The sequence below is a fragment of the Adiantum capillus-veneris genome, chromosome 19, assembly GCF_014529385.1.
Source record: "Adiantum capillus-veneris isolate H3 chromosome 19, ASM1452938v2, whole genome shotgun sequence".
Taxonomy (NCBI): domain Eukaryota; kingdom Viridiplantae; phylum Streptophyta; class Polypodiopsida; order Polypodiales; family Pteridaceae; genus Adiantum; species Adiantum capillus-veneris.
Window position 1 is genome coordinate 120,355,676 of NC_140949.1, and position 144,179 is coordinate 120,499,854.

At 42.2% G+C, this 144,179-nt stretch overlaps 1 protein-coding gene across 4 annotated transcripts; it reads left to right on the top strand.

Annotated features, from left to right (window-relative positions):
• The first annotated feature begins 7,891 nt into the window (after positions 1-7,891).
• On the top strand, positions 7,892-71,506 carry LOC147434751 (uncharacterized). 4 transcript variants are annotated; one of them, XR_015185380.1, is made up of 21 exons: positions 7,893-9,354; positions 9,667-9,921; positions 32,571-32,695; positions 32,771-32,815; positions 32,954-33,035; positions 33,126-33,194; positions 33,264-33,434; positions 68,065-68,130; positions 68,223-68,291; positions 68,385-68,552; positions 68,615-68,691; positions 68,779-69,057; positions 69,127-69,275; positions 69,356-69,441; positions 69,513-69,557; positions 69,630-69,731; positions 69,811-69,862; positions 70,067-70,120; positions 70,214-70,278; positions 70,381-70,432; positions 70,965-70,987. XR_015185380.1 is itself a non-coding variant. In XM_086491181.1 (21 exons), the coding sequence occupies exons 1-21, from the start codon at positions 9,184-9,186 to the stop codon at positions 71,046-71,048; spliced, it is 2,271 nt and encodes a 756-aa protein (XP_086347307.1). In that variant the 5' UTR covers positions 7,894-9,183; the 3' UTR covers positions 71,049-71,506. The 4 variants fall into 4 exon arrangements, 3 of the variants coding, with proteins under 3 accessions (XP_086347309.1, XP_086347307.1, XP_086347308.1); XM_086491181.1 differs by having other exon boundaries at positions 7,894-9,354; positions 70,062-70,120; positions 70,965-71,506; XM_086491182.1 differs by having other exon boundaries at positions 7,897-9,354; positions 69,130-69,275; positions 70,062-70,120; positions 70,965-71,506.
• Positions 71,507-144,179: the final 72,673 nt, after the last annotated feature.

Sequence of the window (144,179 nt, forward strand, 5' to 3'; positions counted from 1 at the left end):
TAGGGAGAATTTTTTTTTTTGCTGTCGACTGCAAGGTGGCGATGTTGCGGCCCATGGATTGTATAAGAGGCGACGCTCTGTCTCTCCGTCTCTCTCTGTTATCCATTTGCAGGTGGGGCGTGCTCCAGGAGATGGTGGGTAGGCACATGGGAAAGTGAGGCGGTCGGTGCCAGAGCAGGGAGGTGGTGGTGACGCGTGGGGAGGGAGATATGATGGGAGAGAGAGAGAGAGAGAGAGAGAGAGAGGGAGGGAGATGGAGAGAGAGAACCGCATTGCTCACTACCGAAGGCGGTTTGTCTGTCACACCATTGCAGTTGATCCGCAGCATTGCAGTCAAGTGCTGGACGATTTCCCTCGGCTGGGCAGCGAGACGGGCTTGCACAGACCCAGTGCCGCACGTGGGAAGCCCAGCAACGTGCAATTTTGCTAGAGTTTTCCTTCACACCAAAATATCGGGAGCAGATCCGTGAGACTAATAAATTAATTCGCGTATCCCAGACCCAGTATGATAAAGATCTTCATTTTTGTACTCCTTTATGGTTCTTGTAATGGTTAAAAGTTTAGTAAGAGAGGACCAACCAATCGCCACAAAAAGGAGGGTTGAGTGAGTCCAATAAAGTGAGCCTTGATTGCACAACAAGTAAGGAGAGTATTTGACGATTAGACTATCATCATTGGGGGGGGGGCGGGGGATTGACAAGGTTTTGTTGCTATATGCTCTGCTAGGCAAAAAATGTGATCGTGCTTACTTTCATGGCTCTCATCAATTGTGGCTTAGGAAAGCACAATGGAGCACTTCATTAGTTTTTTTCTTTTTTTGGCCGAACTCACAATTGTGAGTGGATGCATTGAATTCTTTCAAAAAAAATTACAAAAAAACCTCAAGCTTGTGTCGAGCCTTGAGAGGTCTCGTAATACATTGATAAGCTACCTAGCCCCATCAAAAGGCGAACCGTTACCCATGTTTTGGTTAGCCCATGTCGATCAGCACAACGCAGATGGCCCTATTCCACTCATTTGAGCCCTTCCTTTTCAAGATAGTTTTAACTTTTTCTAACGCGGAGTTGCACATGCTTTTGGCCTAATGAAAGTGAGGCCAAGGAATTGTCCTTTACACTCTAAAAGGAATTGTTACAGAATTTGGTCTAATGCCTTGATATGTTTATGGTAGTGAGTGGGCGAAATCCTGTAAAACTAGTTGAAGTGAAGCTTCGAATGGCTTAAGGAAAAGAATATCTAAGACATATTGACAAGCATGCTCCTGGAATTTTGTAGAGCCCACCCATCATTTTTTGCAAAAGTAGAGAGTCATTGAGTCATTCATCTTTTTAGACCACGGCCAAAGCATGAGACCACGCTTGATTCAATTATATGAGGAAATATTGTAAAGAAACATGTATCTTGGTGCACATATCATGATCATTATGAGGGTTTAGATGTGATGCTTTTACAGAAGCCGTGAAAAAATAGGTTGAGTATGGAAGGAGTGCACACATGTGCGTGAGTAAGCAATAGCTACAGTTCGACGACATTAATAAGACAAGACTAGTGATGCAGGAAATAACAATATCCAATTTGATAACAAGGCTTATAATGAAATAACATGTGATTCCAGCCATTCTACGCAAGCATTAGCCTTGTTACCTGATTAGCCATATCTTGAAAGCTATTGTTGGGGGGAGAGAGAGAGAGAGAGGGGGGCGGGGGCCGGGGTTGTTTAATATTAAGCATAGATTATTTAACAAAAAAGATCAATTTATATTATTCAAACAAAGATCAACAAAATGATGTTCACATTTTAGCTACAATTTATAAGCACAAATGTTGTGCATACCAATGTAAGAGATGCATTTTGGAGAATGACACAAAGTTTTTTGAGGAAGGAGTTTCATCGCTTCCACAAATTTATGTCATGGCATTTGACAGATTGGTGAAGAACTTTTTAAACATTCACGTTCTCGATTGTCTTATTGCATTTTAATATTAGGTCTCTCCAATCTTGGAAAATCTAAAATCCTTTCAAAACATCTGGAGGTGCATAAGTGAGTTTAAGAAATGGAAAGACCGTGGAGGTGGAAAGTCAAAAGCTTTTCTGGGTGCATATAAATAGAGATGGTTGAATGCACCTTACACAATTGTGTTTTTCTTCTTTATGTTTTTTTAGCGTTTTCAAGCCATTAGAGCCATTACAAAAGCTCTTTTTTTTTTTGTTTGAGCCATTAGAAAAGCTTTTTATTTTTACTTTTATACATTCTAAATGGTATGTCGGTTCAATTCTGGTTCAATTTTGGACTCAGTAGTTTAACGAGAATCTAGTAACATGTTGAAGGTAAAGGAAATGGAAAGTTAAGAGTGAAGCAAATGAAGAGGGAGGGGATTGAAGGTGACAAAATGATGTGTCAATGGAGGAGGCAAAATAAGGTGTCAATGGAGGAGAAATGCTTGTGGGTATAGGGTGCTGAGTGTTTGTAAGTGTGCTTGGTCCATAGCGCAAGTCCAAAAGTATATTTCCTCCACATACGACTTGGAAAATCAATGCCTCAATTTTTATTTTTTATCTTTTTTGCAAAAATCACAATAGTGAGTGAGAGATGTATTACCAAAAAAATTACACTACAGAGCATGCTCACAACAAGCCATGGCACCAAAGCCCACCACGACAGTCCTAAACAAAATTAAAAATTCCACAACAATCAGCTAACAGGCTTTTACATGGAGCTCAACCATACAAAACACATCATATGAGGTACAACATGAAGGTGCCACAGACATTGACAAGACTGCCACTCCCAATAGATATCTCCCTCAAGCTGTATCATATCAAGACATACCTAATAGACCAAAGTAGAACACTTGCCGCAATGGGGGGGTCATTAACCACCATCACCTCGCAAGAGACGGCCAACTTTAGAGCACTCCTGCATCAGAAGGAGTCCACCACCGAACACCTGAGCACGTCTAGGCTTTTGCAGTGGAGCCAAGCCCCATTGAGTGTCTGACTGACGCCAGGATCTCTAGGTTTGCCAATCAATGCCTCAATTTTTTATTTATTTTTTATGTTTTTGCAAAACTCACAATTGTGAGTGAATTATATTAAGCAACCGATAGAATTACAATGTCTTGGCATGCTCGTGTTGAGCCATGACAGCATCCAGGGACCATAATTACAACCATCCCAACTCGCCCCCTTATCCTTGATTCATAGGGTCCATTATCATGTTCTTGAACTTTTAATTACCGATAGCCAAGATTTTCCCCCATCCTAGGCATACCCTCTGCTGGCAACAAGGCACAAGTAGTCCTAGACCAATCCTCCGAGTGTTGCTTGCGTCCGAGCGTCCAAATTAGCACTTTGCTTTTTTGTATAATTTCTGCGAAGCTTGCCACCTCAAGACCTTCCTCAAACACACGGTGGTTCCTTGTCTGCCATACATTATGCAAGAAGAAGTACCTGATGATTTGAGTGCTGATGAGGATGGCAGGAGCCCCTGCCTTCTTCCCTCCAAGGAATAGATCAATCTTATAAAAACCAATTCTCCATGTTCTTTTTCCCGGCGAGGCCTTTGATAGTTGGGCAATCCATGCCTCAATTTTAAGATAGTCCCACACGTCCAATGGAGTCAAGGCTCTATTATTTTGAAAAGGATTCCAATCATTCATATGAAGGTTCGAACCTAACCTTCCTTTCATAAAAAAGGGTTGTTGAGCTCAAATCAAATCAAGAGGGGTATTTAAATATCGGAGAAATTTTAGTTTGTAAATGGTCCCTTCATTTTGCGTTTTTTAATGCCAACGTGAGTTAGATTTGACTCTTCACGTTGTTGTTTTTTTTCATGGAAAAAAAGTAAAAAAGCGACTTTTGAATTTTAGCTAGCCCAATGCAATGCTGTGACGTATTTCTTTGATGCTCTAACAAGAGCAAACTCACCTAGAGGCTCTTTGACCATGCTAGTTTAGGGTGGGTTAAGACTAAGCGGCAGAAAAAAAGTGCAAAGGGGTGTCGATCCTCCATGGCAAAATTTGATTGGCTTGAGTTGAGGCACTCTTCCACTGGGCCCTCCATTTTTCTTTCGACCCCCCCCCCCCCCCCCCCCCCCCCTCGGAAGAGTTGATGGCCTCTCTCAACCTTTTTCACTTTTCCTCCTCCACACTGTTCACACTAGGGGGCATCACATTTAGGAAGGCTTGTTTCTTCTTCCGGTTCAGTCTAAACCCAGCCTTAGTCTCCATGTCCATGTTGTCACCTTTTTTGTGCAATGCTAATTATACAATAACATAAACCATTACAATTTTTGCCTCATGAAAAGCATGCAAAAAGCAGTCCTAAAAAAAAACCTAGGTTTTGTGTAATCCCACCTACAAATTTTGAAATTTACCTCTAAATTTTCTTTTTAAAGGTGAGAAAACCTACAAATTTTTGAAAAAATTAGTGTAATTTGGTGTAATAGCCTTCAAATTTTGTCAATCTACCTCTGTTGTTTCACATATGTAGGTTTGCCAAGTTTTCGGAAAAAGTTTTTTCGAGCACTGGCCAAAAGCCATCTCTAGGTCTTTTTCTTATGTATTTGCGATCATTTGTGATCGAGTATTTTTTTCGACAAATACCATGTCTATGTTTCTGTATTTATTGTTTGATGCTGCCTTGGCACGAACACAATCTCCTTTATCTTGTGTGAGCATGTACTCCGAAGGCATGTGGCTCTATAAACTTTTATGTGATGTGCCCACAAAGTAGATTTCTTAGAAAAGCACGGAATCATGGAGAGACAAGGGTAGGTGATGATAGCCTTGTAAAAAAAGAGAACGGCACTGAGTGTTAAAACAAAAGAGAAAAAGGGCCTTCAAGGTGTCTTCATAAGGGGAGGTACCTTAGAGCTACTAGTGTGGCCTGCGTGCTTCGCCCACCTCTCTCTCTCTCTCTCTCTCTCTCTCTCTCTCTCTCTCTCTCTCTCCTCGCGGACTCAACCCTATCTAGCCGGATTTGCAAGGCACACATGTCAGATCATTGTGTTGTTGCCACGTGTCCCGCGCGGGGGGGGGGGGGGGGGGGGGTCCCTTTCCCTTTTATAATAGTATAGATCACGTGTTTCTTTCTTCAAAGCGTTTTATTGCTAGAATCATCAGAGAAAATATGAAAGAAGGTTTACTGTCTTTACTTACAACAATGATAATCGTATGATAAGGATTTGTTTAGATAAGGTTTGGTAAGAAGTATTGTTTGTCCCTAATTTCTCATCCTTTAGGAGCCTAGCATACATGAGCCCCTATCAGTGTTCCGGAAAAATCAATGTCACAGACATACGTAATTCCCTTTAGACTAGATTCAAAGAGGAAATTTTCCATAATGGCCAACACTTTTTACAATTTAATTCTATTTTCTTGAATATTCCAAGTCGATTTTCTTCTTCTCCCCCTCCCTTCAATCGGCTGTTTTGATTTTTCAACCGGCTCAAGGTTAAGCTATGGCACACTTTTCCTTAACATTGGGCCCCCTATAAGCACATAATTAGACAAAGCCGAAGAACTTAGCTTACACCAACCCTTATTTGTGAGTTATCATTTGCTTGCATGTTTCACTTTATCATTTGATTGCATGTTTCACTTATTTCCTCATGATTAGCTTTTAGCTTTGACTTTGTTGCCCTCCTATCCTTTGACTCTCTCTCTCTCTCTCTCTCTCATGCACGCTTATTTTGTTATCCTTTTTGAACAATCAAACAATTACAAGACTGACTCTGCTCACAATCCGAGCCAGGGCATCCACAAGACCGGGTAAATATAAGAAGGGGTTCAAAATGCACACAAATGACCCAGACTATCCTTAACTTACCGACATCACGTTGATGATCCAATACCATTCATCGGGGTCCTTGAGCTTACTAATTTCTTAATTCCAAGTTACAATTGCGCATATTCTCTTTGCTTGGACATCTTCTATACATTTTTTTCTTTCTCTCTCTCTCTCTCTCTCTCTCTCTCTCTTTGCTATGTAAGTCTAATTGTTATAGTCACTCACAGTAGACATTCCTACAATGGTGACATAGAACATCACTTATACTAAGTGTATTATATTTTTAGTGGAAGCTACATGTAAAATAATCATAAGAATCCAAGATAGGAGAGCATATTCTACCAAAAAGGAATTTGAACATTGGAGCATTGAAAAGTATTCATATCCACATGTAAGCATGGCATCCTCTTGTTGTTTGAAACGACCCCATGGAACTAGCTTTTGCCCATTTGACAAAAGAAAACCCTTAACAAATCAAATCAACTAATTTAAACTGGCATGTTGCTCCATCACTTTCCTAAATAAAGATGATTTTCTAGACAAATCAAATGTATCTTTTCTAGAACACTATATACATAGCAATATCTACATGTACACTCAACACACTGCTAGCATTTGCTGTCTATGAGTGTATGCCCATGATTGTAACAACATGCTTGGATATATACTAAAACAAGGATATTCCTAATCCAAGTAAACAAAACTCTATTAACCAAATCAAAGTCGCACATTTGTCCACGTCATCCTGATTTTTCTACAAATGAATAAAAAAAAACTTAGCTTTCCCCACAGACCATACCCCCAAGGACACACTCAACATGTGCTTTTTGGAGGCCCCATTAATGACAAGAACTAGAGCAAAGCACACACTCAACACACATGTTTTACGTGTGTGTGTATATTCAAATGCATGTGCATGATGGGTAGCATCCAAGAACAATTAAACATGCATGCGTGTGAGTGCACGCTTGCACAAAAACAACACTCTCTCTATCACCCAAGTGTGGTAGATTGGTTATGCCAATAACAGGCCTCGAGTTCAACTCTCCTCGTCGGATAGATCTTTAAGGTCTCTTGGGATACTTTCCTACGACGTTAAAATATTCTTCTTCTTCTTCTTCTTCTCCTCAGTCGTGAAGGTTGTTTTTCATATTAAGCACACATTATGGTCTCTAAATGCAAATAAGAGAGAGTAAGAGAGAGAGAGAGAGAGAGAGAGAGAGAGAGCTAAGGCAATTCATATACCCAAAAAGTTGACCATTGGAAATGCAATGTGATACATGCCCATGCAATAAAAAAAAAAAGAAAATTTGGAGACTCATGATAGCGTTGGTTAATGATTGGCTAGGATACAATAGGATACATCACAAGAAGGCGTGACAGTTTCGGGGATCCGTAAGAAGTAGGGAAATTGTGGCCAAGTGGTTACTGGTATCGATTTTGGTGGTAGATCATTGTGACATTGTGAATAAGCAAAGCACCCAAATTGAATGTAGTGCATGTGGTTCAAAGGCTAGCTTGGCAAGCATTGTGAGGGAGTGCATGTAAAGATGGTGAACCACACATACATGCAACAATGCATGTGTATATCATCCGAATATGTATGTGCGAATGGAGATACAAATTCTTATTTGATATGCATGACACAGGCATATAAAAATACGTGGGCAAGTATGTATATTCGTTGCAAGTATGTACATATGCATGCAAGTGTGTCACATTAGATGCATATGGGGTGAACCTCTTGATAGTGTATAGAGAATACAATGAGCAATTCGTGAACATGAAGTGCACATGGCGAGGTGACACACATGCAAATACAAATAAAGAACGAGTGATATTTATAAATGGATTGTTTCTTAAATTGAACGGCTATCTTGTTTTGTCTAAAATTTATTTTACACACCGCGGGCACTGAGGCGGGAATTGAACGCAGCACCTAGCGGGGGTGGTACTCTAGGAGACCACGTTTCCCATTGGGGTTAACTTGTTTGAAAGCGAGTCTCTTTCTTTCTACATTTACATGGTGAAGTTGTGTGAAGGACTAGAGTTACCCACGTTTCACGATTTCTTCTTTCTATCATTTACAAGGTGAAGGAAGGCGTCGTCATTCATTTTACACCGAGTCTTCCAAAGCTGGAGGCCCCAAGCATTGCTGCTGTTCAAAGAGCCGGGAGCTCAGCGCGTGCGATGGCGCAGTATGCATAATTGGGTTGAGCGGCAGGAAGTCGATCTGTCTAATAAAAGCAGATGATCCCCACAAGGAAAATTTGTGCCCTCTTTACTACGAGGTCCATCGCAAGCAGAGTTATTGGTCCCCTTCTCTGCTGCCTTCCGTGGGTCCTCAGCGAGCGCAGGACCTTGCTCTACAGTGATCAACCTGTGTATAACTTGAATACTCAGCACTCGTTTTTGCGAATCAATGCCTCCATTTGTACAGCAAGCAATTCCGCTCTCTTGATGGTATTAGAGCATTGAAAGTCAATCAGAAAGGAACGTGAAACAAGTATCTGCTACTTCAGCCGATGTTGGGTGTTGTTATACAGTTTGACAGATTTTAGGCCAGGTCTATGCCTGCATTGCATACACAGCAGGCTCACAGGTGTCTAGCTTATACGTGCCTATCATTCATCTAGCCTTTTAGACAGAAGTATAATTATTTGTAGGTAACCAATTGAAGCAGTGGTACCATCTTTATCTACTCCGCCTTGCTTGGATTTGTCAGAGAGAGTTCAACTTATCTGGCAGCTCTAAGTTTTCAGAACTTTTGCGCACTAGGGCCTAATGCAATGATAGGCCTTTCATGTATGTAAGATGGGGAATCCCATACTCAAGCTTCCATTTCAAGTGTTGATACTGTTTCAGTTAGGTGGAAAAATGACATGAAGAGTACGCTTTTCACGACTTCTTATGCTCCAAATATCAGGACGACCCTTTCATGGGGCCATCATTCAATCACCACAAATGGTTTCTTTGTTTAGTGAACATGTTGGTAACTGTGGCCCTAATGTGATAGCTAGAACTAGGACGATGGAGATTGATGTGCACATGCTAGGCAGCATTTGAGAGTTTTTATCCATTTGATCAAGAGAACATTACTCAACTTTCTTTCGCAGGCAGCCTTTGGATTGCTCTAGATCGATTCCATTTACCCACACCTTTGTGAATACGCCAGATTTTACGTGTTGCCTGGCAATAGCAGGCTATTTACACCTTTTGTCTCTTTGGTAAACAAGTCCATAGCCACACAGTGGTGCTCTTTAGCACATCCTTTGTAGCAATAAATTTGGTACTCCCAGAAGCGTACTTATCCTAATCATTGCGTGTCAGTAAGCACAAAGGCAGTTTACCTACCGAGGGTGAAAAGCTTGCGAGGATTCGAGTCTGACGAGATGGAACAAAAGGCTGAAAAGAGGAAGTATCCCCTTATTTCATCAATGTATACATTGATGGAAGAGGTTGGCCAGGGTGCGAGTGCCGTTGTTTACAAGGCCAAATGCATTCCATTCAACGAGATAGTGGCAATCAAAGTTCTTGATATGGATAGATGCAATAACAGCTTGGTTCGTAATCATACCTATCTGTCGTTTGGAGTTTTGCTTTTTTCTGCACAGTTTTTTTGGTGCTTTGCAGTCAGGTAGAGCATTCATGTGCATTTGATAGATTTTTACTGATCTGGGACCTTGCTTAAGTAGGTTACTAAAAGTTATAGTAGCAGCTTGTATGCTCAAGCAGCATACAAGATATCCTTTGTTTAGTGGCTTATGATAAGTTTTTTGTGGGGATGGACATTTTACGTGGTCTAAGGTGGCTGAGTGGTTTAAGTTGATTACATGATAGATATTTGGTATAAAAACATTTTGTTTTTGTTGCAGGATGATATACGGCGAGAAGCACAAACAATGAGCTTGATTAATCATCCGAATGTGCTAAGTGCTTACTGCTCTTTTGTGGTGGATCACAGCTTGTGGGTTGTCATGCCCTACATGTCTGGCGGCTCGTGCTTGCACATAATGAAATCAGCTTATTCTGATGGGTTTGAAGAACCCGTTATTGCTACTGTCTTGAAGGAGAGTCTAAAAGCACTTGAGTATCTTCATCATCACGGCCATATCCACCGTGACGTTAAGGTGCGCCAACAAGCCTTCATATTTTTGTTCCATCTTAACCAAGGGATGTGGAAAGTTTGTTGGCTAGAATTCTTTGTGGTGGTTATGCTTGTGCTTTCCATTAGAATTGTTGAGGTTAGTGTGATAAAATTCAACTATACAGCCTTAATTTAGTTTATATAGTGTCTAAAGTTTGGCCACCCGAAGTTGATATAGGTTTTTGCTCTGGTTCTTGTATCTCTTGGAATACTATGCATGATATTTAAGCATGCTTGTAGAAGATCTCTCCTCAAGGTTTTATCTCATCTCATACTAAGGGCCGAAAACACACTCCCTAGGCTGTGTCTAGATTGAAATTGCTTGGTTTTTTTTTTTTTGGGGGGGGGGGGTTGGGTTGTTTGTGGAGTTTAGAGGAGTTTCTATATTTCAAGACTTTACTAATCATCTATCAATAACCCTATGATAGTTTAAAAGATGTGTGTATGGCTTTGAGCTTGTAATAGATAATCTAGTCGTAATGCATCTGTTATATGTTGTGACATGTAAAGCGTGTATAAATTATTGGATATAGGTGATTACAAACCAACAAGTATTATTGAACTTTTTGTGTAGTTGTAAGTTGGCTTCCCAAACTTGATGAATTTGGATCGTGTATGTTGATCATCCAAAATTAATGCCTCGACACTACCTGTGATAAGTAAAATACAGGATAGAAACAAGTAAAATGCTGTAGTCAATTCTTCTTTTTGACGTGTACTCAGACTACACAAATGAGAGAGCACCATAAAGTCATTCAACAGAATACCATCAGCCTGTCATTTTTCCTAAATCTCATGGAGAAATTAGTGGTTTTATTCCATTCTAGGCAATTTGTGACAAAGGAGCGGAGTGGTTCCGTGGTATAGATGCGACAGTGAAAGTGGTCGAGACATTCTTTTATTGGCCTACTTTGAGGAGAGATGTGGATGCCTTTGTGCGAACATGCGTGATTTGCCAAAAGGTCAAATTTGACAGGCAAAAGGCACCAAGGTTGTTACAGCCACTGCCTATTCTAGATAAGTCATGGGAAAGCATTTCTATGAATTTTATCTTTGATCTTCCAATAACGCCGACAGGGAATGATGGTATATGGACCATTATTTGCAGGTTCAACAAGCAGGCCCATTTTATTCTTGTCAAGAAGAAGATCAACTTGACAAGATTGCACGGTTGTTTATGTACAATGTGCTCAAGTACCTTGGTATGCCACAGTCTATTGTCAGTGATTGTGATTCTCGTATGACGAGCCTGTTTTGGAGAGGCTTGTTTGAAAATATGGGCACCACGCTCAAGTTTTCATCCTCATTTCATCCACAAACCGATGGGCAGTCAGAAGAGGCTAATTCTATCGTCTTAAATCTGCTAAAATGTTATGCGTTAGATAATACGGGCAAGTGGGAACAACATCTACCCCTGCTTGAGTATGCGTACAACAATACGGTGCATTCGTCACAGACAAGGCACCTTTTGAGAATGTTGAGGGTGGCAAAAAGGTTCCTCCCATTTTGCACACAAAGGACAAATTTTTGAAGCAAATCATTATGTCGAGAATATGGAGAAGACTCAGGCAAAGCAAAAAAGGGTTGCTGATCATCACTGAAGTGAATGGTTGTTTTCACCTGGTGATTGGCTACTCTTGCGGTTTGAAAAGGCAAGGTTAAAGAAAATGAAGGGCAAGGAAAGGTTGTTTCCGAAGCTCAGTATGCGTTATTATGGGCCTTTTCAAGTACTTGATAAGATTGGCGATGTTGCGTATAGGCTGAAATTGCCCGACACTTCGAATATTCATAATGCGTTTCATGTGACTCTTCTAAGATCCTTTGTGGGTGATGTGCCAAAAGATATGCCAGATGAAGATCAGCCAGAAGTTGAGGAACTTGATGAGATCTTGGTACCTGAGCAGATTTTGGCACATAAGGAAAGAAAAAGTTGCAAGAGGTTATTTGGTGAAGTTCAAGAACTATCCACCTATGGATGTGAAGTGGATGGAAGAGTGTGAACTCCTTGAGTCACCGAATGTATTACAGCTTTACCTTGAGGCCTTCGGGTTACAACCTACATATGCCCCAACCCAACGTGTTCGAAACAGGAGTAATGATGGAGTTAGCACATCAAATGTACATACGAATTCAATGCAATTGAAGTGGACACTGCTCTATAAATGCTAAAGGTATTATGCTCACTTCTATCGTAGATGAAATGACAAAAATATAAAGGTCTCATTAATTCATTTGTAGCTATGTTTCGTGACCTTCCTATGGATACATGTGATGATAAAAGGGTGCTAATCACACTAAATCATATATGGCATGTATATTTGGCATGCAATCGAGGACCTTTGCGATTTCAAGAGGGGGGTATGTCACGAGGCTGTGGCAACCACTAACCTTGATTGTTGGTTTCTTTCCCTTGATTTTTCTTTAATTTTTGGGACCCTATTCTTGAAGTCACAAATGGTCGGACATTGTGTGGCTAGTGTGAAATGGCCAACGGCCGAGAGTTTCACCCGTAGTTGGGAAGGGCATTAGTGCATCAAGAGTTCTGGACGGAATGAGATGGACAGATTGGATGATTAATACACGGCGTTTAATGTGAACTAAGTGTGTAATTTTGTGAATTGTATGCTATATGGATGTATTGTCGTGTGAAGATAGTCATGGGCATCGACTGTATGCTATATGCATGCATTGTCTTGTGGGGATAGTCATGGGCATGGTTTGCTTGAAATAAGAGGATATGAATTTTATAGTTGCAAGATTTAGTAGATCAAGGCATCTGTGAAAATATCAACACGGTCTGGATGTGATTGCTAAATGGTTACAATGATCATGATTTGTATCCGAGACCCTCAGCAGAAATGTGATTGCTTAGTGATTGTTGTCTTTGTAGAACTACCGGATTGGTGGAGTCTGGTGGATGACCCGCAACAGAATTGTGATTGCTTAGTGATTGTTGTCTTTGTAGAACTACCAGTTTGCTGGAGTCTGGTGGATGAGTACATAGAGTCGGTGTCTACTAAAGAAAGTTTCTGTTCTTTGGTTGTTTTTGCAGGTGTAATCAAGGGCGGTTACAATCCTTTCAAGAGTGGGGATTGTCACAAAGCGATGATGTGGCATGAGAAAATGGTCGAGTGGACAAGAGAAAGTGAACCGACCAACTTAAAGAACTTTTGAGCATTGGCCAAGGGGCCTAACCCTAAAAATCCCAGAGCTTGAAGTCTGAGGCTGATTTTCGTAAAACGTCCTAACATGCTGATGTGGCAGTCCATACGGATGATGATGTGGTTGGGCTGTACGGATTTTTTGTGGATTGCGTTGAGGCTGCCACGTGGCAGGTTGTACGGATTTTTGCAAATTACATTGGCTGTTCTTGGCAATTTCCACGCTAGCTTTTGGTGATTAGATGCTTTTGGGGTTTAATGCTTTTGAGAGAAGTGCTTTTGAGCATCCCTTGTAAGTTAAAAAGGACCCCAAGGCCTCACTCTGCAGGGCATCTGGATGTAGAGTCTGAGAGCAGAGGACCCTTGAGAGGTGTACTTTGCAGCGAGTAATAATAAAGAAATACCGGAAGGGGCGCCAATGCATTTGGGGGCGGAACTCTTCCGTGTTGTGTCGACTCTCTCTGTTACTTGCGCACTTCACTTACGCTACGTGGACATGCTTCTGCCACAGTCTAGCGTTAGTCTTAGTTTAGCTTAGGACCTAGCCTGGCTCTTTGTGAGCCTCTAGTAGGACGTGCATGCCCAGGCTGGTTATAGTTGCATACCCTCTCTTTCACAGTACGGTCAGTTAGCATATATGCACCTTGCTACGTGTGAACCACCTCTAGCATGGCATTATTAATAAGTGACTTTACAGTCCTCCTAATCTTGGAGTGCTCTGAGTAGTGCCCTCGAGAGAAGGCTATGTCAACTGCTGGATGAAGGCCAAACCTTCGGAGCATCTCAAAATCCAGAAAAGGATTCAAATTTTATCGACTGTCTACCTTTAAATTCTTTTGTATTCTTGCTCGTCTTCAAGGAAGTCATATTGGTTGGCTCTGTAGAAGTGCTTCTTCTTTGCATAAAACATGTGGTCATCCGCGTCCAAACTGTCAGAGGATGACTCCTCCGTAGAGCTATCAGATGTTTACATCGCAACAATACCTACATCCGCAGTATCCAGAAGTTTGGAGAAGTTTTCATTGGTTCACGCATCCACAAGCGTCAGAAGCATTCAACATAAGAAGTACAGAAAGTATCCAAAGGTGAAGTTCAGCAGTTGTGCCTCACCTTTAACAGGGGGGGGGGGGGGGGGGGGGGGGGATGTCAGGTGCGCACTTCATTGGACATGCTTCTACTACAGTCTAGCGTCAGTCTTAGTTTAGCTTAGGACCTAGCCTGGCACTTTGTGAGCCTCTAGCAGGATGTGCATGGCCAGGCTGGTCATAGTTGCATACCCTTTCTTGCACAGTGCAGCCCAGTTAGCATATATGCACTTTGCCATTTGTGAACCACCTCTAGCCTGGCATTATTAATAAGTGACTTTTAGCATTTTCATGAGATCGTGGGGTCTTTTTTCAGCCTGCTCGACCCAGATTTTAATACCTTTGTAAGCAACATGACCAGTGTGAATAGAAGCAGAAGAGGCAGCAGAAGAAGAAGGGAGTGCATCCTCAGTGCTCGTAGGGCTAGTACCTCAGCATTTTCAGCCTCCTCTCCTCAGCGTTTTCAGCCTATAATTGTCATCATCATTCAACCCTGGCCTCGTCATGGTTGCAGATCCTAGCCATCGACATCGCTAGCATTTCAGCATTCAGCCATAGCCTCCTCATCATCGTCGTCATCGTCATCGTCGTCGACATAGTACCCCAACACCTAGCACCCCTTGTGTTGTGGCTTGGCTCCTGCCTAGACCAGCATAGGGATCCCCAGTACCCGCAATACCCCTCAGTACAAGCAGTAACCCAGTATCTCAGTACCCGCAATACCCAGCAGTACCCCTCAACATCTAGAGCAGTACCCATTAGCATCTCAACATCATCAACATTTAGCATCATTGTATCAGCATTTGTGCAAGAAATAAAGAAAGTACTTGCTCTGGCAACAGAGCAAGGGGGCCTTTCGGTTTGGGACCGACATGCCATGTTGTCTCTTTCTCTCTCTCTCTCTTTGCGTCTCTCTTTCTTTCAGTTCAGCTCAGTTCTTTGAAGTGAAGTGTAGTGTCCCTTTTGTTTGTGCGGAGTAGTAGATCCGAGCTAAATCCTTACACTTCCCCTGCACCTGACACTTTCTCTCCAATCAAAGCTCAATGATTTTGCAGTTTCTATTCTTGTGTTGCTATTGATTTCTTGCTTGGAGTGTCCAAACCTGAGAGCAGAGGACCCTCGGGAGCTATACTTTGCAGCGAGCAATAATAAAGAAATATCGGAAGAGGCGCCAGTCTATGGAGCCAGTGCATTTGGGGGCAGAACTATGCCGTGCCGTGTCTACTCTCTCTCTCTCTCTTTCTCTCCACTCAAAGCTCAATGATTTTGCAGTTTCTATTCTTGTGTTGCTATTGATTTCTCGCTTGGAGTGTCCAGCTTGCAAGAGTGGCTCTCAAGGCAAACCCTCAGAGCAACAATCGGCTTGAGCTTGCAAAATTCTTGGTGTTCTTTTTCTAATTCTGACAAGTTTAAATCTCTCAAGAAGAACGAATAAACAAAAAGATTGGATTTCATTATTTTAGAAATGGCGGAAGCCAATACAAGTGGGACAGACTTGCCCTTTAATTTTACATCTAGGATGATTTCTTTGCGCTTCTCATTTGTCAATGTTGCTTTTCTTGTAACAGACTTGGACACTCCAAGTCAAGAATCGACTGCGACAGCACCAAATAACCACTCCAAAACAGTTCACAGTTCACAATAGATTTACACTGGCCCGACGGAGTTCCGTGCCTAGAGATATTGGCCCCAAAGATTGGCGCCCCTTTCGGTATTTCTTTTTGTATTAATCTGAGTTTAAAGTACAAGAGTGGTTGGGTCTCACTCTCAGACTCTGCGTCCAGATGCTGTGCAGAGTGGGAGCCCAAACCACTTATTTATTTGTTTACAAGGGATGCCAAAAAGAGAGCCCCAAAAGCTTAAAATCCAAAAGCCTAAAAATAAAGCCAAGGCTCTTTCTCTCACAAGCTCTCTTGAGCCCATCAAAATAAAGCAAAAATAGGCCTTTTTCAATTGCGTAGAATAAAAAGCTGCCCAAAAATTTGCGTAGCTTTTTCCCAGCGCAAAAGTTGCCGTACAGTCCAGCGTGAAACGCGCCGCGTTTTTCGGAATTTGCTGTACGGTGCCACGTCAGCATCCGACTGTTTTCCTTGTTGCCTTTTAGGGTTAGGGTTAGGGTTTTCAGCAGGTTAGGGTTAGCCACGTCATCACTTTGTGACATACCCCCTCTTGAAAGCATTGTAATCGCCCTCGATTACGCCTGCAAAACAGACAGAGGCCATAAACCGTCTTAGCAGACACTGACTGTTAGTACCTACGCATTCGGAACACACATGTAGCACATGTACCAATCGACAGTCACGTCACACGACATCAGAGGACATCACTAGACATCACAGGACATCACATGACATTCAACATTCATTCGGATCTTAGACCATGATTTATCGGCAACTTAGCTAGCAATCGCATCTAGATCCAGTCGGGATGTCACAAAGTGATGACGTGGCAGACAGCAGAAACCCTAATTTCTGCCAGAAACCCTAAAATTCCTGCAAACCCTAATTTTTGCCAGAAACCCTAAATTCCGGAAATCGCGGAGGCGAATTATTAAATTTTTTTTTTTGGAAAATGATGAGCGACGCGAATTTTGCTTTTGCTTTTTTTTTTAATAAAAAAAAGAGAAAAGACTCTCTAAGAGAGAGAGAGAACTGATGCTTTTGATTTTAAAAGCTTTTGGGGCTCTGCTTTTGGGCATCCCTTGTAACCTTTAAATTAGTGGTGAGGGCCTCACTTCTCAGGGCATCTGGACGCAGAGTCTGAGAGTGAAACCCTAACCGCTCTCTTGTACTTTGATGATTGATTAATACAAAAAGAAATACCCAAAGGGGCGCCAGTCTTTGGGGCCAATATCTCTAGGCACGGAACTCCGCCGGGCCAGTGCAAATCTATTGTGATCTGTGAATTGTTTTGAAGTGGTTATTTGGTGCTGTCGCGGTTGATTCTTGACTTGTAGTGTCCAAGTCTGTTACAGTGGTATCAGAGCACGGTCGATTTCTCTTCTACGGGAAATCCGATCCCCGAATTTTTTTTTCCGCGGCACCTATGGCTTCAGGCAATGATCAGTAGACTCCCTCTGCATTTGGAGATGTGGGCAGGGATCACAAGGAAGATTCCGGCAGAGAGTACGGCCCGGGCCGCCTTGGCCTACTTAGGCGGAGCGGCGAGAGATGGAGTGTCGCCAATTGATCGGCGATGCAACAAAGATGATGCTCAATTTTGCCAAGGATCCGAAGATGGCAAAATATATGAACCAGACCTCTTTGGAAGAGGTACAGATGGAGTGGCAGAGAACCACAACACCACTCCCGAAACCCGCTCTCAAGAAACCTTTTGCCTCCAAGAAAATATACGGAGAAGGAACTGGAGAATGTGGTTGATGCACGGATTGCTCAGCTTTTCGACGTGCAAAAGAAAGACAAAAAGCACAGCAAAAGCCAGAAGAAAGGCACTGACTTCCCGGGATATTTGGGTCGTCGGTTGACATTTGACAAGGCAAAGAAACGGAAGAAACGTGTTCGATTTGAAGGAGTACCGAGTTCTTCTTCTTCTTCTTCTGATAGTTCTTCTAGCTCTTCAGATTCGAGCGAAGAAGACAGAAAAGGTAAAAAGCGAAGCAAGAAACAAAGCTTCGGAAAGGTCAAGAAGAAGGCTACATCTCGCCGAGAGACTCACAGTTCTTCTGAGGACTCGTATACAGATAGCTCAGATTCCGATGACGGAAAGTTTTATGCGAACAAGAAGAATTTTTACAAAGCCAACCAGTATGACTTTCTCGAAGAAAAAAGCAAGAAAGTCCGAGAGTTTAAGGAAGGTGGCCACTCGATCAAGTTTGATACTTTTCAGGATACTCAGATGCTTCGAAGGCTTTGTCTTTTATTCAGCAGTTTGACATCGCTTTCGCTGAAGGACGCTATTCAGAGCACTCCAAGATTCAGAGAGCTACCTATTACCTTAAGGGGAATGCTCGTACTTGGTGGTCCACGCTTTTTTTAACAAGAGTGCGCCAGTTAAATGACTGAAATTTAAGAAGCTTTTTATTTCTTCTTGGTTGACGAAAGAATATGAACGAGATGTACGAGCTGCTTGGAACCATCTTCGGATGACCAAGAAAGATACAATCAATGCTTATTGTGAAAGATTCTGGAACTCTTTTCTACCCGCCTCTTCATTCAAGAAGATCTCGTTCAGAGAACAGATTGACGGTTTACCTGGGGTCTACCTACAGAGATCCGAGATCACTGCTTGGAACAAAAGTCAGCTTCTATTCAGGAGTTGATGAGTCATGCGAAGCGGGGCTTTGCCATTCACTCTGGCAGTCCGACCTACCTCACAGATGAGGCCATGACACAACGAGCCGAACAGACTTCTGGGAATGAAAGAAGAATGAAAATGAGCAACCCAGAGAAAAAAAAGGATGCACGACCCAAGCTTACTCCTGAGGAGAGAGCTCGCTTCATCAGAGAGGGGAAGTGCTTTGGATGCGGGGAACATGGACATATCTCCGCGAAGTGCCCTGATAAGGCACAGAAAGAACAGAGTGATAAAGACGACGACAGGTCTGAGAGTTCGAGAGCAGCTGAGGAATGTGGCAAAAAAGGCAGATAGAAAAGCAGAACTGGTACCACATGGCGTGGGACCTGCACCGAGTCTAATGAATGAAAGTATAAACTTTGCCGCTTTTGGGGCAAAGTGAAGGATCAGGAAGCTCTTTTGAAGGAGCCAAGGCAAACTTCTTTTCACTTGGAATTGGCGGCTCGATTTGGAACTACGCCCGACAGACTGACGCCACAGGCGGAGGTAGTTCAACTGGCACGCGGATGGGATGTTGCCATTACACCGAGCATTGGCAAACTTCGTTTTCAATGACAGGGGTGTTCAAGGCACGCGAGTGACGTTCTACTCGCGATCCCTTGGTACCACAAGAACTACGCCGTGGTTGACTACCGGGCCGAGAAAGCGACTTTGATAAAGGAAGGGCTTAGAGATTGTACTTGATGAACTTCAGTTTTCTTACTCATTCTTTTGGGAGAACTGAACGATGGATAAAGGTTGAATATGTTTTGACCTGAAGAAAAGAACGCCAAGATTTTTTTTCTCCACGCTCATGCCGATTGCTTTTGAGAGGGCCTGAAGATCATACCATTGATCTGATATCTGGAAGCACGCCACCGAATCGGCCACCTTATCGTGTGAGCCGAGTACAGAATGAAAAGATTATGAACCCAGTGAAAGACCTCTTGGAAAAGGGTCTTGTCCAGCCTAGTACTTCACCGTATTGCTATCCAGTGTTGTTGGTTTTGAAGAAAGACAGATCTTGGAGAATGTGCATCGATTATAGCACTCTCAACGAAATCACCATCAAGAACAGATTTCCGATTCCTAGGATCGAGGATATACTCGACAAGTTACAGGGATCCTCGTGCTTTAGCAGGATTGACTTGAAGAGTGGATATCATCAGATCAGGATAGCGCCAGGAGATGTCTACAAGACAGCTCTTCGGACGACTTTTGGGTTATTTGAGTTTTTGGTGATGCCTTTTGGCTTAACCAATGCTCCTGCAACATTTAACCGGATGATGGATAGGATTTTTCGAGAGTATAGGCTATTTGTTGGCACTTTCTTTGACGACATCATTGTTTTCTCAAAGAATGAGGCAAAACACAGAGATCATCTGCTTCAAGTCTTTCATGCATTACGAGATCACACATTAGTGATTAATGCTACGAAAAGTGAATTTTTCCTACCAGAGATACATTTTTTGGGACACATTGTGTCAACAGCAGGAGTGCAAATGAACCCGGCCAAGATAGAGACTATCCGTGATTGGCCCGATTTGAGGAATGTCCATGAAGTTAGAAGCTTCTTGGGACTGTGTTCGTACTACAGGCGGTTCATACGAAAGTTTGCAGAGGTTGCTTCCCCTTTGCCTACCTTGACACAGAAAGGAGTACCTTTTTCGTGGGGACCCACAGAGGTGACTGCCTTTCGGATATTGAAAGAGAAATTGACTACGGGACCTATTTTGACTTTGCCGGACTTGCAGAAGTCATTTGAAGTATATTGGATGCTTGTGGTCGTAGTCTGGGTGCGGTCTTGATGCAAGAACGCCATGTCATAGCTTACGAGAGCCGTTTGTTCTCTAGGCCGGAGATGACAACACAGATCTATGAGAGCTTTTGGCGGTTATCCATGCTCTTACTCAGTGGCGGCATTACCTACTCGGAGCGGATTTTACTGTCTTTACAGACCATCAGAGTTTGCGCTACTTCTTGTCATAGAAGCAGCTTTTGGAAAAGCAGATGCGGTGGGTGAACATCTTGTCACAGTTCCACTTCGAGATTGTCCATGTGCAGGGACAGAAGAATGTGGTGGCAGATGCTTTGTCTCGAAAACCGTTGGTTCTGGCTATTTCCGCGATACATCATAGGAGCTTCGAGGATATGGTCGATCAGTGTGCCACAGATACAGATTTTGCAGATATTTTCACACGGATACGGGATGGGGAGACAGTAGGTGGATACTCCCTTCGGGAAGGCTACTTGATGAAAAAGACTATGTTGTGCGTTACACAGCCGTTGAGGGAAAAGGTTATGACTGATTGCCACTGTCCACCTTTTATGGGTCACCGCGGCATTGCTACCACCATGAAAGGGGTAGAGAGAGATTTCTTTTGGCGGAGACTGAAGAAGGATGTGGAAGAGTTTGTGCGCAGTTGCTTGGTATGCCAGAAGGTCAAGTTTGACAGGCATAAGGCACAGGGATTGTTACAGCCTTTACCCATACCTACCCGCCCCTGGGAAAATATTGAAATGGATTTCATTTTTTTTGATCTCCCGAGAATACAGAATGATCACGATGATTTTCCGATTACATGGCACGCCTGAGACGATTGTCTCCGACAGAGACCCCAGATTTATGAGTTTGTTTTGGAAGGCAATTTGGGAGAACATTGGCACGCGGTTGCAGTTCTCGTCATCGTTCCACTTGCAGACTGATGGGTAATCTGAGATTGCCAATTCAGTGATTTTAGATTTATTGAAGTCTTGTATCTCGCATCAGAAGACTCAATGGGAACTTACCTTTGGTGGAATTTGCCTACAATAACACGATACACTCTTCGACAGGGAAGACGCCATGTGAGATTGTTGAAACTGCTGCGAAGGTTCCATCCTTTCTGAGCACGAAAGATTAGAAATTTGAAGCGGATGAATATTCGCGAGACTTGGATATGGCTTTTGCCAAGGTTCGCGAGACTTTGCAGAAGTCTCAAGAACGACAGAAAAAGGCAGCGGATCGCCATCGTCGCGACTGGAAACTGAAGGAGGATGATTGGGTGCTCTTACTTTTGAGAAGGCACGCCTAAGAAAGAAAAAAGGAAAGGAGAGGCTTTTTCCAAAGCTTAGTATGTGATACTACGGACCTTTCGAGATTACTGACAAGATAAATGATGTCTCCTTCCGATTGAAACTGCCAGATACTTGGAGGATTCACAATGCATTGCATGTGAGTCTCTTGAAACCTGTTAAGGGTGATGTGCCTGATGGTGGGGAGCCTGATGAGCAACCCAAAGTGGAAGAAAACGAGGAGATCCTTGTTCCTGAACAGATTTTGGCACATAATGATACGAAGAAAGGTAAAGTCCGAAGGCGGGTTCTTGGTTAAGTTCAAGAACTTTCCTGCATTTGATGCGAAGTGGATGGAGGAGGAGGACCTAGCAGATACTCCTCGGATTGTGAAACTTTACCTCGATGTTTTGGTTTAGCATAGTCTACTCCAAACGGAACCCAGAATTCAGCTTGGCCGGAGATCTGGTGCAGTGGGATGCACAAGAGGGGAGTCACTCCACTCCTTTGTCAACAGATGCCTCGATTTTGATACTAAAGTCACTGATGTCTCTTTGAGCTTCAGGGATACTGAGAGCTGACAGTATTCTGCTGGATGACTTTATGAAATGGAATTCCTGATTATGATACTGATTTGTTCTTGACTTCTTGTGAGTGCAGGAACTGATAGCCGAAATGACTGCAGCATTTTGGTCTGATTGATCTCGAATAGACATGGTTGCAATAGGGGTTAGTCAATCGGACATCGATGAGGTCCCGATTGGACCTAGATGTGATTGCTAGCTACATTGCCGATAAATCATGGTCTAAGATCCGAATGAATGTTGAATGTCATGTGATGTCGTGTGATGTCTGGTGATGTCCTGTGATGTCGTGTGATGTGACTGTCGATTTTGTACATGTGCTAGATGTGTGTTCCTAGTACGTAGGTACTAACAGTCAGTGTTTGCTAAGACGGTTTATGGCTTTTGTCGGTTTTGCAGGCGTAATCGCGGTCGATTACAATGCTTTCAAGAGGGGGGTATGTCACAAAGTGATGACGTGGCGGACAACAAAAACCCTAATTTCTGCCAGAAACCCTAAAATTCTTGCAAACCCTAATTTTTGCCAAAAACCCTAAATTCCGGAAATCGCGGAGGCGGATTATTATTTTAAATTTTTTTTTTGGGAAAATGATGAGCGACGCGAATTTTGCTTTTGCTTTTTTTTTATAAAAAAAAGAGAAAAGACTCTCTAAGAGAGAGAGAGAACTGATGCTTTTGATTTTAAAAGCTTTTGGGGCTCTGCTTTTGGGCATCCCTTGTAACCTTTAAATTAGTGGTGAGGGCCTCACTTCTCAGGGCATCTGGACGCAGAGTCTGAGAGTGAAACCCTAACCGCTCTCTTGTACTTTGATGATTGATTAATACAAAAAGAAATACCCAAAGGGGCGCCAGTCTTTGGGGCCAATATCTCTAGGCACGGAACTCCGCCGGGCCAGTGCAAATCTATTGTGATCTGTGAATTGTTTTGAAGTGGTTATTTGGTGCTGTCGCGGTTGATTCTTGACTTGTAGTGTCCAAGTCTGTTACACGTGACCTCATCGATGTCCGATTGACTAACCCCTATTGCAACCATGTCTGTTCGAGATCAAGTAGACCAAAATGCTGCAGTCATTTAAGCTATCAGTTCCTGCACTTAAAAACAAGTCAAGAACAAATCAGTTTTATATTCAGGAATTCCATTTCATAAAGTCATACAACAGAATACTGTCAGCTCTCAGTATCCCTGAAGCTCAAAGAGACATCAATGACTCTAGTATCAAAATCGAGGCATCTGTTGACAAAGGAGCGGAGTAACTCCCCTCTTGTGCATCCCACTGTATAAAATATCTGGCCAAGCGGAATTTTGGGTTCCATTTGGAGTCGACTATGCTAAACCAAAAGCCTTGAGGTAAAGTTTCACAATCTGAGGAGTATCTGCTAGGTCCTCCTCCTCCATCCACTTCGCATCCAATGCAAGATAGTTCTTGAACTTAACCAAGAACCGCCTTCGGACTTTACCTTTATTCTTCGTATCCTTATGTGCCAAAATCTGTTTAGGAACAAGGATCTCCTCGTTTTCTTCCACTTCGGGTTGCTCATCAGGCTCCCCATCATCAGGCACATCACCTTTGAAAGGTTTCAAGAGACTCACATGAAATGCATTGTGAATCCTCCAAGTGTCAGGCAGTTTCAGTCGGAAGGAGACATCATTTATCTTTTCAAGAGATCTGGAAAGGTTCGTAGTATCGCATACTAAGCTTTGGAAAAAGCCTCTCCTTTGCCTTTTTCTTTCTCAGGCGTGCCTTCTCAAAACGTAAGAGCACGCAGTCATCCTCCTTCAATTTCAAATGGGGACGATGGCGATCCGCTTCCTTTTTCTGTCGTTCTTGAGATTTCTGCAAAGCCTCGCGGACCTTGGCAAAAGCCGTGTCTAAGTCACGCGTATACTCATCCGCTTCAAAAATCTTATCTTTCGTGCTTAGGAAGGGTGGAACCTTCGCAACACCTTCAACAATCTCAAATGGCGCCTTCTCCGTCAAAGAGTGTATCGTGTTATTGTAGGTAAATTCCACCAAAGGTAAGTACTTTTTCCATTGAGTCTTTTAATCCGAGATATAAGACTTAAATAAATCTAAAACCACTGAATTGGCAATCTCAGATTGCTCGTCAGTCTGCGGATGGAACGATGACGAGAACTGCAACCGCGTGCCAATGTTCTCCCAAATTGCCTTGCAAAACAAACTCGTAAATCTGGGGTCCCTGTCAAAGACAATCGTCTCAGGCATGCCATATAATTTGAAGATCTGGGCCACAAATAGTCTCGCTAAGTGATCCGGCTTGACTGTTTTCTTCACTGGAATGAAATGAGTCTGTTTGCTAAATCTGTCAATAATAGTCCAAATACCATCGTGACCACTCTGTGTTCTCAGAAGATCAAAAATGAAATCCATTGCAATACTTTCCCAGGGGCGGGTGGGTATGGGTAAAGGCTGTAACAATCCCTATGCTTTATGCCTGTCAAACTTGACCTTCTGACATACCAAGCAACTGCGCACAAACTCTTCCACATCCTTCTTGAGTCTCGGCCAAAAGAAGTTCTCTCTACCCCTTTCATGGTGGTAGCAATGCCGCAGTGACCCGTAAAAGGTGGACAGTGGCATTCAGTCATAACCTTTTTCCTCAACGGCTGTGTAACGCACAACATGGTTTTTCTCATCAAGTAGCCATCCCGAATGGAATATCCCGCTACTATCTCCCCATCCCATATCCGTGTGAAAACGTCTGCAAAATCTGTATCTGTGGCATACTGGTCGACCATATCCTCGAAGCTCCTGTGATGTATCGCGGAAATAGCCAGAACTAACAGCTTTTGAGACAAAGCATCTGCCACCACATTCTTCTGTCCCTGAACATGGACAATCTGGAAGTGAAACTGTGACAAGATGTTCGCCCACCGCATTTGCTTTTCCGATAGCTGCTTCTGTGACAAGAAGTAGCGCAAACTCTGATGGTTTGTAAAGACAGTAAAATCCGCTCCGAGTAGGTAATATCGCCATTGAGTAAGAGCATGGATAACCGCCAAAAGCTCCTTCTCATAAATCTGTGCTGTCATCTTCAGCCTTGAGAACAGTCGGCTCTCGTAAGCAATGACATGGCCTTCTTGCATTAAGATCGCACCCAGACTACGACCACAAGCATCACAATATACTTCAAATGACTTCTGCAAGTCCAGCAAAGTCAAAACTGGTCCCGTAGTCAATTTCTCTTTCAATGTCTGAAAGGCAGTCACCTTTGTGGGTCCCCACGAGAAAGGGACTCCTTTCTGTGTCAAGATATGCAAAGGGGAAGCAACCTCTGCAAACTTTCGAATGAACCGCCTGTAGTACGAACACAGTCCCAAGAAGCTTCTAACTTCATGGACATTCTTCAAATCGGGCCAATCACGGATAGTCTCTATCTTGGCCGGATCCATTTGCACTCCCGCTGTTGATCACGAACAAAGTGAGTGGACACTGTGCGGCAAGTGTATGAGACTGAGAGATAGAGAGAGAAGAGAATACGACACCAGAGACTGTTGTAAAACCCTCCTCCGAAGGCCCCACTCTCGTTGGCGAGAGTGGTCTACGATTGATTGCACAAAGTGGTGGTACAATGATGATGCATGAAATTGATGCAAGTCTAGACTATGTCGACGATGATGACGGGGATGGGGAGGCCGACCATAGGGCTGAAAACTGAATGTCTTTACCTGCTGTCTAAAAACGCTAAGGCTGAAATCTGCTGCAAATGAAACGCTGAATTTCGGGCTGATCTTATGCTGTGTGAAAAACGCTGATTTGCCTACTAAAAACTCTGATGTCACTGCTGCGTTTTGGTGCTGAAAACGCTGCCCTTCTGCTGCGGGTTGGTGCTGAAAACGCCAAGAGGAAAGGCCTATTGGCGATGATGAAAAACGCTAGGTGCAAGGGGGCAAGGCGATCTGGTGTTTGCTGAAAAACGCCAAGGGGAAAAGGGGCTGGCGATGAGGAAAAACGCTAGGGCTTGTGTGAGGGAAAATCGCCAAGGGGTGCTTGGGGAGTCTTGCTGAGAGAGAGGGAACCTGTCGCCAATGGCTTGCTGTTCTCCTTGCTCATCTGCTCTTTAGTGCTAGCCATGGTTTGCTTATATATTTTCTTACCCAATTTGCCCTACCTACTTTCCAACAAAAGTCACTTAAATTAATAAGTGAAAAATGTCAAAAATAGATAAAATAGGCTAAATGCACTGGAAAATTCCCTTGAAGGATTCTGATGGGAATGCTTATGATCATGTTGTGTGCAACCAGAGGATATGCATCTACACTAAGTGACTGGGCATGCACGGTCTACGAATATACTCATAAAAGTGCCAGATCACTTCTAATCTAGACTGACTGGACTGACAAAACCCTTGTTATGCTGTAGCTTGTCCACGGACACATAGGGTTGGATGTGTCACGTGACATTCTGCTTCTGCTAGGGTTTAGGCCCCTCGGCCGGGATTTGTAGGTTGGCTAAGGTCTTCGGTGACTTGACACGTCAGTAGTTTGTGACTCTCTCTCTCTCTCTCTCTCTCTCTCTCTCTCTCTCTCTCTCTCTCTGAGTACATATTGTACATAGAGACCCTGAGGCACGCTATATGTGGATTCGAGTACGCAGGAGATGCAATAGGGACTTGTACATTGCAGCATGCTATTTTCCACCGGCTCATTCGCGTTATGCTTCTCATAGGGAATCACCGTTTTTGCCGTTACATGAGGATATTGTGAGATTTGCCAGCATGGGGGACATACTTCTGGTAGGGGATTTCAATGCACGCACTCGCACGGAGCAAGCGGCAATGTATGATACTCAGGACGAGATGCTTCGCGAGTTGAACCCATGTGACTTGGATATGCATAGGATGGCACAGGATGCTGGGAATGTGACAGAATACGGCATGCATTTTCTAGCTTTAGGCAGTGCCCATGGGTTGCTTATCTATAATGGCCTTCCACGATGGCCCGGATCGGATGCTCTTACATGTTGGAACCCCAAAGGGGGTTCGAGTACGGTAGACTACTTGATGGGATCACATGCACTGATTCTGGACATCAGAGATTTTACTATTTCAGGGCGTCCCCTGGCTTTGGCAGCAGATCGTGCATATTTGAGCTTCACATTGATGGGTGGTGGAGATGCAGAGCTGCAGGGAGACCCATCCCCTAGACATCCACATTATCAGTTTACTACGACGACTACTGACATCTATGGGGCCATAGTGTCGGATTGGCCTTCCCATGTACAGTGGCATCAACAGCCCCTCCGCGTTGCACTGCTCCGTGCAACAGTTGGTATGATGATGAGTGCCGGGAGACCCGGAAGAGGCTTGAGAGGGAGGAGGCTTGTGGGGCATGTAGCCATAAGCATGCACAGACGATCTTCCACCGTCTTATTCGGCGGAAGAAGAGGGGGCCTACCTGATACGCCTGGAGGACGAGATATACCAGTTGTTCTTGAGTCAGGACAGCAAGAGAGCATGGAGGATGTTTCAGGAGAGACAGCTGGGTACCCCCATTACAACCCCAGAGGCATGGAGAGCGTATGCAGAGGCACTATATGATATCCCAGGACAGCCCCCCATTCCACAGCCAGGGGACATTAGACCGCACATGAGCGAATTCTTTACTGTACATATGGTAGCAGAGGCCATCAACAGATTACAGCATGGGAGAGCCCAAGATCAGGATGGGCTAGTGGGTGAGCACTTCATCTATGCATGTAGGGAACTGGCTCCCCTTTTGGCACACATGTTTAACAGGGCGGTTTGTGAGGGCTTTCCAGCCAGTTGGACGGCCAATACCATAGTCCCACTTTTCAAAAGTGGGGATCCGATGGTACAGGGCAACTATAGGACCATTATGATTGGGCATTATCTGGCCAAGATTTATGGGTCTATCGTAGAGAGAGAGCTTAGTGTCTGGGCAGAGAGACATGGCCACAGAGCTAGAGGACAGGCTGGTTTTTGGCGAGGGTTCTCCACTATGGATCACATACTGACTCTTCGGGCATTGATAGAGGAGCGGTGGGCAGAGGGAGACAAGAGGAGACTATATTGTTGCTTTGTGGACTTCCGCAAGGCATTTGATTTTGTCCCGAGATTTCGTTTGATGTAGAGGCTACAGGATATAGGAATTCCAGAGGCTATCCGATGGGGGATTTATGCATTGTATGAGTCGGTGACTGGGAGGGTGAGGGCCCCAGGTGGACTTTCAGATGCTATTGAAAGTACCATTGGGGTGAAACAGGGATGCCCACTGTCTCCCACTCTCTTTGGGATTTACATCGATGAGCTCTCAGAGTAAGTGGATACATATGGTGATGCAGGATCCAGCCTGGCAGGGGTGATGATACCACTTCTTTTGTATGCAGACGATGTGGTATTGATTTCGGACTCTCCAGAGGGGCTACAGAGACAGTTGGATGCTCTCCAGAGATTTTGTGCAGATAGGGACTTGACAGTGAACCTTGGGAAAACCAATTTTATGGTGTTCAACACCACACAGGCATGGGTCACTCGAGCAGAGCATGAGTTCACATTTAGAGGGGAGATGGTGGAGCAGGTACAGTCTTATGTATACTTAGGAGTGACTTTTACAGGCCCGCGCTTCTCATTGAAGCAAGCAGCAGATGCTAGGTTGGACAGGGGCTTCGCAGCTTTGGGGAGGCTTGAGAGGCAGTGTGCTCATGTACAGTTTCAGGAGCCGCGAACGAAGCTTTGGTTGTTCGATTCGTTGGTCACCCCGGCATTGTTGTATGGATCCATGGTGTAGGGGCCTAGCCTCAGTACAGAGGAGTGGAGGCGTATGGAGAGACCACTAGTTACGATGATTGCACAGATGATCCGGTGCAAGGCATCAATACCACATGCTATTGTCAGAGCTGAGATGGCAGCATCCTCCATAGTGACAGAGGCCATATTTCAGAGTGTGACATGCCTACATCGCATATGGGAGCTCCCCCCAGAGAGAGATTCGAGATTGGCACTAGATTCCTCCAGACAGCTAGCAGAAAATGGGGTTCATGATTGTTGGTATGCACAGATGCAGACATGGTTTGGGAGACATGAACTACAGATGGATGCACTTCCACCCTTCCAGTATAGCTTGGACTGCCCGCACCTCCAGCTTACGCGCACTGAGCGGAACCGGGTGATTAGATCAAATATTGTGCAGCTGGAGACAGAAAGGACCTGGCAACGACCTCCAGAGCCATTAGGCACGAAGATGGCCCATTACAGGGACCACTTCTTGCATGTTTTATTGGAGGGTTTTGTGATTCGGCCAGCATACATGGATGTACATCTCTCACATGGGTTGCGCAGTGCCATTGGACAGATTCGTACCTCCTCCCATCAACTACGCATCGAGACAGGCAGATACATGCAGATGGCCCGGACAGATAGGACATGTCAGCTATGCCACCAAGAGGTGGAATCCGAGGAGCATTACATTTGCCGCTGCACAGTATATTACGAGACCAGGGGGAGATACCATTGCCTTTTCAGAGAGGGCTTTGGACCATTACGTCGGGTGATGGATTATGAGGACCAGAGATGCCTCGGACTCTTTTTACTAGAGTTGAGGAGGCACAGGGACAAACTATTACAAGACAGTTCTCCACCAACAGATCGACAGCGCACTATGCGTGACTTCTTCAGTAGAGAGGGAGAGGACCTTGGGACACAGACTCCGTCTATGGATACAACCACACCCCCAGGACCACGTCCATCGAGGCCTAGAGGAGTTTGTCTTGATCAGGCCACTGCACAGGGTCGTACTCGCCGTCCTCGACCACCCAGGCCTCGACCCACCCCGCCATTTGCACCAAATCAGAGGCATCATCGCTCGACATCGGAGACGAGTGCCACCTTTCAACGGCCTCTCTATACTGGATCTACCCATCTGGGATATCCTGGGATAGAGGACAGGGAGATAGAAGTTGATGGTCAGATTTGGATGGGATCAGTCATGTATTTGTACATATTCTCAGTTTTAGCTTAGTTTTAGCTTTGTAGACTCAAACATCACTATGATGTTGAGTAGATCTTTTTTCCGTTTCAGTAGACGAGAGATGTATTACCAGATGTATAGTTTCTTGTCTCATGGGCCATTTTGGCTCTTTCGAGACGTTAATATATCTTTCTTTCTTTCTCTCTCTCTCTCTCTCTCTCTCTCTCTCTCTCTCTCTCTCTCTCTCTCTCTCCAATCCAAAGTGCAGTTGAGGATGGATTCTAGTAGTAGTAGTAGTATTTTTGTTCTAGTCTTTTTGTACCCAGGCATGGTATCAGATTCACTATTTTGTAACAGATTGTCAGATTGGTCTCGTAGGCCATTTTGGCCTTTTGAAGACGTTAATATAACATTTCATTTCATTTCATCTCTCTCTCCCTCTCTCTCTCTCTCTCTCTCTCTCTCTCTCTCTCACACACACACACACACACACACACACACACACACACACACACACACACACGCATAGGCACACATCACACGCACATGCGCGCGCACGCGCACGCGCACGCGCGCACACACACAGAGGGGGGATAATTGCAGCTGGTAAGTCTAGCAGAAACTTTGATGGATTCCATCTTAGCTCCTCCAATATATTCCATCCTACATCCCTACATTTTTCTAATGTGGGCATAGGCAACTGTATCGCATGCTTGTACACCAGCATTCATCGTATATAGTGACAGGTTGCATTGGACGTGTACTTGGTACCTACCCTTACATAGGTTTTATTGTAGTTGTTTTCTATTCCTAACATTGTGTAATTGGGTTCTTTTACATAAGCCATTACCCTATTGTAGATGACATTGACATCATATCTTGGTTAGATTTTCTTTTGGACAATTTATATATAACCATCGGCGACTCTCTTTTCAAGCAAACAATTGGTATCCCTATGGGCACCAATTGTGCTGTTTTTCTTGCTAATTTCTATCTTTTTACTTATGAGTTTGATTTTATGGAGCGTCTTGTCCTCGCTAACACTTGCCCAATATTTTTGCACAAGTTATGCAATGTAAGACGCTTTGTAGATGATCTTTTTGTCCCTGACGTTCCTTCTTTTCAAGATTTTATGTACTTTAATTCGAGTTCTGTAGGCGGAGGAATTTATCCCAAGGAGTTTTGTAAACTTAACTGTACCACAAATAGTGATTGTTGTGCCTTTTTAGACCTTAAAATTTTTCAGACTTCCTTGGGATTAGAAATAGATATCTATGATAAGCGCCTTGAACCAGAATATGCAAACCTAAAAATCATCCGTATGCCTCACATTTCTTCGAACATTTCTCTTTTAGCTAAGTACGGTGTCATTTGCTCTCAACTATTTAGATTTTCTCGTCTTTGTTCTAGTAAATCTGCTTTTGTTGTTCAATCTTGCCATCTTATTTCTTTACTAGTTGAAAAAGGATACTCATTCAAAAGAATCATGAAAAACGTTCGTTCATTTTTGCATCGTAGTAAGTTTATTTTTAATGTTTCTTCCTTTGGAATGTTCAAGATAATTAGTAGTAAATTCAATAGAAGTGGGGAGCTAAAAAGCCCACTTATTGTTTGACTTAATAACACCTTATGTTGTTGTTTTGATCTTTAGCGCTTCTAGTATTTTTACTATAGCTTGACAAATTGCTAGCCTTTATCATGGCTGAGTATGCCCATCACCTCCGGAGGGTGATAGAAACTCAGCTCGTTGGTTTTGTAGAGTACGTTCAAAGCATGAATGACCTCTATATAAACCTGCACCTACTCTTGGGCACTGACGACGTGAGTAGGGATGTCATAGCTGTTGTCCAGGCTATGCATGATAAAGGTGATAATCTTATTCTTCCTGTTTGGACAAGGAGCGAAGTTGAGATCACATATTGTCAAGTTTGGTTCTTTGCTCTTCGTAGGTTTGTAGTAGTATTCATTTTTCGATTTTGTATTTAGCTTACCTGAGGACTTAAGAATGTGTTCCGTTAGAAGTTGTTGTGTGAATGATGATTTAGGATTAAGTTTTTAAGATGTCTCATCCTTTTTTGCTTAAAGTTGAGTACTTGTTTTAAGCCAAGTAAGTTGCGTCAACTTATTTTACACATACCTTTTCTAAAAACATTTTTAAGTTAATAATGTTTTGTTTTATCTTGTTTTGTTTCGTAGCAAACAAAGTGATTTAGTTTGTTCTGTTTGTTTGTTTTTGTTTTTCTTTTCTTTTCTTGGTTCCTTGCTTTTATAGTTTTATGAGTGCTTTATTCCCTCTTATAATTCGTGAGTTCAGACTATTTTGAACTTATGAAGGTATATCTTTCTGTCTCTCTCTCTTCTTAGTGTACATTGAAGTGTCTCATAGGCCATTAGCCTTCTGCAGATAATATAATCATTCTTTCTTTCTCTCTCTTATCTTTTACTCTATTGCATGGAAGTGCGCTCTAAGCATTTTAATGGACTTACCAAATTTTTTTGTAGTGCAGGCTGGAAACATTTTAATTGGTGAATATGGGGCTATTAAGCTGGGTGATTTTGGTGTGTCAGCATGTATGTTTGATACAGGTGATAGACAGCGCTCAAGGAATACTTTTGTTGGAACCCCTTGCTGGTACTTAAGTATTATTGCACAGTTTACCGTTTGTTTTTGAAACTCCATGCCATGACCACACGTTCTTTATTGTAGGATGGCGCCAGAAGTCTTGGAGCAGGTCAATGGCTATGACTTCAAGTAAGAGCTCAGGGAGAGTTTTTCATATTCTAATTTTACACAAAGTTACAAGAGGAATTTGATTCCTAAAAGAGAAAATGCTGGATCACTGTTCGTCTCTTAAATCTTAATCCTTACAATGCAATTTGTATTTGACAGGGCTGATATTTGGTCGTTTGGAATAACTGCGCTTGAACTTGCACATGGTCATGCACCCTTTTCGAAATATCCACCCATGAAGGTAAATTAAGACATGCTTCAGAAAGAGAGGCAGATTAAGTGGCATGTATGGATGATGAGTTCTGACATTTAGCCCACCACTTGTGAACAGGTGCTTTTGATGACTCTGCAGAATGCGCCTCCTGGTCTTGATTATGAAAGAGATAAACGGTTTTCAAAGGTATGTCTGTACTTGGACAAACATTTGTCAATGAGGATTTAATCATTTTGATGACCTTAATGTATGCAGTCATTTAAAGAAATGATTGCGATGTGTCTCGTCAAGAACCCTTCTAAGCGGCCAACTGCAGAAAAGCTCATGAGACATTCTTTCTTCAAGCATGCGAAGTCTTGTGAATACATCGTTCGTACTGTGCTCGATGGCTTGGCTCCACTTGGACAAAGATTCAGGGATTTGAAGGTACTTTGGTGTGATAGGTCATCAATGGGGCTACCTGCGATATTTCTGTTAAGTTTACGTGCCTTCTCATCAGAAAGATGATGTTCAATGTTAAATGCCAATTTTGTGGAGCTAGGTCATGAAGATTAGAAGCAACACTCAATGGGGTGGAATTTAGGAAGTACACTCTAGAGAAATCATGGAGGGTTGTGATGTTCGTGTTTTTTCTTGAGGAGGTGCTATGGGTTTGGAGTACATTTAATTTCTCTTTTCTTTTGTTTTGTGAGATGGTAGAGGCCATGTAAATTGGAAACAAGACAAAGCATATTGAATGTAAACATGGAAGTGGTAATGGTAGCTATTTCAAAAGTTGAACAGCTCAAACATATGGAATTCAACCATACCAGAAAAGCGTTTGAAAAAGGAAGAAAGAAAGGAAGTTCTACTATATGTTCCAAAATTTTCAATAAACCATACCTCTCACAACATCACTGGCCATTATAGTGAATGTTGATGAAAAATGAAATATTCGGTGAAGGTCACCGTTTCTGCGCTGGGGTTTAGGGTTAGGGTTTGCCAAATAGGTCAAAGAAGCATTCATCTTATCCGCTTTACCTAATCCTATAGCCTTCCCCCTAAGTGGTAGTTTTAATATAACTTTGAGACGAGTCCTCCCTGTCTGCACCTTAGTTCTCTCTAGCACTCTTTCTCTATACTGTTTTTATTGTTGTTGGAAAAAGAGTCTTCCATTTGTTAAAAACCACTAACCTGCCCAGTGGGCTATATCAAACCCGCCTATGAGGGAATAGGAGACTCTCCCAAGATAAGGAAACCAAATATACGATGGCTACACCATAGCGATGGCTCCTAAATCCTTCATAGAAAACTATGTGCTAAGTGACTTCTTATTATTACTTAATATGGCAATCTCATCTTTACACTTCTTGAAAATGAGCATATCATCAAAGTAACAGCTCGTACGTGGTGCCCTCCCGTAAAATGCTACGTGGGTGCTGGGATGTGTATCACAAGGAGATTGGTGACAAACTGGTGAAGATACCTAGCCTTCCGACTTTCTGGCTGATCGTTCCATCTGCACATACACTAAGATTTAGGAAATCACCGTCTGCCATCAAATAAGAGGGATTGTGCATCTATTGCCACTATTTTCAGTCATATTCATCCATCTTCCATTGCCACTTCTCACAATTGTGTGGCATATGTGTAGTCCTTATGGTTGAAGGCTTTGTGCAACAATGGTTATGCAATCAAAACATGTACACGTATAATTGAATTTTGAAAATTTTTAGGTGCATGCGTCTTTCTTCTTATTTGGAGACCACATTATGTACATGTAGCAGATCCTCTTTATTGGTTGTTTAGAAAGAATCAAAAGTTTTGATTGGAAAAGAGCACACAAAAGCCATGCGAAAGCTAAAGAAGGTACTTCTTTCATCACCAACCTTTTTTTTTCTCGAGAAAAAGATTCTTCTATTAGTTAATGAAACTGCCCATAGGGCTACAACCACCTCTACAAGAGAGGGCTACAACAATCCTAAGGGGGAGACTCTCTCAATGAAAAAACAGCATATGTACAATGAGGCTAAATCAAGAGATGGGAGGAGGGAAAAGCCACACAGGTGGACGGTAGTGCCATTTGAGCACACCCTGGACCATGGTGAAGAAAGGCCCAGGGCGCGAGAGTCGAAGGAAAGCCTCTCTACGCTCCCGCATGCGGTCGGAGCTGCCCTCGAGTCTCTCAAATTGTCCTCTGAGAGTATGGATCAGCTCTAGCCAAAGATCCCAAACTCTCTCTGCGGGGGGTACAGGGCGAGCCTCAAAGATGCGGAAGCAGCGGGCCCGCTAGATGAACCAAAGTGTCAGGCCGCAGATGAGCTTCTAACACTCGTCTCTCTCACTGCACCACTCCCGTGGAGTAAGCTCTATAGCAGGCTGGAGTGTAGGTCGACCCCCGTGCATCACTATCATCCCGCTGGTGAAGGATAGCTCAAACTGAATTGCCGGGCCCGTGAGAGTGGACCAAGCAGCTGTCCCCCAAGTGTACTGCCGTGTTGTGGAAAGAGCTGGCATCAACCAAAGAACACGAAGCCAAATCTCGTGTGCCAAAGGACAATCCCAAAGACAGTGGTGCTGACTCCACAAGATTGTCACAAGCTGCGCATGTTGCCGAGAGACCACTATGTACTAGCCAGCTCCCAACTGCTGTACCTCGATGTGCAACCAGCTACTGGAACAAAGTGACTCGTCTCGGTTGTCTGGAGTCCCACAACCTCTCCCAAAAAACTGACAAGAACTCAGCTGTGAGACCCTCCTCCTGCCAATGAAGTGCTACAGCAGAACGAGCCTCTCTCCGTGCTGCCAGTATGTGACGTCCCAATCAAATAGTGTACTGAAAGAAAGGGACACCTGGATGGTCTGATGGGGAGAAAGGACCCCTCCAAAACCACTCTCCAGGATCCCACTGCACTCGTGGCAATGTACAGCTCTCCCAAGCCCACCGCCTCCAGTGGCTAGTCTCAAGAGCTGTTGGGTGAGGATCTATGACACAAGTCCTCTGGCAGATTCCCACAACTTGGATCCTTTGAAAACAACACTCTTGCCACTTGTGGGGCCTCTACTGAAACTCGGTGTAAGCGTCCTTTACCTTGTAGCTCGAAAAACAGGGAGGGTACAGTCTCTGAGCAAGCCCGAACTGCGATGAGAATGTCGAGTCGAGTGAAGGTCCCCATCCATCTGGGTGCTGCTGACTCGGGAGGTGTGAGCCACTCAGCTGGTACTGCCTCTGTGATATCCTGAGGCGCTCCTCCGTGCAAGTAGGTTGACGCTGCTCGAGGCCTCTCCGCAGCTGCTCCGAGGAGCGGAGCAGACTCACAGCGAAGTGGTTCTCCAGTCTACTGCTCAAGCCAACTCTGCCATCTCTGTGAAAATCCATATGGTCGAAGGTCGCCAAGGGCCTCCTGCCTGAGGCACTCTAGCACTAAGCTGTTGAAGCAAAAACTCCTTCCAGGGCTCCTCCCTTGGAAGAAGTCCTCTGACGACAAACTTCCTCAGAAGGGCTCTGCTCTGCTATGCTGGGTCTATATCCCCAACCCTCCCTGAGAACAAGGAAGAATGATGACCTGCCATGCCACTTTGGCCCGGGCTGTCTGAGTGTCACGCCCTGACCAAAGGATCCAACAAGAAGTGATGTACCACATAGTAGCCAACAACATCTGGTTGGCCACTACAACTCTGCCTGCCAGAGAAAGTCGTGCAGAGCTCCAATGTAACAACTTCCTCTTGATGGACGGGAGGAGGGGAGCAATCTGCTGCTCAGGAGACAAGTCCAAGCCAACCTGACAACCCAAGTATCGAACTGCAGTCTTTGGGGGAATCCATCTGAAACCCTCACTTGGAAGCCAATCAGGTGTAGGAGCACTACCAATCGAGAAAGCCACTGTCTTTCTCCAGTGATCAGTGCGCCTGATGCACAACTCAAGAGCCTGCTCACACCTGTGAAGGTTGGCCTCCTGGCCATCCAAGTACAAGGCTGAGTCGTCTACAAACTCAACATTGAGTAGCTCATCTCCCCGAATAGGGAGCGCTAAGCCACTTAGACAAACCTGCTGTGGAACCAAAAACCTGCTCATCACCTCAGCATAGAACAGAAAGAGGAAGGGGGCAGCCCTGTCTGACCGAACGTGTGAGCATGAAACGATCACCTGACAAAAGTATCTAACTGTGTGCCCGTTTGTAAAGAGCTGACACACCTCTCCAAGCATCTGAGAAGCCCATCTTGCGAAGAGTGCCCTCCAAAAAGTCCCAGTCAACTCTATCGTAGGCCTTCTCAAAATCGAGAAGAAGTATCACCAAATCCTCCCCACGGAGACGCGCGAGGACACAAGCCTCCCAAAAAGTGAAGATGTTGTCAAGGATACTACGCTCCTTGACAAAACGTGTTTGTGTCTCATGTATAATGCTCTCCAGAAGTGGCTGCATCCTCAAACTCAGAGCCTTGGCAATAATTTTGTAGGATGAGTTGAGGATGGTGATGGACCGCCACTGTCGAATCTCATCCAAGGAGCCACCCTCCTTGGGAATGAGGTAAATCAGGCCTCACTCATGCTGTTAGGCATCTCTCCTGTGTGCAGGATGTACTGAAAAGCGCTTCAGAGATCTGAGCCAAGCAAGTCCCAGTACTCCAAGAAAAAGCTAGGATTCACACCATCGTCACCTCGACAGCTACCACGGGAAGTGCTCTATTGGCTGCGTGTAGATCCTCTAGCTGAAGAGGCAACTCAAGTCTCTGGCGCATCTCCTAAGGCACAAGACAAGGTATCTGTGCCCACACCTGCTCTGTGCATGCATCCTGTTGCTTTGACTGAGGCTCTGCAGACAGTAGGTCACAGTAAAAGTCAATAGCAATTGCACGCATGTCCTCTGGCTCTGAAGCAACAGACCCGTCAGGCCTCCCCAACTGGCTGACCGTGGCATGCGCATGTCGGGGCCCCGATGTCTCAAAGAAAGCCCCTGTCACTCTGTCACCCACCTGGGTCCACTACGATGCCTGTCGATGAAAAGAAAACTCATGGCGTCTCTCCTGGCAAGCTCCTGGCGAGCCTGCTGCAGTTGCTCCTCCAACCAGGGACTGTCTACATGCTGCTCCTGCATCCTCTGCAAGGAAGCAATGCCTCGTCGGAGACGCTGCTACTCCTCTCTCGTTGCAGCCAGGGGGGCCGTAGACTTCTGGAGAAAGAGCGGGCTAAGCTGAGCAAGTCCAAAGGCCACTCTGTCAGCAGGAGAGTCCTGCATGTCTGAACCCTCTGTCCAAAGAGCCTCCACTCGCTCTTTGAGCGCAGAGTCCAGCAAGACACTCTCTGGGATGCATAGCATCGTGCTCCCCCTCCTCTGTCTATCTGTCAGTGTGAGAATCATTTGTGTATGGTCCGAAAAAGAAGTTTCGGCTAGAATGCAAACTGTCCTACCCAAATCACAAAAATGGCCGCTAGTGTAGAAGTGGTCTATCCGAGATAGATTCACTCCTCCCACGGTCCGAGCTAGAGAAGGCAGGCTGTCTTGGGGCCTCACGAAGCTAGAATGCTGCCACACATCTGAAACCCACAGAGTCATACATAACCTCTCCCAAGCTGCCAACTCAACTCCATGCACTGTAGTGTGGCTACCTCCAATTCTACCAGAGGGGTCCTCCAACATGTTGAAGTCACCCCCAATGCACCATTGCTCTCCCTGCGGCAGAGACTCTACAATGTGAGACCAAAACTCTGCACTTGCACTCGCCACGTTGGGAGCATAGATGTTGAGGAAACCCAAGAGGTGTTGGGTTAAAGGCCTAAATAACCCCTTTTTGTACATTTTTATACTTTGTCCAGGTTCATATTGAACCCTAAACACATTTTTTAAAGGTCACTTATAATAAAAGTGGGAAAACCCAAAACTCACTTATTGAGTTTTCTCGAAAAACGTGAGCCCTCTCTCTTCTGCTAGCGCTTTCTCTCCTGTTGGCCTTCGCCTCCCCTCTCTGCACACACACTGCACTTCCTCGCGTGCTCTTTCACTTGCACACACCGCCGCGCGCTCATCAATTGGCATCAGAGCCTCGATTAGGGTTTGCCCCAAACCTGCAAACGCTGAATTTCAGCCAAGAAGGTCAACTTTCACGCGAGATTTTGCAATTTCGTCGCCAAAGGACTTGTCCCGGACACTAGAGAGCTCCCGGCAACCCAAATTGACCCAAAACAGGCTGAAATTAGGTCAAAAACAGGAAATTACAGGTTATGACAACAAAATACAGGTTTTGCAAATGATGTATTAAGGTGTGGGAATACTTTTGTTAAGTCCCCGCTACCCGAAAACCCTGAAATTGCCGAAAAACAAGCCCTAAAACAGGTGTTTTAAGCAAATTTCAGATTTATGCAGGTTTTTGCAAGTGTTTTTATGGTGCGATTACATTGGGGAAAGTGCAAATTGATGCAATCTACGCACATTTGACAAATTTTGTCGATATATGACCATTTGTGGCTCAATTTCATGCAATTTTGATGCTACAAAGTGGGGCTTTTGCGTTTACATGCTAAAAACAACTAAATTTGTTGTTTTCGAGCACAAATTCTCTCGCTGAAATTTCCTGCGCATAAATTTCAGAAATTGAATTTTGTGTCCAAATCGACCTATTTTGCCCCAAATTGCTCTTGTGACCATTTGGAGCTGTATTGCACATCTCTGTGAGGCTATACTCCGATTTTTGCACATTTTGTCCAAAAATTCAACGTATTATCCCTTTTATTTCGTGCAACTACGGCCTCATCTTCTTTGGATGTGAAGAACCTCTTCGAGATTAGGAGGTTCGATGGTACAAGTTTTGATCTTTGGAAAGACAGGATTCAAGGAATCCTATTTCTTAAGGATTGCGAAGGGGCACTTGAACTGGTGAAGCCACAGAATATGACGGACGAAACATGGGTTAGCATGAACAGGAAGGCCATTACATACATTAAAATGGCCATGACCGATGAGACCGTCATTGATGTGAAAGGTCTCACGACTGCTTTTGATGTGTGGGAGAAGTTGAAGGGAATGTATGAAAATACAGCGCCAAGAGCGCGGCAGAGCACTTGTCATTATTCGCAGGTACTTTGTCGTAGTTACAGGATTCTGGCTTGCCTCCTTTTGATGATAAGCTGAAAGCTATCTTCTTGCTTATGACCTTACCTGAGTCATGGGAAACTTTGGTGGTTTCGTTGTCTAATAACCCCAATTTGACCTTTGATGGTGTTAGGGGCTCTATTTTAAATGAAGAAATCAGGAGGAAAGCAAGTGGAGAGGGAGGCAGCTCTGCCAACATGGTTAGAGGCAGGACAGAAAAGAAGAATGCTTATGCACAAAGGAGTAAGAGTAAGAGTAAAGAAAGGGGAAATGCAAGCAAAGGCAAGGATGATGTGACATGCTATCAATGTGGCAGGAAAGGTCACAAGAAACCCGATTGCAGGTACTATAAAGTTGAGTCAGAAAGAAAAAAGAATGGCGGAGACTAAAAGAAAGAGAAGAAGGAAGTCAAGGCAGATGCACAGGATAGCTCAAAGGACAAAGAGAAGGCCAATGTGGCTTCTAGTGTCGTGATTGAGGAGCTGTCAGATGTAGAGGACATCTTGTGTGCCACTTTGTCAGATGATGATGCTTATGACTATGATGCCTCTCTCAATGTTCATTCACAGGACATGCAGATCACCAAGAGTGATCTTATTGATGCTTTGTTGATTGTCATTGATGCATTGTTCCAGACTTGGATTGTTGATTCTGGTGCTTCATTTCATGTGACTCCCATCAAGGAGTGTTTCTCTACTTTTGATGCAGGCTGGCGTGGCTATGTATACCTTGGAAACAATCATGCATGTTCCATTGAGGGTATTGGCACTGTGTATCTCTCCATAGATGGCACAAATGAGCTTGTCTTGCATGATGTTAGATATGTGCCGGGAATCAAGAAGAGTCTGCTTTTCTGTTGGTCAGATGGATATGCATGGTTACAGCATCTTGTTTGAGAGAGGGTCATGGAAAATGACTAAAGGCTCAAGGCTGATTGTAAAGGGCACAAATAAAGGGACACTTTACTGCATGCATGGAAAGGCCGTGCTCGGCAAGTTTATTGCATTGGCTGAAATTAACTCTCACATGGAGTTGTGGCACAAGAGGCTTGGCCATATGAGCCAAAAGGGCCTTTCTAAGCTTTGTACTTTGAACAAGCTTGATGCTAAAGGCACAAAGCTTGACTTTTGTAATGAATGTCAATATGGCAAGCAAGTAAAGCGTTCTTATTACTCTGGTGTCTCTCGTAAATCTTGTTTGCTTGATCTTCTACATTCTGATGTATGTAGCATGCCTACTAGGTCTATGGGTGGTGCATGTTATTTTGTCTCCTTTGTTGATGATCATTCTAGAAAAATTTGGGTTTATTTGCTTAAATCTAAGGATGAAGCCTTCGCTGCGTTTAAGAGATTTCATGCATTTGTGACCACCCAAACAGGTAGAAAGCTAAAATGCTTGCGTACAGACAATGGGGGGGAGTACACAAGTGCTGAATTTAACAAGTTTTGTGAAAATTTGGGCATTAAGAGGGAGCTTACTGTGCCATACAGCCCCTCTTCTAATGGTGTGGAGAGGGTGAGATGCATGCTGTCCACAGCTAATCTCTCTCATGGATTTTGGGGAGAAGCTTTGAAAACTGCAGTGCATATATGCAATCGATCCCCTCACATATCTTTGAAAGGTGACATCCCTGAAGAGGTTTGGTCTGGCAAGCCTGCTTCATATGATCACTTACGCATTTTTGGTTGCGAAGCTTTTGTGCATGTAAGACCGGAGTTGAGGAGTAAACTAGATGCGAAGTCCATTAAAGGCCTCTTCATGGGATATGGTGCAGAAGGCGAAATGGGTTACAGGATTTGGTTACCTCAGCTCAAAAGGGTTGTACGTAGCCGGGATGTTGTTTTTAATGAGGCAAGGCTGCTTCAAAACAATTGTGCCTCAAAGCATGACCATAAAAGGGTGAAATTTCAGCATGACCAGCCACCTGTTAGGCCTATTTTTGACCCTCAGGATGCACCACAAATGGCTGAAAATGTAGATGATCCAGTGGTGTTGAGCCAGATGATGTTGGACAACAAATTGAGGCTCGTGAAGGGCATTTGCAGCCAAGAAACAATGCTGAAAATGATGTACAACAGCCCATTGTTGATGATTTTGTAGTGCCACCTGATGTAAACCCATTGCCGGATAATGTGGATCATTGGGTGAGGCGGTCTAGTCGTCAAAGACGGCCTGTGAGTCGATATGACCCCTCTTTGCATTACATTATGTTGACAGATGAGGGAGAGCCTCTTACGTATAAAGAGGCAAAGACATGTGAGCACAGCGACAAGTGGGAGCTTGGCAAAGACATGTGAGCACAGCGACAAGTGGGAGCTTGCTATGCAGGAAGAGATTAAAGCTTTGCATGCTAATCATACTTGGGATTTCAACTATAGTGACATAGGACGTAATCTTAAAAAGCAAGAGAGGCTTGTAATCTCAAGTATTGATTGCCCTTGTAGTAAAACTGCCTTTTCTTCTTACGTAAATGGAGCTTTGGGTCATGTAGTTACTGCCAATTGTTCTATCCTTCCGTCGGATTCCTTGAAAGACCTTTTCTCAAGAGGTACTAAATATAGGCTCCCTTCCTCAAACGACTCTTGCCTTCTCAAAGCCATAGAAAAAGGAATTTCTAGTTTCGTAGTAAAGTTTGAGGAGTCTTTAGGAGTTCAAGGTATTTTTACCCATTGGAAGTCTGTAATCCTCAAGAAAGCTTCTTTGAAATTAGCATCTTGCTCTCGAAACGTTTCTTCAGGAAGGAACAACTTATCTTCTTCTGATCGTGATGCTCTTAGGAAATTTCATCGTGATTTTGTAATCTCTTATGTAGATAAGTGCTCTAATAACTTTGTTGTTACGTGCAAAAAGTTCTATTTAGAATGCTTGTTAGGTGAAGTAAATTCTCAGACTTACAGTGATTGTGATCTTTCAATGCAAGAGGTTATCTTGAAACATCAAGACTTTTGTAAGTCTTTTGGTTTCAAGTGCCAGCCTAAATTACCTTTTTTATATACCGTTTGGAAGTTCCACAAGAACCCTATAAAGCCTAGATTTATAGGTGCTTCTTGTAACACCTCTTTGACCGAGGTTTCCAAATGGCTTAGTTATTGTTTCAAAGCCATTTTACCTAGCGTAAATGAATTGTGGAATAATATGCTAAAGGAAGCAGACGTACCTACCGATTCAAGTTGGATTTTAAATGATTCAGTAGGTGTGATTCTTGTTTTAAGTTTTTGAACTCTTCAAGAAGCCTTAAGGAGAAATCTTCTCTTTTATGTCTCCAAACTTTTGACTTTACAACGCTATACACGAAGCTAAATTTGGAGGACCTTAAATTTAGAGTCAAGTCTCTTATTTCAAAAGTTTTTGCGTACAAGCTTGAGAAGGATAGGTACAAGGCATTGCTAGTAGAAAAGTCAGCCTTGAACTTAGCCTTGAACTTTGACTTCTTATGGCTGAAAAATAAGAATGTAGATGTAGACAAAGGAAGAAAGAGATTCACTAGGATTGTAGATGACATTGACATCATATCTTGGTTAGATTTTGGACAATTTGTATATAATCATCGACGACTCTCTTTTCAAGCAAACAATTGGTATCCCTATGGGTACCAATTGTGCTGTTTTTCTTGCTAATTTCTATCTTTTTACTTATGAGTTTGATTTTATGGAGCGTTTTGTCCTTGCTAACACTTGCCCAATATTTTTGCACAAGTTATGCAATGTAAGACGCTTTGTAGATGATCTTTTTGTCCCTGACGTTCCTTCTTTTCAAGATTTTATTCCTTCTTTTCAAGATTTTATGTACTTGAATTCGAGTTCTGTAGGCGGAGGGATTTATCCCAAGGAGTTTTGTGAACTTAACTGTACCACAAATAGTTATTGTTGTGCATTTTTAAACCTTAAGATTTTTCAGACTCCCTTGGGATTAGAAGTAGATATCTATGATAAGCGCCTTGAACCAGAATATGCTAATCTAAAAATCATCCTCATGCCTCACATTTCTTCCAACATTTCTCTTTTAGCTAAGTACGGTGTCATTTGCTCTCAACTATTTAGATTTTCTCGTCTTTGTTCTAGTAAATCTACTTTTGTTGTTCAATCTTGTCATCTTATTTCTTTACTAGTTGAAAAAGGATACTCATTCAAAAGAATCATGAAAAAAGTTCGTTCATTTTTGCATCGTAGTAAGTTTATTTTTAGTGTTTCTTCCTTTGGAATGTTCAAGATAATCAATAGTAAATTCAATAGAAGTGGGGAGCTAAAAAGCCCACTTATTGTTTGACTTAATAACACCTTATGTTGTTGTTTTGATCTTTAGTGCTTCTAGTATTTTTACTATAGCTTGACAAATTGCTAGCCTTTATCATGGCTGAGTATGCCCATCACCTCCGGAGGGTGATAGAAACTCAGCTCGTTGGTTTTGTAGAGTACGTTCAAAGCATGAAGGACCTCTATATAAACCTGCACCTACTCTTGGGTACTGACGACGTGAGTAGGGATGTCATAGCTATTGTCCAAGCTATGTATGATAAAGGTGATAATCTTATTCTTCCTGTTTGGACAAGCAGTGAAGTTGAGATCACATATTGTCAAGTTTGGTTCTTTGCTCTTCGTAGGTTTGTAGTAGTATTCATTTTTCGATTTCATATTTAGCTTACCTGAGGACTTAAGAGTGTGTTCCGTTATAGGTTGTTGTGTGAAGTTTGATTTCTAGGATTAAGTTTTTAAGATGTCTTATCCTTTTTTTGCTTAAAGTTGAGTACTTGTTTTAAGCCAAGTAAGTTGTGTCAACTTATTTTACGCATGCCTTTTCTGAAAACATTTTTAAGTTAATAATTTATCTAGTTTTGTTTCGAAGCAATCAAAGTGATTTAGTTAGTTAGTTTGTTTGTTATTGTTTTTCTTTTCTTTTCGTGTGTCCTTGCTTTTATAGTTTTATGAGTGTTTTATTCCCTCTTATAATTCGTGAGTTCAGACTATTCTGAACTTATGAAGGTATATATACTTGGGATTTGGTTGAATTGCTCAAAGGAAGGAAGGCTATTCCTAACAAATGGGTGTATAAAATCAAAACTGATGATGCAAAACCCAAGTATAAGGCAAGGTTTGTTGCAAAGGGATATGTTCAAACCAAGGGCATAGACTTTTAGGAAGTGTTCTCTCCTGTTGTGAAGATGACCACTTTGCGTGCATTGTTTGCCATTGTGGCTGCTCTTGATTTGGAAATGGACCAAATGGATGTACATACCGCTTTCTTGCATGGTGATGTGGAAGAAGAGCTTTACATGAAGCAACCCGAGGGTTTTGTCATCCCTGGCAAGGAACATTTGGTATGTATGCTCAATAGAAGCTTGTATGGGCTGAAACAATCATGTAGACAGTGGTACAAGAAGTTTGATCGCTTCATGCTTAAACATGGTTACAAAAGAAGCCATGGAGACCATTGTTTGTATACCAAACGTGCTGAGGATGGCAGCCCGATCATTCTTGTGCTCTATGTAGACGATATGTTGATAGCTGCAAAGAAAAGAAGCTCTGTAGATGCTCTTAAAGGGCAGCTGAAATCTGCGTTTTCAATGAAAGACCTTGGGACAGCTGAACATATACTAGGAGTGTGTGTTACACGGCAAAGAGACAAGCGCCTATTGTATTTGTTGCAAGAAAAGTACATTGAAAAGGTGCTGGACAGATTTAACATGGCTGAAGTAAAGCCTCTTGGTGTGCCATTACAACCACATGTTAAAATTTCCAAGGATCATTGTCCCAAGTCAAAGGAAGAAGCAAATGACATGCAAAGTGTGTCTTATGCTTCAGCTTGTGGTTCACTTATGTATGCTATGGTTGCTACTAGGCATGACATAGCCCATGCAGTGGGAGTTGTGAGCCGGTTTATGGCTAATCCAGGCAGGTTGCATTGGGATGCAGTGAAGTCCATTATGAGGTACTTGAAAGGGACTAAAAACAAATGCCTCTGCTATGGTGAAGGACCAATGGAGTTGAAGGGATTTTGTGACTCTGACATGGCTGGTGATGTGGATACACGGAAATCCACAAGTGGCTATGTATTTACTCTTGTGGGAGGTGCCGTTTCATGGTGTTCTAGATTGCAAAAGATTGTTGCATTGTCTACTACAGAGGCTGAATCAATTTCAGCCACTGAGGCTTCCAAAGAAGCTATTTGGTTAGCACGCCGATGCGGTGAGTTTGGCTTGCCTGCCAAGGCACCTATGGTTGGTTGTGATAGCCAGAGTGCTATATGTCTGACAAAGAACGCCATGTTTCATGCACGCACAAAGCATATTGATGTGCGGTATCACTTCATACGAGAAGTGCTTGATGATGGCCTTATTACATTGGTTAAGGTCCATACATCACAAAATCCAGCCGATGCTCTCATTAAGTGCTTACCCAAGGCACAACATCATCTATGCATAGAGATGGTGGGAGTCACGTAGCTTAAAGACGCCGTTTATGCCTTTAAGTGGGAGGTTGTTGGGTTAAAGGCCTAAATAACCCCTTTTTGTACATTTTTATACTTTGTCCAGGTTCATATTGAACCTGGACACATTTTTTAAAGGCCGCTTATAATAAAAGTGGGAAAACCCAAAACTCACTTATTGAGTTTTCCCCAAAAACTTGAGCCCTCTCTCTTCTGCTAGTGCTTCCTCTCCTGCTGGCCTTCGCCTCCCCTCTCTGCACACACACTGCACTTCCTCGCGTGCTCTTTCACTTGCACACACCGCCGCGCGCTCATCAAGAGGCACCCCTGAAACTGCATAGTAATCCACTGAGCCCTGCCAGGCACAATAATACCTCTGTCCACAATGGCTTGCTGCCAAGAGTCCACAATAGTCATATATACCCCTCCCTGGATGCCACCAGGTCCAAATGCAGCTGACTAAAAAGTGTCATATTGTCCACACAAAAGTGGCTCTCACACAGATGATGCTCCTGTAGCATAAGAAGGTCAATCTCTCCTCCTACAAGGCATCGCTTAAGCTCCTGACGTAGTTGGCCCCTCTGACGTTGAAACTGGGGCCCACCTAATCTCTGCACGTTCCATGAGACGATCCTCATAGGAGCGAGAGAGAACTGATGCTGCAGCAGTAGCTAACCGTGCTATCTTCGAGGCAGGCTTGGATGGGGAGTAATCCGCATCCGAGCGTCCCCGAGATAGGCGTGACTGCAAAGAGTTTCTAGCCCAAGCCCAAGTAGAATGGGCCGTGCGCAAAGAAACTCCTCTGTCTAGGAGTCCTCCTGTATATGTACATAATATGACGGGCTCTGCGTGTCAGCAAAGAAGTGAACCACAATGTGTGTACATTCTGCCGAGTCTGGAGGTGTCACAGAAAACTTGGCCAAAGGCCACAGAGTTTGAACCAAGTTTGTAACCCCTAGGTCTCCCATGTGATGAGAGAACTCTAGGGCGCATAGGGGAAAAGAGAAGCCAACCGCTAAGTCCAAGGCCATTATCCCCCTAGCTGCAAGGAACAATACATGAACTCTGAAGCAAGCTGCCTCAAGGTCTGGTGAGGGGTCGCCAAGAAACCGTGTAAAGTTGTAGGCAAAGAAATCCCAACGATGTCGAATATTGAAGCTCGTCAGACCACGAGAACTGCTGCAAAGGGGAAGTCTGTGTTGGGTTAAAGGCCTAAATAACCCCTTTTTGTACATTATTATACTTTATATGAACCTGGACACATTTTTTAAAGGTCACTTATAATAAAAGTGGGAAAACCCAAAACTCACTTATTGAGTTTTCCTAAAAAACGTGAGCCCTCTCTCTCTCCCTCTTCGTTCTGCTAGCGCTTTCTCTCTTGCTGGCTTTCACCACCTCTCTCTGCACACACATTGCACTTCCTCGCGTGCTCTTTCACTTGCACACACCGCAGCGCGCTCAACAATTGGTATCAGAGGCAGATTAGGGTTTCAGAAGCTTTGTGCAGGTGGCTGGACAGCAGGCAAAAGGCTTCTCTCGCGTCAAATTTTCGCTTTCATCGCGAAGCCCCTTGCTTTCAGTGTCACCTAGGGTGATTCGGGTTCCCAAAACAGCCTAAAACAGGCTGAAATTAGGTCAAAACAGGTAAAAACTAGAAAATTTCAGGTCAAAACAGCAAAACGCAGGTGTTCTAAATCGATTCCCGTGAATGCCCCTTGCTTTTCCCACTCAAAACAGGTCCATTTGATGCAAATTGATGCGCCAAAACAGTAAATTTGCAGAAAATTCAGAATTGGATTGTTTTTATGTAAACAAATTGAGGTTTATGTACGCCTTTTGTGGGTTTATGCAAGTACGCATTGGGGATACTTGTTAATTGCTGAAATTTTCAGCACATTGTATGCAACGTGCGGTACATCGTGATCACTGAAAATTTTTAGATTTTGTGTAGACACTTTCTGCTGCATTTTTATCCGTGCAAATGGCCTCTACTTCCTCGTCGTCTGATGCCAAGAGCTTGATGGAAATCAAGCGATTTGACGGTACAGGTTTCGACCTATGGCAGGACAGGATGCTGGGGATTTTGTTCCTCAAGGATTGTGAGGATGCCCTTTTGGCTGTAAAGCCCGAGGATATGTCGGATGAGGATTGGGCCAAGCTCAACAAGAGGGCAAAGGCCTATATCAAAATGGCTGTGACCGATGACATTCTGGTGGACATAAAGGGCTTGGACACTGCACATGCAATTTGGCATAAGTTGAAGGCCACTTATGAGAATGCCACCCCTGTGAATCAGGTGCATTTGATGCGCAAACTGGTGAACATGATGCTTGACGAAGCCAAGTCGGCTTCTGAGCACTTAAGTGCTTTCACAAGTGTTATGAGTCAGCTACAGGATACTGGGCTTCAATCTTTTGATGACAAGTTGAAAGCCATATTTTTGTTGATGACTTTGCCAGACTCTTGGGAAACGCTTGTGGTTTCTTTGAGTAATAGCCCCAACCTCACATATGATGGAGTGCGAGGCTCCATCTTAAATGAGGAAATTAGACGCAAGTCTAGTGGTGGGGAAGGTGGCAGTTCTGCTTACAATGCGAGAGGCAGAAGTCAGAAGCAAAATACAGGTACCAAGACTCAAAACAGGAGCAAAAGCAAGTCTAGGAATAAGGATGTGACTTGTTACCAGTGTGGCAGAAAAGGCCATAAGAAGCCAGATTGTAGGTATTTCAAGAAAGAGCAAGAAAGAAAGAAGGAATCACAGGAGAAGAAGAAGACAGAGGATAAGAAAGGGGAAAAATCAGCAGGCACCTCCTCCAAGGATTCGGAGACTGTCAATGTATCCTCTAGTGTGGTTATCACAGAGTTATCCGACAGTGAAGAGATCTTGGTTGCAGCTTCATGCCCCTCAGATTTTGTTGTAGCAAATGCAGAAGACATGCTTATCTCACGTAGAGATGTCATTGATGCATTGCTAAGTGCAAATGATGGCCTTACACAGTCTTGGATAGTAGACTCGGGTGCCTCATTTCATGTAACTCCATCTGTGGAGTGTTTTGCTTCTTATCATGCAGGCAAGTATGGCAAGGTTTACCTTGGGGATAACCATGCTTGTGACATTGAAGGAATGGGCATTGTGCGCTTGGCATTAAACAATGGCCAAGAGTTTATGCTTAAAGACGTAAGGTATGTACCAGGCATCAAGAAGAGTCTATTGTCTGTTGGCCAGATGGATGCACAGGGTTATACAACCATTTTTGCTGGGGGTTCATGGAAGTTGCTTAAGGGATCAATGCTCATTGTCAAGGGATGCAAGAGTGGTACATTGTACTATTTACATGGCAAAGCTTTGCCTGGCAAGTTTCTTGCAGTGGCCGAAGTTGCTTCTCATTTGGAGTTGTGGCACAAAAGACTTGGCTATATGAGCCAGAAGGGACTTGATGTGCTCTCCTCTTTGAAGAGGGTTGATGTAAAGGGCACGAAGTTAGATTTTTGTAACGACTGTTTGTATGGTAAACAAAAGAAGTCTTCTTATTATTCTGGTGTCTCGCGCAAAGCTAATGCTCTTGATTTAATTCACTCCGATGTATGTTCAATGCCTGTTAAGTCTTTTGGTGGTGCATCATACTTTGTTACATTCATTGATGATTGGACTAGGAAAGGCTGGGCATATTTGTTAAAGAATAAGAGTGAGACATTTAATGCATTTAAGAGGTTTCATGCTTTTGTGACCACGCAAAAGGGTAGTAAGCTTAAATGTCTGAGATCTGACAATGGGGGGGAGTACACATCTGCTGAATTTTAGCGTTATTGCGAAGAATATGGGATTAAAAGGGAGTTGACAGCCCCTTATAATCCATCTTCTAATGGTGTGGCTGAGAGGTATAACCATACTTTATGTGAGAGAGTGCGTTGCATGTTGTCCATGGCTAATCTCCCTCATGGGTTTTGGGGAGAGGCTTCGAAAACTGCAGTTCATGTATGCAATCGCTCTCCTAACAGTACGCTGAAAAATGACATTTTAGAGGAGGTTTGGTCTGGCAAACCTGCCTCTTATGATCATTTGAGAGTGTTTGGCTGCGAGGCTTTTGCCCATGTTCGTAATGACTCGAGGACAAAGCTAGATGCCAAGTCCATCCAAGGACTCTTCCTAGGTTATAAGGAAGAGGGTGAAATGGGCTACAGGATATGGTTGCTTCAGTTTAAGAGGGTCGTACGCAGCCGAGATGTAGTGTTCAATGAGGCTAAATTGCTGAAAAATGCTACATCTTCTGAAATTGACAAGAAATCGGTCAAATTTCAGCCTCTCTTGCCACCTATTGATGTTGAAAAAGAGCCTCAGGATGCATTACTGCAAGCTGAAATTGATAATTAGCCGGTTAACCTTGAGCCAGAAGAGGTAGGACATGATTTAGATGCTCCAAATGAGGATGGACAGCCACCTGTCATGGCTGAAAATGATTTTCAGCAGCATGAGCATGCTAAAAATGAGTTGCCTCCTGATGTAGAACCTGTGCCTGAGAATGTAGATCATTGGGTACGCAGGTCTACTCGTGTCAGAAGGTTGATACAACGCTTTGACCCCTCTTTGCATCATGTTGTGTTGACAGATGAGGGAGAGCCTCTTACATATAAAGAGGCAAAATCATGTGAGTTAAGCAGTAAGTGGGAGCTTGCGATGCAAGAGGAAATCAAATCTTTGCATGCAAACAATACTTGGGATCTTGTGCCATTGCCTAAAGGAAGAAAGGCTCTTCCTAACAAATGGGTTTACAAGGTCAAATGTGTTGATGGAAAGCCCAAGTATAAAGCAAAGTTAGTTGCCAAAGGGTATGCACAGAAAGAGGGGATTGACTTTCAGGAGATCTTTTCTCGTGTTGTAAAGCTTACAACATTGCGTGTCCTTTTTGCTCTCGCCGTAGTGCTTGACTTAGAATTGAATCAAATGGATGTAAAAACAGTTTTTCTTCATGGTGACATTGATGAAGATATCTACACGAAGCAACCTGAGGGTTTTGTAGTTCCTGATAGAAAGGAACTTGTATGCAAACTAAGAAGGGCACTGTATGGTTTGAGGCAGTCATCACGTCAGTGGTACAAAAAGTTTGATACTTTTATGCTGTCTCAAGGCTTTAAACGCAGCCATTCAGACCATTGTTTGTATACAAAGCAAGATAATGATGGAAGTCCTATAATCCTTGTGCTATATGTAGATGATAGCTGGGAAGCATAAGTCTACCATTGATGCTCTTAAACGTCAGTTGAATTCAGCTTTTGCAATGAAGGATTTAGGTGATGCTGAGCACATCTTGGACATGAGAATCAGAGAGATAGAAAACTGAATTGCTCTTCTTATCTCAAGAAAAGTACATTGCTAAAGTACTTGACAGGTTTAACATGGCTGAAGCTAAGTCACTTGGAGTACCTTTACCTCCACACACAAAACTTAGCAAAGCCGATTGCCCAAAGGATGACGTGGCAGTGAATGCTATGAAGGGAATCCCTTATGCATCAGCTTGTGGTTCTCTTATGTATGCTATGGTTGCCACTCGTCCTGACATTGCCCATGTGGTGGGAGTTGTTAGTAGATACATGTCCAATCCCGGCAAAGCACATTGGGAAGCTGTGAAATGCATTCTGAGATACTTGTCAGGTACACAATCTAGGTGTATATGCTATGGCAAAAGTGACCTGAAGTTGCAGGGCTATTGTGATGCAGATATGGCAGGTGACTTGGATATCAGGAAGTCCACTAGTGGCTATGTGTTTGCTATTGCTGGTGGTGCTGTCTCTTGGTGTTCACGATTGCAGAAAATTGTGGCATTGAGTACTACTGAGGCTGAATATATTTCAGCCACAGAGGCTTCTAAAGAGGCCATATGGTTGGGCAGACTTGTCAAAGAGCTTGGTATGTCTGCTAGTACTCCTGTCTTGGGAAGTGATAGCCAAAGTGCTGTCTATTTGGCCAAGAATGCCATGTTTCATGCACGGACAAAGCACATTGATGTGCGATACCACTTCATACGACAGATATTGGAGGATGGTCTAGTCACCTTGACTAAGATTCACACAGAGGATAACCCTGCAGATGTTCTCACCAAGAGTCTTGCTAAGGCTCAACATGAGCATTGCATACAGCTGGTGGGAGTTGGTTAACTTAAAGGCGTCATTTATGCCTTTAAGTGAGAGGTTGTTGGGTTAAAGGCCTAAATAACCCCTTTTTGTACATTTTTATACTTTGTCCTGGACACATTTTAATATGAACCTGGACACATTTTTTAAAGGTCACTTATAATAAAAGTGGGAAAACCCAAAACTCACTTATTGAGTTTTCCCCAAAAACGTGAGCCCTCTCTCTCTCCCTCTTCGTTCTGCTAGCGCTTCCTCTCCTGCTGGCTTTCGCCACCCCTCTCTGCACACACACTGCACTTCCTCGCGTGCTCTTTCACTTACACACACCGCCGCGCGCTCAACAGTTTGCACTAGAAGAGGGGGTCGCAAGAAAGGCTGTCCCTCTCTCGCCATGTAACTCGTGGCAAAAGCGCTGCCAAGAGATTTCCTAGTAGCCGAGGAAGGTCTTGCCCCCTGGGATGGCTGCGGGGATTGAGAGGGAGGAGATGTAAGAGCAGGGGGCTTCTAGGGGGGAGCGTTGGGGAGCGGCAGAGGGAGGAGGGCGAGATGGAGAGGCAGAGGGAGGAGGTGGAGGGGGAGGGGCGGAAGAGGGGAACTCGGGGAGAGGAGGGGCTGTCGAGGGTGAGATTGGAGCAGGGACCTCGTCCTGCTGAAAAGGGTCGAATCGGTTCCCTGTGAGAACCCATTGTTGCTGGGCAGGAGCCTGGGGACTACTCTGAGTCCCAGGCTGGCGCGGTGGTCCCTGTCGACGTTGACCACGAACCTACTGCCAACCCCCAGGCTCGGAGGGTGGCTCTGCCTGCGTACTCTGTGACTCTGTCAACTGCTGTTTGTTGGGGGTAAAGGCCCCCTGTGGCCTCCTTTCTTGTATAGTGTACACATACTTATACTAAAACTCACTTATAAGTGAGTACACACATTTTTTATTAAGTGGCCGGACAACTTATAAGTGTACTTAAATAAAACAAAGAACCCTCAAAATGAAGAATTGTGGGTTTCTTACGCTGGAGCTCTCTCTCTCTCTCTCTCTCTCTCTCTCTCTCTCTCTCTCTCTCTCTCGATCTGCTGCACACCCTACTTCCTGCAGTGTGTGCCCATCTCCTCTTGCTCTCACACACTCCCTACGCTCAACAAACTGGTATCAGAGCAAGGCTACGCGCCTTGGGCGTATCTCTCGCGCATAGGAAGGAGTTTCTCTCTCCTGCGCAAATTTTCTCTCTCTAGAAACAGCAGCGCAGCAGCTTTCTCTCTCTTCTCCAAGTACGGTACGTCGACTACCGTTGCTTACACGCTGAAAACAGGGAATTACAGGTCCAAAACAGGTGTTTTTGGGCTGTTTTTGGCTAGAAACAGGCCATTTTCTGCATATTCAGGTGTAAAAACAACAAAAACAGGTTTATAGGTTGTCACAGGGCACTTTGGGAACCCAATTTCACGTTTGGAATTGGGGTTTTCTACCACTTTGCTGAAATTTGTCAAATTTCAGCAATTATTTGCGACAAAACTTGGGGCTTTTGCTAATTTTAGCAAAAACTATCAAGTTTACTCCTTACAGGTGCAGGTGGCAAAGCTACTGTGGAGAATTGAGCAGTGAGAATTTGGGGTTTTTGCTGAATTTTGAAAAATTCGGCAAAATTTCACTTATGTACTTACATTTGTGGTCAATTTGAGCAGAGAGATTGAGGCTTGTGGAGCCTACAGGTGTTTATTCAATTATTTGAGCAACTTTCACCTCTTATGTGTATTGCCAAATATACTTAATGCAGTGAAACTGTGGCATGTACATTATTGGGGTCATTGCAAATGCATTTGGTGATGTATACTTGATGTGAGGTCGTTCTATGCGTTGAGTTTGACATGCTCAATATGTCATCTTGCTGAAAATTTTACTTTTGAAGTAAATTACAGCATTATATTTGCTCTTGCAGACACTTTTATAGTGTATATTTGCATTTGCTTTTGCGGTACAGTGATTGTACTTCTTGGCTGAAAATTATCAGTTTTTGTTTTGCCTCATTATGGCTGACACTTCGTCATCCTCGGACTCTAAGAGCCTCTTTGAGATCCGTAGGTTTGATGGTACAGGTTTTGATTTGTGGAAGGATCGCATACAAGGCATTCTTTTCTTGAAAGAGTGCGATGATGCATTGTTTGCAAATAAGCCAGAGTGTATGTCAGATGCAAATTGGACTAAGCTTAACAGGAAAGCCATTACTTACATCAAGATGGCTGTGACTGATGATATCCTTGTTGACATCAAGGGACTTGACACAGCTATGGCTGAGTGGGATAAGCTTAAAGCTACTTATGAGAATACGACTCTTGTAAATCAGGTCCATCTCATGAGGAAGCTTGTAAGCTTAGAGCTTGATGAGTCCAAATCTGTCTCTGATCACTTGAATGCCTTTGGTGGGATTTTGAGTTAGTTGAGTGATTTAGGTTCGCAGGCTTTTGAGGATGATAAGCTCAAGGCTATCTTTCTACTTATGACACTGCCAGAGTCTTGGGAAGCATTGGTTGTTTCTTTGAGTAATAACTCCAACTTGACCTATGATGGTGTGCGTGGTTCTATCCTCAATGAGGAGATTAGACGCAAGTCAAGTGGGAGTGGCAGTGGATCAACCCATAATGTGCGTGGACGCAATGAAAAAAGGAAAAATGTTGCAAATAAGCAAAGAAATCGCAGCAAAAGCAAAGAAAAACAGCAAGACATCACTTGCTATCAATGCGGAAGAAAGGGGCATAAAAAGCCCGATTGCAAGTATTTTAAGAAAGAGTAGGTGCGCAAGAAGCAAATGAATGCAAAAGGCAAGAAAAATGACAAAGAGGGCAGCTCTACCCCTTAGGAAAGTGAGCCTGAAAAGGCAAATGTGATCTCTAGTGTTGTCATTAAAGAGATTGATGAAAATGAAGACACTAGTGATCTTCATGTTGCATCTTTAGATCCACATGTCATGACTGTTGAGGATATGCATATCACTAAGCATGATGTGATAGATGCTTTGCATTCTACTCATGATGGCCTGTCACAATCTTGGATTGTTGACAGTGGTGCCTCTTTTCATGTAACTCCCTCTTTGGAGTGTTTTGCCTCATACACTGCAGGAAACCTTGGAAAAGTGTATTTGGGCAATAACTATGCTTGTGACATTGAGGGAGTTGGCACCATACACCTGGCACTTGATAATGGCCAGGAACTCACTCTTCATGATGTTAGATATGTGCCTGGTATCAAGAAGAGTTTGCTTTCAGTTGGGCAGTTGGATAGCAGAGGCTTCTTCACTACATTTGGTGGTGGCATGTGGAAGATCCAAAAGGGATCTATGTTTGTGACTAGAGGTAGTAAGAAGGGTACTTTATACTATCTGCATTGCAAGGCATTACCTGGTCGTTTTGTTGCAATTGCAGAAGTGCAATCACACATGGAACTTTGGCATAAGCGTCTTGGACATTTGAGTCATAAGGGACTGCAGACTCTTTCCTCCCTTGGTAGGATTGATGTAAAAAGCTCTAAACTTGATTTTTGTGATGATTGTGTACTTGGGAAGCATGTAAAAGCTTCTTACTCTCATGGAGCCTCTAAAAAGGTTAGTATTTTGGATCTTGTACATTCTGATGTATGCACAATGCCAATAAAAACTCATGGTGGTTCTCGTTACTTTGTGTCTTTCATTGATGATTGTTCACGTAAGCTATGGGTTTATTTGCTCAAGGACAAGAGTGAGGTTTTAAATGCTTTTAAAAATTTTTATGCCTTTGTTTGTACTCAAAAGGGTTTGAAACTTAAATGCATACGTACAGATAATGGGGGGGAGTATGTTTCTAAAGATTTTAATGTTTTTTGTGATGAGAATGGGATTAAAAGGGAGCTCACTGTCCCTTATAATCCATCTTCAAATGGTGTGGCTGAGCGTATGAATCGCACGTTATGTGAGAAGATTCGGTGCATGTTGTCTACAGCTAATCTCTCGCAATTGTTTTGGGGAGAGGCACTTAAACCGCGGTGCATATATGCAACCGATCTCCACATCATGCACTTGATGGTGGCATCCCTGAAGAGGTTTGGTCTGGCAAACCGGCTTCATATGACCACTTGAAAGTCTTTGGTTGTGAATCCTATGTACATGTGCCTGTTGACTTGAGGACCAAACTCGATATTAAATCCTTGAAAGGCATCTTCTTGGGCTATGGAGATGAAGGTGAAATGGGATATAGAGTTTAGATTCCGGGGTCACATAAGGTAATTCGCAGCCGGGATGTGGTATTTAATGAACCTAAGCTGCTGAAAAATGCCACATCCAGTGACTTTGATAAGAAAAAGGTGAAATTTCAGCATGATCAGTCACTTTCACAGCCATTTTCTACTGAAAATTCAGCTCCTTTTGATGCTGGTCATGAGGGTCAGCGTGTTATCATTGAGCCAGATGATAATGGACAGCAAGGGGATGCTGAAATTCAGCCTGAGGGTCAAAATCAGCATGCTGAAAATCAATTACAGCAGCCTGAAAATCAATTACAACAGGGTATAAATGCTGAAAATCAGCCTCTATTTGATGGGGTTAATGTTCCGCATGATGTAGAACCCTTACCGGTTAATGTAGATCATTGGGTGAGGCTGTCTACACGTGTAAGAAGACAACCAGAGAGGTTTCAGCCCTCTTTGGATTGTGTCTTGTTGACGGATGAGGGAGAGCCTCTTACATACAAAGAGGCCCAGTCATGTGAAGATAAGAGTAAGTGGGAGCTTGCTATGAAATTTGAGATGCAATCATTGTATGCAAATAATACATGGGAGCTTGTGCCTTTGCCCAAAGGAAGGAAAGCTATTCCTAACAAGTGGGTTTATAAGGTCAAATGTGTTGATGACAAACCCAAGTACAAAGCATGTCTAGTTGCTAAGGGTTATGCACAGAAGGAAGGCATTGATTTCCAAGAGATTTTTTCACCTGTGGTGAAGATGTCCACTCTCCATGTGCTGTTTGCTTTATGTGCTATCTTGGATTTGGAGCTGGATCAAATGGATGTGATCACTGCTTTCTTACATGGTGACTTGGATGAGGAGCTGTATATGCAGCAGCCTGAGGATTTTGTCATTCCAGGGAAAGAGCATTTGGTATGCAAATTGAAACGTAGCTTGTATGGGTTGAAACAATCCCCTAGACAGTGGTACAAGAAGTTTGATACTTTTATGCTCAACCATGGGTTCAAACGCAGTCATGCAGATCACTGTCTTTACACTAAAAAGGCTGAGGATGGAAGCCTTATTGTGTTGGTCCTTTATGTGGATGATATGCTACTTGCAGGAAAGCATAGAGCGACATTAGATGCATTGAAGAAAGAGCTGAATTCAGCCTTTTCTATGAAGGATTTGGGTGCAGCTGAAAATATTTTGGGCATGTGCATTAAGCGAGATAGAAAGAAACGATTGTTGTTTCTCTCACAGGACAAGTACATCAAGAAGGTACTTGAACGTTTTCATATGGCTGGTGCTAAGCCTCTTGGTGTGCCTTTACCGCCACACACAAAGCTTAGCAAGCTTGATTGCCCAAAAGATGATGCTGCCAAACAAGTCATGAAAGGGATTCCTTATGCATCCGCCTGTGGTTCTTTGATGTATGCCATGGTTGCTACACGTCCAAACATTGCTCATGCAGTGGGAGTTGTTAGCCGGTTTATGTCCAACCTTGGCAAACCACATTGGGAGGCAGTGAAATGCATCTTTAGATATTTGAAAGGTACACAAGACATATGTATATGCTATGGTGGGAGTACACTTGCGCTGCGGGGTTATTGTGATTCGGACATGGCAGGTGATCTTGACACTAGGAAATCTACCAGTGGGTATGTCTTCACACTTGCTGGAGGTGCTATTTCTTGGTGTTCAAGGTTGCAAAAGATTGTCGCACTGAGCACTACAGAGGCTGAATATATTTCAGCCACAAAGGCTTGTAAGGAAGCCATATGGCTTGGCAGGTTGGTCAAGGATTTTGGTCTTCCTGCACATGCTCCAGTGCTTGGTTGTGATAGTCAAAGTGCTGTATGCCTGGCTAAGAATGCCATGTTTCATGCTCGTACCAAACACATAAGTGTGCGGTACTACTTTATACGACAAGTCTTGGATGATGGTCTTGTCTCATTCACAAAGATCAAAACACAAGACAACCCTGTAGATGTCCTCACTAAAAGTCTTGCAAAGTCTCAACATGAGCATTGCATACGCTTAGTGGGAGTTGCTTAAAGGTACCACATTGGGCCTTTAAGTGGGAGGTTGTTGGGGGTAAAGGCCCCCTGTGGCCCCCTTTCTTGTATAGTGTACACATACTTATACTAAAACTCACTTATAAGTGAGTACACACATTTTTTATTAAGTGTCCGGCCAAAGTGGCCGGACAACTTATAAGTGTACTTAAATAAAACAAAGAACCCTCAAAATGAAGAATTGTGGGTTTCTTACGCTGGAGCTCTCTCTCTCTCTCTCTCTCTCTCTCTCTCTCTCTCTCTCTCTCTCTCTCTCTCTCTCTAATACGGCTGCTTCTTCGACACGATACAAGCAAAGAGCATTTGGCTTCCCGCGTCGAGAACGCCCGCCGTTGTAGCTGGGAGAAGCAGAAGCAGAAGCAGCAGAACGTCGCTGCAGAAGCAAAGTCGAAGGAGAACATGGATACCAAAAAGTACCATCGCAGAGCAGCTCCTACTCACAGATTGTGGAGCATCCTCCAGCACTGCTTGACCCAACTTTCTGAACTTGTATAAGGAGGCAGGGGGCGCCTAGTAGAAGCGGAAGAGGTAGAAGGCATAAGGAGGCTCAGCACCCAGCAGTACCTCATGTTCTTCATTGTTTTCTCAAAAGCAAGCCTAGCGTTTTTGCATCAGCAAGATCAGCATTTTCAGCCTGCAAGATCAATGGTTCAGGTCAGCCCTCAGCCTCGACGTACCGCACCCTTTCGGTAGCAGATCCTCGCCGTATTCTTCCTATCACAACAGATCAGCCAACGCTCAGTCTTCAGCCTTAAGGACAGCCAGCGTTTTCTGTTTTCAGCCCTAAGCAGTCAGCATTTTGCAGTTTCTTACTGCACTTGACACCCTCTGTGACAGATCAGCATTAGTCTCGCTGCACGATTGAGATCCATAGGAGTAGACCTAGCGTTTTCAGATTTCAGCCCATTGACAACGTCGTCGTCAAGTACCACAGCATGTAGAAGCATTGTACTAGACTTTGTGCAATCTAAAGCAAATACCTCTCCAGCAATAAAGAGGGGGCCCTTGGAGGGGGGTTTGGGACCCCATTTGATGTCGTCTCTCTCTCTCTCTCTCTCTCTCTCTCTCTCTCCCCATCCGTGGCTCTGATTGGAAGTGCTGCTATTCTTAGAGTTCCAAATTGTTTCTGTGTCAGCGTAACTCTGCTCATAGAAGATGTTAGTAAAATCTCTCTCTCTCTCTCTCTCTCTCTCTCTCTCTCTCTCTCTCTCTCCAACTCCAAAACTTCTCTCTCTCTCTCTCTCTCTCATCATACCATCTCTCTCTCTCTTTACCATGCTTTCGTTTAGGGTTTGCTGCTGTATTTTAGGGTTCGCAACCTGTTTTTAGGGCTCGCGACCTGTATTTTAGGGTTCGCGACTGGTTTTTTTTTTTTTTTTTGGGTTGTTGGACAGATCTGCGTTTTAGGGTTTGCTGCATTTTTTGCACTTTAGAAACATCAATCCTCTCTTCTCTCTCTCTCTCTCTCTCTCTCTCTCTCATGTCATCCCCAACCTCACCTATGGCAACAAGCAAACTCAAATATATGCTTCACTCCAAACGAATTTCCATCATTGAATTGGAAATGAAAGCATGGAGAAAAGAGATGGAAGATTGGAGGAACGCGAAGACCGTTTTCCTCCGAGAAAATGAAGAAAAGGAGAAGAGGTGGAAGGACGAGAAGGATCATCTTCTCAACAAGATCGCCACGTTGGAGAATAGCATTTTGGACCTCCACAAAGAAGTGTTGGAAACACGGTCAAAAAATGGGCTTGAAGAGGGGGAATTTCAGCCCTCTTTGAGGGAAGAAATTGACAACATCAATGAGGAGAAGAAGTCATGGGCCGCGGTCATATCCGAAACGCAAAAGAAAGTAGAGGAGGCCGAAAAATGGATTGAGGTTGCCAAGAAAGGGAAAGGTAAGGAAGCTCCTTGTACACCCACTCTTATCAACATGACCCTCGAAGAGGAACAAAGAAGGAGGGTGCGGGCTCTACATGTGAGGGTAACCGGCCTCAAGGACATAAACAATGTGGAAAAAGAGGTCACAAGCCTCACATCAATGATGGGGGTGGAGAAGCCTTCACACACAAAGGCATGGAGAGTGGGCAAGAAGAGTGAGGGCCCCGGAGAATCTTCAAAGGAAAGAGCTCTCATACTACGCTTCCCTTCATTGGAAGAGAAGAAGGAATTCTTGAGGAAGAGACCTACTCTCAAGAAGACAGGTATTTTCTTAGGCGATGACCTCACTCTCTCACAACTTGCGCATATGAGAGAAGTAATGCCCGAGATTCAAGCGGCAAGGGAGAAGGGGAAGATGGCCTTTTACAGAGATGGTCGGGTGGTGATTGTAGAGCGGCGCTCTACATGACGGTGCGAGACCTATGGGACCACATTGAGGATGGCGACTTGGAATTGTAATGGGTCTATGAGGTTGGATGTTGGTGCCTTTGAGGACAGTTTCAGAGACAAGGACATTGTTTTCTTTTCAGAGACTCACCAGGCCCCTGGCCAACTGATGCCACATGTGGTGGGATACAAATGGGAGACAGCCCACAGAACAGTCACGAGATCTGAGCATGGGAGTAGAGGTTCAGGAGGAGTAGCGGTGTTGTTTAGGGAGGAGCTACAGCCACTACTACATATTGTACGGAGAGATGATCAGGCTAGATACATGTGGGTGAGGCTGAGAGCTGACACAGGTCGATTTCTATATATTGCTATATGTTACTTCCCCCCCAGTACGTCAGTATATGCTGTATCCAGAGGGCAGTCGCCTTTCTCAATTCTAGATGATGATATATGGGAGTTTTCTAGGGATGGTGATATCATCCTCCTAGGAGACTTCAATGCTCGAACGGGCAACTGTCAGACAGTCTTCTACGACACCTCAGATGAGATGCTTAGAGAGTTGGATGTGGGTGAGCTGGGGTTTGACAGATGCTCACATGACAGAGAGCAGACTGAGTATGGGAGATACCTCACGGAGATGACGACTACACATGGGCTAGCCATACTTAATGGCTTACAGCGGTTTCCTGGAGCAGCAGGCTTCACATGCTTTCCACACAGACATGGGGCCAGTACAGTGGACTATGTTATGACACAGCCGAGCTTTATTCCTTGTATTCAGGATTTCATGGTGGGAGCCAGACCAGTGGGCGTAGCAGTGGATCATGCTCTCTTGACACTGTCCGTATCTTTTCAGTTTAGTACAGCCCAGAAATCAGGAGGCAGGTCACACACCCGTTATACATTTACACCAGAGACTGACTCGGTTTATACAGAGGCGATCTGGGATCGTCTATGCACAGTTGCTCCAGGCCTCTCAGTAGAGGAGTGCACTACTTTATTGACTGAGACACTACATGATGCAGCATCAGAGGCATACCCACACACTCAACCGGATCGGAGGCGACATTCTGGGAGCATGCCCCAGAATAGTTGGTATGATGAGGAGTGCAGAGAGATGAGAGCCCAGCTTCAGAGGGATCTTCATTTAGGAGTCATCACCTACAGACAGTCGCGGATTGCTTTCCGGCGCCTTGTGCGAAAGAAGAAACGAGCTTACCTGGCCCAAATGGAGCGAGACTTGTATCAGTTGTTCTTGAGTAGAGACTCAGGCGAGGCATGGCGACTCTTCCATGAGCACTCCCCTCCCCCAGTGATTACTTCTCCTGATGTGTGGGGCCAGTATGCGGCATCGTTATATACGGTTCCTGGGCAGGATCCCCTTCCAGATCCTACAGAGCCATGTCCACCTACGAGCACCTTCTTTACCACTGAGATGGTAAAGAGAGCCATTGACAGGATGAGGACCCGGAGGGCTTACGATCATGACGGTCTAGTAGCGGAGCACTTTATACATGCTAGGGATATGCTGATGGAGGTTCTTGCAGTGTTGTTCAATCGTGCCATGTGTGAGGGATTACCTGAGACTTGGAGGTTGTCTACTATTGTGCCTATATTCAAGGCAGGTGATCCTACAGAGCCTGGAAATTACCGCACTATTATGGTTGGACACACACTGGCACGATTGTATGCATCCATTATTGAGCAGCAGTTGAGTAACTGGGCAGAGGGTGAGGGTGTACGGGCAAAGGGACAGGCAGGTTTCAGGAGGGGTTTCTCCACTCTTGACCATATTCTGACACTCAGAGCTATCATTGAGGAGGGCAGGTCACATGGGAGACGGATTTATTGTAGCTTTGTGGATTTCCGCAAAGCATTTGACATGGTACCGAGAGCTCGACTGATGCGCAGACTGCAGGAGATGGGGGTGCCCACAGTGTTGATTTGGGGGATTATGGCTTTATACAGATCAGTGATGGGACATGTACGCACCCCAGAGGGGATATCTGACTTAGTTCACTCCACTATCGGGGTGAAACAGGGTTGCCCATTGTCTCCTACTCTATTTGGTATGTATGTTGATGAGGTGTCTGATTACATTGACAGAGAGGGTGATAGAGGTGCCCAGCTGGCAGGGACGTGGATCCCATTGTTGTTATATGCTGATGATATTGTCTTGATCTCTGACTCACCAGAGGGTATGCAGCGACAGTTGGATGCATTACACAGTTTTGCAGAGGATAGTGGATTGTCTGTAAACCTTGGTAAAACCAAGGTCATGGTGTTTAACACCACACCGCAGTGGATCAGGAGATCGGCACCGACCTTCACGTATGGTCAAGAGATTGTGGAGTATACAGATGCATACACTTACCTTGGGATAGTCTTCACTGGGCCGAGGTTTTCTTTGGGGAGAGCAGCAAAGACTAGACTGACCAGAGCTTATGCGGCCTTGGGAGGCTTGGAGAGGATGTGTTCGCAGGTTCAGTTCCAGGAACCTCGGACAAAGTTATGGCTCTTTGATACTTTAGTAGCCTCAGCTATGATGTATGGGGTACAGGTATGGGGACCTTCTGTAGGCCAGGATGGTTGGAGACGTATGGAGAGGCCCTTGGTATCTATGATCTCCCGATTGATTAGAGCCAAGGCCTCCGTACCTCACGCGATCATTCGAGCAGAGCTAGCTGCCCCCCCCATGGAGATTGAGGCGCTTACCAGATCAGTGTCCTTTGTGCACAGCCTATGGGATACTACTAGAGACAGATATGCTAGATTGGCCCTTGAGTCTTCCAGACAGTTAGCTCTACAGGGGGACACTTCATGCTGGTATGCACAGATGACTTCATGGTTTCAGACGCATGGCTTCACCATGGACAGGTTGCCCCCTTTCCAGTATTCTCTTCAGGCACCCTCGCTGTCTCTTACACGGGTGGAGATCACTAGACTCATTCGTCAGGACCTGATCCAGCTCGACACCAGGAGGACATGGATAGAGCCGCCTCAGGAGTTGAGCACGAAGATGGCTTTCTATAGAGAGCATCTTCTCCACCTCACAGGAGATGGGTTTGTGATTCGACCCAGCTACATGGACACACATATGTCTCATGGTTTGCGTTGTGCCATTGGTCAGATACGCACATCCTCACATCAGCTCGAGATTGAGACCGGTAGATTCAGAGGGATACCAGCAGACAGCAGGATATGCCGATTATGCCAGAGAGAGCCAGAGACAGAGTTGCACTACATATGTCATTGCACAGTGTTCTATGAGATACGGGGGCGTTTCCACTGCTTATTCAGAGAGGGTTTTGGTCCTCTATCTAGGGTCATGAGTTATGAGGATCAGAGATGTCTTGGACTATATCTACTTGAGTAACACAGGTATAGAGACACTTTACTGGGGAGAGCTAGAGAGAGGCAGTCCCAGAGACACATTACAGATTTCTTTTCACTAGATATGGGACAGCCAGAGGAGTAGCCACCACTGCAGAGCTCGTCCCACACTCATTCGACCACTACTGGCACTCTCATCGACCGAGCATTGGAGCTACAGAGATACAGACGACCGCGACTGAGGAGAGGAGCTACACAGCATCGACGGAGACTACAACAGAAGATTCGAGCCATACTCTCTCGACATCCAGAGTGCAGATGAGGATGGATCCTCACCATTTCTTCCATCTTTGTTTCACACACTGTTACATCCAGTTTACCGGGTACCTATTGTATCAGCTGCTACACCCACGTAGTTTTAGATTGTAGTAGTAGTAGTAGTATTTTGTTCCACTTCTAGTTCTTTTGTACCCAGACATGGTATTAGATTCACTATTTTGTAACTGATTGGTCTCATAGGTCATTTTGGCCTTTTGAAGACGTTAATATAACATTTCATTTCATTTCATTTCTCTCTCTCTCTCTCTCGATCTGCCGCACCCTACTTCTTGCAGTGTGTGCCCATCTCCTCCTGCTCTCACACACTCCCTGCGCTCAACACTGTTGGCCAGCCCTTGAAGGCTGGGGCTGGGCCTGTGGTGTAGATCGGGGTCTCCTCTGTGGACAGGCCTTCGCAAGATGGCCCATCTGTCGACTAACGAAACACTGATTCGAGGTCTCCATTGTGGACAGGCCTTCGCAAGATGGCCCATCTGTCGACTAACGAAACACTGATTCGGGATCTCCAGGACAGTCCCAATCACTGAGCCTATCCTTGAAAGGAGCGGAAGGTATTCCCTTCTCAGGCCGGGGAAGCAGACTGAGATGGGCAGGTCTGCCTCCTCGACAAGAACGTCGGTAGCTGGGTCGAAACCGTGGCGCCACTGTCGAAAGTGTGCTCAAACTGCACGGATGGCCAGGGGGCTCATCACAATGACCTTGGACGCCATCTCGGGAGTCTCGAACTCTGTCTGGTAGTAGCCACATCCAAGAAGCTGAACATCGAGAATCTTGCCCACCTCTGTGAGAAGGCGGGCCTGAAGGAGATCGTGCACTTCCCCTCTACTGGGTTTGGTGCCGAGAATCTTGCAAATAATAGAGGTGGCCTGAAGGCACACCACCTCTGCCTCTAAGCTCGCTTGTTCTATCGGCGAGAGAGCAAGTCGGATGGTGGGTTCTGCGGGGTCGGGCGAGGGGGCTGCAGTGGAGTCCCTCTGTGGCAGAGCAGAATCCTCCATCTGTGTCTGCTGCGACAAGGGAGAACGGAGGGGAGTCGAAGGCGACGGGAGTCGAGGCCGCTGTTAAAACTGTTCTGTCAGTGACAGAGACTCGACGTGGAGGGGATGACACAGGCAGGAGGAGCGGGGGGAGGGGGCGAAATGACGGGCAGGGGCAGTGGGAAAGGAAGGGAAGGGGGCAGCGCGAAAAGGGCGGGAGGGGGCAGCGAGGGACAGCGTGGAGGGTGGGAGAGGGCAGCGTGGCGTGCAGGGGCAGCGGGACAGTGGGGGAGGAGGCAGCGCGGTGGGGCGAAAGAGGAGGGCAGGGAGGGGCAGCAAGGCGGGGGGGGGGGGGGGGGGGCTGTGAGGGAAGGGGGAAGGGTTGGGTTGGGCTGGCAATGGCAAGCAAAGCAGGTGAGGCGCGTGAGCAGCAACAGCAGCAACGAGCCTCTTTGACATTTAAGTTTCATCACCAACCTTGAGGAAGGTAGACTATGCGTGTTGTGATTGTGACAGCGGATACGAGTCCTTCAGGGATTGGATGGGCAATAGGGCAAGATGATTAAGAACAAAACATGTAGTGGTGAGACTTGGGACTAAGGTTTTGAGTTCTCGCCAGCGAGATTATGTGTAGGTGAAGAGGAAATTATGAGGAGCGGTTACAACATTGAAGTGTGATAAGTGAGTACTTTATAGGGTATTAGGGGTTGTGGAAATTGATTGTTTATCTCTTCTTGGAATGATCACAAATTGGTCATTTTTTGACATTGCTATTCTGTGATGGATTGCCTACATTAAGTCCTGGAATCCCGAGTTTAAGCATATTGCAAGAAAGGATAATCCAATGGTAGATATGCTATCTAGGGCAAGGTCTGAAAATCAAGAGGACATGGTTGTTGAGGGAGATAATGTAGGCACGAAGGTTTACACTATTGCCCATGCAAAGGTTGGTCATGTGTGTTTTGTTACTTGTAGCTTCGCTTGAGTCCTTCTTAGAGGAGTTGTATGAGGGTGAATGGCTGCTCATAGGTCGCTTCTTAAGTACCTTGCTAAAGGAAGACGATTGGTCTGATGAAGAATTTAAGAGGATAAGAAGGAAAGCATATGGATACTTCTTGAGGGATGGCTACTTATGGAAGCATCCTAAAAGAAAATACGATTGCGGGTAGTGTGTGATAAGGCTACTCAACACGAGATTATGGAGGACTCTTTGAAAGTTGATGGGTAGGACATCAAGGTGTATGGGCAACATTGCCATAGTGAAAGAAAGTATTGTTAGAAAGGCATGTATAAGGATGCAGCTGAGTCTGTGGAGTCTTGTGTGACATGCCAAATGTAGTCAAATGTTCGGCTTCGAGATCGGTTGCATCCCACTTATCCATCAGCTGTATTAAAATGTTGAAGTTGGTATTTTTTTGTGAGCATGTGGTGCCCCACAGGTACAACAATAATGATCCAACTTGACTTTTCAGGATGCAACCTGCAATGCTCTGTTGTTTTGGGGGTAGAAAAGAAACCCCCTCTTGGGGCCATTTCATCAACACATTATATTACGCCCATTTTTTGCAGTGGTGCTGTTACATCCCTTGATCTCAGGATAGGTGCCTGTAGCTTTGGGCAGCCAGTGTGAAAGCCACTTCCTAAAGCGAGTCCTATGCATGAGTCAATTTAATTGTGTAATCCTTTCCATACACCCAGGTCAGGGTGTAGTATGAGATGATAGCTCTTGTGCAAGAGACTAGGCCAGTGTATCGCAGGCTCTCTGGCTAGGGAACGAGGTGGGTAGGTGAGTGTGATTTGCACCTTGGAAAGTCATGTTCCTCTTAATCGGGATATACAGAGTCGTTCTTATCCTCCAGCCGTAGCTTTTGTGCAATAGTCTACTTTTGAGCTTTTTCTCTTTGTCATCTAGCAACAGTTATGTAGCTACACCAGTCAGTTATCATTTATTTTCTAACCTTCTGCTCTTGGTAACAATGATATACACCTTTGCAATCATTATATGGCCATTCTGACTTGCTCAGATTTTACTTCGATTGTTGCTGCTATGGTTTTGTAAAACAGGCTTAGGTGCTTTGAACAACACATGTGAATTGTATGTTGTTGCATGTAGATGCCAGATAGGTTATGAATGATTTGAAAGAACTGTTAGTGCTGAAGACATTTTGGCTGGTAATTTTTCCTGGTCTGATCACTAGGTAAAGGATGCTGAGAGGCTTGCTCAAAAGAAGATGCCATTTGATCTAAAAGAAGAGAGATCTCAGGTAATGTTTAGAGTTAACGAATGGTGCCTAGTAAGTATTGTCAATAACAAAATTATGTCGCTTCATTCTTCATATTTTGTCGTCTGCGCCAGAATGAATATAAGCGAGGTGTAAGCAGCTGGAACTTTGATATAGAAGATCTAAAAGCACAAGCTGCATCTGTGAGCTTGTTTTCTGTCCTTTGTTGTCTACTGTAAAGTTTTTTTCTTTCACCATCGTGGCTGCTCACTTTTAATTAGGTCTTTGATGAACAGATGCAGGATGATGATGGTTGCTTCGGAGGAAAAGAAGAGCCCGATCTTACAGATGCACACAGCAAAGGCTTGCCAGGAATACAGTCAAGCTTCTCTCAGGATAGCTTAGAAGAAGCTAATCCATCTGGTCCTCCAATACACCCTATTAGTATAGAACCTACCGCTGATGTAAGTCCACATTTATATGAGCAGGACCAAAAGTGCATGTAATTTATTCGCTCTCATTTCAGGTGGGAGGGCGTGTCTCAATACGGCAATCTGGTAGGCTGCCAAGCTCTCTTGAGTTTAAATCAGAAGAACTAGTGAAGTAAGACCTATAGACCTTATAATTCATTGGAAATGTCCTGTATTCATGGTTTTATTAATTTTTGCTGCACGCTTGTATACCTGACAGAGCATTGGAAGTACCTGAGGATGAGTTGGTTCAGCAAGAGCTTAAAGCGATGGATCTTATCGGTCGAGATCATGGGGCTTCTGAAGTGCCAGAACCACATGGGAGGGATGATAGAGGGGAGTCTAAACAATCTGTTAAAGTACCTCAAAAGCTGGAGGGTCGAGACTTGAGATTAGAAAAGACCCAGCAAGAGGGCCGCCGAGCTTCAAGTGGGCCCTTGGTGTCTGAATACGTTCTTGCTGGTTACCGCAACAGGGACGATGATAGAGATTATGAGAGGTAGCTACTTTCTAAACCTAGTGGTTCAAAAAGGATTGTGAAGATGTATTTTGAAAAATATATTTGCAGCAGGTTACCAAGCAGAGCCATTGATGATTCTTTCCGGACAAGATCCAATCATCGAGATAGAGCTTTTAGTGGACCTTTAAGCTCTTGTGGGGCTCCACTTGACCATCGATTTTTGAATGGTCTGCCTGGTGTTTCACGGCCACTGACAGGCATGACTTTAAATAACAGCTAGAATTTTGTGGTTGCTGTTATTATGTGAAGTGTTTTGATGTCTTTGTACTATAGACAGGCTTAAAGGATTCCTCAGAGAAAGGACTCTATGTACAGAAAAAGGGGCGTTTCTCTGTTACTTCTGCAGATGTTGAATTGACGGAGGTACTGTTTTTGAGTTCTGCAACCAACAAAGCTCTGACAAGAGCTCACAGCATAATGATGTTGTGCTGCAGGATCAGGCGCCGTCTGCAGTAACACGACGTAGTGCAAGCACTCAGGTAGGAAATGCATTTGCATTTCATAGCCTGCTAAAGAAGGATTTAGTTAAGCTTGGTTTATTCTTCTAGCAGGCACTAGCGCAACTGTCTCATTCCTTTTCGGGCAGCACAATTCCAACTACAGCAGTACTCCCATGTTTGCAAAATCTATTAAACCATACCGTATCGCAACAAGTACGACATGTTTACCTCTGACATAGCCAGGTTATGATTGTGGCTTAAGAGGTGAATGAAATCTCTACTCTTTCTGCAGGACTTGCTATCAAGCCTAATTAGTAGTATCAGCAGAGGTGAACCATTTCAAGGTAAGTCTGCTGAGCATCCGCTTCTTTACTCATGTCTTAGCCATGTTGCATTCCATTTTGGTGTAATAGTGTAGTGACCTGCGGTGGTGCAAAAAATATATGGTATTATCTGGCTACTGGCGCAGGTGCATGCATGTTGGGAGATGTATTGCTAGGCAAGCCCTCATATGTGTTCGTGATACGTATGCATGTATGACAGCTCAGCGTGCCAGCGATTTTTCCTCGCAGCGTCCAGGAGCTTGCAGTTCTGATTCTTTGGTGAGTAATCCTTGAACCTGGATCGATGGTTCTGTTGTCAACCTCGCTAAATGTTTTGATATTTTGCTTTGCAACCTATCTGTGTGTACAAAGGAAGTGGAGATATCCTCAGACAGGGAGCATGAGCTTTTGCAACAGGTGGCAGAATTGCAGAGCAGGTGCCGCATCCACAATAATTCAAAGGGTTTTTTTTTTTATAATAAAAAAATTGTCCAGCAGTTCAATTTTTCATCTTGGTATTTGGAACATGACACTTGCAGGTTGACAGGTTTGGTAGAGGAGTTGCAAACTCTCAAGCTTCGAAACATTTCTGTGAGTCAGCAAGCTTTAGCACGCTTAAAATAATTTTGTTTTGGGAAAATCACCAAAATAGGAGTAAATTCATCAAAAATTAGTACAAGGGCAATATGGGAATTTCAGGAGTTGTTTTTAACAAATTAATGTCTTAGTTTTGGCCACCGAGCTCACAAATAGAGGTATTTGTATCTATAAATATGACCGATTTCATCTCGAGCGTCCACAATACCATCTAAGATCCTAGTTCTACCATCTTCTATCGAGAGAAAACCAATCTTCCGATAAGAATTTGCGAAAAAATTGCCTTCAGAAATGGTTGCAAGACTAATGAGGGTGTTGTGAAAAAAATCATAGGGCGTTTTGGAATTTTTTGAAATTTGCCGGGTATTTTGCCTATTGTTCTTGAGTGCATGGCAACGTAATCAGTCGATCGTCTTTTTCAAGTGATCACCTGCAAAAAGTTTTTGTTCAACATATAAGAAGCCAAATTTGTGCTTTGAGCGTGCTGCCTTTGTGACCTATTCTCTTTTCTGTTCTTGGTATGAAGCTTGAGCGGCAACTGAATGCTATATATAACAAAGAAGAAGAGGAAAGGATACGCAGGGAAGATGAAGCCAAGGAAGACAGGTGACAGTTGTGTATAGTATTGTCGCCTTTTATTCCTAGCCACATGTATATTTGCTGCAATGAAATTTCACACATAGTTTATGGCCATATTAAAATTATTATTCAGTGATTCCGTGTCGACTATCAAGGGCCTTACATGCACAAGGCAAGAGAAAGGCCTTACATGTGAGGCTAGAGCTTTCTCAGAGCTATTTCATGGTGTTGGGCAATGTAGGGACTACTTTGTATGAGGTATTATCGACTGTAGATTCTAGAAGAAGCTGTTGATGTCAACCAAGTAGAAGGGTTCAATTTATTTTGCAACTTAAATATATTTTGAGAATTTTTGTGGAGTTAATGAGTGAGACGGTGAGAGCCATGCTGACGATGATGACCCTCGTATCTAGGTCAGAAGGCAGAGATCAACATATGCCAAATGTTATATCACATTTTTGAGTAGAAATGTATACATGTGTTCCTTTCTTTATGTTGCATCTTATTAAAGAAAACTGCAACATGACTGTTTGTTTCGAGTATTTCAACATCTAATCTGTTGCTCGAATTGGCCTTGTTACTTGAGTTGTATATATTTCTGTGTTTGTCCAGCTGGCTCTTGTATCTACTTCCAGTCGTTGAAAAAAGACTTACAAAGTGTGTGTTTTTTTTAAAGGTGCTCAGTAACTGGTTCTTACTGTACTTGTTACTTTTTATTTTTTTGGGCTAGAACAGCCAAGCCAGCTCATTAACTGGTGGGTCTTACTCTAGATGGCCTTAGCCTACAAGGTATTTGAGAAGTGCAACGATGAGGGATTAGGAGTATTGGGCCCACATGAGCTTAACAGTCCTGTTTGGAGGACTGGTTTCTTTTAGTTTGAAGGAAAAATTATGTAAATGATACTCACACATCTTATGAGAAGCATGGGTCTGGTCTGGCTGATGGCTAGTACCCAAGACAGCAAAAGTGCCAGACCTTACTGAGCAAACTTAGTTGTGTATCGACTTGGATCGGTATCTAGGGGAGCGAAAAGGCCCTCGCAGGCCATTATTGGTTATTGACTAATCAAACTAGTCCAGTACATGTCATAATTGCCTACATAAGATGGTTCCTAGTTAATGCCCCTCTCACAAAGTGGCATTAATGGCCAATCTTTATCCCATGAATCACAATTTCTCCCAAGAGTGCAATGCCATGCCAAGGCCAAAAAGGTTTTTATATTAGACCAATATTTTGTGTAGACCCTCTGCTCAAGGGAAGGCAATGGATTTGAGGGCTTCTCAAAATATTGTCAGAGGAGGATTTTTTGTGCTTTCACTGAATGCGTGATTATGCTCAGCAGCCCTTTCATTTTACTACAATCTGTTGGGCCTTTCTCAATTTGGATGAAGAGTTAAGTAGTAACTAGCCAATCATCTGCATCTTTGCAAAGAGACACTGCCAGTTCATATGCTGATTTGGCCTGGTGCTTTCAAAGCCTTCAGGCTTTTATGTGACACTGTTATTGCTTTCCATGTGCACCACGCTGATTTCCATACCGTCATCACAATGGTATAACCAATAACCATACATGTACTTGACAAGGGAATTATAAAATCTTCAGTCTTTGGGGGGGGGGGGGGGGGGGGGGGCTCTTCCTAATGGTGCGCATTAACAGGAAACACAAGAGTATATTGTGTAAGACCTATTATTTTGAGGAATTATAGATGTTATACCCCTTGAATGACAGAAGAGTAGAGAGGGCATCTCATGGCATAGTGACCCACATAGATGTCAGAGTGTGCAACCGAAGGGGAGAAGAGAAAATGCACGAGAGAGAAGAGAAACGAACAAAGGTTCGCGAGACTAATAAATCAATCTTTGAATGATAGAAGACAAAGGATAGAGAGCTACATATGCCACATATATATTGAGCGCAAAACATTGCAAAGAGAAAAAAATTTACTCATTGTCGTTCAATAGGCAAAGAGTCTCTTCTCCTCCTTATCTCCCAAGCTATCATTTCGTAGCAAGGTATGGTCTCATCACCACACAGAACATTGGCAACATCGCTTAGGCAAGGAGCTCATCCATGTCACTGTAGATGACCCTCTCATGCCAGCTAGAGTCCCTCCTTAAGCGTGGACACTGCTCCAAAAAATGGAGGAATTTCATTATTTTGGTACTTTGCAGAACTTGGAAGAACAATGCTTGGGCATGGGGGTCATTTGCGTTAATACAGATAACCCTCTCATGCCAGCTAAGGACCTTAATGCATATAGACCATTGCAAAAAATGGGGGGAATTTCACTACTCAGTTCACACTACTTGGAGGAGCAATGTTTGGGCAAGGAGGTCATTTGCATTAATGCAGATGACCCTCTCATGTCAGCTAAAGGCCTTAGTGCGTGCAAACTGCTACAAAAATTGGCCAATTTTCCATATGCCACATATATATTGAGCGCAAAACATTGCAAAGAGTACTGAAGTTCCACGCGTGATTCACCAGTCAACCAGAACATTTGGACACCCGGGCTCGTATCAAAGCAGTGACTATCAAAGCTGATTTTTCTATCATGGAGAGTGTACATTGTTATTTGAAAGTAGAGACTGCCATACCCAAGAGACTTGTGGTTGTAGGCTTTACTTTGGGTTTTTTGTGTGATATTTTTCCCCATAGAGTGGCATCAGGTCTCAATTTATGTAACCATGTCTCATCCCTCTAATCTCTTGAATTATAACTGATTCTTAGATTTAATTCGTGTAATTACTTAACTGCTATTCTCTCTCACGTCTCCTACACTATCCCCAGGTACTAACATTTCCAATGTGGCTAATTACTCGATGCTAAACCTTATAAATTCAACTAAGCTCAGCACTCTTGACGTTTATATGCAGAACTTATAGTACTGTCTCTTCAGCCAATGGTTTTTGAAGGATAGCTTTATTGGGAGGATTGTGTGCTATATAAAGCTAGCATCAATGATTGAACAAATGCACGCTTGAGACCACGTGTAGTTTGTAGTAGGCTATTCTTGTTCTATTACAAAGATACTAATCAGTTGTATACTATTCTCAACCAATTAGGCCTTTTATTGGCAATATGTCTTCACCCATAGACAGAGAGCACTTAGGCATGTAAGAAGAGCAATGGAAGTTGCGTATGAATAGAAGTTGCAAGGGAGGGTGCATATCATATCCTAGATCCCTGAGGCCCAATTCTTATGGATGAGGCTATAACTACATGGGGAGTGCCTCATGTATGTTATCTTATGCTTTTTTCCTCATTATGGTAGAAGTATGTGACTCTAGGAAGAGGCCTAAAGGAGGAGGCCATAGAGAGGTAGAGGGAGAGGAGGAGGGACATACACAATAACCATACATGTACTTGACAAGGGAATTATAAAATCTTCAGTCTTTGGGGGGGGGGGGGGGGGCTCTTCCTAATGGTGCGCATTAACAGGAAACACAAGAGTATATTGTGTAAGACCTATTATTTTGAGGAATTATAGATGTTATACCCCTTGAATGACAGAAGAGTAGAGAGGGCATCTCATGGCATAGTGACCCACATAGATGTCAGAGTGTGCAACCGAAGGGGAGAAGAGAAAATGCACGAGAGAGAAGAGAAACGAACAAAGGTTCGCGAGACTAATAAATCAATCTTTGAATGATAGAAGACAAAGGATAGAGAGCTACATATGCCACATATATATTGAGCGCAAAACATTGCAAAGAGAAAAAAATTTACTCATTGTCGTTCAATAGGCAAAGAGTCTCTTCTCCTCCTTATCTCCCAAGCTATCATTTCGTAGCAAGGTATGGTCTCATCACCACACAGAACATTGGCAACATCGCTTAGGCAAGGAGCTCATCCGTGTCACTGTAGATGACCCTCTCATGCCAGCTAGAGTCCCTCCTTAAGCGTGGACACTGCTCCAAAAAATGGAGGAATTTCATTATTTTGGTACTTTGCAGAACTTGGAAGAACAATGCTTGGGCATGGGGGTCATTTGCGTTAATACAGATAACCCTCTCATGCCAGCTAAGGACCTTAATGCATATAGACCATTGCAAAAAATGGGGGGAATTTCACTACTCAGTTCACACTACTTGGAGGAGCAATGTTTGGGCAAGGAGGTCATTTGCATTAATGCAGATGACCCTCTCATGTCAGCTAAAGGCCTTAGTGCGTGCAAACTGCTACAAAAATTGGCCAATTTTCACAATTTTTGCGACTTTGCAGAGCTTGTAGAAACATTACTTGGGAAAGGAGGTCATCTGCATTAATACGGATGACCCCTCATGCTACGTGAGTATTGAGATCATTTGTTCATGTAGACTATTGCAATAGCGGTCCAAACTTCACTTCCTTTTGGAAATAGTGATTGTAGGCTTTATGAACAAGATACGGCTTCCAAAAAACAAGTGCAAAAGCTAGTAAATTTAGATAAAAGTTGGTTTTAAGCTTGTTTTTTATTTTATATCTTGAATTTCAACTCATACAGTGACCAAAACATTTGATTTGGATGTTGCTTGTAGCAAAAAAAGGTTTTCATCACTCAGATCTGGACATGTGTATCAAACTTTGAGTGAGGAATCGCAGTCTAGGACGCATGTACGCTCACATTTATCTATAGTTCAAGGGAAAGGAGGTGTGGATATATCTTCATATGATGTGGGCAATGATCAAGATGGTGAAAGAGTGCATGTGTCCAGTGCTGTGTGATACCAGTTAAAAGAGTGCATGTGCACGATGTGGTGCAGGAGAGGGAAGAGGAGAAGGTGCAGTGTGAGTGGAGCAACCCTCCAAGAACTGGGGAGCTCCTTATTCATGTTTATATAAAAGAATTGAGGATGTGAATGGGTAGTGGTTGGCAGACATATGCCAATCATCCGGCCCCAGGCAAAGGCACAACGCCTTTACCCCAACAACCTCCCACTTAATTTAAAGGCTTAAAGGTGAATGTGTCAATAAGTGGGTGCTACAAGCTAAACTACTACTATGTACAATAAAATAGGTGAGAGACTCTCTCAACCTATGTTTAATGACTCGCTCTATCGATCTACATGCAGCTATATTGGCTTTAGGGATAGACAAGTGTTCGTATCCATGCTAGATCTTGCATGCAAATCCCGTAGACAACTCTGTATGGTATGCGTAGCTCCACGATGCATCATGCTAGTGTCAATCATCGTACGGCTGACAATTCCTACTGCAAATGCTTCCACTATAGCTGCTAGGTTGGGGCCCGATACTAGTAGGTCATACACGAGATGCACGAACACTGATGATGTCTGCGCAAACCTAGCCTCCCTTCGATTATATGCATGCATTGCATTATCAAGACTACTCAACACATGGATGTGTCATCATAAAAAGTGGGATGGCTACATCTCTCTCTCCCATATCCTCATCTAGCACTCAAGGGGGAAAAGACATGTAAGCGGGAGGAACGCTAAAAGCAAACGTGTTAATACAAATGACCCTCTCAGTCTAGCTAAGGACGTTAATTCATGTAGACCATTGCAAAAAATGGGGGAAATTTCACTACTTTCGCAGTTCACACGGCTTGGAGGAGCAATGTTTGGGCAAGGAGATCATTTGCATTAATCTAGATGAGCCTCTCATGCCAGCTAAAGGCCTTAGTGCATGAAAATCGCTACAAAAAGTCACCAATTTTCACAATTTTTACGACTTGGTTCTAACTACCAAGTTAGGTAGTTAGTTTGATGCCCCAATACCTCGCCTATGTTTACTTCGTGATTTTCGAGTTCCTACTTATGATGAAATTAGGCCGCGGGTCGGTGACGTCAAAAGCTACAGTTTATCATGATGTGTTTACGTCAATGCATAGAGCTCTTATCTACGGTTGCAATGTAACAGATGTCACTGCAATGTGACAACCGAGAAGCGAGTAGGAGCGCGAGAAGGAGAGAAGTGAGCGTCGTTAGCTCACGTTGTGTTTCTATTATCCACAACTTTAATAAAATCTTTACAAAGTTGGCTTTTATACCTTAGCCAAGGTCTAAAATATGCAATGTCTGGGTGCCCAAGGCCTTCAGGGCATCAACACTTACTGAATTTGCAACCTAGGTACACTAACTAACCTGTTCTTTATAGCTTGGAACTCCCATTGAGCCCGTAACACGTTAAAACTATTACAATGGCTTGAAATAAATCGAGAATTTACAATACATGACCATTTTGGAAAAATGTGAAAAATGTGTAACTCCAATTTTTACTGCTTCTTCATGTTGATCTTCAATGTGCATTCATAAGGCTCGGGCCTTTAGCAGCTTCTATTAACTGACGACACCACATTTGCTATAGACACCACCACATTTGCCCTTGATCATTGTGATAGTGCATCAGCCACTTGATTGTGCTTGTGAGCAATATGAAAGTTAAATTGTGAAAGAAATTTTTCCACATCATTTGTTTGTCAGAGAGCTTGGTTTGTGTCATGAAGTACTTAAGACTTTGGTGATCCGTTCGTAGGATGAATGGAGTCCCTAAAAGATAATGCTTCCATGTGTCAAGGGCATGTAGAACGACTAGTAGCTCCTTTCTGTATATGCCCAATACTTGCTCATCGGAATTGAATCTTTGACTCTCATATGCTATGGCATGCCCTTCTTGAAGCAAGAAGCCAATCTCCACAAGCATCACATTGGACCTCAAATGGTTTTGAGAGATCCGGTAGTGTAAGCACAGGTTGAGAGGTAAGATTTTCTTTGAGCTTTTCAAAAGAATTTTACTCTTTTGCAGTCCATGTATACTTAACATTCTTTTTTGTTAAGTCATGTAATGTTCTTGCTATTTGCGAGAATTTTTCTATGAAGCATCTATAGTATGTACACATACCAATAAAGCTACGTTGCTCATGTAGATTCCTTGGATTAGGCCATCCTTTTATTACCTCTAGCTTGGTTGGATCCATACAGATGCCATTTTGAGAGATAATATGGCCTTGATATTGAATCTCTTGCAAGAAAAATTCACTCTTCTTTTGATTAATGAAATGCTTATTCTCTCTCAAAACTTGAAAGATTATTTGGAGGTGTTGCTTATGCTCCTCAAAAGAATTGGAGTAGAAGATGATATCATCAAAGAATACTCCAGTAAACTTGTGGTAGGGTCTAAAAATATTCCTTATTAAACGGTTAAATGTGGCTGGAGCATTTTTCAAGCCAAAAGGCATGACAAGATATTCATAAAGAACAAACATTGTGCGAAAAGCGATCTTTACAATATCTTCATTGACTATCATTATTTGATGATAGCCACTTTTAAGGTCAATCCTACTAAAGTAGGTAGAGCCTTGTAGCTTATCAAATAGATCTTCTACCCATGGTACGAAAAATCTATTTTTGATAGTGATCCTATTAGTGACCTATAGTCAACACACATGCAGTATGTGCCATGATTATTTCTTTTGTACTAGAAGAACTCGTGAACAGAAAGGAGACGAGCTAGGCCTCACAATCCCTTTTTCAACCAGTTCATGTACTTGCCTCATGATCTCGTCTTGTTGAGCTTGTGAAACTCAATAGGGAGGCTTATTGGGCGGTGAGCTCCAAGGTAGAAGCTCTATTGTATGTATGGTCATCATCCCCTTGTTTTTCAGGTAACTCTCCAGGGATGTCATCAATAAAAATATCTTGGAATCTATTTAGGAAAATAGACAAATGTAATTCCTCTTGATTCCTACTACTTTGATTTGATAAAACATTAGGATCATTTATGGACTCTTTAACAAAAATCATGTATGCAAAAACTGAGCTTTTCATTGACTTATCAAAAGCAAGCATATTTACAAGGGGTATAGTACGACTCGACTCATTAGCATCTATGAATATGTTCTTTTTCCTATAATTGAAAATAATTTCTCATTTTAGGGAACTTTATATTGACAGCCATTCGGTTGAACCATGGTGCCCCTAAGATAACATCTTCATGTTGGAGAGAAGAGATGAAAAAGTCCTCTTTGTCGACGTAGCTTTGTACATGAAGCCTCCATTTCCCGTTTAAGGGAGTAACGGAGGCGTGTTGTCTCTTGAAAGCCCCATCGACAATCACATCGTCTCCCATCTCAAAAGCTTGTATGCCTAACTTAGTGGCCAACTCCATTGATATGAAGTTTTTGAATAGAGCCAGGGTAAAAAAGAATAAAGGCATCATGTTCCCTTACATTCCCCCAAGCATAGGCAAGGGATGATCCTTTGCAGTGAGTATCCTCTTTTGGAGCTTCAACCGTAGAAGCCCTAGGTGGCTCATTGTGCACATTTCTTTTGGGGTAGGTGGTATAGCCAGGTCCTTGCTCCCCGCACTTGAACATTTGTCATCTTTGCAAAAATCCTCTTACTCTTCAGGAGAGACTTTATTCTTACCTTTGTAGACTCCTTTCTCCTTGGTTTTGTTGTTGTTGGTGCTAGAGTTGCCTTGGGAAGAGTTTTGAGCATTGTTCTTCCCTCTAGGCTCATTTCGATTTCTAGTTTGCTAGGGCTTAGAATTCCTCCTAGCCCCTCGTTGGAAATTAATTCATGAAACAACCATAGTATGGTGGATGACTTCAATGATGGTCTTTGGCCTTTGAGAGTTGACATACTCAGACATGTTTTCAGGTAGTCCATGACAAAGTTTTTTTCTTTCTCCAAAGTCTATTTTTTTGGTAGACCGTAGCTTTGAGATGTAAATCCCAAAACTTTTCCACATACTTGTGAATAGAATCGTTGGGAGATAGCTTCAAGCTGCTCTATTCGATAAGAACTTTGTCTTTGGAATCGCTTGCAAGAAACTGCTTCATTATGGAATCTCTGAGAGTTTTCCATGTCTTTGGAGCTCTGAAATTACCTCATAGACTAGCCCACCATTCTTGGGTATAATTTTGGAAATGCATAGCTACATGGCGTAGCTTAGAGGACTCCATGAAGCCCTCCTCTCCAAAGGCGGGATCAAAATGTTGGATAGAGGCCAAGACTATGTTTGTAGCGCCAAAAGTACCATCATAGGTGAGAAAAGAGATACTCTTTCATCCCTCTTTGAACTTCTTGAGCTTGTAGGACTTTTTCCAAGTAGCATAGAACTTTTGATGTCCCCTCCTCTTGGACTCATTAGGAGATAAGCCACTGCTTTCATCAAAAGAAGAGGAAGACGATGAAGATGGAGAAGAGGGTGACCTCTTTCTCTCCCTTTTCTTCATTTGATTCCTCTCTTCCTTCTCAAAACTACAAGGGGAAGGACTATATGACGACCTTTTCCTCTTGGGAGGAATTGGAGATCTTTGGGATCTTCGTCTTCGCGGAGCCACATCTTTCGAAGGGTTTGGATATTCACTTCTTTCTCGTTCGTATGATTTCTCCTCTTCTCTAACCAAAGAGAGCCTTCTTTTGGGAGTCTCAATAAGAGGCCTCCCAAGATCTCTCTCTTCTTGGGGAGTTTGAAGAATCCCATGGATGCGAAGTTGTTGGGCAACTTCAGCTTGTAAATCGGGGTTGCTTGTGTCTTGTTGCAACCTAGTGACAAGATAGTTCACAAACATGGGGGCATCATTGGTAGAATCTTCATGTGAAAAATCAAAGTTGTCAATATTAATTCTACTCTCTTTTTTATTTTCAGCAATGCTAACTAAATTTATATATGTGCTACTTTGTTCTTTGGCAACCTCATAGCTTTAGTTTCTTCCCTTCTTAACTTTTGAAAATTAGCACTCAAGCAGCCACACCCATGGTTTAGAGATTGTTAATTACAAAGAGTAGTGGAGAGGGTCTAATAGTGCTCGGTTGACTATGGTTCCTATTGAGCTTGCTAGTAGCTCAATAATGGTTAAGCCAAAGGCAAGCCCCGAAAGACTCCATTATTAAGTCTATAGTTCTCGACGGTGTACCTTGAACTTTGTTCATTCCAACCGGGATAATAAATCCCTGTCTCACTTACCCTCTTGCAATAAACAACTCCAACCTTTTATGGACAAATTAAGGACCTCTCTTCTTAAGCAAGGAAAGAGAAACATAGCTATGATACCAATGTAATGGAATATGATACCAATGTAATGGAATAAAGTCTATAGTTCTCGACTGTGTACCTTGAACTTTGTTCCTTCCAACCGGGATAATAAATCCCTGTCCCACTTACCCTCTTGCAATAAACAACTACAAACTTTTATGGACAAATTAAGGACCTCTCTTCTTAAGCAAGGAAAGAGAAACATAGCTATGATACCAATGTAATGGAATATGGCTAATAACATTGATTGTAGCGGAATTAGAGTGACAATAGTGAGCATTTCCTTAAGAGAATCTTAATGAATATAGGGAGAGTACTTGATTGAAAGTAGCAAAATAAACATTATACCTAGTTAGCTTGGCATGAACAATACTTGCAAAAGAGAGAGAGTTAGAGAAATTGACAACAGTTGAGGACCGGATTTACTTGGAGCTGGCACCCCCTCCAAAAGGCTTTAGTATTATAGATCCTCCCATAAACAGAGACTTGGTACAATACATTCTTTGTGTTCCTTGACACCTTGTTGATGCTATGAAGATGGTAAGCTTCATGCACCAATATTATGCACGTAGTGAACTTTCAATAAAAACATGAACTTGTCCCTAGCCTCAATCCCAAGACCACAAACACCTTCAAAGGTGGAAAGAGCTAGCATGGAGTGAGAGAAGGAAGAGAAGAAGATGTATTCTTATGAGAAAGTAGTCTCCTCACATATTATTACTCTTAGAGAATAGCATAGCATACTAATGAAGATAAAGAAGATGATAAGCATTGATTTGAAGCTTGACTCTTGGTTGGATGTGCATTCCATAGTCAAGCGGTGTTGGTGTAGGCTCTCAACTTCTGAAGCTTGGAGAAGGAGATGGAGTTCTTGCTCAAGACATGCGATAACGTGTGAGTTTGTGTATGTGTGAGAATGCCAAAAATGAGAGCCCTTCCTTGCCTTGATCGACTACTTTCTCTCCTTACTCTAGCTTACACCTTATTGGTCCATGCCAAGGCCTGACCAATCACAAGCTTGGGTCATATCATGCAATAGAGGTAGCATTTGGCTACGTCTCATCCTTTCCCTTTTTGAGAGAGAGAGAGAGAGATTAATTAATTATTTAAATCAAAATTCTCATTGGACCTCCCTAAAGGCCATCCAATAGGATTTAGGCACACTATGTGGGTAACCTAGTTAAGGGCTTGACATATGTCCTTTATGCCTCTTTTGGAAACGGTGTCTCTTGAGTGTGTGGGAGTGTATTCTCTCTCATCCCCTATGCCCCTCCTTTGTAGGCACCTTGTTGAATTTCAAGAAAATCAAGAACCTTGGTCATCAAGAACCTCAAGCACCTTAGTCATTAAGCACCTCAAGCACCTTAGTCAGCTCAAGCACCTCAAGCACATGCCTAGCTTGCCTGAGGTCTAAAGTACCTAAAGGTCCTAGGTCTAAGGACTTTTAGCAACAATAACCTTTGGAGGTCTTTAATGAAGCTAACACTAAGGTCTTTTAAGCTCCATTATCTTGTCATTTCTCTTTGGTAGACCATCTCCTTTTTGGACCCTCAATGAGATGTAGCCTTCTCTCCCTTTGGTCCCATGCTATGATAGATCTAAAAGCACATAATTATATTATAACTCTTGTTCCCATTCATTTTCCCACATTAAATGATCAGTTCAATATGAGAAAATCATTTGGGATAGGTAGATATATATCCCCCTCCCCCCCCCCCCCAAAGATGAGATGATGACGTGGTCCAATAGTAAGAGGATCCAACCTCTCTAGCCAAGGATTGTAAAGCACTAAGCCTACTCAAGAGGCTATTCTCTAATGAATCAATTGCACTTTGAGCTTTATCATTGTGTCTATACTCTCTTTATGCTCTTGCTCTTGGCGTAGCCCTAACCCTAATCTCCGTTGCTCTAACCCGAACCCTAGCACCATGGTAAGGTTAAGGCTACATCCACCATAGCCTAGCTTACACTAATGGCACTTAGGGTAGAGCACCCAATTCTAACATACTACAACAAAGCTTTGAAGGTGATTAGCATCTCCTATTCACCAATCAAGACCCTCTCTCTCTCTCTCTCTCTCTCTCTCTCTCTCTCTCTCTCTTTAATCACTTAATATCATTGATTAGGCTTGGGCATGCTCTTGGCAATACCAATGAGCCACTACCCTTCTTAATTAATTGAGTTGTGAGTAAGGGAACCTAATAATTGTTTGTGTGTGTGTGCATGCAAATTTTCCATTTCTTATTGTCCTTACTTTAGCCCACTTCATCAAATAATAGCTCCCATCATAGCCATAATTCGTCTATGTGATTTGTGTGCATGCAAAGCTCTTCTTGAGGCCTTTCCATAGAATTTTCAAGCCTCCAAGTTGTCCATTTTTTGGTTATTGTATTGAGAGCCTTTGGGCGTCCAAATTGCAAAACTTTACACCTTCTTCAAGTCTCTCTCTCGTGCACTACTTACTCCCAAAGTCCAAGCCTCTTAAGCTTTAAGCCTAAGAGCTATTTCACATGATATTTGCAAGAATTAGAGAATTGGGAAGCACTTTCAAAACTCAAGGCCTCATTCTCCCAGACAGTTTTTCTCGTAGGCTCTATAACCTTTTGTATTGCATCTACCTAGCCTCGTTTTCCCACGAGCTTGTTTTCACTTTCTTCACACAAATTGCAAGGCCTCAAAGCCATTCAAAAATCAAGTGCCTCCACCTTTATTAAGAAGTCTTCTGAGAAACATCGAGTAATGTATGTAATATTGTGTACATGGGAGTATACACTACCATCAAAAGATATGGTAAGACTTCCCCACACATGATGAGCACATAAAATGAAATGTATGCATTCTATGCACCATTTTCCATGAAGCCTGTATCCTCAACATTTTGGACCACTGACATGATAAAGACAAATGATCAACATGACAACATGATGAAGACACATGAAGCCAATGACATGAAGATGAAGATTATGATGACAACAACAACAAACGACAATGACAACAAGATGAAGATCAACTTTGAAGAGGACGACATCAAAAAGACCCTCTTCTTTAATGAACTAAACCTATGAATGAATGATTTTGTACTACCTAGGATTACTAGTGAACCTACTTAGTCTCACTTGTGAACAACCTCACAATTTTGTCATAAAAGGAAAAGAAGATAAAGTGTGAAAATGTAAGAAAGCTTTGTGTGGGTTGAAGCAGTCTCCTTATGCTTGGTATGAGAAAGTTGACACTCATTTGGTTAAACAAGGCTTTACATATTTTTCAATTTAAGGCTAATTTGAAAGCTACTTTCAAGATGAAAGATTTGGGGTTGTTGCATCATTACATGGGCATACAATTTAAACAATGTGATGGTGGTATTTCCTTGTGTCAAACAAGTTACATAGAGACATTTCTATCTAAATTTGGACTTGACGACTACAAACCTATTGCTACTCGCAAGGAAACAGGTTCAAAGTTGAGTCTTCATGATGCTGGTGATCGTGCAATGTATCACAGGGCACCAGATTTATGCATATCCCAGGGTCTAAGCATTGGTAAGCTGTGAAGAGAATTTTTTGCTACTTGAGTGGCACTTTGCATCTTGGCTTGTTTTATCACTCCATATTATACATAGCCGAGGGTCTAAGGATTGGTAGGCTATCAAGAGAATTTTTTGCTACTCGAGTGGCACTTTTCATCTTTGCTTGTTTTATCCCAAGGGGGAACATTGCCACCAGATATACATGCTTTTCCAGACTCAGATTGGACCGATTGTTTTGACACACGAGTGTCCACAAGTGGTTTTGTTTCATGCTCAAGAGTTCATGCATATCATGGTTGAGCAAGAAGCAACCTACTATGGCCACTTCCAATTTTGTGAGGCTGAGTATAGGGTAGTCTTCATAGCTATAATTGAGTGTGTGTGGTCCAGATGCCTTATGGATGATTTGGGTGTTGGACAACACACTGCCAACATTATCTACACTGACAATCAAAGCGCATTGGCAATTGCAAGGAACCCAAATTTTCATGCTCGCACAAAGCACATTGAGGTGCATTACCACTATGTCAAGGAGACACTCTCAACAAGAGAGAAGCTTTGCTTATATGCCAACACATGACAACATCGCATATCTATTCACAAAGGCATTGCCTTCTGAGAAATTCAAAGCCTTCGGCAAAGCTTTGGGCCTACTCCCCTTTGTGGATTGATCATGCACTCAGGGCATGGAACTTTCCTACACATTATGTGCCAGCTCTTGTTCATTGCATCATTCCCGGGGCGATTTGTTACCATATACATGTCGTAGTGATGTGTGTGAACATACTTAGGACCACCGGGGCATTTTTTCCCTCACTGAGAGGTTTTTCCCCCTATGCATTGTACATACGCCCATCACTCGAGGGCTAACTTATCTTTCCTTTGGACACTAAGTAATACTACTCTTTGTTGTGTGCCTTGAGCTTCTTCATCTTCTCCAAGCTATGTGTGTTTCCCTATACCACTATTTACAACACTTGGGAGCATCATCCGGCATCGGACCAACACTCTTGACGATGATGCTTCTCGGTTTTTGCTCACTACTTGTGCATATGGTTATGTGCTTTATGCTTGATTGAATTGTTTGTCCCAGATTGTATGCGTACACATAGCATATTGTGGAGCCCTTTTATGCATATGCAAACATCAATTTTGATGCAATTGATCACGGTTTTCATGATTGTGTAGTGGTCGAATGTTGCCAGTTTTCACATGGTTCATGGTTGAGATTTTGAATGATTTTTTTGCTTAGTTTCCAAGAGAGACTCTGCCAATTTTCTCCCAGGATTTCTCTCCATAGTCTTGGTTTCTTGACATCCATGTAGAAAACATGTGTGATAGTTTAGAGTCGATAGTGATGACTCATGAGAGATAGCTCATAGCCGATAGTGATGACTCTCCATAGTCTTGGTTTCTTGACATCCATATAGCAGACATGTGTGATAGTTCAAACTCGATAGTGATGACTCATGAGAGATAGCAGTCTCGTAGTTGCCGATACTTGCATTATTGGCATTGTGGTCTCACATGGCACATAAGGTGCCATTGTTTCAAACGTATGAGGAAACAACAAAGATTTTTGCAAGATGCAAACAAGGTTTTGACACATGCTAGAGCGGTGGCTTCATATGCCAGTGAGAGTGATGTCACGTTTGCCTTTAGTGTTCCTCCCGCTTACATGTCTTTGAGAGGTGACACTTTTCCACCTTGAGTGCTAGATGAGGATATGGGAAAGAGAGATGTAGTCATCACATTCTTGATGATGACACATCCATATGTGATGAGTAGTCTTGATGATGCAATGCATGTATATAATCAAACAGAGGCTAGGTTTATGCAGTTGTCATAAGATTCAAGCACATCATGTATGACCTACTAGTATCGTGCCCCAACCTAGCAGCTATAGTGGGAGCATTTGCAGTAGGGATTGTCAACCGTACGGTGATTGACACTAGCATGATGCATCGTGGAGCTATGCATACCATACAGAGTTGTCTACGGGATGTGCATGCAAGATCTAGCATGGATATGCACACTTGTCTATCACTAGAGCCAATATAGCTGCATGTAGATTGACAGAGCAAGCCATTGGACATAGGTTGAGAGAGTATCTCACCTATTTTATTGTACATAGTAGTAGTTTAGCTAGTAGCACCCACTTATTGACACATTCACATTTAAGCCTTTAAATTAAGTGGGAGGTTGTTGGGGTAAAGGCAATGTGCCTTTGCCTAAGGCTGGATGGCTGGTGTTTTTCCGCCCACTACCCATTCACATCCTCATTATTTTATATAAATGAATAAGGAGCTCCCCACTTCTTGGAGGGTTGCTCCACCCACACCACACCTTCTTCTGTTCCCTCTCTTGCATAGCACCGTGCACATACATTCTTTTAACTAGTATCACACAGCACTGCACACATTCACTCTTCACCATCTTGATCATTGCCCACATCATGTGAAGATATATCCACACCTTCTTTCTCTTGAACTATAGATAAATGTGAGCGTTCATGTGTCCTAGACTGCAATTTCTCACTCAAAGCTTGATACACATGTCTAGATCTGAGTGATAACCTTTTTTTTGCTACAGGAAACATCCAAATCAAACGTTTTGGTCAATGTATGAGTTGAAATTCAAGATACATAATAAATAACAAGCTTAAAACCGACTTTTATTTATATTTACTAGCTTTTTCGTTTGTTTTTTTGAAGCCATATCTTGTTCATAAAGCCTACAAAACCAAAAACTCACCGTTGTTAATAATTGTGATTTTTGCACTTCATCAAAAGTGAGATTTGAGACCATAAGAATGTGTGATTAGGTCTTATTACATGTCCTAGACGTTTTGTAACATTCGGATGTTGTTTGATGTTGTAGCAGTTATGATTTGTTTGCCGATTAGCAATTAGCTTTTGATGACTTAGGTCATTTGAGTGTAGCTTGTGTTAGATGCGAGCTAACTATTGTTTTCCAAGAGATTGACACCCTCTTGTAGCCTCTATGCACTAGTTGGGTAAGTAGAAGCCGAGGTGAGATCTCAAATCATTGCTCACTCTAAAGGAATCATCTGTGAGTTGTTTATGTGAAGCTGCAAAATTTTAGGTGTACGGCTTGAAACGAAACCAAAAGACTATCAACCACTGAACTGGCTGGAGATTATGCTCATAAAAGCTGTATGAACCATGGGTAAGCATAAGGATACATTTGAGGTAAATTTTCAAGAGTTTGCAAAAACTCACATTATTTACATATTCTTGAGAATTTAGGCCAAATTAAGTTTTGACGACCTAGAGGCTTAAAACATGTCGCTAAAAGACTGAGTATTGAAAAAAGTGCAAAAAATATTCATTTTAGGTCAAAAGTAAATAATCATATTTTTTGCTTTTGGGTCAAAATGGGTCAAGGTTCATATCAAAGACTTTATGCAAAGTGATTACAAACATCTTTTGTGAAGGCTCATAGAGTTTGGATCACAAAACTTGATAAAAACTGAAATTTGTACTGATTGTCAAGAAATTGAATTTGACTTGATAAATCTTGTTCAAAGCTGGTGAGACTTGACTCATAGGCTTAGTTTAGAGTGTAGAACATGTGTGTATGCTCAGGTGATAAAAAATATGCTAAAATTTACCAGAAGTAAATAATATCGTAATTATTTACTTTTGCCCAGTTTTCAAGTGTTTTGGCCAACTAAGCATACCACAAGTTCTATCATGTTGTATTGAGCACTCACATCAAATTTGGTAAAATTTGGATCTGCAAAATTAAAATTGTGGCTAGTTTTGTAAAGACAGTTTGTAGACACAAAACTGTTGACAAATTGAGCAGGGTTTCTCCAAACTTGGTGAAACTTTGCTAGGGAGCCTAAATTGAGTTGCTTTACCTGTTTGTATCAACATCTTGGCGAAAAAAAATTTCCAGAAGTAAGTAATTGCGATTATTTACATCTTCCTCCAGAATTGAACATTTTGCACATTTGAATATACCACAAGGTTAAGCATATCAAGTAGACTCCACAAATCAAATTTGGTGAAATTTGGATCACAAAATTGAGACTTAAGACAGATTCTCAAAAACTGAGTCTGCAGACATTAAATAGTTTGATGACTTGGACAAATCTTGTTCAAACTCAGTGAAACTTGTCCAGAGACTTCAAGAAGGTGTCTATATGGCAAAACAATTCTAAAAAGTGAGAAAAACAAAGAAAAGTAAATAATCAAATTGTTTACTTTTGAGCCCCAGAGACAAGATTTTGGACTTTTGAACTTGTACAGTGTTAGAACAACATAATACAAGGCCACTGGTCAAGTTTGGATTCCATCGGGTCCATATTAATACATGATAACTCAGTCTTCAGATTGCATATTAGTTCTTTGGCTCTTTGTAAGGATAGAATTTGGAAATCTCATTTGCTGACTCACTTAGTTCAGATTGAAGTGATATACACAAACCAATCACAATAGTTAGCAAAAAATTGAGCAGTTTGAGCGAACGATCAAAAACCTATCAAAATGGGATCAAGCATATAAAAGTGCAGTTCAAAATGGATTTTTAGTAAAATCAAGTCATTAGGGAAGTTTCACGCATGGAACTTGCAAATCGAGGCACAAATCACATTGGATTGCACATTAGGTTATTCAAGGCCTAGATTTTCATCATTTCAAAGGTTGCAATCAATTCTGACACTTTTGAGCTAGAGTTAATCAACTGTTGTGAGTCTAATAGCAATCAATTTCCAAAAGTACTTTGGCAAAAGTAGTCTAATCAAACTCAAGTAGGAGTAATTGTGCTAATCAAATCCAGGATCTGCTAAGAGATGGTTCTTAGAGATCAAGACGACATGGAGTCAAGTCGAGGCGAGAGTTCAAATGCACGAGAACCAAAGCTAACCGGTAGCAGTAGCAACACATGCACAATTGCAACAGAGAAAATTTTACAGCTATATGACCACAATTGAGATAAGGCTTTGTATACAGATTTGAAAGGCCATAGGTATCTTATGAGAAACAAAAGCAGCACAGGAGTCACGGTCTTATTGATCAGAGTGAAGTCAGATTCAAAAAACTCCCAGATGTTCACAAACTTCAATGGAGCTAGGTATTGAAACCTCAAAGATGAAGTGCAGATAGAAGTTCAAAAAGTCAACCCAAGAGTTTATCCAAAAAATTTCACAAGGCAACAAATCATACAGTTGGTGCATATGAAATCACGCTCATTATACATGGATTATAGTGGTCAGATCTATAGTCAAGAGCCAGTAATGGAAGATCCAATAGATTAGCCAATTGAAGCCAATCTAATTGGAGAACCGAGTCAAAGACAATACAAAGGTCAAGATAGAGCATTCTAAAGCTTGATGCTCAGTGTTTTAAAAGAAGGTGCCGACAACTTTCATGGAAACATAAGCTCCTTTGCAAGAGATTGACATGAGAGAGCCAGTTGAAATACCACCAGTCATTGCGTATTGCTCAGATTGTGGAAGAAAAGGTGGACATTTTTGAAGATTGTCCAAGACATCTAGATAATAGGGACACATCAACTGCCAAATAGGGCATAAAGAAAATTGAAAATGCAAATCTTGATGTAAGTGCATCTAACTTGTCACTTTTAATGCAATCAGATGATTCTGCATTACCATTAGAAGCACCAGTAAAAGCACTGCAAGTTCAAAATTTTCATAAAGATGCACAGACACCTGAAAAGCTTAAAATTGATTCTTTGAACAACAAACTCCTTCATGAATTTGGTCAAGATGTCCAGATATCACCGAATATTGAAGAGACTGTTAGGTTTGCAAATGATTGTGCATTCACTGCCACAGATGTGCAATCATCCACGAGTCTAAGGAACACATCAAACAGAATGTTGTTAGCACTGTATGGCACACATAATTCACATGCACACTATGTAGACCAAAAAGGGCAACTATACAAAAAGGATCAACCAGTGTTTGAACGGCCCACATCCCAGCTCATAGAAATGCATCCAGTGATAGATAAGAAAGGATGGTTCATTTTAGAGAATAGAATCTATTATAGACCATCCTCTCTAGAGTTGAAGAATATTACTTGAGTGAACCTAGAAATCCGTTTAGAGCCAAACTCTCCTCCATCGAAAGTCAAGCTTTGATGTTGTGACCAAACGAGCATATACTTTGACCAAAACGGACGTAGATATAGACGAGATTCTAAAATCTATGATGCCATGGGTCCTGAAATCCAAAAGCTCATTTCATAGGAGACCCATGGGATAGAAAATATCAGGGCAAAGATAATGCTATCTACAAATTGACTTGGGGAATAATTTGTTATGTTTTATAGAGATACATAGGAAACTATGCAGAAGGTTTACAAATGCCAAACATCAACAGTGCTACACAAAGTGTGCCTTCACAATCCCAAAAGATGAGACTAAACTAGAGCCAAATAGTTTTGAACTCTCATAATGGAGCAGTCTATAGTGATCACCCTAGGAAGGGGGGAGCTGCAAATCCATCAAGCTCAACTCTAGTACCAGAAAATGCTACACCAGTAAGAAGCCCTAAAAATTCTAATCAACATACCCCTTCAAAGCAAAAACCATTGGAAGATCATATGGTTGTTGGAAGTTTTCCACTGACCCAGATCCCATCAAAATATGTAGACAACTTCTTCTATGAAGATCATGAGGGAAAAAAGTTTCAGTTGATCTCCACAAGTCCAAGCCAAAAGTTGACAAATCCAATAGTGTTCAAGCAATTGCATGTAACCAAGCTCACATATGCATATCGAGATGCACATGGTAATGAATATCAGCAAGATCATGACCTTGTACAAACCCATATGGATGGCCCCGACTGAAGTCAAATACTAGATGGGGATGATGCAAAGCCTTAAGCTGCCAGAACAGGTGACAAAAAAGTCAAAATCAATGAGAGTTAAAGTCCAGAAGGATACACAAAGGTCACCACCAAATTCTCCTTTAAAGAGACAGATTCTGCAAGACAGTACAATGGATCTTTTAAGATCAAAGGTTACTCAGATGCAGGTAGACAATGCTGATTGAAGCAGGTGGCTAAAGCAAAGAAAATGTCGATAAAGTTCAACCAAAGGACACTGCCACAACAATAGCACTCAATACAGAAAAAGATCTTGAGACGATCAAGTGCAACATTGTTGGTGGGAATGAAGAAAAATTCTCAAGCAAAGTAAAGCTAGATTTTTAGTTAGATAAGGACTTGATGTCTTTTCGCACTTGGAAAGATGTGGCCAACCACAACTGGAAGATTCTCCTGAATTTGTGAGCATATCGAGAAATAAAAGAGAAAAATGGTGGGGAATCATCTCCACCGCCAGTGAAGTAAGTTTACAGAGCATTATAACCCAATTCTATGTGATCACAATAAAAGATGTACCAGATCACATCATATTGGGAATTCCATTGGCCCAAAAGGTCTTAGAGATATAGAGTTCAATGAAGATGCAATTGTCAAAGAAAACAAAGACTCAAGACCAAGACGGGTCACTCGCGGGATGATAGCACAAAGTCCTCAAGCACAGTTAAAATGGAGACCGATGCCAAATCAAAGCTTATTGAAAATGATTCATCTCCATTGAACAGAACTGCAATAGAGCTTAAATCAAATCAAGCAATAGCAAGTGCATATCAAACAGAGCAAAGGGCAACCACGATTGCTATTGAGCAAAGAATGCCACCAAAGCCAACAGTTAAGAAAAACGGGGTTGCAAACACCCAAGAAGCAATAGGAAGTCCAAAGATCAAGACATTGGTCGCTAAACCAACTAATGAAATTCAGATTGGAAAATAGAGTCTCAAGCCACCCTCCATAGAGATACATTTAGATCAAGATGATACCATGACAAAAGCAAAACATAAATCTTCAATAGAACCTCCAATGAGAATAGCTGTAGTTCTTAGCAGTACAAAAAGAGCAAGTGTTAGATGTAATGATCTATTGGATAAAGAAGAAAAGTGCAATATGGTTGTAGGTAGCAGCCAAAGAATCCTCTAGCTCACTCTATGCAAACATGATAGCAAAAAAATGCTAGGTATGCATATATTTCAAGAAGGAATGGTTGCTACAACTTAGCATCCAGAAGCATGAAGAGCAGGTAAAGTTTCAAGTAAAGTCTTCAAAACACATGCATGCAGATGTCGTCCTTGGCCATCAGTGGTTAGACCAACACAAGAGCTCCGCCAACTTTGGAGTTTGTTTGGAAAAATATTCGTACTCCCGTTTTGGTAGAGAGAGGTAAAGTCAAACTCCTTCAAGGGCCTTTTTGTGAGTCCAAATTTCACCTAATGACTCTCTTTCCCAACTTTTGGCAAGCAACAAATATAGATACCATTAATGCTAGATTCAAATTTGCAAAAGTCACAGGAATCAAAGACAAACCTTTCATACAATGGTAAATCTAAAGTGGACCTTCCACCGATTAGCATGAAAGGTGTGACAGCATTTGTCTCTACATCAAAGAACCCTCGTGGATCAGATACTTCTAGCAAGTCAGGCTTTCAAAACTTCAAGTCAATTGCTGACCCAACTGAAACCTCTAAGGAGACACCCATAAAAGAAAAGATATATCAGCCCAAGTACTCAATAAATCAAAACAAAGTAAAGCAAGTATTTGTTTTGAGCAGTTTAGTCAAAGTCAATGATCCGGTTTGGATTAAAGACAGAAAATCAACACAAAAAACTACACACATGGGATGGATAGCATCACATTGGAGCTTCAAGGAGCAGAAGTACCATAGAGGTAACAGATAGATATGGATACCAAAACCTCAGGTAAGGGCATATGAAGTAACATCAAGTCCATCCCAAGAAAGAAGGCCCACAAGGTATCAGCCTTGACAATATCCTAGGATACCTAAGAAGCAGGTATACAACAGAACAACATCAAAAGATGTTGAAGTCTACCACAATTCTCAAGAGGATACAGAACAAAGACGGATCTCAAAGAATCTTCCTCTTGGACAAGGATTCTACACATGTTATACAAAAATATGGCTACCAGTCAACCACAAGCCAAATGCAACTACACCGGACCTGCATGAAGATCTCAAGAACTCAACAAGACCTAGCATGAAGCAAAGTCAACAAAGGAGATACAAAGGTCATCAAGAGATTTGGATTCATAAGTCTTCCAATACTCCTAGTCAAATGCCAAATGGCGACAATGAACATAGGCCTACAACAACATCAAAGACTTCTTACAGCAGGCCTAATTGGAGAATCAAACAGATAATGGAGTCTTCACAGTCAAAGAAGGACAACCCAACTAAAGCGAATGTAGATTCAAAGATGATAAAATAGGTATGGTAGAAGTAACCTTTAATGCCAACTTGGTCCTTCACTAATCCTCATTTTGAGGATTCAAGCTTACTTTTACCTAAAGAAATGTTTGTAGTAAGCACAAGAATGTAAAAAGTCAAGTCGTTAGGGTGCAAAAAACACTCTTTGTCATAGTCAGAGTCGGGCTGCTGAACCATAAAATGAGCAAAGCATTAGTCCCAAAGCTTCAAGTCATAATAAACTTTGTGCTAAGAGTCGTAGTTATTAGGCTTACGCTCAAGCTGGAAGAGTTTAGCTTATCTAAGTCATGTTGCTCATGCTGTATGAGATGAGCATAAGGGTCAAATTCATGGTGGAGTGCCATAGAGTCCAACATTCATGCACAATGCACAGTAAAATGAGAGCACATATCCTCAACAAAGAAAACCATTCTTAAAGGGTGCCAGCTTGCAAAGCCATGTCATATGATTTTATAGCTACACCATCTTTCTGAAGAACCCCTTAAAATCTTTTTTGCACAACATATTATTTCCCATGCATTTTTGTATATGCATAAAAAGGAAGTCACACCATTGGACAATATGCATTAGACACTCTTTTTTGCTTCCACCTATGCACCTTGAGTGGACTACAATAGGCAAACCAATGTTCCATCATGCTACCCTCTCATATTTGCTGACTTTTTAAATCCATATCTATTAGCAAATAATCCCTTGAGTACTTTATTAACTTTATTAATATTTCCCATGCTAATAAGTACTCCAATAATACGCGTATCCCAAAGGCACTTTTTTCCCACTGGATTTTTTTCCTTTGGTCATCCAGGTATTATACCCTAATTTAGAACCTCATCGTTCTACTCCTCTTATACATACTTTTCATCAATAAACAGTAGCCTCATCATTATGCTATTACAACGGACAAATGAAACATCATCTCTTACATTATACAAATTCAGACCAATTAAGAGGCCACAAAAAATTGAAGCTCATCAACAAATTCAATGAAAAACGAAGATGATCAGCCCATCAACAACCAATCAAAAACCTTCCACAGCCTCCACGGACACTTTTCAGCAGTGCTCGAGGACGGGCAGTAAAATCGGAAGGAGAGAATGTTAACTGAGCCAACGTCAGTTAACAGAAGTTGTCAAAGGCCCGAGCCTTACGGATGCACATCGAAGATCAACATGAAGAAGCAGTAAAGATTGGAGTTACAATTTTTTCACATTTTTCCAAAATGGTAATGTATTATAAATTCCCAATTTATTTCAAGCCATTGTAATAGTTTGAATGTGTTACGGGCTCAATGGGAGTTCCAAGATGTAAAGAACAAGTCAGTTAGTGTGCCTAGGTTGCAGATTCAATAAGTGGTGAAGCCCTAAAGGCCTTGGACGCTCGGACATTGCATATTTTAGACCTTAGCTAAGGTATAAAAGCCAACTTTGTAAATATTTTATTAAGTTTTGGATAATAGAAACACAATGTGAGCTAATGGCGCTCACTTCTCTCCTTCTCGTGCTTCCTACTCCCTTCTTGGTTGTTACATTGCAGTGCCGACAGTTGCATTGCAACTCCAGGTAAGATCTCTACGCATTGACGTAAACATATCATGGTAAACTGTAGCTTTTGGCGTCACTGATCTACAACTTAATTTCATCATAAGTAGGAATTTAAGCTAGGAAATCACAAAGTAAGCACATGCGGGGTATTGGGGCATCATTGCTAAGCATTTAGATGCATTCAAAATAAAAAACTACTAGGTCAAAAACTCACCTGTTGTTAATAATCGTGATTTTTTCACTTCATCAAAAGTGAGATTTGATACCATAAGCATGTGTGCTTAGGTCTTATATACATGTCCTAGAAGTTTTGTAACGTTCGGATGTTGTTTGATGCTATAAAAATTATGATTTGTTTGTTGATTATTAGCGATTAGCTTTTGATGACTTAGGTCATTTGAGTGTAGCTTGTGTTAGATGCAAGTTGTCTATTGTTTTCTGAGAGATTGACACCTTCTTGTAGCCTCTATACACTAGTCAAGTCAGATTTGTCCCATGGATTGACAATTATGCTCATGGTTATCGCTATGTCTGCAATAAGATAGGAGTGAGGTTAGAAACCCATCCCACAGTGTGGTGTGTCAAAAGACTAAGTATGATAGAGGGAAGCAACCTGGATTTCTTTAGCCATTTCCAATTTCTAATTCACCATGGGAGAGCATATCCATGGATTTTATCTTTGGATTTCCCAAGTCTATCGATGGGAATACAGAAATATGGACAATAGTCGACAGGTTTAGCAAATAAGCACATTTTATACCTGTCAAAAATACTATTAAGGCACATCAAATGGCAACTCTCTTCATATCTCATATCTTCAAGTACCATGGCTTGCCAACATCCACAGTGTCAAATAGAGATCCTAGAATGATTAGTAATTTTTGGAAGGGTCTCTTTGAGAATCTAGATACAAGGCTAAATTTCACTTCAGCCTATCACCTACAAATGGATGGCCATAGTGAAATAGCAAAACTTATAATTCTAGATCTACTAAAAACCTATGTTATGGAAGTAGATCAATGCTCACAATGGGAGAAGTACTTACCCCTTGTGGAGTATGCGTACAACATACTTCTATAAAAAAGGCACCTTTCAAGGTCATAGAGGGAAGATCTAAACGTCCCTTAATTGCTACTTAAAGTACATGGGAAGATCTTCGTTTTTGATAATGAGTATAGCCGAGATTTGCAAGAATATTTTTAAAATATTAAAGAGGCTATATCTATCTCATAGCAAAGACAAAAGGCTGTTGCTGACAAGCATAAAAGAGCCTTAGCCTTTAAGGAAAATGATTGGGTCTTGTTAGAATTCCCCAAGGCTCGTCTAAGGAAAACTACGGGCAAAAATCCTAGGGGCCACCAAAAGTATTATGCTAAGCTAGCAAAAAGATACTATGGTCCTTTTCAAATCCTTAAACCAATCAATGAGATGGCCTATCAATTAAAGTTTCCCAATCATTGGCTCATAGACAATGCTTTTCATGTGAGCCTACTTAAGCCTTACAAAGGAGATCCACCAAGAGAACCAATAATTGAGGACTCGCCATCCAAGATCAAAGATCAAGAAGAGGTGCTTTAGACCAAATCCATCCTTTGACCTGAAAACAAGGTATTAAGACATGGTAAGATTATCCGACGGTATCTTATTAAATTCAAAAATTATCCTTTTGAAGATGCTAGATGGATGCAAGGAACATAGCTTAAGGATAGTATGAACCTTGTCAATGCTTACAATGTTATAAGCAAATGTCAATGCTTTTTAAATGAACAATGTTTTTGTCTTATAAGACTAGTTCTCTTTTTATTGTGCACAAATTCAAGTAGTATGCATGCTTAGAATAATGTTTTTGATGACCACGTTTCCCAAACACCAAGTAGAAGTTGTCACTCTACTATGGGACTATGATATGGATTAAAGAGTATAGATGCTTGCGGTAGTTGAGTCTCTCAAGCACCAAATGGACTAGTCATCCATTTTGGAATGATGTTGTAGGTTGAAAAGGGATCATCTATCCACATAGACTAATGACTAAGGCTCACCTCTACCTCATAGTCGAGGACGACTATGGTTTCAAGAGAGAGGTAATGTCATAAAATATAATATTAACCTATCCCAAATGGTTTTCTCATATTGAACTGATCATTTAATGCGGGAAAATGAATGGGAACAAGAGCTAGAATATAGATATGTGGTTTTGGATCTATCTTAGCACGGGACCAAAGGGAGAGAAGGGTACATCTCATTGAGGGTCCAAAAAGGATATGGTCTACCAAAGAGCAATGAGAAGATAATGGAACTTAAAAGACCTTAGGTTAGCTTCAGTAACAACCTCCAAAGCTTAGTGCTAAAAGTCCTTAGGCCTAGGACCTTGTTAATCGACAAGCCATACAATTGAGTCAATATTGGGCGAATAGGAAGCTTGGGGACTGCCCAACGCTCCCTATCGCTTGGTGTTGACCTTGGTGTTAAAGCCATTACAAGAGACAGTAAAGACCTTGGGAAAGTGGAGTCACTATTGGGCGAATAGGAAGCTTGCCCAACGCTCCCTATTGCTTGGTGTTGACCTTGGTGTAACCGACGATGGAGACCCTTTTGGTGATGTGATCACAATTCATGTAGTGGAGTCAATACTAGGCGAATAAGAACCTTGGGGACTACCCAACGCTCCCTATCACTTGGCGTTGACCATGGTGTTAAAGATATTACATGCGATAGTGGGATCAGCACCGAGCGAATAGGAGGCTTGGTGATTGCCCAATGCTCCCTATCGCTTGGTGCTGACCTTGGCAAATGAGCGTTGGTCCAGTAAACATCCATAGATATCACATTGTTTTGAGTGAGGGACCATGCTTGTTGGTCCTATAGGTGCTTGGGTGATCGCCGATGAGAGGCGCACCACATATCTCATTTGATACTATTTTTACTTTGACCAGCCATTGTGGCGCCCATGTGTGAATGGGTTAAACTCTTATAAAAGGTCTATTTTGACCTAAAATCCTTATTTTGTAAGGAGTAAGCTAAGAAGTGCTCTTGCTCCATCTCTATCTCCTTCTCCCTTGTATGCTCACGGGTGTGCGTGTGTATGCTTGAGAGAGAGAGAGAGAGAGAGAGAGAGAGAGAGAGAGAGAGAGAGAGAGAGCATTGCGGAGGCATTGGCAACAGTGAGGCGGTTGAGCGCGGCATCAGTAGCAGCTCCTTCTTCTTTGTGGCATAGTATCCTTCATGACAGAAGCATTGAGCGGTCAGTGAAATACCATTGTTTCTTTGAGCTTGCTAGGACTCTCTAGTTGTGTGTTTGCATCCTTTCAAGGCTCGCAGATGGTGCACAGGCGAGTCCCCAGCCTTTGACATGTACGACAAAGCGTACAATTTTGGCACCGCTACTGAGGAAAGCTTTGCATTAAGCTCAAGGAGCACTCAGTGCTACCTCGAGAAGCCTTTCTTTCATCTGTTTTTTGTGTTTTGCTATGTTGTGTTGACTGTCTACTGTGAGTGTACAGAGTATTGTGTTTGACAGAGTGGTTAGTAGAGATAGTTAGTGTTAATTAGCTTTATTTCACTGTGTTAGTTGAAAAGAGGCTAGATAGAGTTCGTAGGAGGTGTTGTGTGCTGTGGGAGCTCGACGCCCACGCGGCCACATTATCCTCACAAAAGTTATTATTTTTTTCTTTTTTTTAACGCTCAAGATATTTGGGACTAAAAAGAAATTCAAAAATTAAATTAAAAAAATATTATTCTAAAAGGAAGGAATCGTGTTCTTTCCCCAAGCCCAAGCCCAAGCCCATGCCTTGGTCTCAGTCCTCAGTCCTATGATATACTACTCACACTACCTTATATATAAAGACTAGGATCTCAAGTAAAGGGAGGGCATGTGGGACAAGTTCCTCACGTCCTCCACCATCCCCTTCACACTCACCCTTTGGACCTACTAATTCTAGCCCTCTCCCCACCTAAGAAAAGACTAGTTTTAGGATTCTGAGGGCTGTATGTAACCGAATTGGGGGCTGTAAAGCAGTGCATGTCCCCCTAGCCAAGACGCTTGTTTTGAGCTATCGCACGCCATATTTCGTGGCTTGTTTTTTTTTAAGGGACCAAAAACACAAAAAATTGGGTTGTAAACACCTAAAAACTAGGTGCGCAGCCTTCACGAGCACTCACCAACACCTATGCACCTATGCTCTGGTCATGTGCTAAAGGACGAGCACATCAAGAGTGTCTCCATTTACGCCGGCACTCATTATTCCCCTACCTTAGGCTCTAGGCCCTCAACGAGAACCCAAGGTAGTACCACTCAGGACCCGCATATTGCATCTAGTGACTCTTCCTCTGACTACGATGTCATGGAGGGTCCAATGCCTAATCTTGATATCTCAAGTCAAGAAATGCATGCCATGGGCCCATGTTCTGGGCTGAGTGTACTTAGCCGCTTGAAGGAAACCTTTAGTGGAGCCACTCGCTCTGGACATGGAGCTAACGATGTAAATGAGGGGGGTGGGGAAGTAAATTTTCCATTATCCCATGCTCCTGTAGAGTGTGCACGTGAATACTCCATTCACTACACCCCCTGACTTTTTAGAGCTATTCCCCTTCGAGGTTATATTACCTGATGGTAGAAGCCTTGCCAAAGTGCAAGAGGTTGAGCAGTATATCATTGCGGCTAGGAAAAAGGAAATTGAGAGCTTACGCAATGTGGAGTAATGAAGAGAGTTAAAAGTGAAAGCCCCTATGTCAATATCCTTGCTAGGAGAGCAATCGAGTGCTCCTGAATTAGCGACCACTAAGGGTCAACCCATAGAGAGCCACATTGAATCTAGTTCAAAGGACACCCCTAGCACCTCAATCCTAGATGGAGCATTCCTAAATGAGAACTGGGAGTACGAACTACCAATGAAAACTCTAACCGACCTATACATAGGGCACACCTATCACGCAGGTTGGTTAGATGTCCTACAATCCACAATGGGTGCTACTAGTGTAGAGGATCAACAACAAAGAGTTTGTGAGGTCATCCATAGGGTTATTGAACTAGAGAGACAAAACAAGGGGATCCATATGCCTTCAATGGGTCTCATGAGATTCTTGGATACAGGGAAGGCTAAACAACCAACCTTATCGCAAATGGAGACTCCCTCGGTAAGTCCGATGGATCCTCCATATGTTGTTTTGCCAGGGGTCTCAGTGCAATCTGAGCCCACAAGTGATAGCTTTACCTTTCCAAGTCTAGCTCATCTTTCCCTTGATGATACCATGGGTACCATGCCTACCCCAATGATGGGCATGCCAAGAAACACGTCATGGACCAAGCACCGCAACATGGTAGCTCAATGCCTGCAACATTACCTACAAGTGTGTACAAATCGTATACACCTATGGGTCCTCGTACTCATGTAGCTCCTAACCCTCCCATTGTTTCAACAACCTATGCTCCACAAACACAACATCCAAGCTCTCATTCAATGGGACCATACCGGCTAACATTAGCATATCACATCCAATGTCTGCTATGCCTAGGGCCACACATATGAACTTTGGACCACCACATGACACAACACCGTACCAAACTTGGAACCCAAGGTCTTCCTATGCGCCAAGCCCAATGCAAATACCTACTCCACATGTAGTCTCTAGAGCGCCTTCACCCACGGTGCTTAGTCACTTAGGTGACTTGGCAACATTTGCTAAAGCTATCGGACGATTTGTTGCTGAGAATATGCGTAACATGACTGATAGAGAGACTAGAAGTAAGGTAGTACAAATAGCCAAGCTCACACAAAGATTTAGCGAAGACAAGGATGTGAGAAAGAATATCGAAGTGTTTGAACAAATATGCGATTCTCTAGGAGAACACAATGACCTGCATAAGAGTGATGCTTTAAGACTAAGCTTAAGTGGGAAGGCTGGGGATTGGTATAGAACTTTAAGGGTGGAAGAAAAAACGATTTACCCTACTCTTAGGAGACTGTTCTTGAAAGAATACATACAAGAGGGAGTGCTTTGAGGTATAGCATCTCAACTCCAGGAAGCCCAAAGAAAGGAAGGAGAGTCGGTGAGAGACTTTATTAGTCGCTTGAAGCATTTAAATTGTTGTTTAATCCAAATGAGTGCTTCAATAATAACCAATTGCTTGATAGATTCATTAGGGGATTACAACATGAGAGTATTTACAATGGCCTAGTCATTAGAGGTATCACCACTTGGGAAGCAGTCACCACCAACACGATCCAATTGGAGGATAATTTAATGATTCAAGGAGAAAGAGTGTCTGTTGAGCCTAAATCTCCTAGCTTGCAAGCATCGGGCCATTAGCCAATGACCCTAAAGCCTATTGCTAAGGAGCCAAATATATCTGAGATGACTTTAGCAGATCTCACCAAGGCCATTCAAGAGAGTCTTAGAGACAATCATGCTCCGCAAAACAATCATATGTATCCAGAACTCTGTTGTAGAAATACCTGTTAACAAGTTGGGACAATACTCTGAGGGCGATGAATCCAATGTGACCATACCAATCACTACCAAGGGATTAACTCTAAAGGGAATCCTTGATGGTGGCATTGGGGTTAGCATTGTGACTAAAAATTGTTGGGAAACTATGGGAAGACCTCACCTTGGGACCACAACCATAGTAGTAAAGATGGCCAATGGATCTATTGTTAAACCTATTGGGATGCTAGAAGATCTCAAGATCAAGGTCTTTGGACACAAAATAAGAAATACCTTCATTGTTATGGATTTCTCCAAGCACACCATGACATCTAAGATGATCTTAGGATGTCCTTTCATGAGGGAGGCCAAAATGGTGCATGACTAGTCTAAAAACCATGTCCACTTACAGTTCCAAGATTCTGTCATTCGAGGTGATCTTGTAACTAGTTGATCACATCCTCTGGGAAACAAATTTATAATTGATCATAGATCTGACACCAGAGTTCACTTGGCCCCATTGCAAGATTGTTACACGTTTAAAGTGGACACTGGTGTTGGGGAAGATTCTCCTTATATGGATGTTCTACCTGGGATAACTGAGTCTGACAATGTGGTTGGGTCCACCTAGCAGCAACCATAGATACTTGGGGAAATAGGGGGACGACTTGGGTAACACTTGAGGGGGATGAAATGCCACTACTCGTACCTTTAAATATGATAGGAGCAATGCATATAGCTTTTGATGACCTACCAAATAAAGGCTTGACTGACATTGGGACATTTGTACCTATGTCCCAACCCTCTAGAGCTTCAACTTCTATAGTTGAAACAAAAAATGAGACACACAAGACGCATCCTAATATAACGAAGAAAACATACAAGTGGGTCCCTAAAGATTCTTTAGCGAAGCCATGGCTGATGCTAAAAAACAAGAGCCTTTTAAGAAACGCCCCACTCGCTCTCCCAAAAATGTAAGGAAACGTGGTGTTGGATTCCTAAACGACTATTGGAAGCCTAAGGCTACTATCAAGGACTCATGATCAAGTTTGGGTACCAAAATGTAAATTGTGTGCTTACCTGTCACTTAACCCATGTGAGAAAAATCCTGTGACGACAAAGCCGATGAAAAAATGTGGGAAAGGAAAAATCATAGAACACTATACACCGGATCTGAAGCTAGTTTGGGTACCGCTCAGGAACATGGAAGTGAAAAGAAGCTTCTTTCTCTTCATGTAGTTCTTATACGAAAATAGAAGCTTCAACACAACCTCCACCTACCATTGTACATATTCATACAAACAAAAAATATTTGCACCTTCCATTGTAAGCTCACCACCTACAAACATTGCAAATAAATTCATGGGAGAGTACCTTGCCACCCTTGCAACTAGATGATAGGCATAGGGCGGTTAAAACTATTGGTTAAATCCTTCACCCAGAACAACATGGAAAAATTGGTTTCAAAGGGTGAGAAAATCATTCCAAAAGGTATGATCTACCCAAGGAAGGGGGGAGTGTTTGCTGACATCCATTATTCACTTGCTTCCCTCTTAATCTTCCTCCCTGACCTCTCAATCTCCCAATTCTAGGGAATGTATATATAAAGCCTTATACTCACAGAAAAACAAAAACAAAAAAAAAGTAAAAGAGCAAGAGCCACCAAACAAAAATCTGGAAACCTACGAGTTCTAGTACATAACACAAAATCATAAAAACACGTTATGCAATCTTCCCACTGATGTGCTTCCTAGAGGTATTCTTTGTGTTTTATAGTGTGTACAGGAACATGTTGCTGTTGTTAGGATTTGGACCTTCATGGAATCTATCTCTCATTCACTCTTCAAATCAAGCACGATCATCACCACAAACAGGTGTTTCTTGACCATTAGCATTGCCCCTTGTCTTTGTTTTTGCATCCATGTTTGTCTGCTTTAAATGTCATTGGTAGCTCAATATTCTGCACATTTTCTTAGATTAAACATTAGATTCTATATAATTTTCTCTCATAATCCCTTGTCTAGGTTTCAAAATCAAGCAGTCTGACTAAGCTAGTTTGACCAAGTTAAGAGTTAGAGATCTTCTCTTAATACCATGGGGAATGCCTTCCTAATAATCAATGGTTACTTTAGGTTCTTAATCCAATTTAAGCAGTATTGTGTGAAATGTACGAGGGCTTTCTAGTGGGCTTAGTCCCTATTGACCTTTAACCTAAGTATTCTAAAGGGAGTTTACTAGTGTGATGAGCCTGGGGAGCGTAACAGTGTTATATGACCCCCCAAAGTTACAAAATTAAAATGCTGAAAACGAACAAAAAATAAATAAACCAAAGTGTCACAATGTAAAATCTTGTTGGGATTTAGGCCAATTGGTCGGACATCCCACTTACTACTAACCCATCTACTAACTTAACCATATATACACTTATTCTTTAATACAAAAAGTATAAGGAGTTGTAATAAGGAGCTGCAACAACAGGATAACGTTGTTGTGCACTCCACCCAACAGCAGGTCTCTCTCTCTGCTCTTGCACTTGCACTCACACACGCTTCCCGCGGCACCTTCAACTGGTATCAGAGCAAGGTTTGTGCTTGCTGTTTTTATGTCCGCACGTGCGCACTTTCAAAAGTGCAAATAGATTACCGATTTCGGCATCAACAAATTCAGCATTCCGAGAGCGTTTTTATCAGTTGTCTTGGGGTTTTACCCCTAAAGAGTCTCTTCTCCTCCTTATTGCCCAAGCTATCGTTCCGTGACAAGGTATCGTCTCATCTCTACTCTTTTTCTATGAAACCACCACACAAAACATTGGCAACGGCGCTTGGGCAAGGAGCTCATCCGTGTCAAGCAGATGGCCTTCTCATGCCAGATAAGTCCCTCGTGAAGGCATGTAGACCGCCACACAAAATGGGGGAATTTCACTATTTTAGTACTTTGCAGAGCTTGGAGGAACAATGCTTGGGCAAGGGGGTCGTCTGCTTAATGCAAATAATGTAGACCATTGCAAAAAAATGGGGGGAATTTCACTACTCTCGCAATTCACACAGCTTGGAGGAGCAATGCTTGGGCAAGGAGGTCATTTGCATTAATGCAAATGAACCTCTCATGCCAGCTAAAGGCCTTAGTGCGTGCAAACTGTCACAAAAACTAGTCGATTCTCACAATTTTTGGGACTTGGTAGAGATTGTAGAAACATTGCTTGGAAAGGAGGTCATCTACATTAATGCGGATGACCCCCTCATGCTTGCTAAGTCTCAAGATCCTTTGTTCATGTAGACTATTGCAAAAGTGGACCAAAATTCACTTCTTTTTGGAAAGTGTCATCTGCTCAGGCAAGGGGGTCATCCATGTTAACGAAGAGGACCTCCCATGCCAACTAGGTCTTCCCTTTGGAGACCTCTACATATAACACAAGGAAGGGTTTAGGACCTCTAGATGCACACATACACACAAACTCATGGCTGCACAAACTACTTGGGTTTAATAGACTAAATTATCTTTTTTTTTGAGAAGCTTTTTGGTTTTGTAGTCTTTGTGAACAAGATATGGCTCCCAAGAAACAAGTGCAAAAGCTAGTAAATATAAACAAAGGTTGGGGTTTTAAGCTTGCTATTTATTACATATTTTGAATTTCAACTCATACATTCACCAAAACACCAGAAATCCGACCCCAAGCAAAGGCATGGCGCCTCTATCCGAGCAACCTCCTACTTAATTTACATAATAAGAGGCGAATGTGCCAATAAGTGGGTGCTACTAGCTAAACTACTAGTATTTATAAGAAAATGGGTGAGAGACTCTCTCAACCTACACCCAATGGCTCGCTCAGTCGATCTACATGCAACTATATTGGCTCTAGTGATAGGCGAGCATGTATATCCATGCTAGATCTTGCATGCAAATCCCGCTGACAAATCTGTATTGTATGCATAGCTCCATGGCGCCTCTATCCGAGCAACCTCCTACTTAATTTACATAATAAGAGGCGAATGTGCCAATAAGTGGGTGCTACTAGCTAAACTACTAGTATTTATAAGAAAATGGGTGAGAGACTCTCTCAACCTACACCCAATGGCTCGCTCAGTCAATCTACATGCAACTATATTGGCTCTAGTGATAGGCGAGCATGTATATCCATGCTAGATCTTGCATGCAAATCCCGCTGACAAATCTGTATTGTATGCATAGCTCCATGATGCATTGTGCTAGTGTTAGTCACCGTAAGATTGACAATCCCTACTACAAATTCTCCCACTATAGCTTCTAGGTTGGTCCTCAACACTAGTAGGTTGTACATGAGATGTTAGTATGTTGATGAATTCTATGCAAACCTAGCCTTGCTTGCATTATCTGCATACATTGCATCATCAAGACTGCTCATCACATATGGATGTGTCATCACTAAGCCTAGGATGGCTACATCTCTCTCACCCATAGGCCAAACTGTGTGTCCTGGCATCAACTCATTAGCCTCTAGCATGAGCATATATAACTCCATGTTTGTTATCTCTGCATATGTCTCTAGGGAGTAGACCCGCTCTACCTTTGTCTGCACAGACTCTGACAACAATTTTTGTGTCTGACTAGAGCACTGTTGCTCTACCTCTATCTCTAAGAGTCTACTGGCATGTCCTACATAGCTAAAAGCTATGTCTTGTGAGCATGGTGGAGCTCACTTGTGAAGGAGACACGTCTCATCTCTTGCTCAACACATGCTAGCAACAAAAAAATTGAGAATATGCCATCTCAAACATTAGATACATGCATAGGGTATACCAAGACACTCTGGGCTCCCTTGGAAATCACTAGTGATCTGCAATGCATTTGGAAAGACTTCTTTCTAAGCAGTATATGACACCCATAATTTGCTAACTATCTCACTAAGATCAAACTCTATCTCAATTAAGAAACATGGTGCAGATGTCATAGCATAGAGGATGCACCACTGGGCAATGACAAGCAAACATCTCCTGCATCTGCAATGTCAAACCATTGCTCAAGTGCACACAACCAAAGCTCCCACTAAAGAAAGTGCTAAAACCACTCACAATGTAGTGTGACATGTAAAACTATATCATCTAGCTTTCAAGGGGGAGAAGTGTCACCTTCGAAAACATGTAAGCGGGAGGAACGCTAAAGGCAAACGTGACATCAATATCATTGGCATATGAAGCCACCGCTCTAGCATGTGTTAAAACCTCATCTGCATCTTGCATACATCTCCGTTGCTGCCTCACACATCTCAAATGGTGGCTCCTAATGTGCCATGTGTGACCACAATGCCAACAAACCAAGTATTGGCAACTACGAGACTGCTATCTCTCATGAGTCATCACTATCAACTCTGAACTATCACACATGTTTTCTATATGGATGTCAAGAAACCAAAGACTATGGAGAGTCATCACTATTGACTCTGAACTATCTCTCATGAGTCATCACTATCGACTCTAAACTATCACACATGTCTGCTATATGGATGTCAAGAAACCAAGACTATGGAGAGAAATCTTGGGAGAAAATTGGCAGTGTCTCTCTTGGAGAATGAGGAAAAAACTCAATCAAAATCTCAACCATAAACCATGTCAAAACTGGCAACACTTGATCACAACACTTGACCACTACACAATCATGAAAACAATGATCAATTGCATCAAATTCGATGCTTGCATATGCATAAAATGGTTCTACAACATGCTCAATTGAGCATAAAGCGCATATTTATATACACAAGTAGTGAGCAAACATTGCTCAAAACATATCCCACAAGAAAACTACCTGAAAAGATCTACAAAAACATGCAAAGCATAATGTACAACTTGTGAGTAAAATGCATGGAATCTGGCACACTACCTCGTTGATCAAAAAGCACATCGACCAAAAATCAAACATACCATTGGTGGTGGTAAATTTCGTCCCAAGAGTCGAGCATGCTTGAGGAATATTTTCTTTGAAATAGTCCATTGGAGCCATATGCATACAATGTGTGTCGCAAAAGCAAGAAACTGGAGAACCATTGAAGCCAAATCATCAAGGAGATGCTATGAAGCCGAGTTGCTCTGGATGGGGGCTAGAGGAGAGCCTATGCCACTCTCACTTGATATGTCTCAGGGGTAGCCGTCGGAGCAAAACCACTGTGAAATGGGGCGTGGGAGGGGATCCAATGGCAACGTTACACTGAAGGAGATCCAAATTGCTCTTGCTCACTCTCAATATGTCAAAACCGAGAAAAGCATGCCGATGCCGTCTTTTGCCTGCTGGATGGAAGTCACTAGCCAATGTCGTATTTGCCATTGATGCATAAAAATTATAGAAATTGTGCTCGCCAAAGCCGGATTGGGGCCAAGAGCCAATCGTCTCTCTCTCTCTCTCTCTCTCTCTCTCTCTCTCTCTCTCTCTCTCTCACAGCCGTTTTTTGACCTAGTAGGCAGCAGTTCACTCTTTTGACCATAACTTGCTCATCCGAACTCCGATTTAGGTGATCTATAGCCTCAATCGAAAAGCACGAAGCCCTCTACGCATTGATGTAAAGACATAATTTTTTTGTGTAATGAAAGGCTTTGCTATAACAGCATATCAGAACTGAAAAAACTGTCAAAACTTTGCGTTTTTGTTGCCGACTTGAAGGCAATGTCAGACAAAACTCGCAAGGGTGGAAAAGCCACACTCGCCATGGAGAATGATGCAAAATCTCCAAGGAATTTGGATGCTAATCCAACCACATCGTCTACAACAACGGAAGCAATGATCATGGCTTACTTGATCTCGTTACAAGAAACCGTCAACAAGCAAGGTGAAGAGTTGCGCGCACTTGCAATGGAGAATGGTACTTTAAGAGTTCTCGTTGTGGAGAATGAGCACCTCAAGAAGGTTCTTGAAATGCAAACAACACGCTTGATGCATCTTGAGAATGAAGTTCAAGAATGTAAACGCTCTCTTGTGGACATGAATGTAGTGAAAGAGCGCTTGAGCAAAGTTGAGAGTGATCATGTATTGAAAGAGGAAACGATAGATACAATATGACATGATGTATGTGAGATGAGAAATGCATCCAAATCATGGGCTGATATATGTAAGGATAATGTGGTTTCTACATCTCCTATCACGCAAGCCGTTGTCCAAGCAAAGAATGTAGAGAATGTGGACACTCAAGAATTGCAAGAACGACAAAAACGCTCAAAGAACATCGTCATTCGTGGAATCAAGGAGGAAAGCATGGAAACACCCCAATCTCTTGCGGTTGCTATTGAAGAGTTTTTTGCTACACACTTTGGCATGTCAGGAATCATGGCTTATGGTGCACATCGAGTTGGAAAACAAGGAGTCCCTCGCTCGGGAGAAAGACCTATTGTATGTACCATGGCTGATGAGGTAAAGAGAAAGATCATCCTTGACAATGGTTGGATCTACCTCAAAGGAACGGGTTGTAATGTATATGAGGATCGCACTCTTATGCAACAAAATGTACATCGCAAAGCATACGAAGAAAGAAGCAAGAAGGTTAAGGTATCATCTCAAGAAGAAAAGTCACTTGAGGAGGATGCAAGTCCACCCAACAAATAGGGACACATGATCTATGAGACCAACTCACGCTTGCGAATAAGCTTTTGGAATTGTAACGGGTATCCATGGAATGCGGGAATTGGCATTGATGAGCTTACCAATGACTCCGATGTGATACTTCTTGTCGAAACATGGGAGCATGATGCGCAACGAATTCTTGGATTTGACAAATACGATGTACATTCTTTGATGTGGGCCAAAAATGCAAAGCAACGAAGAGGCCAAGGAGGCGTAGCATGTATGACCAAAAAGGGTTTGAAAGATGTTTCCATTGTCAAAGAAGATAAGTATAAACGCTACTTATGGCTGAAAATCAGCCCACCAAATGGTCAAGTCATGTTTGTGGCCGGCTGCTACATTCCTCACTATGACTCCAACTTTTATGCTCGCTTGAATATGGATAGAGATCAGCCCTTTGTTGAACTAGAGGAAGACATTTCTCATTACAAGGATCAAGGTGAAGTCATTGTTTTTGGAGACATGAATGCTCGCACAAATATGTTACAACACGACACACAACAAGTCGACATGCCGCATGTATCAAGAAGAGTGGATGACTCATACATGTATAATCGAAGTTCTAATGATGCAAAAGAAGTGGATCACTATGGAAAGTCACTTCTACATATGTGCAATAGTACCGGAATGCTCATTGCAAATGGTGTATCTCTATGGCAAGGCACCAATGACTTTACATGTAGAAAGCACAATGGTGCTAGCGTGATTGACTATATGTTGTTCTCAGAAGCCACTCTAGAATGCATACAAAGCTTTACACTTGGTGAATGGAATCCGGAATCGGATCATAGGATGTTATGTATTGACCTCAAGTGTGGTAAACGGCCCGAGCATGTAGCCTCCAATCATGATGTGAATCATTTGTACCTACGTCTAGACTTCAAACGAGCACTTATATATGCTGATATGGTGGACCAAATGTTAAGCATGATAGAGCATCAAGGGAGCCCAACATTAGAATGCAAGTGGAAAGTTTTCAAAGAAGTAATTTTCTCTTGTGCGAAGGAATGCTTTTCGGTGAAACACATGTCTTGCAAAAGGTCTAAGAAGGGTAGCACCAAGAAGAAATGGTTTGACATGGAATGTAGTCAAACCCGAAAACACTTGCTAAGATTGGATGCAATCAAAGACAAGGAAGTTTACTTGGAATGTTCACACACATACAAAGCACTTGTTCAAAAGAAGAGGAGAAGGTGGGAAGTCGAAAAACAACTTCTTTTAGCACAAGAGAAAGCACATGCATGTGGCAAGTTTTGGCAAAATCTAAAAGGCAAGCGCGTTGAGAGCTTTGGTGACTTGACTCTTGAGGATATGTATATGCATTGTAAGAACCTCTATGAGTAACCCAATGTTGATAAGATGGAGGGTTGTAGCTCCCTTCCATTTATGTCTCCCTTCTTTACCATTGAAGATGTATGCCGCGCGCTTGAGAAACTTGCTACTCGCAAGGCAGGTGACCTTCAAGGTGTCAAGGCTGAAATGATTAAATGGACAAGCAAGAAAACACGATATTGGATATGCGATATGTTTAACCTTGCACTTCAGTATGGCATGCCTCATGATTGGAGTGCAAATTGGATCAAACCTTTGCACAAAGGAGGAGATGTAAACAATGTGAACAACTATCGCACTATAATGGTTGGCTCTTTGATGGCAAAGTTATTTGGATGTATCATGGAGATGAAGATAAGTGAATGGGCTGAAAAGAATGGCAAACGTGCGCTTGGCCAAGCAGGTTTTCGAAAGCATCATAGCACTATTGATCACCTTGTCACTCTTCGAGTTCTTATGGAAGCGTCTCGATTGAAAGGAAAAAAGTTGTATTGTTGCTTTGTGGATTTCAAGAAAGCTTTTGACATGGTACCGCGAGGAAATCTTTGGAGACGTATGCAAAGCCTTCAAGTGCCGAGAGAATTTATGCATGCAGTCTTTCGCATCTACCAAAAAGTGATATGTCGATTACGTATGGGAGATGGAATTTCAAAATTTTTTGCAAGCACTATTGGTGTCAAACAAGGATGCCCACTTTCCCCAACCCTCTTTGGGCTACTCATTGATGAATTGGAATACATGGTTCTTGATTTTATGCAGCAAGAAGGCATAGAAGAGGTTAAGATTGGAAATGCGGTGATCATGCTTTTGCTTTATGCCGATGATGTAGTGCTCTTGGCACATACCTTAGAAGATGCACAAAAGCTTATGAGTGTCTTGGAACGCTTTTGCCTACATAGCGGGCTGATCGTGAATGGATCCAAAACCAAGGTTATGCTTGTAAAGACCCTCAATGACGAAAATCCATGCATTGTATACAACAATGAGAAACTTGAAGTGGTAGATCACTTCAAGTACCTTGGCCTTGAGGTTCCATCCAATCATAAATGGAAGGATTGTGCAATGCGTCGCTTGGAAGCCGGAAAGAGGGCTTATTATGCATTTGAGAACATGTGCAATGCAGGAGAGATCAAGTGTTGGGCTCTCAAAAAGTACCTCTTTGACACATTGGTGACACCGGTGCTTCTTTATGGAGTGGAGATGTGGGGTGGAAGCATCGGGAAGTCTACTTGGAAAGAGTTTGAGAATGTCCAAAAGCGTTTTCTCACCAACTTTCTCCAAGTCAAGACACAAACACCCTACATGCTCTTACTTCTTGAGTCCGGATCGCTTCCCATTGAGGTCTTGGGCATGGAAAGGGTTGTGGAGTACATGCGTAAGACACAACGTAGCCCTTTGCATCGACTTCCTAGAATCGCATATGAAGCAAGTCAAAAGGTACAAAAGACATGCAAGAGCAAAATACTAAGTTCGGGGTGGATGCTTGATATCAAGAAATGGTTTGGAAGATGGGATGCATGTCACTTGGTCAAGGATGCGTCGATCGACTCCCAAGTTAATGAGGCCTTCTTACAACGCCAATGTATCATGGCTTGGGAGAAATCCGGAGGTTCTCGCTTCAGCCATTACACCACACACGTTGCCCCAAACTACAAATCTCTCTTCTTCTCGGAACGAGGTAACCGAACCCATTCCTACATCCTTGAGCCCATCCCGTTGAGTGCGATCCGCACCATTGCCTCCATTCGTCTTAGCTCCCATTCTCTACGCTGCGAGACAGGACGTTGGGGCACTGGCGAGGAGTGTCATCGACTTTGCACCTTATGCCCTCGTCAAGTGCGAGAGAGTGAGTACCACACACTACTTGAGTGCTCAGCTTTTGACCACATTAGGTCCTCTTTTCCCCATATATTCAGCCATGAGCTCTCCCTACATACCTTCCTCTCCCAACCACGATGTGGACTCTCTATTGCGACGCTCATTTCAGCCATTTTTGAGCATCGAGAGTCACTTATGAACTCCACTCACACCACGTGACATGTTCATTTGGTCCCATAGGTCATATTTGACCTCCCAGGACGATAATAGAACTATCTATCTATCTCTCTACACTAAGGTCGGCAAAGACATAGTCGTCGCCGAGTTGGTGCCAAAACCGAGAAGCGTCATCCTTGAGAATATTGGTGGATGATGCCTGGGCTTACTCGCTCGTGTGCTGGTCAAAAAACACCACGATCAAGAGAGATCCCAAGTGTTGGAAATAGGGTTGCAGGGAAACACACACAGCTTGGAGAAGATGAAGAAGCTCAAGGCACACAACAAAGAGTAGTATTACTTAGTGTGAAATGGAAAGATAAGTTAGCCCTCGGGTGATGGGCGTATATACAATGCACGAGGTTAAAAACCTCCGAGTGAGGGAAAAAAATGGCCCAGTGGTCCTAAGTGTGTTCACACACATCACTACCACTTGTATATGGTAACAAATCCCCTCGGTGGTCCTAAGTGTGTTCACACACATCAAAACCACATGTATATGGTAACAAATCCCCCCTGGGAGTGATGCAGTGAGACAAGAGCTGACACATAATGTATAGGGAAGTGCCATGCCCTAAATGCATGATCAATCCACAAAGGGGATTAAGTCCAAAGCTTTGCAGAAGGCTTCAAATTTCTCACGAGGCAATGCCTTTGTGAATAGATCTGCAACGTTGTCCTGTGTTGGCATATAAGCCAAGCTAATCCCTCCTGTTTTTTTGAGAGTCTCTCCTTGACATAGTGGTAATGCACCTCAATGTGCTTTGTGCAAGCATGAAAAATTGGGTTCCTTGCAGCTACTAATGCGCTCTAACTATTAGTGTAGATGATGTTGGTAGTGTCTTGTCCAACACGCAAATCAGCCATAAGGTGTTTGAGCCATACAAACTCAATCATAGCCGACTCAGCCTCACAACTGGAAGTGGCCACAATAGGTTTCTTCTTGCTCATCTAAGATATGCATGAAACAAAAATCACTTGTGGACACTTGCGTGTCAGAACAACTAGTCCAATCTGAATCCAAAAAAAGCATGTAAATCTGGCGGTAATGACCCCCCCTTGGTATAAAACAAGCTAGTATGTAAAGTGCCACTCAGGTAGTAAAAACTCCTCTTGACAGCCTACCAATGCTTAGACCCTAGGCTATGCATAAATTTGATGACTAGTGAAACTACAAACAAAATATCCGGCCTCATGTTGCATACATAAATAAGGCAGCAACAATAGTTTGGTAAAGAGTGACATCAATAGGATCACCAACATTATGGAGTCTCAATTTCAAACATGTTTCCATGGGAGTTGCAATAGGTTTGCAATCCTCAAGTCCAAACTTACATAGCAATGTCTCAATGTAACTTTTCTGACACAAGGCAATACCACCATCACATTGCTTAAACTGTATACCCAAATAATGATGCAACAGCACCAAATCTTTCATCTTGAAAGTAAAATTCAAATCAGCCTTAAATTCAACAATATGTCTCTCATTTGCTCCAATGATCAACAAATCATCCACATAGATAACAACAATGAGATGTACATCACCCTCACACTTGACATACAATGTGCTTTTTGTTGAACTGTTACAAAAGTCTTGTTTGACCAAACGAGTGTCAGCCTTCTCATACCAAGCATGAGGAGATTGCTTCAACCCATACAAAGCTTTCTTCCATTTACAACTTTATCTTCCTACCCTTTAATGACAAAACCACGAGGCCATGTTACATAAACTTCCTCAAATATGTCACCATTTAAGAAAGTAGTAATGTCTGACTGATGTACATCCCAACCAAAATGAGCTGTCAATGCACATAGAAAACGCACAGTAGTCATACGAGAAGTGGGAGCAAAAGTCTCTTCATAATTGAAGCCTTTTTTATTTGCATAACCGTTTGCAACAAGTCAAGCCTTATAGCAATCAATATCACCATCCGGCTTGCGTTTCACCTTGTAAACCCACTTTGTACCAATGGCCTTTTTGCCACGAGGCCAATCACATAAAGTCAATGTGTCATTTTCTCTAAGTGCATCATATTCAGATTGCATGGCAACTGTTACAAGAATAAGCACCCTCCTGTTGCATGTTGTTACTGCAATTGGGATAGCTACTTAATGGTTAATTATGTGTTGTCTATTTGATTTTTACTAATAGTGAGTGCATGATGATTTGTAGATTGGAATTCTAGGAGTTGACAAGGAGGCACCGACAAATAATAATCCTCTTGGTCATTTTATTCTTGCATAATATTTTAGATCTTTTATCAATATGCCATTACGGATGCTTTGTAAATAGGACAGTGAGAACTCACCCTAAGAGGGTCATGCAATAAGGAATGTGTTGCACTCATAACTAAAGTGGGAGTAAAGTGTACAAGAGGGGCCTCCAATTTTTGGCACCAACAATAATATCAAATATCAAATACCAAACTCCACAAGAGGTGTCGTGGAGCTTGGGGCTGCAATCTTTAGGCCTTTCAGGTGTAGATGCCCTTAATTTTCCCCTCTCTTAAGCTATGTCTTGGGCTATGGAGCTTGAATGTGTCACCTTTGTGTGTAAGAGTGTGTAAGAGTTTGTCTCCTATGCTTTCCTTGTGTACTATTATGTGTGTAGGCATGTCAACATCTCTATCTTTTCCTTTCTCTATCAACATCTTCTCCTACTATCTCTCTCTTTTCCCTTCTCCATCATGGCAAGATCAAAGTGGAATTTTATGGCCAAGGGTGGAAGCCCACCCTTGCTCCCAATGGTGGTATCAGAGCAAATGTTTCGTTTCATGAGGAGTAATTATGTGAACATGCCGGCTCGATACCGACATGCTCACGTTAAGGAGGTCAAGAGACGTGGCAAGCTATTGTTGAAACAAGCGTAAGGAAGAAAAAAATTTATCATCTATGCATCCAAGTTCTACCAACCAGAGAGAGTAATAGTATTTTTCAAATTGTTGGATTTTTGAATTATTCTCTTGTTTATTTTATTGTTTTTCCTCCCTTCATCATGTGTTGCAATTGACCATGTCACTTGAGATTTAAATATGGGCACAAGTATAGTTGAATCGAGGGTCACAACCGAATTTAGCTTTGATTTTGCAAGAAAATAGGGAAAATATAGTTAAAACATAGGCTAATTTACAAAAAATTTGTTTGAGAATCAACTAAAAAGGGGATGAAAGTATGACCTATGAGTTTTCCTCTGAAATTTTTGTACAATTTAGGAGGATAATTCTCCAACAGAGACGGCTTATGATGCTCCTCATAAGTTGAGCTGGTATTTATGAGAGAGAGAGAGAGAGAGAGAGAGAGAGAGAGAGAGAGAGAGAGAGAGAGAGAGAGAGAGAGAGAGAGAGAGAGAGAGAGGTTTTGATGGCACCATTTGCAAGCTCCCTATATAAGTGCAAAAGAGGGAGAATGATTAAGAAAAAGAAGTGTGGGCAGTGCACATATTTAGCTGGATACATGTTAAAGTCTGTAAGAGACAGCGATCCCTTGTCCAACACCAATGGCCAAGGTAATACTTTTCGTTGGAATGGCTGCCAAATAATGGCTGCACCCACAATATTGATTGATGGTGATGGCCCACTGAGGGCAATGGCGGCATGGCCTGCTCACATTCTTAAATGTCCATTGCCTACAAGGGCGTCAAGGCGTCGTTCAATCAATGTTCGGGAAAAATCATTTTTCCAAACATACAAAATTCCTTTCCTTAAATTTGTCAAGAGGATATTTTAGAAAATTAGGTTTTTTCTTGGAGTTTTACACTATTTTTTTATTTTGAGGCGGAATTTCTCCTTTTCCCCTTGCCCTCAACCGGAATTTTTGAAATTGAAAACAACACGATATTAAGGTGAGACACATTTTTCCCGAACATTGCGTTCAATAGACGGGTCACGACACAAAGGAGATCTAGTGGTGCTTCTGCAACTAACGAGACATGTACTTTCTTTTCTCCCCTCTGCAGCAACTGAACCCGAGACACACAAAAAATGTTGCATACAACCATTCTTTGCCCCACACTGTCTCCCTCTGTCTTCTCCCAATTGTTGGCATCACCAAAGCTGTTTCATTGCACTAAGCATGGGCTCTTCTTGCCTTTTAAGGCTTCCACCTCCCTACAGCAGGTCGCAATCAAAGCCGGGACGAGCTCGCGACATTATGAGTGCTCCAGCGCGGGTGCAACTTAACTTAAAAAGTGCCTATTAAAGCATTGGGTGGTCACCACTCTCCACCCATTTTGACCATCCACTCAGTCGCAAGGACTTATAGTCTTTAAGAGCACAATCATCCCTTGTAGGCCGCCGAACACATTAAAAAGAGTAGTAAATACATAAATTTTCTTTAATTCCTTGGCCACCCATCATACCCCTTTTGCAGGCCACCATTGTTTTTAAAAAAATGTGTTTCAACTTAATATTGTGCCGTCTTAATTTCAAAAATGCCGATTGAGGGCAAGGAGAGATTCCACCCCAAAATATGGATAATTAGTGTAAAACCGGAAATAGTAACCTACTTTTGTGAAATTTCCTCTTGGAAAATATAAGGAAAGGAATTTCGTATGTTTGGGAAAAGGATTTCTCCTAAACACTGTCGGCAGCCACTCAACTTTCCCAACTGCCTTCGGCCGCCTACTTGGAATTTTTTTTTGTGCCTACCCAATTTATTTATTTGAATATTTCTTTTCTTTTTACAACCACCTGCCAACCCCACAACCAAACTTTTTGTTGCCCACCCAAAATGTACTAAGAGTCCGATCTTCCCAACCTCAAGTTTATTGGATTGGCACTCTCAGAGAAGTGGTCACCCGAACTCGATTGATTGCTTACCTTCAATTTTTGGTCAATCACCAATCATCATATTAACAAATTTCCTTGGCCACCCAATCTTGATTACAAGTGTTCGACTTTAGAAATTCTATGGCCCCAGATTTATCCAATCACTATTACAAAAGAATTTATTAAGCTTGTGCCATCACCACTTGGCTCTCTGGATGTACTTCTATCCATGAATTTAAACTATTTTTATCAGATGAACTTTGCACTACTAACTCTCCATGGAGTTTTCTCTAGTTGTAAGTTGCAGAGATGGTACCGAGAAGATAATGCAAGAATCCTCTTACTCATGTCTGTAACCGAAGCGGTTTGGACAAGTTGGCCGCCTCCAACAGTCAATCCAAGATGAAGAGGTGCTTAGTCTAGTAACATATGCACCCTCTTGTTGCATGTGGTTAACTGCAATTGGGATAACAGTCTGGCTTAATGGTTGATTATGTGTTGTCTATTTGATTTTTACTAATAGTGAGTACATGATGATTTGTAGATTGGAATTTTGGGAGTTGACAAAAGGAGGCGCCGAAAAATAATAATCCTCTCGATCATTTTATTCTTGCACAATATTTGATATCTTTTATCAATAAGCCACTATGGCTGCTTTGTAAATAGGACAATGAGAACTCACCCTAAGAGGGTCATGCAATCAATAAGTAATGTGTTCCACTCCCAACTAGATTGGGCACCCTTTCGTTGCATGTCGTTAACTGCAATTGGGATAGCTGGCTTAATGGTTAATTATGAGTTATCTATTTGATTTTTACTAATAGTGAGTGCATGATGATTTGTAGATTGGAATTCTAGGAGTTGACAAGGAGGCACCGTCAAATAATAATCCTCTTGGTCATTTTATTCTTGCACAGTATTTTAGATCTTTTATCAATAAGTCACCATGGTTGCTTTATAAATAGGACAGTGAGAACTCACCCTAAGAGGGTCATGTGATAAGTAATGTGTTCCACTCATAACTAACGTGGGACTAAGGTGTAAAAGAGGGGCCTCCAATTTTTGGCACCAACAATAATATTAAATATCAAATATCAAATACCAAACTCCACAAGAGGTGTCATGGAGTTTGGGGATGCAATATTTAGGCCTTTTTGGTGTAGATGCCCTTAATTTTCCCTTCCCCTCTCTTAAGCTATGTCTTGGGCTATGGAGCTTGATTGTGTCACCTTCATGTGTAAGAATGTGTAAGAGTTTGTCTCCTATGATTTTCTTGTGTACTTTTATGTGTGTAGGCATGTCAACATGTCTATCTTTTCCTTTCTCTATCATCATCTCCCCCTACTATCTCTCTCTTTTCCCTTCTCCATCATGGCAAGATCAAAGTGGAATTTTATGGCCAAGGGTGGAAGCCTACCCTTGCTCCCAACAACAACCATCCATTTTTTTAATCTTTTGTGCTTCATCAAAAGACAAAGGTTCCTCAACATCACATATAAGCTAGACATAGCCAAAGCATAACAATCTAATGCATAAGATGCATGGTGAGAACCTAAATGAGTACGAGTAGACAAAGGTGCATCCGATTTACTGTCACGCAAAGTATGCACTGTTGGGGTTAAGGCCTATGTGCCTTGACCGGTCTACCAGGTCATGGGCGCCCGCCCACTGTTACCCTATACTTATAGTGAGTATACTGTATAGGGGGAGCTGCCACTTCACAGTCTCCCCACCCACATCGTGTGTGTCTCCTTCTCTCTCTCTCTCACTCTCAATCTGTGGTGCTCCCCGATCCCCTTCAATTGGTATTAGAGCTAGGGACGACGGTGTGTGCGTGGTTGTGCGCGCGGTCTTAACGAGAGCGATACGAGTGTGCTTGCAGTGTGCGAGCATGCGGATCTCGGCTATGGCAGCCTCGACCTCGTAGAGAGGTGAGCTTGCTTTGGGGCTTGGTGAGTCGGGCATGAGATATTCTGCATATAGCAAATTGAAAGCTTGAGAGTGAGCAGAGCTTTGGTGCATGAGGAGATCTGTCGACTCTGCAGAGCTTTGGGTAGCTTGAGAACCGATTGAAGCTGCCACGAGCACGGAATCGATGGCCAATTGATTGCAAGCTTAAGCACAGAAATAGCTGGAAAGCTTGGACATCGACTAGCAAAAGTCGAGAGCTTGCACAAGGCTCGGAGAAAGATTCAAGGGGGTCTACAACGACCTGCATCAAATCAAAGCAAGAGCTTCAAATTAAAAGCAGTGTAGGGGGAATTGCTTCAAAATAAAACTGCAGCGATGGAGGTTTTTTGAAGACCAAATCAAGCAACGTTGTGCACTCTCTGCAAAGGGGTTTGTGTGTGTAGTGTCCACACACACACACACACACACACACATACACACACACACACACACACAATCTAGTGTGTGTGTCGCACTGCTCAGCAGCGTTTGGAAACTTGAAGCCATAAACAGTTTCGGAGCTTGCAGGAGAGGGTTGCAGGCGTGTTTTCTTGCGGAGAGAGCAATGGAGCTAGCGGACAGCCATACGGTGGCTTACAGATAAGCTTCAGGTGAGCTCTCAGTTCAGCCCTACTCGCATTCGCAGCAGAGAGATGAAGTACAGGTACAGGGTTTGCACTACAGATTGCTCTAGAAGCCGGGTTGGCATAGAGCGTGTTTTGTGCTTTGCCAGGCTATGTATGACATTGTGGAGAGCTGTTACGCTCTAGTCTCCTGGATTTCAGTTCCAGAGGTGTTGCAGTGTCCTGTTGTCTGGCTTTGGTGTCTTGCTTTGCCACAGGTGTACAGGTGACTTCTCTTCAGATGGCAGATGTACTACAGTGACTCGATTTCATGCATGGAAGTGTCTTGTTAGCCGGTTTGTGCTCATGTATGTACACTGCGGGAGCTCTTTGTATGCTCAGTGATCTGGTTGAGCTACTCCCAGATTGTTTGCCATAGGATTTGGCATCTTATTTCCTTTGTTGTTTTGGGTGTGACTTAGTCCCCATACAAATAAGACTCTGTCCGATTTGTGCCAGGAGTTTTATGCATGTTGTGACAGTGTTCGTAAGGTATTAGTCATGCATTGACTTGTTGCTTGCGGATAGGTTTTCCGCTTATGCTCTCACAGGTGGTCACTCTGATTGCATTGTTGGCTGGTTTTATGACAGAGGTTTGTAGCACAGGTTTTGTGCAGGCAATTTAATGCACAGATTTGCAGGGATTTGATCATGCATGTTGAGTGCTGATTGATTGCGCATTGGCTCTTGTTGAGCGGTTGATCGACTTATGGTTATTTTGGGTTAGATAGCCATTTTACGTCGAAATTCTGGCAAAATTTTCCCAGTATTTTGTGACATAATGTGCATGTTTCTTGCTTAGCTTGGCTTGATTTTGGCACTCAATTTTTTGGCTTTGAGAGTGTTGGTTACACTCAGAGTTTGCGTGCGGTATTCTCTGCAGGTGCGAGATTTGTGCATGTGTATGCATCGATACCGCACAATGTGGGCTTGGTGATTAGCTCACAGATTGCAGTGTGATACTAGAGCATGCGAGGCTTGTATTGACATTGCGGGAGCTCTATTTTGGAGTGTGTCTCACAGGTTTTACATTGTGTTTTTGGCCATATTTGTAGATAGTTTCCAGGTGTTGTTGGTGAGGTGATTTTGCTTTCTAGTTTGCTACATTGTGCTCATGGCAGAGACAGGTGATCACTCAGATTATGATCTCTCCGAAATGCGCATGTTTGATGGGTCAGACTTTGCGGCATGGAGAGAGTGTATGCTTGATGCATTGACACAGCGAGGGTTGCATCGACCATTGAGTGGTGATGCAGGTAGACCTTCAAACATGTCTGACGATCAGTGGTAGGAGCTAGAGGAGATGGCACTATCTACGCTCTCTTTGCACCTTGCGGAATCTGTCGATGCTCTTGTTATGTATGAGACTACTTCGAGAGCACTTTGGCGCAGATTACATGATATGTATGATAGATCTTATTCATCAAGGACTCATGTGAGACATGTACATTCACGAGTATGCCGACAGGTGATATGTTGGTATTGTGGTCATTCTGGACACGTTAGACGGCGCTGTTTTTGTCGTATGAGACATCGTAGGAGACATGGCAGTCTCAGAGATGTATGTAGTGATGTCATGGACTCAGTTGCTTTGACAGTTGAGGCAGATGTAGTGTCGAAGTATACTAGTGACGGGGATGTCACTTTTACCTCGAGCTATGCACGAGATGCTATACATATGGATAGTGCACTCCCTTCGCAGTGGTTGCTAGACGCAGATGCTATGTTTCATGTCATGCCGCATCGTGAATGGTTTTGTAGCTATTCTAGCGGGATGCTTGGCAGTGTACGTTTGACCGATGGATCGGTGCATGCAATAGTAGGTGCAGGAGATGTGAGACTGTCATTACCGAGTGGTGCATCTTACTTGTTACGACATGTGCGCTATGTACCAGATTGGATAGTGAGTTTGATCTCAATTGGTCAGCTTAGAGATTGTGGATGTCAGATTTTGCTACGAGAGCGAGATTTTGTGATGCATTTGGGTTCACTAGTGATTGCGAGAGGTGCCAGGAGTGGTATACGTTACCCATTGCATGTGGATCATGGGAGAGACGGTGTTGTCTCTGTGATCATGCAGCCAGGTAGAGAGCGAGAGAGCAGGTGAGTCTTTTTTGCGCGTGGGTTGCAGGATGCTTTGCATGGAGTGCAGAGCAGTGACCTTGTTGTGCAGGTTGCGTCTACGGATGCACAGGTAGAGCGGGACAACTCTAGTGAGTCACAGCAGGATGAGTCATCAGAGGTGATGACAGAGATGACTCACATGGATGCTGAGATGTCGGCTATTGTGGAGTCATTTCTTGATATGCTTATGCGAGAGCTTGATGCAGATTCAGGACAGATGGATACTCCTGGTACACATGTGATCTGTGGTGGGCACGAGGAGTCACTCCAGAGCTCGGAGTCAGAGTGCCATGGTCTCTATGATAGGGGACAGGATTGCCATGAGTTGAGTTCTGAGTTGGAGGTGGCAGAGGTTGCCAGGGTTGCATCAACGTTCGGTGTCCTCATGTACGAGATGCTGATCTCGAGGCCCGACATAGCAGCTGCAGTGGGAGCATTTGCAGCAGGGTTGATTAGTTGTTCGATGACTGATCTCGGCATAGAGCATAGGGGAGGTTTGCAGGTATTGGAGCGATACTTGCAGGAGTGCATGAGCTCTTGTAGACTCTTTGCAGAGCTTGGAGCTAGCTCTGTGTGGCTTCCGCAGCGGGATGTTTGTCTATCAGTAGAGTCGGATGCACTAGCTCATCAAGAGTCAGTGGGCATAGGTTGAGAGAATCTCTCACCTTCTATTAGTTGTACACTAGTAGATCTTGCTTAAAGGCACATTGGCCTTTAAGTGGGAGGTTGTTGGGGTTAAGGCCTATGTGCCTTGACCGGTCGCCCAGGTCATGGGCGCCCGCCCACTGTTACCCTATACTTATAGTGAGTATACTGTATAGGGGGAGCTGCCACTTCACAGTCTCCCCACCCACATCGTGTGTGTCTCCTTCTCTCTCTCTCACTCTCCGTCTGTGGTGCTCCCCGATCCCCTTCATGCACCGTCCATTTTGGCATACCTCTAGCATGCTCATTCTCAGTCCTTTCCTCACCAAGTACATCATGTACATCTACATCAGTAATAGGATGAACTGTAAAATTTTTAGAAACCCCCATAGACTATGTATTCGCCGCATTGGAATCTACAGTCGAACTTCCACCACTGAAAAGAGGCAACAAAGTGTAATAAATGTCTTGTGAGCTTGCGTATAGAGTATGCAAAATCACCCCACAAGGTACCATTTGTGTGGAAACTCTTGATGGAGGTGAAACCACTGGATTCCTCAATGGGAGTAAATTTAAAAGATACTTTGATCCTTTAAGCCAAGAGGAGCTACGTGCCATCCATTTTAAAAAAGGCAGCCAAGGCACAAACAAAATTGAAAAAGATACAAGCTCAAGCTGAGGCTAAGGAGAAACAGCAACGTACTAGACGCCAATGAGAGGCCAACCTTGGAGTTATACATGCATTTCAAGTTGAAACAGAGGATGATTGGTTGGACTCTGACACACCTCTATGATACCCTATTGAGTTAAATAGCACCTATGGGAAAGTGCTATATAACGCCTTATTGGACATAGGTGCTAAATATAATATGCTACATATGGAGTGTGGTGTCCGCTAGGAAAGCTGTCTCTATCTGAGAGTACCATCAAAATCAAGGGTATCAACAAGTAAAAAACTACTGTTTTTGTAACCTAGCACACTTCTGTCAGTTATGACAACGGGGTTGCAGCTCAAGACTTTTTGGTCATGCCTGCTAGAACTATGGAAGGCAATATAAACCTAGGATGCAAGTGGATCTTAGCGACCAAATGCACTATTGATTGGGAGACTGGGAGTATCACAACACAAAAACAAACAAACTCTTAGTTCTACCACTCAAGCAATAGTCCCTGAGATATCACCTATTGAGGAAATACAACCCAAAACATTGCATGTCCAAGAGGTAAACCATTTGTAGCTATAGCCGAACCCTCTAGAGATTCAACTTTTGTAGATAAAACAAAGCATGAGGCACACAAGACTCATCGTAATATAACAAAGAAAACATACAAATGGGTCCCTAAAGCTTCTTTTTGACGCTAAAAAGCAGAAGCCTTGTAAGAGACGCCCCAATCGCTCCAAGAAATGTAAGAAAATGTTGCATTGGATTCCTAAACAACTATTGGAAGCCCAAGGATACTATGAAGGGAATGATCAAATGTGGGTGCCTAAATGTAAATTGTATTCTTACCTATTACCCATAGACCCATTGTGGGATGCATGTCTAACCTCACCATCCTATCTTATTGCAGTATTAGTGAGAACCACGATTAAATTGTCAATCCATGGGATGAGGCTGACTCGACTAGTGCATAGAGGCTACAAGAGGGTGTCAATCCCTTGAAAAACAGCTAACAACTCGCATCTAACTCAAGCTACACTCAAGTGACTGAAATCACCAAAAGCCAATCGCTCATCGACAAACAAAGCACATCCGTTACAGCATCAAATGACATCCAAACGTAATGAAACTTCTAGGACATGTTTATAAGACCTAAGCCACACATGCTTATGGTCTCAAACCCCAATTTAGGTCAAGTTCCAAAATCGCAATTATTAACAGCAGTGGATTTTTGACCTACTCGTTTTTGACCCAAAATGCATCTAAATGCTTAGCAATGATGCCTTGTCTGTGGAGTCAGATCCGAATTCTGGCATCTGCCAAAAACCTAACTTTTCTTCTGGGGATCCCCTCGACCCCTGCTAAATGGTCAACTAATGATATAGAAAGGTTCTATTATGTTAGGGCATGCTACAACTCAAATCTCATCCGATTTGGTTGAGCTGACAGACCGCTATGGTCAGTTATTGGTCGTAGGTCTTCGTGCACTGCTCCGTTTCTAGGGGTTTAGACTAGCTACCGGCCGTACAAAATGGATCATTGACGAGTAAAGAACTTACCCCTCATGTCTCGTGTGAGATGGCGTTGAAAACGGACAACTGTAGACTCCGGAAAAGATGCGTGAAAGAGGTCAAAAAGCTATCTCTGCAAAGGTAACAAGTGGAAATGAGGTGGTTTTAGCCTACCTGGGATATCTATAACCGGACTTTCCGAACCAATTTTTCCCAGATTCCCCTGTTAGTCCTACTAGGCCGTGAAATCTATGTTAAACTCAAAAATTTCCTTGATCGGATTCCTGTAGCTCATTGTGCAAGAATTTTGCAAAAGTAGGTATGGCCGCCTAATTTAGGCTTCCCGCTTCCATCTTCTGATTTCATTGAAAATTTTTGTGCTTGTCTACTTTGTCTTTCTGATTACCATCGTGTCTTTTTTTTTTCCATCTGAGCTTCTTTGCTATTTATTATTAATTTTTGACCTGTTTATTGAAAAAAATCAAAGAAAATAACAAAATGCGCTAAAAAAGTAATGTGAAAATCCAATAATTAAGAAAATCCATTCAAAAATATAGCTTTATTGTTTTTTGTTGGATTTCTCCATTTTTAAGTCTCAATATTAAGAGAAATGATAAAAAATTAACCAAAAAGCACTATTTTTAATGATTTTCTGATAATATATACACTATTTACACTCATCGAAAAGATATTATCAGTGAATTTTTCCTTGTTGATTAATTATAAGGGCATTATTAGGTAATTTGCAAAAAATCACACGTTAACATCAAACTTTTTCCTCCCTCTTCAAACATTGCCCTTAATTGCTTAGTGCCCTTCCACCCCTCCTAGATGGCGTACTCCGAAATGATTGTGTGCATGGTTTGAACAATCATGTTTTATGCATAGCCGCGGTTGGCTCTACCATGCTTTGAAGATCAATGCAGTTCAAACCATTATGTTGTGTAAGAGCTGGGTCTTGAGTAATTAACTCAAGGGTTTCTGATGTTGAGGTTTGTTGCTGCTGTCTTTCAAAGAGCAAATCTTGTAGCTTGTGTGCTCTCTACTTGATTTTTCCATGAGGATGCTTCAGCACACTGATTGCTTGAGCTGTTGGTAGCACTTTTGTCTGTTGTTGAGCTTTTTCTTGCCATTGGTAGCTTGGTCTGCTTGGTGCTGTATGGTGTGGTGGAGTCTTTCGAGACTTAACTCTCCATTGCTTGATTGGTTTTACGGTTTGTGGAGAAGATAAGTGCTCCTTTTTCTTCCAAATCCATTTGATGTTAGGTTCCTTGTTTGGAGATGCTCGTCTCTGTGTTTTGACATTTGGAACCTCCTTTGGTTTTTTCGGTGATGTTTTGGGCACCCAGATTTGATTCGGCTTGTCCTTAAGCTGTGCTTTTGGTACACAAATTTACCTGAATCTTTGCATGCTACTTGTAGCATGTGCTTGTTGAGAGGATGGAGAAGATTAATTACTCGTGGTTTGTTCTACTACTGATTGCCTTTCCATTCCCCTTTGCTTGGTGCAATTGGAAGAATGAGTTTTTCGCCTCTCGGTGATAGCTTGGGATGATTCGTATTCCAGTCTGGTACTGCTTTGTATGTTTGCATCCAGGGAATTCCAAGAATCATCATCTCATTCATTTGTTCATCTAGTAAGCATACAAACTAATGAGGACATGAACATCCATGTACTATCACATTCAAGTTGACTACTCCCAATGTTGGTGTTGGGTTCTTGTTGCATCATTTGATAGTCTCCATTCTTGTCGTCAATGCTTGACTTGTTGCTTTCTTGTACATGGAATAACTGACTGCATTTACTCTAGCTCTTGTGTCTACCAAAGCACTTGTGCTATGATTGTTGAGCTGTACTTTGTTGCACAGGTCCATTCCGTCTAACCACTCATCATCTGTTGAAAGTGCATCTTTGGGTCATTCCCATTGTCGGTCATCTATTTTCAGAGTGTTGATGGGAATCGAAATCTGTTGATTCTTGAGAGTGGCTTTCCATTTGAGTACCCAAAGCCGAGCTTCCTCTTGGGCTTCATCAATAACCTGTTGTCATTTAATCCTCCTTTGCTTGGCTGCATGCATTCTTTCTAGAAATTTCTTGGTTAGTGGTAGATTGTACTTCTTTAAACGGCATCCACTAATCCAATTAGCCATTAGTTCACCATCTAGGGTGGATAACTTCACTGCTCCACTTGGAGATACATCTTCAATGATAAACAGTCCGTTTTTCTTTTTTGGGAATGTGTTGCTTAAGGGAATAGATTAAAACTAAGTCCCCTTTCTTTGAAGATTTTTGTAATAAGGTGGGAATCAAAAAACTGCTTTTGTTTCCGCTTTTGTGCATAGATGTGAGCTACAACAGTTAGCCTTTGCTCATCTAGCTTTTCCAAATCTTCAAGTCTTTTTGATAATTCATGTCCAATCCACTCAAGATTTTTAGCTACCCTTAATGTCGGCAATAGAAATTCTATTGGAAGTATGGTATCAAGACCATAAACAAGGTTAAAGGGTGTAGCATTTAAAGCTGTTTTAAATGAAACTCGATAAGCCCATAGAGTAGAATGGAGATTCATTTCCCAATCTATCCTTCCTGAACTAACCACTTTAGTCAATATCGAGCTAAGAATTTTGTTCGTATGCTCAGCTTGCTCGTTTGCTTGTGGGTGATAGGGAGCAGATTTGTTATGGATGACCATAAACGCATTAAGCAAATACTCGATTACCTCGTTGAGGAAATGAGTTCCCTGATCACTAACAATTTCTATTGGCAGTCCATATCTCATGAATATATACTCATATAAGAATGCGGCAGTGGTTCTGGCATCATTCTTTTGAGTTGCTTTAGCCTTGGTCCACTTAGTCAAATAGTCCGTAGCTACAATGATATATTGAGCTTGGGTTCTATAAGCAAGTGGATATATTGGCCCAACAAAATCTATACCCCATTTTGCAAAATCTCTTGCCCCCATCATTGGTCTTAAGGGCATGCTATCTACACGTGTTGGCATTTTTAGTCGCTGACATGCATCACACCTTCAAACATATTCTTTGGCATCTGCAAAAAGTGTTGGCCACCATATGCCTACCATTAAGATTGCTCTTGCGGTGGTCTCACTAGAAAAGTGACCTCCAGCTAATCCATCATGTGTTTGTTCTATAATCAGAATATACTCGTTTTCATTTGCACAAAGATGCAAATGAATGATCTTGTTGCTGCAGGAGAGACTATAGACTGGGAGGCCTTAGAGTCTCGCTGATCGATTGAGGTGAGACGTTTGATCGAGACAAATAATATGTGTGAGTTGACTTAATTAATTAAGTATATGTGAAGTAATATCATACTAAGTTTGTGACTTGTCCCTTTATGTGCAGGTTGTGACGTGCAATCAGTGGATTTCTATATATGTTTTGTGAGACACAAACACATCTCTATGTTTCTTTCTTATATAGACATGGTTATATTTATTGTTTATTGTTTATGGTTATGGTTATGGTTATAGTTTTGTTTATGGTTATGGTTATGGTTATCGTTACGGTTTTGATCAATATGGTTATGGTTATGGTTTTAATTTGGTTATGGTTTTGCACAAAGTTCGTTATATATGAAGTTCGTTATGGTTATGGTTTTGCACAAAGTTCGTTTCATTTCTTCCATCAAGTTGTGCCTTAAATCTCATGTGAGATCCTACATGGATATCATGTAGGAGACGTATATATGATTTTTTTTGAAAAGTTTATGTTAAAACGAAGGGAACACTGCCGAAATTTCTGCGGGAGCACGGTTGATTTTGGTGCTGCTCGCTTTCTTGGGCAGAGGACAGTGGGCAGAGGACAGACAGTCTAGCTGTGGCTGTGTCCATCTTTTCACTGGGCACAGGCCAGGCTGCCTGTTCTCTACCCAAGAATTTTTTTTTCTGATATGGTCGTCGATATGGGCGTCGATACAGGCATTGAAATACGCATCGAAAACTAGGACTATCGACGTGGATATCGATGCGTATTTTGACTGTTTCATAGGGATGTCCGAATTCGACGCGGTTTTCGACGGTTGACGTCGAAATCTACGTCGAAGGCACCTGTTTTTGTTGTAGTGCCAGCTGAAGATTTCACATTTTTGGCACTTTTATTCTTTTGTTTGTTTGTTTTTCACTGCATTTCAATTTTGTAACTTTGGGGGGTCATATTGACACTATTACCCTCCCCAAGCTTGTTACCCTCCTCAAGCTCATCACAATAGTAAACTCCCTTTATAATACTTAAGCTAAAGGTCAAGAAGGATTAAGCCCACTAGAAAGTACTAGTACATTGCACATAATACTTCATAATATCGAATTAAGAACCTAAAGTAACCATTGACAATTAGGAAGGCATTTCCCATGGTATTAAGAGAAGATCTCTAATGTCTATCTTGGTCAAACAAGCATAGTCAGACTTCTTGATTCATAAACCGACAAGGGACTATGACATAAAATTATATTGAGTTTTATGTCTAATACTAAGCAAATGTGTTGAATATTGTGCTACCAATCACAGTTAAAGCAGTCAAACATGGATGCTAAAAAAGACAAGAGGCAATGCTAATGGACAAGAAACATCTGCTCGTGTTGATGATCATGCTTGATTCGAATAGACAAAGATTACATGAAGTTCAAAATCCCAACTATTGCAATGTGTTCCTATACACACTAGAAAACACAAGGAATACCTCTAGGAGGTACATCAGTGGGAAGAGGCACCAACCTTTATTGAACACAATCAAAACAACATAAAGAATCCTAACCTAAGCATTTGCAGCCCCCTAGAGGGTCAACGGATAGGATATTGTATAGATGGGTGGATAGCCCTAAATCTAAACCCCTATCCTTGTTATCGTCAAGAAAAATAAAGTTATTATCAGTGAGACCATACATGCCACCCTTGTAATCATGTAAATATTTCTCATCATTAGATGCACATATGTTCACTAAGAATTTCATTAGGCGTGTATAGTCATCTTGCTTAAAAGGGTAAGCTTGTGCAATCGGAGAACGTTCTCTACTAAGTAGGGATCAAGAGACGTATTAAGCCATTCTAATTCCTCAAAGTTTTTCCTACACGCTAGTGTATCTACCAAATCCCATGCACAGGCAAGCATCGGGTTGACTATGTATCTACCAAATCCCATTCACATGCAAGCATCGGGTTGACTATGTGAAACACTTGTAAAAAGTAAAGAGGGTACCTTCACCCAAGGTAGGAGTGAATGACTCTAGTGTACTAGCCATATTTGTACACACATATAGATTTTGGTTAGTGTGCAAATATTATAAGGGTCATGTCAAAAGGTCATGTCTTTGTGCATAATGTGTTATTATGATTTTTGGGTCATGTACTAGAATTTGTAGGTTTTAAGCTTTTTGGGGTGGCTCGTGCTCTTTTACTTTTTTTATTTTTGTTTTCTTGAGTATAGGGCTATATATATACATTCCCTAAAAGGTTATAAGGGGAGCAAGTGAATGATGGATGTCAACAAACACTATCCCCTTTCTTGGGTAGATCATACCTTTTAGAACAATGTCGTCACCTTTTGAAACCATTTGTTCCAAGTTGTAATGGGTGAAGACTTTGACCAATAGTTTTTCACCACCCTAAGCATTTCATCTAGTTACAAGGGTGGTAAGGTACTCTCCCAAGATTTTACTTGAAATGTTGTTTTAGGTGATGCATTTACAATGGTAGGTGATATTCTTTCCTTCTTTTTTTGTACATTTTTGGTGGTAGGTGAAAGTTGTGAAGAAGTTTGTGTTTCTGTAGAAGAACTACATGAAGAGCAAGAAGCTTCATTTTTTTTTCTATGTTTGAGCCTTGCGATACAAGTCATTCTCGCTTGGGTAACCAAACTAGCTCTGAACTAGATGTATAGTATTCTATGATCTTTCTCTTTCCACGATCTTCAATCTGCTTTATCATTAGAGGATTTTACTCACATGCGTGTGGGACGCATGCCTAAACTCACCATCCTATCTTATTGCAGTATTAGCGAGAACCACAATTAAATTGTCAATCCATGGGATGAAGCTGATTCGACTAGTGCATAGAGGCTACAAGAGAGTGTCAATCTTTTAAAAAACAACTAACAACTCGCATCTAACTTAAGCTACACTCAAGTGACTGAAATCACCAAAAGCCAATCACTCATCGATAAACAAAGCACATCCGTTACAGCATCAGATGAATCGCGATTATTAACAGCAGTGGCTTTTTGACCTAGTCGTTTAGAATGAATCTAAATGCTTAGCAATGATGCCCCAATACCCCGCCTATGCTTAGTTTTTGATTTGAAAGTGTAAATTCCCAGTTATAATGAAATTAAGCTGCAGGTTGGTGATGCTAAAAGCTACAAATTACTGTGATGTGTTTACGTCAATGCGTAGAGCTCTTACATGTACTTGCAATGCAACAAACGGGACTGCAATATGACAACCGGAGAGGGAGTAGGAAGCGCGAGAAGGAGAGAAGTGAGCGTCGTTAGCTCACGCTGCGTTTCTATTATCCAAAACTTAATAATAACTTACAAAAATTGGCTTTTATACCTTAGCCAAGGACTAAAGTTTGTACTGACTTTTTGAAACTTGAGTGTAAATTTGGGAAAAAAATGTCCAAACTTGATGAAATTTGATTCATAGGCTTATATTGATGTGATAAACATGTGTATATGCTCAGTTGACCAAAAAGATGCAAAAGTTTGCCAATTGTCAATAATCGCGATTATTTACTACTGTCCCATTTTTCAAATTTTTTGGCCAAGCTGGCATACCACTGGTTTTACCATGTGGTATTAAGCCTACAAACCAAATTTGGTAAGATTTGAATCATTGGATTGGAAATTGTGACCAAATTTGCAAAGTTAGTCTACGGACAGAAAATTGATGACCATTTAACCGAAAATTGTCCAAACTTGTTGAAACTTGGCTAGGGACCTTAACTTGAGGTGCTTAATAGATCTGTGTCAAAGTTGGGACAAAAATTGACAAAAATATAGCTGGAGTAAATAATCGCGATTATTTACATCTGCTTCAAAAATTGCAAATTTTGCAAATTTGAGTATACCACAAGGTCAAGCATATCAAGTAGACCACACAAATCAAGTTTTGTGAAATTTGGACCACAACAGTGAGACTAAAGCTAGATTCTTGAAATCAGAGTCTGTGGACACGAAACAGTTGGTAAACTTGAACAGATTTTGTCCAAACTTGTCCAAGGACTTCAACAGAGTGTATACTTGCCAAACCAAGCCAGAAAGTATAAAAAATTGACAAAAGTAAATAATCACAATTATTTACTATTGCTACATAGGGGACACCAGTTTTGACCTTTGAACTTGTACAGTGTTACACCAACATAATACAAAGCCACCGGGCAATTTTGGGTTCAATCGGATCCAAATTGGTACATGTTCACTCAATTTCTAAGTTGCAGATTAATCCTTTGATTTTTTGCCAAAGTTGAATCTGAAAGTCATTTGCTGACTCCCAGAGCTCGATTTGAAGTGATACACACAGAGCAATCAAAATAGTTAGCAAAAATTATACAGTCTTTGTGACAAATTTATACAAGAATCAGGTTGCAGACAAGGAATCGGCAATTCAGCAGAGGTTGCAATCAATTCAAGTGGAAATTGATGACAAGTCAATCCAAAGGTAAGTACTCTATCCAGGGCTTCACCAGTCTTTATGAACCTTAGATCTGGTCGTGTACTAGGAAATCAAGGCATATTTGGAGAAACCTCCAGTAGAGTATCCACCGAAGAAAGCGTGAATCAAGGCAATTCCTTGCACATTATCCTTGAAGAAGTCTCAGATACTTTCTCATAATCAACATCTGAAATGGCTTCTTACTCAACTCACTCAGAGACCGAAATGACAGTGCGCTATAAGCATATACTTTTATTTTATAAGAATAATCGCCATGGAGCTCAGGTTTACCTAGATCCTAATGAAGAGTATGCTATTCGCATTGGGTACCATGGTATTGAGTTCAAAGAAGAGATAAGGGAAAACAAACAAGAAAAATGTACATGGACAGAAACAGAATTCAGTATGTACAAGTCGAAAACCTTGACGTGATAGAAAAATGGGGGTTAGAAGTAAACACCATAATCCTAGATATGTCAGCAAAAGAAGGAACAACAACCTTAGAATTCGAGGGATACGATCAAGTAGACTTGAAGCCTTTGAAACGGCTAAGTACTGATAATCCCAGGATTGGAGTCTATTGTTGGGAAGATAGAAATGTAAAAGATCTTTTGTGAACTTCGCATGCCAAATCAGGACAACTAGTAGCCATGAAGATCATCTATATCTTCAAGATCAAGGATAAGGGGTCAACAGATCTACCAACCTATTTGTTTAGGGATTGTTATAACAACAACTTTGTTATGATGACTCCTGAGGAGGTAGAACAAACCAAATACCAGGGGTATTCCATAAGGGATTGGATATTGGGCCAAGGACCAGAAACCATTCCAAGAGACAAACACCATGAGAGATCTTCTGAGAGTAATGTGAAGAAACCAGAAACCACCTCATCATCAAGAAAACCGGGTGACACTAAGGCCAGTCTAGGGCTACATGAGTCACTATTTTCAACAAACTGTTTTGAAGGACTCGGAACAGGACCAACTTCCAGGAGACCGGGAGTTGAACCAAATAGACATGTCAGACCGGCTGATTTTCAAAAATGGGGCAAAAAATATAGTGGATCAGGGGATCCATACGACCACTTAGCAAGCTTTAAACAAGTGCTAAGAGCAGAACGTATATTCAATTTCCGCACTCAATTCGAGGGGTTTGGAATGACATTAGAAGGGAAAGCATTGACATGGTTCCAAAACATTCCACCAAGGTCAATCATGGACTTGAACACATTAGCTCAAGGATTTGTAGCTGCTTGTTCCAAAACGAGGATCAAACACAATACGGTAGCTGAAATCTACAGCTTTAAACGAAATCAAGGTGAGTCTGTTAGGGATTGTGCAACTCGAATGAAGCAATACATTGCTAGATGCCCAAATCTAGAGATACCTGCAGAAGAACGACTAGTGTCTTTATTTCTAGAAGGATTTCTAAACAAGGAGCTTCATGCTATACTTTATAGCAAGAAGCATTCAACCTTAGAAGACTGTGTGTCAGATGCTATTGACTTAGGAGACAATTGTGATATTTTCAATGCAGAAGATGTCCCTAAGGATAACCAAAGTGAGAAAACAACATCCACCAAACCTGCACAAGTAGGAACGGCTGCTGTAGCACCGCTTTCTGCCATAGAAGACATGCTCAAAAGAATGAATGACATGATGAACAACATGTAAAAAGCAACAGGGACAACCTATTAGGCCACAAAAATGGTGTGAAATCGAGGGTAAATGGAACAATCATGAGACCAACGAGTGCTATTTTCGACCAAAGTATGATGGGAATGTTCAGTACGTGCCAATGAGGCCACAAGGACAACCTATGTACACGTATTAGCCTAATATGGACCAAGCTCAAAGACCACCGATGGGTATGGAAAGACCTCAACTCGTATTGGGTCAAAAATATTCGTATCCAAGACATAATGCAGTGCCTGTAAAGTACATGCATTCAAAGGGAGTCATAGATGAACAAGCACTTGTGCCTGTTACACCTTATGCCGAGCCTAGCCCATCTACGATAATGGTAGAGGGAGATTGGTATAATTCACATCCACCACCAATGGAGGAACTTGTGACTTATGCTCCACCAGAGCTCGCACCAATGTATTACGTGGCTAATCAAGGTGTCAGACCTCCTATGGTAAGACCCATGATTAAGCCAAGAACAGGAAATTGTCATAAACTGTGGTGCAGATGATCATTGGAAGAATAAATGCCCAGAGCCTGACAAAAACCTCAAACCAATTGAAGCTTATTGCATACAATGTTGCAAAAAGGGAGGACACTTTCCGGAATATTGTCCTAAGAATCCTTTAAACAAGGGTAAAATGGTAGTAAACGTAGTCCAAGTGATACCTAGCAGCTCATCTGAGAGTGAACCGATTGTTCCAGTCAAGGTAATCACTAGAGCCCAGGCTAAGAAAAAGAAACATAACTCCTCAGATGAATCGGAGAACACAAAAGCTGCATCTCAAAAGATCAAAAGAAGCAGAAGCAAAAGGTATGAGATGAGAAAACAAAAATGAGCTGAAATTGAGGAGAAAGCAAAACAACTATTCCAGGAAAGGTGAAAGAACTTGGAAGCGAAATCAAAGAAACAACCATGAAATCTGGAGGATCAATTTTGGTTGATAAAATTTTTGAGCCTATTAATGCAGCCTTGGAAGCCTACCAAGCAGGACTAAAAGCAGACCAAAATATGGAAAACAAATGGAAAAACTATCCCTCTCCAGACATGGAAGCAGCTAATCTTGAAGCTTATTAAAATTTGGTAAGAATCACGCAAGAAATGCTGGAAAAACAAAAACCCAATCTTGAAAGTATCGCAAAACGTGAAGAGCTTGTGTTAAGAGAAACTAAAGAAAAATCTGAAGTGGTGGTAGAACCCCACCTTGAAACAAAAGAACCAAAACTTATAGTACAAGACAGTGAAGATGTCTTAGATGGAATTCCATTCGTGGAGGAAGACTGGCCAGGACACTTACGGGAAAAATTTCAAGAGATCAATGATGGGAGCCTAACTCTAAAATCAGCTCCTATAGAGGAAGTTTGGTTAGACAACCTACCTCCTGATATGGACGTGGATGTACGATCCTTGTATGGGGATTGTGGATCTGAAGCTTCGGGAATGTCGAAACCATTGGACTTAAAAACATTACCCTCTTACTTGGGAGATAACAAAGATGAATCCATAGTGTATAAGATCACTCAAGTAAAAAGAGCAGAATAGACCGTAGAAGTAGACAACATTTATTCAATCATGTCTATACCCATCCAATGCACTCTTACCTTGGGAGAACTGTAAAAAATTAGACCATATTTATGGAATGATCCATAGAAAACCCTAGAGAAGGTGGGGATAACGAGGCTAATCGCAAAAAAATTGGGAAAATTGAGACACAAAATGGACAACAAAGAGATTCGATCTGTTCCAATGAACAAAGTCGGAGAATACTATGAAGGGGAAGAAGGAAACACCACCCTTTCTAGTGAAATATAATGACATTGAAACCATGGCAATACTGGATAGTGGAGCAGACATAGTCATAGCCACAAAAGCAGTATGGGAATCCTGGGGCCAGCCAGCCATTAGACAAACTCAAATGAAATTGCAATTGGCTGATGGACACATTGAAAGACCCTTAGGACTACTTGAAAAAGTGATAGTTAATTCCTGTGGGATTGAATATCAACACACTTTTGCCATAGTAGACTTTGGGAAGAAACTCAACTAAGAAATCATATTGGGAAGACCTTTCATGCGACAGGTACAACTTATCCAAGATTGGGGAAACAACTATCTGTACTTGAAGCAAGTTGGGATCTATAACAAGGGTAAATCTAAAAGATCACACTTATAGAGATGTCATGAAAACGCCCATACAAGAGCTCGATTCAGTCTCTTCGACTGACACTAAGCTTCCATCTTGGTTAAACAAGGACACTCCTGTTTAGATATACGGAGCCTCAAAAAACGGGAGCTTAAAATGAGAAGAATGTATCTTAGAAAGGGATTGCATAAACGAAGCATATGTACCTGAATCTTTTCTAGATCATTTGTTTGATCCATTTGAGTGGACTCAAATTTTAGCAACAATGGATGTATGTGTGAATACGTCAATGCCTACTCAAATTTGCAATGAGGATGGCTATGATATAATTCCAATACAAATGATCTCAACCCTCCACATTGAAGATAAAAATTGAGGAAACCAAGGACTTGATGAAAGCTCAACAAGTGTTTTCAGACCTCTACTACGATACAACAAATGAGTTAGAAGAATATTCAGCTACCTCAGAAGATTCGGGGTCAGAAAAAGAACATGTGAGAGCTAGGTTGCTCATAAAAGGAGGGGAGGAAAAGTTTTTTGACTTTCCGAACCAGAAACCTAGAAGACAAAAATGGTATAGATGCAAAAGAGACACCAAAAACGTGAAAGCTAGAGCTATGCCATCAGTATCCAGTAGAACACAATTCTTGATGCAGATAGAGGCACATGATTGTGTCAAGGACAAAATCACTGGTAGATATCCTTCAAAAAAAAATCCAAAAATGTCAAAAACATTGAGAAAAACGAGGAAGGATACTCAAGAAAAACAAAAGAAACAGAAAAAGGAGCCAACCATGATACGAGTTGAGCGGAAAAAGAAATATCAAGAGTTGAAAAAAGCTCTAAAGGAGATATATATAATGGAAATGGAAACCACTAAAGAGGATAGTAAAGATGTAATGAGTGTTCCATCCCATTACAAGAAGTATACTCTCCAAGATTGAAAAATCATAATCGAATAACCTGTTAGGGAGTTACGAAAATAGGGTGAGCTCTACGAAGGGCCTGAAAACACAAAAAAGATAGATCCGGCTGAACCAGGAGAAGAGCTTAGACCTACCTACATTGCAAATGACCTGACAGAAAAAGAAGAAGAGCTTTTGCTAAGATTACTAAAAGAATATCGTGATATCTTTGCTTGGTCTTTTAAGGATCTCAAGGGTGTTGATCCAAAAATCTATCAACATACCATACCCATGAGAGATGGTGTGAAACCAAGTAGACAAAAGCCATACACGTATAATGAAACATTTGCTAGGAAGATCAAAGAAGAGATTGAGAAACTAAAGGAAGCTGAATTCATTTACGAAATTGAACACACAGATTGGATGTCTCCAATTGTGGTAGTACCCAAGAAGAATGGAAAATTACGAGTGTGTATCAATCTCAAAAAAGTGAATGCAGCTACCATTAGAGACAACTTTCCTCTTCCAATCACTGAGCATGTTTTAGAACGAGTTGCAGGAAAAGAAGCTTACAACTTCTTAGATGGCTTTTTGGGATACAATCAACTTTTGATTGACCCAAAGGATCAGCATAAAACCGCTTTTGCAACAAGATGGGATATTTTTGCCTATCGGGTTATGCTGTTTGGGTTAACTAGTGCTCCAACCACATTTCAAAGATTGATGAGCCATGCTTTTAAGGAATATCTTAGGAAATTCTTGGAAGTATATATGGATGATCTATGCATACATTCATCAATCCGAGCTAATCATTTTGAACACCTAATAAAGGTATTCGAAAAATGTAGAATTTATAGGATTTTCTTAAATCCTAAAAAGTGCACATTCATGGGTAGACAAGGAAAAATTCTGGGACATATAGTGTCTAAAAATGGCATAGCTACTGATCTTGCAAAAATTCATGTCATTGCTGACTTTCCTAGACCAACAGTCAAGGGGATTCAAGCCTTCATGGGACATTGTGGATATTACAGACGATTCATTTACATGTACGCTATAATTGCAAAGCCCATGTATAGCCTGATTACACACTTTGAGTGGACCGAGCCCTTCACAAAGCTTAAGCAAGCTATCACCTCAGCTCCAATATTGAAAGCACCAGATTGGAATAAGATATTCCACATACATGTAGATGCTTCCAATTTTGCTATCGGTTGTATACTAGCTCAACCAGGAGATGGGAAAATCCACATTTCTATTTCTTATGCTAGTTGACAGTTGAACATGGCGGAAAAAAATTACACCACTAATGAAAGGGAAGGACTAGGAGTGATCTATGCCGTTAAAAAGTATAGACATTACCTATTAGCCAACAAGCTTGTGTTCTTTGTGGACCACCAAGCTTTGTTGTACTTGGTCAACAACCATGCAGCACAGGAAGAATAGTGAGATGGTTCATCATTCTTTTGGAATTTGATTTCACTGTGGTTGTAAAAAAGGGCACTACACATCAAAGAGCAGATCATCTGTCAAAGATTATTTCAGGAGAATCCCCTAAAGGGGTAGACAATGATCTACCAGATGCCTATTTGTTCTCCGTGGAAATGATACCTCGATGGTCAAAAAACATGGTATCCTTGATGACAATAGCTCAAGTGGATTCACAAATACCACTTCCTATTACAATTGGATTAATCGAGAAATCGGCTATGTATCAATTACTAGCTAGTAGGCTATACAAAAGAAATCGAGATGGAATATTGCTCTTATGCATTAATCCTGAAGAGAAAAAACAGTACCTAAGTCAAGCACATGTTACCATAGTAGGACTTCACTTTGCGGAAGACCAAACTATGCAAAGAATCTTGAGACTTGGAGTATTTTGGTTGACTATGAGGAGTGACGTTCGATCATTTGTAAAGTATTGTCCTCAATGTCAAAAACAAACACCCATACCTCATGTAACATTATTCCAAATGTCACATGTTCCTAAATGGAGTAACTATCTGGTTACTTATCAAGCCGAACATTTCTTGAGGATATGAGTAAACGCCGTCAAAGGGCAATTGAAACTGAAGCAAGAGACTATGCTCTTATTGGAAACCAATTTTATCGAAGAGGTAAGGATATTTGGTTGCACTATTCTCCAATGTGTGGAGAATTTGTAGAAATTTTTTGGGTATTTTTTGGATAATTTTTGTAAATTTTTGCTAGTTTTTGCATTAATTTTTGGATAATTTCATAAAAATTTAATATTTTGCCATCTTTACAAGCTATTTTGTGTGTGCATATTTGGGGAATCATTTTGTTTGCATTTGTGCCCTGCGTGGTCGAGTTTTGAGCGTTTTGCTATTTTCGGGGGCCGGGTGGACAATTTTGTCAAAATCGGCGTTTTCAATAAAAGTTGCTATTTTTGGTGTGCTTTTGCGTATCGGAAATGTTCGATGTGAATCACAATGATTCTCTAAGATTTTTGGAAATTTCTAGGTAATTTTTGGATTTTTTTAATAGTTTTGGGATTTTTTGACAATTTTTTGGAGTTTCGGCTAATTTTCGGCCTATTTTGGCATTTATACACATTCAGGAATAAAAAAATCAATAATAAAAAAAGGGCCGCTTTTGAGCTCGACCCCGTGCCTTTCGGCGCATAAAAATTAGCCGTTGACTAGATCTTTATGATCGGTTGCGATAGTTTTTGCCGACAATAAGATTCTCTTTCTTCTTCTTTCCGAGTGAACACCACCCATCACACACACAAACACAAAGACACACACACACACACACACACACACACACAGCCATCCACTCACTCTCTCTCTCCCTTATTCTCTCTTCCCGGGGTCAAGTGTAATTTAACCAGCTGAAATCATAAAATCTCGGTTAGATTTTGAGCTTGCCTTGAAGAAAATTCCACAAGTTTTAGTGTAATTACCTGCAAAAGCTTCAAATTTCAACCTAAAAAAAAACGGGGAGAATTTTGAGTTTGCCCTTATTTTCTTCGATTAGGAAAGAAGTTTTTTTCTAACCCGGTGTGGGACCTCCCTTTCTATCTCTCCCTTTCTATGTCTCCACTCTCCCACTCTCTCTCTTTGTCTTATTCTCTCTCTCTCTCTCTCTCTCTCTCTCTCTCACTAACTCTCTCTCTCTCTCTCTCTCTCTCTCTCTCTCTCTCTCTTCTTTTTCTCTTGCACCCGTCCCTAACCCCGCGTGCACCCTCCTCTGCTCCTGCCTGCGGACCCCGGTGCCTTCAAGGTTGACGTCGACCACGGTGTACTGCACGCGCACAATTTCTTCGCTCTCCCGCTTTGTACAGCACGCTGAGCCCTTCAATCACGCATGCGCGCCGCTGTCAGTTGGTCAACGCCTAGAAGCCGCCGCCAGGCGTTGGTAAGGTTAGTTTGGGTTAGTCTAGTTAGTTTAGGTTAGTGAGGTTTAGTTCGGTTAGCTAGGTTAGTTTAGTTAGTAGGATTAGTTACTTTAGTAGTTAGTTTTTATTCTTTAGTTTTTATTTAGTATTAAATAATACACAAAAAAGATTTTTTTTGAAGTTTAAAAAATCACAAAAAATAGGAAAATAAAAAAAAACTCATAAAAATTTCACTAAAAAAATAAAAAAATAAAAAACTCTTAGAAAATTCTTTAAAAACATAGAAAATTCACAGAAGAAATAAAAAACCTCACCAAAAAATCATTACAACATAAAAAACTCTTAGAAAATTCTTAAAAAACATAGAAAATTCACAGAAGAAATAAAAAACCTCACCAAAAAATCATTAAAAAATAAAAAATTAATATGATAATTCACAAAAACAAAAAAAACCATTTAAAAAATAAAAAAGTGACACAAATAAATCCCTAAAACATAAAAAATTCATAAAAACTCATTATAAAAAATCCAAAGTTGATCGAAAAAAATCCCAATAAATCACAAAATTCATAAAACCTTCAAAAAACCCCAAAAAATTAGAAAAATTCACAAAAAAACTATAAAAAATCAAAACTTTCCCAAATAAAATAATAAAAAATCATAAAAAGACAAAAAAAAATAGAAAATTCAAAATTTCAAAAATAATTAGGAAAAATAAAAGAAAATCGCCGGAAGTGCCATAAAAAGACAGAAAGTGCCAAAAATAGTTTAAAAAATCAGAAAGACCCCAAAAAAAAGCAACGCCGGAGAGTCTGCCGCACACTGAGCAGACACTGCACATCGAGCAGACCGTGCAAAGCGAATCAAATCAACCAAAAAAAGTGAGCAAAACGACCAATTCGAAGCAGTAGAAAGGAAAATAAAATTCAAAAATTTTGCTTGGAGGAAACGAGCAGATGCAAGGGTAGCAATGCAAATTAGCTTGAAATTGGACGAAGCGGCACAAATCACGGTGGATTGCAGATTAATCTATTCAAGGCCCATATTTTCATCATTTCAAAGGCCCAAATCAATTCTGGCACCTTTGAGCTACAGTTAATCAACCCTTGTGATTTTGAAGAGCAGTCAACTGCAAAAGTGCTTTGTCAGAAGCAGTTTTATCAAAACTTAAGCAGCAAAAAATCTGCTAATCGATACCAAAATCTGCTAGGAGACAGGTTTTACAAAACAAGCCAACATGGACTCAAATCGAGCAGACAATTCAAGTACAATAGAGCAAGCTAGTAGCAGTGGCAGCACAAGGCAACTACAACCGATCAAATTTTGCAGCTATATGGCTACAATGGAGACAAAGTATTATATGCAGATACAGAAGGCCATAGATACTTGATGAGCAGTAAAAGAAACACAAGAGACAAAATCCTATTGATCAGAGTAAAGCCAGATTCAGAGAACTTCCAGATGTACACAGACTTCAGTGGAGCCAGGTATTGCAAGCTCAAAGATGAAGTGCAGATAGAAGTTCAAAAAATTGACCCAAGTGTTTATCCAAAAATGTGCACAAGTCAGCAAAGCATCCATTTAGTGCATATGCAATCAGGATCATTGTACATGGATTACAGTGGTCAGATCTATAATCGAGAGCCACAGATGGAAGATCCAACATATCAACCAATAGAAGCCAGTCTAATTGGAGAATCAAGCCAAAGATGGTACCAAGGTCAAGATGGAGCATTCTACAACTTGATGCTCAGTGTTTTAAAAGAAGATGTTGACAACTTGGCAAGCATAGAAGCAGAAACTTCTTAGCTAGAGCTTGACATGACAGAACCAAATGAAATACCACTAGTCATGGCGTATTGCTCAGATTGTGGACGAAAAGGTGGACATTTTTTTGAAGATTGTCCAAGAAATCCTGACAACAGGGACATATCAACTACCAAGCAAGGCACATAGCAAAATGGAAATGCGAATCTCGATGTAAGTGCATTTAACTTGTCACTTTTAATGCAATCAGATGATTCTGCCATACCATTAGAAGCACAAGTAAAAACATTGCAAGTTCAAAAGGAGCATAAAGATGCTCAGACACCTGAAAAGCTGAAAATTGATTCTTTGAACAACAAATTCTTGCGTGAATTTAGTAAAGGTGTCGAGATATCACCAAAGATTGAAAAGATTGTTAGGGTTACAAACGATTCTGCATTCACTGCCACAAGTGTGCAATCATTTACGAATCTAAGGGACACATCAAATAGAATGATGTTAGCTTTGTATGGTACACATCATTCATATGCACACTATGTAGACCAAATAGAAAAACTGTACAAAAAGGATCAACTAGTGTTTGAATGGCCCATATACAGCTCATAGAAGTGCGTCGAGTCATAGATCAGAAAGGATGGTTCATTTCAGAGGAAAGAATCTATTATAGCACATCCTCTCTAGAGCTGAAGGGTATTACCCGAGTGAACCCAAAATTTTGTTCAAAGCCAAAATCTCCTGCATCAAAAATCAAGCTTCGATGTTGTGACCAAACGAGCATCTACTTTGACCAAAACAGTTGTAGATATAGACGAGAGTCTAGCATCTATGATGCCTTGGGTCCTGAAACCACAGAAGCTCATGTCATAGGAGACCCATGGGATAGACAATATCAGGGCAAAGATAATTCTATCTACAGCTTGACATGGGGAATAATTTGTCATGTTTCACGAAGATACATAGGAAACTATGTAGAAGGCTTACAGATGCCAAATGACAACAATGCTACCCAAAGTATACCTTCACAGTCCCAAAAGGTGATACTAAATCAGAACCAAATAATTTTGAACTCTTACAATGAAGCAGGCTATAGTGATCACCCTAGGAAGGGGGGAGTTGTAAATCCATCAAGCTTAGCTTATGTACCAGGAAATGCTACACTAGTTAGGAGCCCTAGAGCCTCTAACCAACAGACCCCTTCAAAGTAGAAACCATTGAAAGATCATATGGTTGTTGAGGTTTCCAATTGACCTAGATTCCCTCAAAATCTGCAAACAAATGCTTATATGAAGATCATCAAGGACAGAAGTTTCAGCTGATCTGCACAAGTCAAAGCCAAAAATCAACAAATCCAATAGTGTTTAAACAGTTACATGTGATCAAGCTCACATATGCATATCAAGATGCACATGGCAATGAATACAAACCCACTCGGATGGCCCGACTAAATTCAAAGACTATTTGAAGAAGATGCAAAGCCTCAAGCTACTAGAACAGGTGGCACAAAAGTCAAAGTCAATAGGAGCTACAGCCCAGAAAGCTACACAAAGGTCACCACCAAAATCTCCTCCAAAGAGACAGATTTTCTGCCAGAAACTA

Coding starts and splice junctions, on each gene's coding strand:
- LOC147434751 (XM_086491181.1), top strand. CDS start 9,184: ATGGAACAAAAGGCTGAAAAGAGGAAGTATCCCCTTATTTCATCAATG. Junction 33,195..33,263: donor GAGATAAACGGTTTTCAAAG/GTATGTCTGTAC, acceptor TAATGTATGCAG/TCATTTAAAGAAATGATTGC. Junction 69,058..69,126: donor GATGATAGAGATTATGAGAG/GTAGCTACTTTC, acceptor ATATATTTGCAG/CAGGTTACCAAGCAGAGCCA.